Here is a 125,552-nt window from a genome sequence, read left to right as displayed (position 1 = left end):
TTTATTAAAATCCCGGAATTTTAATTCAACTGCTGGATCTTATGATTTACGCGTACAAAGCCGCGGGTAAACACCAATTTCAATATTTGCTTGTTCCTATTGGTTACGCTAGTTATGAAATAAATATTTAGGTTAACTGGAAGAGATCCTTTAAGGATAAGTTCGCCTTTATAGATCTCTTTCTTGTTAACTGTAATTTTCATATTTATTGATTTATTTGTCAATAAAAAATTACAGCACTACAGTAAAACCAATGTGCTGTAAAATTCAAATTATACAAAAAAAAACACAAAAAGACATTAAAAACACCAAAAAACCCCCGCCGGCACTTGGAGTCTGAGACCAAAAATTAATCATATGTTGTTGTTGTTGTGTTTTCATATGTTTTATGTACAACTACCTTTCGCCCGTGGCTTTGTCCGCGTGGAATTCGGTTATTGCGCGCTGTTCCCTCGGAAACTGTGCATTTTCCGGGATAAAAAGTAGCCTATGTCACTCTCTGGCCCAGCTTTGTGCCAAAAATCACGTCAATCCGTCGCTCCGTTTTGACGTGAAAGACGAACAAACATACACACACTTTCACATTTATAATAGTAAGGGGCTGTTTTACCACCCATTGATTAACTTTATTTGACGGATAAATATGATGCGGTCTCCGTCTATTCGACCAAAAAAAACAGAGACGGCATCACATTTATCCGTCAGATAAATTTAATCAATGGGTGGTGATACTGGGGCAAATATGGATAGAGTTATACAATACAATACAATATTTCTTATTCTTGTTCTTATTCTTATATAGCCCTAGATGATGATGATGACTTCTAGACTCGCTCCTAGATATGGAGAAACATTGCTGTTGTCCAATCGCTTTTGAAATCCTTCCGATTTTCTGTTGGACACACTGGTTCAAACTCTGACGGGCATGCCATGATTGCGCCTTCAATGCATGAATTACGCTTGATTGCTCGATTGCTTCCTTCTATGCGCATTAATCTCAATGCAACCAGCAATAACCTAGTATTGATCTGAAATTTTCTTCATTACTTCGAATATATAATTCATTCTAGTACTACTTCCTACTATAATATTACATATTATAAACGCGAAAGTTTGCGTGTGTATAAAACAGCTAGATAAATTTGGATGAAATTTGATGCGTAGATAGCTGTACATGTAAAATTACACGCGGGCTACTTTTTATCCCGATATTCTCACGAGATTGGGATGTGCAATTTCAAACTTACAGCTACATACGTACCAAATTTCATCAAAATCCTTCCAGATACATTTAACGTGAACGAGTAACAAACACACACACACACACACACACACACACACACACACACACACACACACACAAACTTTCACATTTATAACATAATTACTAGACTAGAGTTTAAATTAATTATATGCTCTTGAAAATAAATTGAGGCCCGCTTTCTAATATGCCTTTGTTTGTCTTTGCGTACAAGGGTCGAAAAGAAAAGAGCTTTTCTTGAAGCTGACGAACATCTTATCTTCATCTTCATCATACGCTGATTGTAATTAATTAAACATTATTAGTGAACTGATTCTGACTGTGACAGTGAGATAATACAATACACGAGACGAATAAACGGATAATTATAAGAAATATTTGGGTGATCTTAATTGCCAGTTATTGACTCGTAATGTGTTGACATACATGACTCTTGCAATTTGATAAATATATATAGACCTTGTGCCTGCTTGTGCCATCCACGAAGACGCGTGATTTTGACAAAATTAGACATTAATGACATTGTAATAAGAACCACGGCACGCGTCATCCGTGAATGACTCTACTTATACTACCTAAAAAGAAAAAAAGGCCTCGTGAGGTTAATTAGTAAAATGATAATACAAAAAATATAATTCTTTGACTATAAACTAAAGACGGCTTTATTATGTAATACAACAGACACAATACAAATACTTCCATTCAATTAAGTAAATGTATTTTTAATTTAATTTTTCCGATGAAACTCTAAATGCCCTTATAGTCTGCCCTTACTGTATCTGTGTCTGTGTGTGCAGTGTACTGTGTAGTGTGGAGCTAAACATGTTCCGAAAGCCCCGAAGCACTTGTTTCTACATGTAAACGATGATTTATTAAAATTTCCACGCTGGCTGGCTGACATCAATCCCATGTAACATATTTCTACTTTATTTCTATCGTATTTTGTCGGATACTATCCAATTTATTACTATTTATCTTTCTTACTCAATTAGCTTAAGTAAATTTCAATAAACTAGTTGAGAAAGCAAGATACTTAATACGAACTTTCCCTACACACTACGATGGCAAAACATCTGCGTACATCTGCATTGGTGGTTATACCCGCGTAACTAGTTATTAAGTCTGCAGTGGCGTGGCGTCGTAACAACTCGATTCCCACCCGGTTGCTAAATGTTTTACTTGACATACTATACTCTGAGGAGTTGTTTCCAAATACACACGTACCTGAAACACGTTTCTATCACTCCGGGTTGCCTAACGAAAATGTTCACGCCACGTCACTGTAAGTGGTAGTATAATTTGAATTCTAAGAATTACCACAATAATAATTGTAAGTACAATACAATAACTCTTCATTGCACACCAATACATAGCAAGCAGTACAGAAAACAGGTATATAGGTACCTACACAGAGACTTTGTGAAGTAAGCAATAGGCGGCCTTATCGCTACAAAAAAACAATAAACATACATTAAAACATACATAGACACATAATTACATATGTATGTATTGGTTGTACAGTCAGCGTCATAAATAAGTGATCACTTTTGTACCTTGTCACTTTAACGTCATGTCTGAAAAAGCATACGAAATTGTGTAACGACTGAAAGCGACAAGGTACAGAAATTATCACTTATTTATGACGTTGACTGTACGAAGAACATTCGTAAAAACTTTCGTGTCTCTATTTTCTATGTATAGACTGAGAGATTTAGATTTATGGTATTTTACGTAGGTACATACATGTATACAAGTACATCCCATAGGAATATCAGTATTAAAGGAAGACCATGTCGTGTTATTTCCGAGATTCACCTATCTGCAAGCAACAAATATAAAATCCGTCTAGCTGCTTCAGTGTAAAAGAGTGGCAAACATTCACGCAGCCAACCAAACTACAAACTTTCACATTTTATAATTTTAATTAAGTAATATTCTCCTAGAATTACCGTTTGTAGAATATTACTTGTCTAGGCACAAGAGAGATTTATATTCTGTTGTTCTCTACTAAATTAACTGTCAAGTTTGGGGTCAGCTCCTTAATTTAACGTAGTTTTCTTGATATGCTTTTACAAGCTAGATTTTAAGGGCTTTTAGTATTCTCACAATACACGAAACAAGACTGTTGCTATTGATTGTACGTCACCACAAAGCTTAGTTAACCGTGGAACATTAATTTCACTTAATTTCAAAAAATATATGGCTCTATCCATCGGAGGACGATTTCGCCAGTGTCTAGTGGGTTATGCTGCTGTACGGTACAAAAAATCTAGAAAACGAAATAGGTATGAGAAGAAATGGTGGATAGACGAGACGAGACGTGCGCGTATCAATATTTTAACTTGTTTAATTTTTTGTGGTAAGTAAGTTAAGGAAGCTCATTAATATTTGGCTTTATATCACTTAATTAATTGTTAAATGATGTTCTGACTCTAAACAATTTGTGGACGATGGTTGCTTCCTGCTGCCGTTGGCACTAATGAAAATGAGTTCTCATTAGTCTGCTAATTTGTCTAAATGATAACCGTTTTCACATTGCGACAACCCGGAGCGGATAAGCTCGTTTTCCCAGTTAATATGTCATGATTGCCAGCTCGGAAATATAATTTACCTAGATATACAACCTACGTAATATGTAGGTAACTATAATGATAAGCAAAATGAACTAATAGTTCTTTTAGCTCATGTGCGGTCCATTATCTTAATGGATGTACGTTGGATTGTAGGAGATAATTAAATGTCGTTTCGTACGTAAGTAATAAACTACCTAACAAGTTAACAACATTATAAGCAGAGTCATTATGTATCCTTTTTTCGTAGTGATAATATAAATGATCCTAGGCGTTTTCTGTACTAATACAACATGCAATTTGGCAGCCACGTAACCTACTGTCGGTGATTCTTATGTAGGTGCCTACTTATAATCATCCTACTAATATTATAATCCTTCTATATATAATATAATAAATGTGAATTGTGAGTGAGTGAGTATGTTGTTACTTCTTCTCAAAAATTTGGCGGAAAGTTTAGTTTTCACAACCTCTCCTTCAGAAAGTAACTTTTTCCTCCCTGGCGAGAAGGGGCAAAAGTGCACTTTTTCTATTCAAGGCTTTAAGTTGTTTATTGCAAAAATGCCATTTTTTGAAGTGTATTTTAAAAGCCACGCCATTTTATATGCTGGTTGTTCTTTAATAATATTTAGAATTATTTTTTTCAAGTTTATTAAGCTCGGTGTGAAAAGTTGTATGAGGCCACTTCGGGAGCAAAATTATTTTTTCATCTTGGGCGCTAACACTTGAATCCTCAATTACCGCTTAGGATTTTCTACTTTAGAATCCCTGCTACGCGCTCAGGATTCTATTGTAGAATCCTTCGCTAACATTCTAGGATTAATTTACGCCCTCGCCGTAAATACACCATTTGCTTCTCCTTGTGACAACAAATAACTATTATAACCTGGATTAAAAACATTTTTAGGCTACTTTTTATCCCGATATTCTCCGCACGATAGGGATTAAATCTCGAAATAACAACCGCGGCGGTTAGTCATGAAGAGTTTGGTATTTAGGTAGTTGGGACGTCTGGAATAACACATAGTTCGACTTTTTGAACCCGATATTTTCCACGGGATGAAACCTAGGCCAAAAAACTTAAAATAACAACGTGAGCTTAAAGCCATGAATATTTCGTATGTAGGTAGCTGAATGTCTAGAAAACACATAGATTTTGACTTTTTGATTCGATATTCCCACGGATATAGGGATAAAATGTCGAAAATAAACAACCGCTGGGTTTAGAGCATGAAATTGGTATGTAGGATAGCCGGGGACGTCTGGGAAATAAAACACATTACGCTACTTTTTATTCCCGATTATGGATAGTTTTGTAACTAAAGGGACGCCCATACATCCCTGTAATACTATTATTATTTTGTAATTTTTTCTTTATTGTATACTGGCAGTTTTTAAGTGTATTTGAATTATTTTATTTCGAAAAAAATGACTTTCTGCCACGCTTTCTGTTCTTGCGGCGCATTCTTTTCTTCTTAGCAATGGATAGTTCTTTCCGAAAGCGCTGGTGGTTAAAAAATTGACGTGTAAAAGTGCCCATTGCGGCCTATTTACTAAATAAATGATTTGAATTTGAATTAGGATAGGGAATTTTTTGAAATTTCAGCACTGGGTTTAGTCTTGAATTTCACAACACAACCTCAATGAAGACTACGATATAAATTTTGGAAATTTCCAGGGGAATTTTGTAAAATCCCGAAAATTTCAATTGCAACTACCAGACCGAACAGTTTACGCGTGAGAAACCGCGGGTAAAAGCAAGTATTTTAATTAATGTAAGTCTTAGAAAGGGAGTAATTTAGGACTATTTCTTAATTGTAGTTGCTAAATCGTTTTTTCTAAGAACATCTTCAGCAGATTGTGTTCAGTCACAGCGGAACAATTTTTTGACAATATTATTTCCGTAACGAGTGGCCGTGGTCTTGTACATATTTTTCCCACCAAGATACCTTTTAGTTTGTTCACTGAGATTTGTTCCTACTCGTATTACAAGACAGGTGACAGGTTTTTCTCCAATTTGGCGTCTAACGTGATAATATGAATAAATTCTAGTTATTATGAGGGCTACGGAACTTTCGCAAAAACTATACTAATTGCATTCCGATTCGTAAAATTTTTGTAGAGTCGTATTACGTATTTATGTATTACGTGTTAAGTGTTTATATTGACAAAGCTCCAAAACTGGTTAGTGAAATATAATTTACCCTTTTGTCATTTTGAATATTAGTAATTACTTATTTGAGTCAAAAGATGTACCTACTATTTATTTACTTAACTACATAATATGTAAAAATAAAAATAAATTACTTTCTATTAGTTAAAAGTTAAAAATCATGAATTAACATTTTTTCCACTTTCACCTGACTCCGCCTCCACGAACCTCCGCCTCCGTTAAGAAGACCTCCATTACAACCCTAGTTTTCACTAGAAAAGTATTTTAGTTCAGAACGTCCATCGATCTTTCCATGCATTATTATACACCTACCTAAACTTAACATAACGACCACTTGCGCTTTTGCCAAAAAAAAAATCATGAAAAAGACGAATCTTGGAAGCTATTGTTATATATTCAAATATATTTTCAGGGTCCAAAGATGTCTTAGTTACACCGTGATAAAAGCAAACTTTTACACATTGTACCAGAACTTACGGGCGAGTCATGACGTTGTCGCCGTTTAACCGCGAGTTAGGGGCACTCGGAGGTACGAATGGACAAAATAGAGAATTACGTGAGTAACTTTCATTTGGCCAGTCACCGCTACACGCCTGATAAGAGCACAGGACTGTTTTGTTACTTGTTTTGTTCCCCACACTTTCCCATGGATATTTCTGACGCCCGACGAATTAATATTATTAACGAGACCTTTGAAACGTTATAGCTTCTTTTCTGAGACTACATTAAAAGTTCCGCAAGTTATTTAAATGAAATTCCTGATAAAGGTACTAAAGATGAAAAGTTTTAGAACAAAACAATAGGACAAAGCAATAATAACCTCAAATTGCGAGTTCTTGTCGTTTAATATTCTAGTTGAGAGGCGGAGTAATATTCTTAATTTTCCATATTACAAAGTCCATCATACTCTTTCATTTACTTAAATGTTCAACGGTTTCGCTCGAGCGTAATAAGAAAGGGCTTTCAGCGCGTACTTACTTATTGGAGTTAAAATTATCAGGCCTGACGTGCCATTCCACGTGACAACAATACACAAAAGCACTCGCGATCACATTCATAAATATCTTTCTATCCTCACCTATTCCGTTTGACAAAAATAAGTTTATTTAATTTTATTTTTCATTAATACTGATCATTGCAGCTATCGACTTCAAGCTTCAAACTGGCCGAGGATGTAGCTCACTTTTTCAGTAGGTAGTACGTAACATCATATTTTATGCACTGTGAAAAACTGACGACGACGACATTGAATCCAAGTCTAATCGGATGAACAAGTTCCTTACAAGGATGTGCCTACTTGATCAGAACCACCGGCCCACGCTCTAAGTAACCGTGTGGAAAGTGGGCGTTAAAAGAAGATAACGAGATTGTTTCTATCAGGTGACCTTTACTAATTATTTTCCCTTTGTGGCGACGACAAAAGCCGTGATTGTACAGCCTCATCGGCGGCGTCGAGAGCCCTCGGCCCGAGCACTCTCTGCCTGTTACAAATTGTGCCAAATTGTCAACTCAGGCCCCGATCGCACTTGATTCAGATATTGCAGCATCCGCGACACTTTTTTACTTGGAAGGAAGTAAGTATATTTATTAAGGCAGGCGTTTGATTATGCTGTGATGAATGTAATTGGGTAGGCCGGTTACTTGCAAGGAAGGTTGTCCTGCTAGGGGCACCCGTCGAGTTTTAATTTGCCTGAGCTAACATTATAAAGTAGCCAATTAAAATTCCCCAGTACCTACCAACACCCTCTTTCATTAATTATTCCATGCAAAATTTAATTTATGTACTTACCTTATTTATTTATTTTTAAGAGAGCCGACGGCTATATTTTGATTCGAAAGTATGTACCGAGGTTAAAATCAGAGGTAGACCTTGGGGGGATGTACATTCGGTTCACACGGTCTTATATTTCTCACTATACGATTATTTACAGCACTGGCTGTATGCCTAGAAACTTAAACGAGTTTTAAATAACAAACAAATATGATACATAGCTAAAGACATCTTTATTTAGTTTCATTTTAAGAAACTCGTCATTTGAATCCGTAACTATCCCATGTAACGATCAAGATCAGCTATTTGAGGCACATTGTATTCTAGTGACACTACAAAATCGTATAGAAACACCATCACGTTGCTTATGAGGAACATCAGGTTGATTATTTGTACTCCGGGGTTGTCTGGCGACAGCGTGCGCGGGTCAGACAGCACACAAAGATGCCCCAAGAGGACCACAGCGCTCGGTACAGGAGGCTCGAAATTCCCCACTTGTTCCAACAAGTACCCTAAAGCCATAATAGCGTGTCCTGCATACGGCAAGTACAACGCTATCAACTCATTCAAATACACCATCAGCACTGGCTTCCATCCATATCATTTTAACATTTCAACGCTGCAATGTTACTATATTCGTTGATAATCAGCAACAGGCTTGCAATTACAAAGAAGTATATTTCAAAGAAGCCGCGTCGAAGTCTGGTCATAAAAATGAAGTTTTCTAGAAGAGCAGTAAGGTACGAGACTATTGAAAGCATGTGTACGGTACTAGTTAAAAAGTTTATGGCTTTGACGCAGGTACAGACTTTATGTTCTAATATAAATCGTAATGCAAGTACGCACCCGCCCAGGAGAGGCGTGTAAAATGCAACTGAGTGTAGAATAGCCTCGACACATGGCATTTCTATTTCAGCTTTCTTTTTGCTGTGGACTTTCTGTCATTATCTATTATCACTGATTTCATATGATATCTTCAGGAATGGTTGACATCACGACCGGTATGTAGTTTCTGATTTAACATGTTGTGGACCGGGCGATAGCTGTGATGAATTTGAGACATTTATTATAGTTTCGTGTCTTGTGCCATATCTTATTTCGATCTTATTGTTAATTTAAAAGAATTATCGTTCCAACTTAGATACGTCACATTGACCTTTGACATTGACTGACTAGACCAGGGTCGTCGCAAAGAGTATAAGTACCTATAGAGAAAGTCGTCGGTCGTTCCTTGGACCACAGACAAAAAATTTGATGGATGTTAAAATTGTGTTACAAAGTAGCAACTAGGTAGCAACAGATCAGCTTGGACTGCTCTAACTTATCGCGGAATGCTAAAGAGGTAGTATAAGTATAACGTATATATAATAATTGTTTCACTATTTCTTTGGTTGTCAATAGGTACTATTTTGAATTGGAAACTTTTCTATCTCTAAAAATAAAATATTAAAGCTGTTTGACTGACATTTAGTAAACATGTCACAATCGATATGGCTTTGCAAATAAAACATAAGGAATATTACTAAAGCAAGTTTTAATTACATCCAAATCTAAATAGAACATGGCGGAAGACGCAGTACTTCTGTAAATTATAGCCTTGACATGCCTTTCAAAGATTCACCCACCATGACCATGAAATATATTCAGAAGGAAAAAACGTAATAGTCATGATGGTTCCATAACCATTTCAGCTGGTAAGACCATAAAATGACAAAACTCGTTATACTGTTCGAAACAACATCTACGGTACAAGTGTTTCAACTGCAGGCTATAGTATGAAACGACCCGGATGTCCCCGATAACACAATAAATGTACCTACTTGTTTCTCACCTTCTTAGATTCCAATCGGTAAAGAGTTTCCGATACACAGTGGTGTATAAACGCCTACCATACACTCTCAAAAGACTGCCATTGAAGAAGATTAAAATATCAACAGTCTTCAACGTGGCAACAGAGGAGGATTGCGTTTCGCGTCAACTCAAAATAAATGATCAGCATCGATTGAGCCAATGCTACATATCAAAGAGTTTATCGAGGTGTATTTGCCGTTAGCTGGACGAGCTTTAATGGCTTTAGGCTACTTGTTGGAGCGGTATGGGAATGTGGAACCCCCCCTTCCAAGTGCCGTGGTGCTGGTTGGCCATCTTTGCGTACTCTCCGACCCTCGAACCCTCGCACCAGAGACATCCCGCACACTTTTTATCAACCTCCTGTTGTTTTTAAGCAATGTGTTGGTGTTCCTCTACGATTTCATAATAGCCCTGTGGTTCGATGTGCCCAAAGTAAGCGAGCAAACGGAAACTGGATAAGTTGGGATTTGAAATACTTTTTTCTTGAATGAGAACAAATAAAGAGATCCTTGATTATTATGATGTACAATTGTTTGTGAGTTTATTATTTAATTTTATATTAGTTAGAGTATAAGTATAATGGCAGTTTTTGCGTTACCAAAGATCCGGCAAACAGATTGAAAACTTATAATATTCTAAGTTAAAACGTAAGCTAATACCGGCAAGTAGGTAGTATAATTTCAAATAAGTAATTTCAAAAACATAGAACACAATATTGTTTTAGCATCAGGCAGAAAATCGTAGCTAAATATGTATTCCCTTGTGCCGAGAAGGGTGAATTCCTTCGAGAGAGCAGTGTCGCTTTGCGGTTTCGGCTATAAAACGGACGAGCAGATGTGGGCCGGACAGAAAAGTAAATTATACCTGAAGATGCTTAGTAGACCTGTAAATACCCTTCATATTTGTACGCAGGGTAATTTTAACTGGTGTTAGTCGCCTCATTTTAACCCTTTTCCAGGCTCCGCTAATTCAGATACGTTACTACAAAATGAATCATAGTTTTAGGTTGTTTACCTACGAGGGATTAATTTAAAAACAAATAATAATCTTAACGATTTCAATTAACTTTGTACCATATTGTACATTTAGCAAGGTTTCTGTTGTACCTATACACTATTCCTGGAAAAGAGTTATGTTAAATTATCTGTTTACAATACAATTGCATTTAGCAAAGGACACTCGTTACAGTTCATGCGATTTATCTATCAGACTCCAAACTAGGCTGAGCCTGTATCTTGGTAGCCTGCGAGTGTGTTTAACAAAATTAGCTACAGTGTGACAGAAATCATTGTTACAAACTAAATGGGTACCAAAAACAACGAATTTGCGATTGCAGTGTGATTATTATGTTTGAGCGCGTGCGTGTACGTGTGTTAAAAGAACAAGTTCATGAAACACACATTGTTAAAATAACGTGTTCAGAGTTTTGAATGCAATTAAGACTTCATACATTTTTAGAAATTTGACGATTGACTTGAAACTATGATTTCCACTATGTATTCGTTTGAAGAAGCGAGCGAAAGTGGAAAATCGAAAAAAAAAAATGGCAGCAGCGTACTCCGATGTATTTTGAAAGTCGTATTTTTAGATTCCTTACTTTCTTTTTAATGAATGTTCTTACTTATCGTTAAAATTCTTTCGTAATTAATGGTGTCGCGGATCGAGTTACCTACCTAAAGAAAACTGCGTGGACTTTTGAATAATAGGAATTTTGTACACCTGCTCTCGAAAATTTACCTTCTTAGGTAGGTACTTATGAAATGATGAATACTCATTCAGTTTATCCAACCATGAAAGCCGCACGATTCTTAATTTTTTCAGCGTAGTCATAGCCCCTTAACAAATTGTCTTAAAATAGAAAGTGTGATTATTTTACCTTTTTTCTCTTCCACTTTGATCCTACTCGAGTATTGAGTAAGGACAAAAAGTTGTTGAATGCTCGTCGAAATCTAACATTCTCGGATTGTTGTTGCTTCATACTTGGGTTGCTGAGTGGATTCAAGTAAATGGATTGTAAACGTAAACGTTTTACTATAAGCTTGGTCTGAAATTGCGGACGCGCACCATTTGTTTGCATGGTAAACTCAATCAATCGGATTAGCGAATCCGTGCTCATTGATACAAAATCGTTGGACCATACTTAAATTCGTCGGCGGCTACGCTTGCAATTTCAAACTGGCATTTTGTAACTAGAGTATTGCACTGTTTTTAGTGATTCACGGTTAATTTAGTTATATTTGATACGGGATGTAGACGGTTATTAACATTAACAAGCTCTCAATATTAGGTACGACGTAGTTGCATAGGTACATAATATTATGTAGTGCATAACGGTTTCCATCGGATATTGTCGGAAAATTTCATATTTATCATGCTCTCTGAAATAGCTAGAGCACCCATCGTACAGTACGATTACTTGGAGTTAACACTTGACAGATGGGCGTGCCTTCAGTCAATTTTCAACTTTGACGTCATACAAATAAAATAGTAATATACTAAAAATGGCTTTATTTTTGTATGACGTCAATCAAAGTTGAAAATTGACTGAAGGCACGCCCATGTGTCTAGTGTTAACTCGAATTAATCAAACTGTACAGCCGTTTTGACATTTCGTCGCTTATCTAACGACACCGCTCACGTCATGACCAACTTTTCAGGAGAGCGAATAAACGAGCAAGCGATGATTTTTCACCGGCGAGGCGAGACGAGACGAGGCGAGACGAGAATTGTAATTTGTATGCAATCTCGCGCGCCCGCCGCGAGCCGCCGCGAGCCGCCGCGGGCTCCGCCATACAAATTTCAATTCTCGTCTCACCTCGTCTGGTCTCGCCTCGCCGGTGGAAAATCAACTTAACACCGCATAACTCAAAAACAAGCAATACTTAATAAACTAATGCTATTTTTTGTTAATAATTATACAGAAATTATTATTTCTTGTAATGGCTTCATTAGCTTACCTTTTATCCTTTGATAATATCACTTTTCAAGCTAGTTAAGTCACGAAAAACAGTAAATAAACACGGAGCCGCAAAGTAGTTTTCAAACTTAGTAATGGCCGAATGATGACTTGAGCGGTGTTGGACGGAAGGTCTGACTTGCGCGCTGTCACCATTTTTTTGAATTTAGCTCGACTTTAGATCTTTTATTGGCCGAAACGTCTACAATGTCTACAATGTGAATGACGTTTAAATGTAAAAGCCGCCAATTTTCTTCTTGAGCGTTTTTTTTATGATAAGCGACGATTTGACACTATGTGATAAAGTTCCATATTAATGGATATGAAAATGCCACTCATTTAATACAATAATTGATTGACACTTCGGGTGCCGTCATAGTCAGATTGAGATCCGACTTTTCCTGATAAAAATACATAATATTATGCACTATGCACTATATCTCTACTTTAAATACACAGTGGTCCCAGGTAAATAGATGAGTCTAAAAGACGGTGAAGAAACTATATTTTTCTTAAAAAATCTAAATTGATTGATTGATTTGATAATGTCATATTTGTATACTGTGATCGCTCATAGTTATTGAAGTACATTTGCTAACAGGTGCCCGTTGCGGTGTCAACGGACGTGTGAATGATCACTTTGTCCACCAAAACACAAAGTACCGTAAATTATACGGTCAAATATGCCTAAAGAAATTTGTCAGCATTATTAACAATCCCACAGCGGTCTCACCACTTTAGAATTGAGATTGATCAATGAATCCCGCGAGTCATCAAGCCCTTTTGCTGTAAGCATGATAAATAAATGTTTTGCGAGGAATTAAGAGCATATATGTATAATGACATGGAAAAATATGAATTTTATGTCAAATTAATCTTATGACGGTCGGGTGTTTGCGGGTATGAATGTATGAATATTGCATAGGTATTCTGGGTATACGGCAGCTACTTCAAGGTGTGCATTTATGCGCCCGTTCACGTGTACCTAAACCTCGCGCAGGTAAATGCGAATTCAGTCAAGCGCATCCATTACCACATCCTCGTTATTATACCACTTTAATCGGATTTTTAGCCTTCATCCTTCCGTCATCTCAATATATTAGATTTTACACGTTAAGGGTTTACTGCTCTTGATTCTGTTAATTGTAGGTGCGAGTTTTCGTTAAGGAAATGTATTGTATAAATTACGTAACTCATAATCGAGTCGAATTTTACCTAGTCATTCATTGGATTCACTTAAAATTTGCAATACTTTGGTAGGTACTTTAGGTACATAACATACATAAGCAGGTTGGATGATAAAGTAGATAACTAAGTAAATGTCGATAAAAACGTTGTACTAACAACGTAACTTTTAACAAAATTAAACAATTTTGTGAATAATACTCGCATCTATTCTTGTTGCATACCTAAGCATAACCAAACGCAATGTTGATTACAATTTTGCAGTAACAAGCAACAGTGAAGATAATTAAGTTAATTCCATTTTGGTTTCAAAATATTCGTTAAATTTTAACCATTGGTTTGTCAGTTCATTTACGTTTAAAATTAATTTGTTGAAATAATTGTGAAATTAACTTCCTTTACTTTCATTTATTTATTAGTTAGTAATTAAAAAACCCACTAATATAATAAATGCGAAAGTTTGTAACTCTGTTTGTTAGTTTGTTACTTCATCACGTCTACACCGCTGAACCGATTTAGATAAAATTCGATATACAAACTACTAATTCTATTACTAACTCTAGAAATAAGCCTGTCTACTAACAAAATGAGTCACAGTTACTTGAAATAAAGTTTTATTATTATTATTATTATTATATACAGATAGTTTGAGTCCCGGGGAAGGACATAGGATAGTTTTTAATCCCGGAAAATTTCATAGTTCCAGCGGGTTAGTGAAAACCGAATTCTACGCGGACGGAGTCCCCAGTTTCAGAAAGTTCCCAGGTTTCTGAAATTATTATTCAAATCCGCAACTTTATTTGTGCAGAAGTTTATTTATTGCAACGATACGATGAGGGTTATGCTAGATGGCATTACAATCCAGAGGTTCGTTTGACGTTAGTCTTGCTTGCGAATGGCTCGTTTAGTTACTGAACCAATCACAAACGTTACACAATCTATATAACTTGCTAAACTATGTTATACCCAGATGTCATAATGTTTATGGCCAGAGAGTGTGGACGTCCACTCTGCCTCGCATACTTAATAAATTTCCATTTGAAACTGTGCAAGAAATTGTGAACAGCAAACACAACAAGATTAAGCATATTTTGGTGCGATGGTTAAACCTACCTCCTTAAATAAAAATTGTATACCTACCTACTCAGAGCAAAATATTAAAATTATAATTATTGTATCCATTCATTCCATATAATCAAGTAAAATTATAAACATTGACTGCAACAATCCTATTAATTAAGGATTAGTAGTTAATTAATGAAATGTACGTGTATTTTTTTATTGAAATAAACAGCTTTTAATTTAATTTTTTTTTTTTACAAATGTCAAAGTTGTCAAACGGAACGGACCTCACGATACTGCCCAAGCTAGTCTGTCACAGAAACCCTGATTGGCTCTGATGGGAAAAACGATAATTTCAGCACCTAGACATCTCAAGCTGAAAGATGTTCTAAAATAGCTTTCTAATGACGGCTGATGATAAAGTGGAGGCTGACATTGACTGGCGTGTGGCGTCACACGACATCACCGTGGTCGATAGTTGGCAGTCCGTCAAGTTTGCGCCCTGCCCTTGCAAAGCACTCATTAGGACTCTTATGATGATGCGACAGATTCCACTCTCACTTTCCAATGACATCAAAATTTTCTAAGCAATCTTCAGATTCCAAATTTTCATTTTTAGTAAAAACTCTATTTGCTGAATGTTCTTTTAGTTGATTTAGCTAAGCTATGTATAATTTTCAACTCAATTCCACCACTAGAAGTGGATCAATTGAGTCGCAAGATTTGCTTATAGATAGATACTTAGACACTGGGATAGGTGAAGCTAAACAAAAATGTATAAAAAAAAACTCAAATTAAATGGATGACTTGACTACGCAACCTACTTACTCAAAGCAAGCGTGGATACTCTGCCACCTATTAAGCTACGATTGCGCCCACAGACAGCCATGTCGAAACTATTTGTTTTTGTGTCTATTTGTGTCCACGGAACCCTAGAAATCACCATAACCATAAATCCATTTACCTTGTAAACACGCTCGCGCCCAAGTATTCAAGTTCATTTTATACCCTATATCTTCGGCTTAGGCATGTAAAATTTGTCACGATCTCTTCGCGATGTCGGGCAAACACTCAAAGGATACTCGTAAATTTCAATACTCTTAAAATGTATAGGGTCGAATCTCTTGAAAGGCCTTTCTATAGACGTCGCCGAGTGCGATAAGCACGTACGGTGCGATATTTCGTGTTAACACCCTTCGCTTAGCGATAGCGAGCACTTTGTCATATACTTAGTCGCATGCAGCAACAAGCGACGCATCAGCGATAACACCGGAGTTATCATCTGTTGTATTTATGAACTTGTTGATCGCCGTTGGTTACGGGCCAACAAGTTACTGAACGAAATTCTACTGTTCCCTTTGTAAAAAAAACATCAAAGATTTTCACGGAACAAGAAATTGGACTCAATGGAAGCAGAAAAAATGATCCTAATTAGTTAGACAAACGTCAAAATATGATAGCAAGCAGTGCACGCTTAGTTTAACTATTTATTGATCGTAGTTTATTGAAATATTGTCTAAAGTAAATACGGAAAGATGAAAGTGACAGATGTAAAGTCTAATTTAACAGAAAAGGAATAAGAATGATTTAATACTTGACTTGAGTAATAAAATTTGAAAGGAATGACTCAAACATAATGGTGGCGGGATATCTAAAGGCACAACTAAAGGGTATACTTGTGGGTGGGTCATTTCCGTCATTTTTAATGAATAACGTAACCTCTCCATAACACAAAAGCTGGCAGCTTCATTGATTTGATTACAATAGGTGTTCAAAATCGTCGTTATGTGCTCTCCTCTCACTCTCTCTCTCTCTTGTTGCTCGGAGACACTCGGGGTAGTTATTTATATGGAAACGCTCGAAGGTGAATTGATCCCATTTCCAGAATCAGGCAAAAAAGCAGGCAAACGCCATAGTATCAAGGTAGATACCTACCTGTGTATGCAATATAATAACGTCCTTTTAATCGTAAACTAAATATTTAGTTAAGTACCTAAATATAAAAACGGTTAGAACTAAATACATTAAATTATAAATTATATTTTTTAAAAGTAGACTTTCTAGAAGTACGTTTCTAGTGAGTTTTGGGCCGTAGTGAAATTGAAAACGAGTTATGAACGGATTTTATTCTATTTAGTGAATCTGTAATTTACTAATTAGTCGATAATTCAATGTAAATACCTACTAATATTATTTTTGTAAGTACTTATATATGTGATACTTACTTTGTAAACAAGAGAGCAAACATCGATTCGAGTATTGTATACATGCTATAATGGTTTTGTATTCTTCTTGTCATTAGAATCTAACGGGATAGACTCAGTTGAACTAAAAAAAGACTTTATAGGTACCAATCGTTTCAAACCCGCATCAAAGTTTCGGAAATATTACTTTCCGAATTTGTTTTTGTTTACTTCGGTTTGGAGATAGAGCATCCTAAAGTAATTGTACCGTATACATAGGACCAGTTGCTCGGGTTAGGTACCTATAACTACAGCATGGTGAAGGACACATCGCAGCCGCAGGATCTGGTTCTACTCAGCACTTCTCTTGCTTTTTAATGTGTTCTAGTTTTCGTATAGTTAAAAAGAACCCTATCTGCTTAGAAAATAATAATAATATAATAATGTTGTATTCTTCTGTGCTTCAAAAGCAAGGATATAGTCAAACAAAGACTTAATTGCGTTCTTTGTGAAAACGTAAGATTTTTTTTAAGTACAATGGGTAGATAAAAACATTCAACGAATTTTACTAAAAGATTGACTCACCTGTAAAAACGTAAAAAAACTGTCGGTTGGGAGATTTCAAAAGCCATAAACCACGCGGAAAAATAAAACCTTAAAGAAAAGTTACGACACGAGGACATGAGTATGAGTTTTCTTTACAATAATATAAAATCATAACAGTTATGTGACGAACATAAGCGTAACACATCCTTTAGACCCTAAGTCTGTCTAGATTGTAATTAAGTCCAGTTTAGGCGAGGAATTTATATTGCTAACGATAGTTTAAGGTCCGTTTCTACTTCCAATAAGGCCCAGATATTTTCACGGCATACCTGCTCAATACATATTTCTCATTTAAATTAAATGAACTCCTTTTACATAAATCGAATCCTTTAAAACTAAAAAAAAATTACCTATAGAAGGAGATGGAACCGTGCTCTTTCCTCTCTGCCAAAAAATATGACAGGAAATTGACGATATGAGTACCTACCTTGAGAAGTTATACTCACTGGTCACGTCTATATCCCCACTCCCGTCCCCTAAACATCGTTAGGAAACTTTAGCACAACTGCGAAGAAATTTAATGACGTGTGTGAAGTTCCCAATCCGCACTGGACCCGCGTGAGAACTACGGCCTTAGCGCTCTTATTCTTTCTTAGATGCCCTATCCCTGTAGGGAGAACTGTATATAAAGGCCGAGATTATTCCCCATTATATGCTGCTTTCACTATTTCTTATAAGTACAATAAAAATAGGTACTTACAAGTAGCTACTACCATTGTGTTAAGTCATTCGGGACTCATTGATTTTTTGTTTCGTGTCCCAAACGACATTAGCAAACTAAACTAGTTTTAAATGGTGTAAAATTTGTACTTTCTCCTTACTAATAATTTAGATGACATTAAATCAAATTATTTACTTAAGTACCTTTTACTTATCAGTGTAAAACCTCTTTTATAGCGGCAAATATTTATTTAGGAGAAGGTAGCATTCCAGCTCAAACCCCTGTCTAATATCTACCTATTTCCTGCAGTTTGGGAATTTAGGTACTGCATTTTATTTATAGGGTTCGGAGTTTTTGTAACACGGTACACGGTAAAACTAACGCGAACCGTTTAAATTCAACTGTCATACCTACTCATGCATTTATTTGTTGAATCACATAAAAACGTTCCTAATTTCTATTCAACGAAGGTAAGAATAGAATGGTTTATGGGTTGATAACAAAGATACACATACGGGAACATTGGCTTATTATACTCATGGTAGGACCATTCCTACCAGCCAAAATGGCCGCCACTCAGCTATGTCACGAAAGAATCTGGATAAGTTAAGTAATATTAACAAATCTTCAGATACTGGTATTTAATTACCACTAGCACCTTATATAATGTAAAGAGCTAAATGGAATACGATATACCAGTATACAGGCTTAACACTATATCTACAACAATTTATCCTTGCGAAACCATAAATCTAGGCACTAGGCGTATCACTATCGTGCTAACAAATCGCCTGCCATAGTAAGTTTTCAATCCCTATTATATCTGTCCTACTACAATATATATACATGTATATTCACTCTGATAATGTTATTTTCCAATCTATCACGGACTTTGTGGCGGTACAGGACACGGTGAGCGATAGTTCGATAAACAACGTGATAAATCTGCTTAGCACATGTTCTCGGGCGCTCGCTTGAAAATATGAATATTTTGAGGAAGGCTCGGTTTTTTTTTGTTTCCATTATAGTTAGACGTTTTATATTTACAAGGAGATCAATAAAGAAATTGTGAAACTGAAATATTAATGGTTTTCACAGCTTTAATGGTCAAAGGAAGCCTTGTAGTTTCAGTTATTAATAAGTATAGATAGTTTTACGAGACATAATACAGATCATAATTTGAACACTATTTTACACGTGCATCGTTATACACGTGCATACGTTCATACGCACACACACACACACACACATCACACACACACACACACACACACACACACACACACACACACACACACACACACACACACACACACACACACACACACACACACACACACAATCTTTTTAAAGTTGTTTGGATAATTTATGATGCCTAAGTAAAGGTTGTAGTCTAAGTAAATAGTAGGTTGGGTTATATTATTTGGTAAGGTTTTGAACCTGTAGGTACAACTTGATATTGAATATTTGTAAGTAGGTATCCACCTCTGCGGCTTGCCCGACAAGAACTTGGTCGGCTTTTAGGGTTCCGGAGCCAAAATGGCAAAAACGGAACCCTTATAATTTTGTCATGTCTGTCTGTCTGTCTGTCCGTCCTGGCTTTGCTCAGGGACTATCAATACTAGAAAGCTGTAATTTTTAACGAATATATATGTAAACTATGCCGACAAAATGGTACAATAAAAAAATAAATAAAAAAATTCAAAAAATTCAGAATGGTAGTAAGTATATCAAAGTTTCTAGGAAAACTATAACGGCTAAGTTTGCTTGAGAATAATTAGTAGTTTCAGAGTAAATAGCAGCCTAAGGTATAAGATATACCTAAACTTGGAAGATTCCGTATAAAATACGAAATATTTGGAAAAATATTACTTAAGTTTTTCGTAATGGCTACGGAACCCTATTTTGGGCGTGTCCGACACGCTCTTGGCCGGTTTTTTAAATTGGAAATTTTAGGGTCAACTTGCGCTTGTTTCTTAAACTACATATGTAAAAGTAGCGTTAATAATAACAACTATTTAGATTTTAAATGTATAAAATTAGCATAATTTTTAATTATGGTTTTGTTTTACTTAAAAACGTATACGAAGTTGACCGTTATTATTCTCATACTCATGGAAAAAATGTCGTGACGACGAAGAGATTTTTTACTCAAGCAGCCGCTAGATGTAAATTCATTGTATTGACAAGCATACACTGCCTATGGTGTCGTTAAAAACATGACGCATAAATTTCCATCAAAAGCTTCTAAATGAGTCAAAGTCGTCGGTAAACAAGCGAAATTTGGTTAGTGGTTTCTTGTTCATTTTGTTGTATACATTTTGGTCGTAAGGTGTTATTACAATACGTTAAATGCCGTGATTCCTTAAGTAAATATTGTGCATAAACAGAGTGAAACGTGGGTGTTAAACGAACCAACAAAAGCTAACTAACCAACGAGCAACTGATTGAGACGTTCGCTTGAAGGCGCGGGAACTAAGTAAGCGCACAGACGTTTCGATACGAGTTTAGAAAACAAATATTTTCGTACTTTATTATTAATTTTCAGGAACATGATCTTGTGCTATGTTTATTTTCAAGACTTGCCTATTTGTTTTATTCGATTATGTATTTGATATTAATTGTCTTTAATTCCAGATACGTAGGAAACATAGTTCCCTAAATTTTCGATATGATCAGAGTCAGACATGGAAAATTTGATAACTTTCGCTGAATTAATTGTGCTCGCGATTCATTGGTATAACAATCAAAATTGGTACGAGTAGGTATATCTACCATAAACTTTAAAATATTTGAAGAAAGTATAATACCTACAACATTTTTTACTTACTTACCGATTACGAGAATTAATTGCAGTAATTAAAAGTAAGTAAGTAAGTAAAAGTAATTCGATTTGCAAGACTTTAAGACAATTTTCTCTGGTTTGACCGAAATTTAGTGGTATATTTTGATATGATGTATAACGTATAGGTACATATATTCCCCCTGAGTCTTGACATACCAACGGTAAATGTAGGTAGGAGTATCTAAATAAACGTTTTCCGACTCGAAAATAGTTCAGAACTTCAGGCACAGCGTGAATGTTACAAAGCTGAGCGGTTTATTCTCTTAATAGTTCACAAAGAAGCAATTAAAAGTTGAACCCAAGCTCTAGTTAAACACGGCAAATTGTGTTGAAGACAATCACCTTCTTGTAAATAAAATAACTGTAGGAAACTAAATATTTAAGCTAACACGCTAATGTACAGTCGCGGAAACTGAACAGCGTATTAAGGTGGAACCTTTTCACGATTAATTTCATGTCGTTTTTTTGGCACATTTATGCAATGTCAACATGATAGGCATTTGCAGGAAGAAGAGTGCCCTGGTATTCGATTCCGTTACTTCGACTGTACATACATACCCACCTACAAATACGCAACTTACTACTTTTGTTGCATTGCTATATGGTCCTTGATACATACCTACGTATCCTGTCTGCATGTGACATGATGTGTTAGCATATAGCTTAGAATAGCTGTACACATTTGTAAGTGTGATGCTGAAGCATATTGGTGACTTATATTTTGTGTCATAGAGTCATAGGTGGAGTAGTAGGGGAGGGGTTCCCAATCTTTTCATTCCTGCGACTCTCTTTATTATTTGTGACGCACTTATAAAAGGAAATACATTTATTTGACACGCGTTTCGGGACCTATGTGTTTCTACCTTCTGTCCTTAAGCCCCGGGGCGTCGCGACGCACAGTTTGGGAATTCGACATTATAGCACAAACCGGGATGAGGGCCCTCTGAAGCCCTTTTTCTTTACGTGCCTACAAACGTCTTTTCACCCGACTGCGAAGAAGGAGGGTTATGTGTTTGACGCGTATGTATGTATGTATGTCTATTCCCATGTCCTCTCGTAACTACTCAACGGCTGAACCGATTTTGATAAATGATACTCCATTGCATTCGCCTTGAAGACGCGAGTGACACTGGGTACATGAATTTCTTGACAAATCAAAACGGCGGATAAGTTTTCAAAACATGTTTTTTATTCAAACCTATCGAGTGGGGCATCAAATGAAAGCTAATAATTAGCCCATTTTAAATATACATAGGTTTTTATAGTTTTAGTCTACCATTTTCACAGAACTATTAAAAAAGTGTGAAACAAAACAATAAATTTAAAAAATCAAAAATCTGCCTGCCTTAAAAATACTTAAAAGAAGAAAACAAGTCTAGTGGGTGCTCTTCTTGCCAATTCGCTCAACTCGTTGAAACTGCACCCCAAGCCCTTTTGATCTGGGAGACAGCATTTGCGCAGCAGCGGAGCGGGTATAGGCCGGAGATAGCGAAAGCTACGAAAACGAGCACCTACGAATCAAATACCGAAATTGTACATCGAATGCCATGCTGTTGGCAATGCCAGGTCCGATTTTATTTACATTGCTAATTATATAAGGTTAACGTCCGAGTAGGTACTCGACATTAGACATGGGTAATCTCGACTCCGAGAAGGGATTTGATTCACTAAATCCAGCTCCGGTATCGGTACCGACTCCGCTTATCGACTCCAACTCTTTTATTGACTCCGGTCCTTTCAAGCGATTATTAGTTTGTTTTTGGCCGATCCGGCTCGGTTCAGTACCCAGGTAATAAAGTACCCATTCGTCCTAATGACTCTTTTGATTCTGTTAGTCACTTCGGACGAGCTTTGGGAGCGGCTCTGAAATTGGGATCATGCTGTCCCTCTTCCTCTCTTAATAAATGCTGTTAGCGTAAGCGGGACGGCACATATCCAATCCGATTCGACGTGATTGAACGAAAGTAAAGTGAGTGCTGAATCGCCGGTCACAAGTCGCTAGATCCAATAGGTTGGTCGGAGTTAGTAACTCCTCGGAGTCGTTAAGATTTGAAACTGACTCTTTTGAATCTTCAGATCCGGATTTACCCATCTCTACTCGACATGCTAAAGTCCAATTGAAAACTTTCTGTTGTCACCTCTTTTGGTAATGACATAAAATTAAAGATGGCGACTACCTGTTTGGACCGCGACGAATACTCGAACGTTTACCCTAAAACTAAATCACCTCTACTTTTGAGTTTAAAACTTAGGCTGATATATTATTGTCTTCGGCCAATATATATATTTAGGTTTTGCTTTTTTTAATAAAAATGTCTTCTTGATTCTGTAAGTTAACGATAATTTACCTACTTTAATATGCTGTTGCTTTATGAAAACGAACCCTGGGGAGGTATTAGGCACCTAGGTTATAGCATAACTATTACTTGTTGACTTTACATTTGTTCCAACAGAGTGAAAATGGTCGAATCGAAATGGCATTACGAAATCCCGGTACTTTGCTCATTTGCATGTGGCGTTATTAAGGTAACTTATACGCTCTCAAAAACATAAATTAAGCCAACAGTTTATGGATACTAAACTTGTTGTTTTTTCAAAATGTTCTGTGAATTCTCTCAGACACATACGACGTTTTAATTGTAGGCAGTAAGAACCTGAGTAATTGTCGATGGGTTAAAAAGTAACTAGTTTAATAGATTATGTGACGATATTATGTTAAAGCTGAACAAAAAAAATGGAAATCGTATCAAATTGTACTGCGTACCTACTTACGTATATTTTTGTTGCTTGTGCCTTTAGTTTTAGGATTTTGTTAAATTTTTCTTAGGTATTGAAAGGTAACATTAGCATTTTATTGAAACTTCTGTACATAAAACAATTAAGATTTAAAAACCTCGAAATTAAATAAAAACCTCAAACTATACGCTTTAGAAACTGTTGCATAACGTAACTATGAACGAGTTGCTAAAATAAAACAAAGCCGCACTTTACTAACTTAAATATAGATATATACCTGAGATAAATAAGAATCATAGATAGTATTACAAATCAAGTAGGTATTACGAGTAAATGTTTGTAATTTAAGTACACAACACACCCAAACGACACGATAGTAGGTAAATGTTTGCATAATAGGTACGGTTACCCAAATAACTTCCTTGACAATGATAGAGAGAATAGATATCAACAAATTCATAGCAATTGGTTACTTCTGAAAAATATTGAGATGAATTGAGCTGTGATTCAAAGGGGGACCTTTAAAGCTTGTTAATTTTTTTAAGTAGGTACAAGTACATAAATCTGTACTTTCAAAACACGCGGCAATATTGACGTTTCCATTTTCAAAAAACGTATAACTAATTAAATAAAAAAAAACATACCTGAACAATGTCAGCAAACCAGCCAGCATCGCCAAAAACATTACGCGCGATTTTTTACTACGTCGACTTAACTTCAATTGTTTTTTTCGTCGAGAAAAGTTTTCTGAAGTTTTTCTCGTCAAGATCTATCTAAAGAGTTGTTTGTCCTTTTGGTAACAAGTTGAGTTAGCGCGTATAAGGTGCCGCGGCGTGCGGCGGTGAAGTTTGTCCGGTACTTGCAGCCTCCCGCCGAGATGGGTGGCCACCGCGCACGCGCCATCGCCCGCAAGAAGCCACGATTCAACCGCTAACCGAGGTATCCACCAACATCGGCAGAGGAATCACAGCCGAATAATAATTTTGTGTTTATTTTCTGTAGCCCACGATTTTTCTCGTTGCCATTTCAATTCAAAAGTTTCGGACCGGTTGTTGCGCCATACTAGCCTACTGGCTAGGTACTCCTTTGTTCGTCAAAAATTTAGTTTGGATTATCAAATGCAAATAGAATGTACTTATACATTTTTTTTGAGTGGCAGTTCCACAGTTTAGTTGGAGTCATAATTAAAAAAAAACCTTTCTTAGTGACGATAGATGGAAACTTATATACTTTTGTCGTTGCAGTATTTATGTATGTACTTACTAGGTACGAGTATATACTTATCAGATTTTAAGACTGTTTACTGGAACTGAGAGAGAATATTATTTTTTGACTGTACCTACTTGCTAACTCACCAATTGATTAATTGAAAATTTGATTCAATAAACATCTAGTTAAGTACCTACATTTTCTTCTAAAAATATGTATGTTATTTTTTTATCATATACGAGTATAACAAGCTGTGAGTACGAGTATCAATGAAGAATAACCAGAATGTAGGTATTAAATTTGGCGTAGCTGAAGAGGGTACTCCTATCTAAAAGGCCGGCAACGCGCCTCTGACTCTTCTGATGTTGCAGGTGTCTATGGGCGACGGTAATCGCTTACCATCAGGTGATCCGTTTGCTCGTTTTCCCCCTATTCCATCGCCAATTGACTAGAAATAGAAAATAGGAATATTTTATTCGCTCCTCGCACATTACATAAAACATAATAAAATACATAAAAAAAAACAATTGCATTAACATAAAATCAAGTACTAGGATTTCGAGTCTAAAGTAAATTTTCTAAGATGTCGTATTGTGATTTTATACCTTCATTAAAAGACTTCGGAATACATTTTGTCTTTTTTTTTTAGTTATAATTTAATTATTTAAATGGTCCGGATAAACAAGATTAATATATTTTTTTACATTATTATTTTAACTTTACTATAAAAGCATTATGTAAGAATGAATTGAAAATAATGTTGACATTGACGCGTCTCGCTCATCTTTTAGCTAAAATACTTATTTTATTTCTAGGGTTCCGTATCCAAAGTGCCATCTTTAGAATTACTAATCCTCCGCTGTCTTTATTTATCTTTTGAAACATATATGTATACTTTGAATAGGCAAGTGTATCGAATTTGATTCCTGTACGTGTGATGTTCGTCATGATATAATTATATATTATCGAGAGACATGTAAAGGGATGCGTTCTTGTACGGTATGCCATTCGTGAGCCAGTTATCGCAATGTAAGAAGTGCCAGTACAGATAAAACTGTTTTTATACTGGGACCCAGTATAAAATTATTTAGGCCTACGCGTCTGTTTCAGACGAATTTCGGCGTGTTGTCTGTGTACAACGTCTTTCGTGGCTGACTAAATCGATGCGAGAGCGAAATGTTCGTCCACAGGCCTAACCAGAGAAGTTTGCGGAGGTAGGTATAGAAACCGTTATACTTCCGTAATTTCAAACAGGGATACTTAATGCTCCAGTTGTATGGAGCGTACTGTGATTCCTAGTGCGTTAGAAAATGAGGCCTCTGATTACGTTTCGATTTGCCAAAAAACCTTCAGTTTCCTAGTATCCTAGTCTTCATACCGATACAAATACCGTTATAAATCCCAGTATCAGTCCGGGGATTTATTACAATATAAGTTGATGTTAACCCCGTTGTTTAAACTTCATTTATTAAGCGCTATTTAAAAGATATAATCCATGACTAGGTTCTGTAGTATAACGTCTCTTTGCTGACTTGTAGATCAAATGCAAATTCCATACCGGTACAGCGACAAAGTACCTACCTATAACGGGAGTAGGCAACGCACGTTCTTTCCTCGGTGAAAGTACTCCTTCACGTTAAAACTGGCCGTCCGGATAGTCCTGAATAACACAGGCTACTTTTAATCGCGATATTCCCACGGAATCGGGATTCTAAAAGCTGAGCCGCTAAGTTTAGAGACATGAGGTGCGAGTGTTCTTAACTTCTTATGCAACGCGAATGAACACCAACCACGTTGTAACTTTTGGGAATTCCCAAGGAAATTTTGCAAAATATCATCTTGTATATTTCAATTCAAATGCCGAATTTAATGTACCTATTACATTATAGCTCACCCACACATGCTGCTTTGATAGTGAGTTACACAACAAGTATCGAATCGATACAATTATTGTACGCCTACTTGTAACTTTTTGTAACAACGCTAAGTTAGAGCAAATCAAACTGACTGGCTTTTTGTCTAACGCCCTCTAAACCATAATCGTTTCACCACTTCTTTCTGTCATACGTTTTAGGATGACGATAGAAGGGATGGTGAACGCGGTCGCAAACACCCGCGCTTTATAGTCAATATGTCTTCTGGTACTTTTATCATTCTATTCCTGTCTTCGATCTGAGTATCGCTGAGCTAGAGGCATTTCCTGTCATAAATGCTTTGCGGGTGCAGCGATATGTAAAGCGGCGCCGGGGCACGGAACAATAGGAAACGCCGTGATCCCCAAAGACGGGGCTGATTGCGCGTGGACTTGCCGTAATGGGATCTCAATCCCCGCCTGATGACTCGCGAATACTGCTCTAATTGCTTGTACAGCGTGTTTTATATACCTACCGGTATTTAAACGGTACGTGTCTAATGACAAAGATGTTGCCATAACGTTTTTATTCACAAGCTTTTATTGAACTTGGCCTGTTTGTTGTTATTTTTGGGTCAAATTTTGTAAGTTCATTTTGACCCACTTCTATTGGTTGGATTGACTTGTAATTTGGTGTATGTACTACATAACATATGAAGTTTAGATGACAATGCAAGTACAGTCACCAAAAAAGGTAGTCATCACCATCATCCCAGCCTATATACGTCTCACTGCTAGGCACAGGCCAAAAGGTAGTATTAAGAACATTTTTTTACTTTAGCTTGTTATTTTGTACATTTGTATTAACGTTCTGTCTGAGATGATTATATTGTACGAGTATGTTTTGATTAATTAAAAAAAATCGATCTGTCTTGTACTGAATTGTAATTTGTATTTGAATTTTAGCTTCAAATTCATCGCACCTGCTAAAAAAAAATCTATCATAAAATAAAACAACTATTTAGATACAGTAAATATTATTAATAATATAAATGTGAATTTTTTTGCTTGCTGTTTGGTATTCAATTCAAATTTGTCAAATTTCGATTAATAGTTTGCAACCTGGATTAACACATTAAACACAATTTATCTAGGAAACTTACCTAATTCAATAAAATTTGATTACAAATTCTTCAAAGAAGAAATCATGCAACTAGATACTTAATAGTTATACGAATTATTCAATCATTTGGCGTGCCAAATTTTATACGGACATTCCTGTACTACCTATATCGGCTTATGAAAACACTCCGTATTTCCAATCGAGGTTGGAACCAATTATTAAATGGGAACCGCGAGTCAGTGAAGATGCGATTACAAGGGGTGTTATATATGGTCGTTGAGGAATTGATAATTACCTAAATAAGAGTTGTACTTACGGAATACAATTTAATGGAATGTATTGCAATTTGATATAATGTAATTTTATTAAAGTAATGTTATTATTAATCTTACTTAGCTTACTTTGGGACTAGGTCAATTGGTGTGAATTGTCCCTTGATATTTATTTATTTATATCTGTAATGTAAATGTGATGTAATGTAATAAAATAATGGGATTAATTCCTAAATAAGTAAATATTATTATTATGAATACGTAATTGAATGCAAACCGCCACAGTAAATGTGTGTAGTTATTATGGTCTATATATCATTAATTTTTATTCATCAGGTGTTTTAGAGCTCCATACCTCAAAATAATAACGAAAAATAGAATGAAGGTGACCCAAAGGCGGATGTGTAACTTTAACGTTAGTAAACGAATGTGAAATATAGGGTCACTTTTGGAGGGTAAATTAGAAAAAAAATTGCAAACAATACCTATCGTGTGACGTAAAAGCGAAAGAACTTGTTGAGACGATCTCAAATTATTTTGTATTTATTAAAGAAGTAAGCGAAAATGGACCATTTCCCCTTACCCTTAAAACTACTGGGCCCAAAAGTTTGAAAAAAGAATTGTATCATTTTTACAACCTCCTCACTTACAATGTTTATGTACCTATATTATAGTTATGTATAGTTGTGTAGATTGCCGCGGAGCTTTTTAGACTGGCAAAAGACCGAATCAGATGTGCGGAGCTAACTGCCAACCTTCACTAGTTGGAGAGGCACTTGAAGAGAGAGAGAGATTAATAGTTATGTATGTTCGTGTAAAATCCTGCAATTTACATTTGATTCTCTTTCAGTGCTTTAATTTGGATAACAAAGCAAGTAAAGTCAACATAAAGTACAGTCCGCAAAAAAAGCTTGTATTAAAAATGAAATTTCATGCAAAACCTATTCACGTCTAACATGCAATAAACTATTATAAAATGACTTTTTACTGCGTACATTTTGTTTAGGGGCAGGGCTCTGCTAACACTTGATATGCAAATTTGAATGGAATCCTCGGTACGCGAGTCCGATTCTCACTTGAATAATTTTTATATTTGCTGTCATAAACCAAGTGTAGTGTCCTTCACGATTACGCGTGCCGTGGTTCTTATTACAATGTAATTAATGTCTAATTTTGACAAAATCACGCGTCTTTGTGGATGGCACTAGATATATCCGTGTTTTATTTTATCGCCCTGTTTAGCCTTTGGATATTGATTGTATAAAAGCCACTCAACGTTTAAACAAAGAGCCAACATTATATTTCTGGTAGATTTTTAGCAGCATTTTGTTAACTTTGTTACCTGAATATCAAAGAGCGCTTAAACTGTCAAGCAAGTTGGTGTGAAATTCTTAACTAAGTTATTGGAAATTACGTAGCAATCAAGGAACTCGTAGAGGTGGCGTAGCTCCCGCTACGGCGCTACGAGACGGTGCTACGAAATGCGTAGGAAGAGCCAGTAATGTGAAGATAATTTTGTATGTAAATTGCATTTTGAAGCTCTTGGAAAACATTAGGAACTTTTCTCGAGTTCTTTGTTAGGTTAGCCGTAATGTGCCTGAAGCCTGATGGATCGTAATGACTTGACGAGAATAAAAATATTTTAATGCTAAGTAGTTCTTAAATATTTTTGCATGAAGAATAACCTGTGCCTGTGTTTAAAGTCAATGTTTCAATACAAATAATATATTGTACAGATGATTTTCGTCGTATTTTATCGGATAAGTTCGTACCTATTTTATCATGCTCTCCCAATGAGGGCTATCGTTTTTTGTCTCACTAGATGGCGCACTGTAGCGTGAGGTTTTTAAGTATGGCTTTCAAAGTCTGTTATTACGGGCGTGAAAACATAGTTTAGATTAAAATCATATTTAATACACCTTAAAACCGTACCATAAAAATATCGAGCATGCCACAGTGTTGCATAGTCCCCGTTTTGTTCGGAAACAAGGGAGGACAAAGGTTTCCGAAAGACAAATCTGTCCCAAAACACAGACATTCATTGCTCCGGAACGCATATTTGCTATAATTAATTTCAGATATTGCAAAATATTCACAAATTTATTCTAATTATACAGTCAACGAAAACATGCAACCATGCAACATGTTTATTTACAAAAACACAATCATACTCGCTAGAAAGCGAGACAAAACTATATGCATCCTAAAATTGGACCACATTTAGGACTAGTGTTAAAAAACAAAGTCTATTTCTCACTCGCTCTGCCACATGTGGGAATGAATTATGTATAGTGCGATAAGCATGAGTGATGAAAATGTGGCGCATCGGCCGCCGGCTTATGAAGCGATCTGTTGGGCCCAATGCGCGGTCTGAGACCTAATGCTGCTACTATTATATCTCGCAAGAATGTTTCTGAACTCCAGTACAATACAATACAATAACTCTTTATTGCACACCAACACATAGTAACCAGTACAGAAAACACAGGTATATAAATACATACAGATTTTCTAAGGTACTACGTACAGTCAAAGAAACTGAATCGTGTACCAATCAAAACCAATCTTTGTGCTAGTTACTTACGTCACAGCGCTCTTTTGACACATGCACATGTGCCTCATGGGACAGGAAGCCTGTCAAGAGCCCTTTGCGGTCTACTCACAGAATAAACATTTTGATTTTGATTTTTGACTCACAAGTCATGAATATTTATGTTTTTTTTTAAATAATTTATTTAAAAGTTAGCCATATACGGAATATAGTACGAGGTGTATTATCTTTACTGAGGTTCCGATAATTCGACGCACCTATCAGTGTTATGAACACGGGCAGACTTTGCAAATGAAAATTTATTTAGCCGTAGCAAATACATATAATCAATTAATTAAATTAATGATTAAAAACTGTTTTTTTTAAATTGTCATATCTGTCACTCAGGCAGTATGCGATAGGGCTACACCATCGTCAAAGCCTAACAGTTTAGCAGCTGGCATCTGTGCCTTCGAAATTGAAATCTTTGGAGCTGCATCACAACTCGACACAAATTCGTCCATCAATTTTTAAACAAACAGTAGTAGGAGTCCTCCTGGACAACGTATAAAGCACGTCTCTTTTAAATCACTACCATTAGGGCAATGTCGTGGGCCAGCAAACCGGGTGCTATTACCCAGGATTCGACCCACACACTATTTCACACGTCCCTCCATCTAGTACTAACATAAGGTAAAATCTTCACTTTCAGCTCTTTTGAGACCTATGTATATCTGAACACATATAATATAAGTAACTACATAACTGTACCTACAGGAATTAAAATCACCATGCAAATAAAAATACTTTAGAAACTAAACGAAGTCCGTGCTTATTTCGTGGATATAAGTACAGACAAGATAGCTACTTTTGTGTGACACATACTAATGGATTCAGCAGAACGGGTTCCAAGATGAGCGCGTTTTGCAGGTGGTAGGACCGTGTGCAAGGTCCGCCCGGATTTCTACCACCATCTTGCTCGCTAATCCTGCCGTGAAGCAGCAGTGCTTGCACTGTTGTGTTTCGGCGTGGAGAGTAAGACAGCCGGTGAAATTACTGGCACTTGAGGTATACCATCTTAGGCCTCTAGGTTGGCAACGCATTTGCAATACCCCTGGTGTTGCAGGTGTCTATGGGCGGTGGTGATCTCTTACCATCAGGAGACCCACTTGCTCGTTTGCCATTCAGTCGAATAAAAAAAAAACAAAACAAAAAACCTCATATACACGATTATTTTTAATAGGTAATCATTGTACCATTTTTTCTAATTCAGTAATTAATAGCTGTCACGTTGTAGTACTTGTAGTAGCAGATACAATGTAACCAATCTTCGTACATCGAGGATGAAATGCGAGCAAGGAAATAAAACAACGTAAATATAACTAAATCTACAACCAAAACCAGCTCTAATATAAATACTCCGCGTTGGAGAATTAACTGCACGAATACAAATATTCAACGCAAGCGCGGCTATTTGCATACTTTGACCACACTACTTCGCGGAGGAGCAAATCAAAACTAATCCATTTTATTTGAAACATGGGTCTCCGCAAAGTAACGCCTGAATCCATACAGTTTAAAGTTTAAGATCACAAAGGCCACAATGGCCTAAGTATGAGAAGCATATTATGGTCTTACCATAACCATGGCCACTCAAAACATAAAAGCTCTTTAAAACCGTCACCACTCACTCTAATTACCCCGAGTGTTGACATCAGCTAGCGCCATTAATAAACTGGGCACTCAACGTTATTGTCACCCCAATAAGGGTTAAGAGCTATCCACAAATAGCACCTTTTTCGACACTAATCGCACTTTACTCTTATAACTCACAACCCTACATTTTTCTTTTTTTTAACGATTTTTATACCCTGTAGCTTTTGCCCGCGATTTTTTGCCTGCGGGATCTACACAATTTTCAGGGTAAAAACTATCCTTACCTTCCTTAGGTGTCAAACTATCTTCGTACTACTTCAATCGATTCAGCGGTTTAAACGTGAAGAGGTGACACACAAACAGACAGAGTTACTCTCGTATTTATAATAATTTATTATCCACACAAACATACAAATCCTTACCAATATTAAAATCATTGATGTCAAATTGTACCGACTTCCAGTGATTTGATTAGTTATTTGGTATACATACTCGTAATTATGTAGATCGGATGTTAACAAAAATTTTTTGGTACTAAAGTTTTTTTGCTTGCCTTATGTTTGTGTCTTGTATAAATTTAAAAGGATAACTTTCATATCAGCCGTAGGACATCCATGTTGGATATATGCCTCCCCCATAACATAAAAGGTACGTATTTTTAATTTTAACCCTTCTCATTGACTGATGATCACAAATTTGGTACATAACTTTAGTTTTGTGATAATGTAATTATGTGAATTCAATATCATTGCAAATTCTAGATGATCGATTCGGCATGGCTCCGCTCTGCTCTGTCTTAGTCGGCTCTGTACAAATCAAGACTTGAAAAACAAAAATTCTATGTTCTTTTGATGTCGATATTAAAATTGATCGGTTTAGACAGTCTGTACCTTGTCACATAAATGCCTTTATCAAATAACGAGGTTGTTGATCTGGAAGAGGTAAGTTCAGCCGAGATGTGAGCGAAATACGTATTATCGTCCTACCTATATGAAAAACTTGTCGTATAAATGGAAGAATGTGTTAGTATTTTATGGATATTTCGTAGGTATGGATCTGCGTTATCGGATACGAAGCTTTGCTCTAAGTTCTATGTATGTTATGTCTACAAAAATGGTAAATATAAAATAATAAAAAGAACAGTTAAACTTGTTTGCTGATCTACCACTACAATCCATTTTTCTATATAAATAGTATGAAAAAGTGGAAACGAAAGTTAGGACAGTACTTTTTGTTGACTACACAGTAACTTAACCACATATTTAGAGATTTTTCTCAAATACTTACAGCTGCAGTTAAACAAAAGTTCCTAAAAATTGCATTGACAGTATGTCTACAGTCTGTCTGTAACATGAACAAGATTAGTTTTAAACTTTCAAGTATTTAAAACATGTAGAATTGAATACAAAATGACGTACAACGAGCAGCAACATAGGTTCGTCCAGAATTCACCGCTGTTGCAAGCCGGGAGGTGTTTATCGCCTGCCTGCAATCTGAGGGCGGACGCGGCCGTCCTCGCCAAATAACTTCCGCTGTTTGCAACCCACATCACCCATATGGCAACTAGGGTATGCAGTTGCTGACGGTTTTACAGGGATTGTGGGAGCTGAGCTAAATTTTAAGTTAGGCTGTGGGTATAGCCATGTATTATTTTTTTCGGCGAATTGGTAAAATATTGTTATTTCTACTGGCATACAACATAAATTAGATTTTAGGTGTTGTGTGTGTCGGTTTGTTACTCCTTCAGGCTAAAACGGCTACATGGATTTGACTGAAATTTGGCACGTAGATAGCAGTACGTCTGCAATAACACATAGGCTACTTTTTAACCCGATATTCCCACGGGATCGCGAATAAAAAATTGAAATTTTATCCACTAGAAACGTCAATGAAATCCACGATGTAATTTTAACCACTAGAAACTTCAATATGTGATTTTTGGGAATTTCTATAGGAGTTTAGTAAAAGCCCGGAATTTTAATTTAACTGCAGGTTCTAATGTTTTACATACATTTATAACCATCCGTGAAAAAATACGTGGCTGATGTTTAATATCCGTTGCATGTTGCATGCATGGAGTTAGTGGATTATATAGGCAGACAGAAGTAGAAAGCAACTTTATTTCAACTGGCATCTTCCCACAGTCAATTATAAATGCGAAAGTTTGTAAGTCTGTTTCTTTGTTTGTTACTTCATGACGTCTAAACCGATTTAGATGAAATTCAGTATACAGATAGTTTGAATCCCGGGAGAGGACATAGGATAGTTTTTATCCCGGAAAATTTCAAAGTTCCCGCGGGATAGCGATAACTGAATTTTACGCAGTAGGGGGTAAGTATGTACATATTTAGCAAAATTTAAAACTTTGTTTTATACTCGTAGTCAAAATACCACAAACGGGACTTATCACGCTAATACACACGAGTAATATTTATACGAGTATATCTAGGGCCTCTGTAATGTGGTCGAAACGTCGAGGTAAATATTACTCGTGTGTTAGCGTAATAAGTCCCGTTTGTGGTATTTTGACTATGAGTGAAAATCACGAAAGTTTAAAACGTTTGTTTTACACTATTTTTAAGTCGATATTTTGTTATATTAATTAGAAGCCCTCCGGCGTCTTACGTCAAAGTCGTAAAATGTCCAGGTGCCCAGGTTGTAGAATGTCAAGATCGTAAAAAAACCAGGTGGTAGAATGTCAAAATCGTAAAATAACCAGGTAGTAGAATGTCAAGGTCGTAAAATAACCATGTAGTAGAATGTCAAGATCAGTTATACGGACTGGTTCAGCGTGCGGAATGCAAGGCAGGTTTGCATTGCTAACTCCATAGGTTGTTCAATTTATTTATGGACAGATACGTCTGAAAGAGAGCGATCGTGGATTAAGTATGCAAGAGTTACTTTTCATAAGACAGATACGCAGATGACCAAGTGCTATGTACGTAACCAGATAATGGTAATTAGGACCCCTTTCGATGCGAAAATTTTAAAATTAAGAATAGATATAAATATCTTCCACATCAAATAGTACATATGTCATACAGGCCAAACTATCACCAACAACACACTCAATGCTAACTCAAACACTCTACAAAAAATCTCGGGGCTTCTAAACACCACGCTGGGTTCCCTACTTAGCACTTGTACCCTGACATCTCACATTCTCTTTAGAACGTCTAGTGTAGTGTAATTACAGCATCTACTCAACGTTATACATATAAAGAATGCCGCAACCACTTTTGTCGGGACACTTTACGTTGAAAGTGTTAAGATTTTTTTATTCACGTGATAGAAAACGGGCTTTGTGAAATTCTAGGTGATGATAGTGGACAACTAAGTCGCATAATTTATAAGAGCTTAAACGCTACTCGACTAAGGATTTTTTTCTATATGAAATTTCTGCTAAGTGTATTAAAACTTTAAATAGATTTTGCTAACTTTTTCGTTTTGAATGCAAGATTTTTTGCTGCAGGTACTTTTTTATTTACATAATTATGCACCAAATTTCAATACCTAATCTAAGCCATTCCGATCATTAAATAAGTTAAATTCAATTTGGCCTGGGCAAACAAATACAGCAAATCGAAAAGGTAAAAAAGAAAAAGGCTTGTAGGTATCGAATGATACTTCAAAATCGTTATTTATACAGGCTCTCTGAACATGAGGTTTTAAATCCAGAGTTCGATTCTCCTCGCAACACTGAGCTACTTTTGTTCTGCTACTTTTTGAAAATATGACCATTGTTAATTTTTCTCATGGAAATTAAATTTAATACCATCAGCCAAATATGTGGTCTACCACCCTAAAGTTCACAATCGTTTGCAAGTCACAAAACAATAATACCAATAGACGTGCCTGTCAACTTGAAAGTTCGACTTTCGCGACGTATTATTGTAGACGAACTTGATTAAAAATTGATAGACCACTGATTTGGCTGATGGTACTATAAGTTACAATACAAAGAGAGATCAAATAAATGTCAAAAAATTATTTCAAGGCCCCCTTTCTAAGAGACAGCGATAATACCGCTGGCTGATTTAACAATTAAACTTTGAGGATCAATAAATTATCTAAATTTAAGTTTTTGAAAAAATGTTGCAAAACTAAAGTAGCTTAGTTTTATGAGTAGAACCGAACCTTGAATTTAAAGCCCCATAGACAGAGACATCCTGTATACGGCTACGGGACATAATCTGAGAGTCGGTAGCAACGCTCATTATTGCCAACTGCGTATCCCGGACTCCAGCCCTATGTTGTGGAAGGTAAGGGGCAACCATTTCCCAGAAAGTCGTCGTGGAAGTTCACTACTGATTGAAAAGAAGATTGGTAAATACATCTTTCAGATAATTATATTTCTATCGGATTTGTCTGGTTCATCCACGTAATAATTGTCTACAGTTGAAGTGACATGAAAGCAGTTTCGCATTGAAAAGGGAACATGACGATGGATTACCGTGACGTTTGTACAGTAAAGATCAAATATATCTTTCTATTTTAATACTTCGTCATTGTGTGCATTCAGTCAATTTTGTACAGAAGTTCAAACGCGAAGCGTCAACGACTAGTTAAAGTTTATCTTTGACCTCTTCAATATACCTAACAAGTATGGAAAATCTTGTGTACAGTCGCCATCTGATATTTCGGAGCGGCCAAGGTGATCGACAATATGGAAACATGAACTCTAATAAGTACCTACTTTAATAAAAGAGTGCGACCGTACAGTAAGTACAGGTGCAGGTGTTGCATCTGAAAACATACCTACCAAATTCACGCTTCTTTCGTTACCTATTAGGATATTACTAAACTTGACTAATAACAATCGCACCTACACTTTCATGAGCCAATGGAAGATAAAATATGTGAAAGATGCTTCTAATTGTATATAGTGACCGCATTTTGTGGCGGCACGATGGTCGGGAGCCGGGCGCAGGCGCGAGGCCATTCCGCGCGCCGAAGCCGCCGCGGTCGTACACGGCCTCCGCGTCGGCCTCCCGACCAAACTTCTACGACACGTAACACTTAACAGTGCTTAAGTTTTTCAAGAAACACGCTCCGTGTTTTACTCGTTACTAGTGTCTCTAAAAGCGTTCTTTTAGCACTTTATATTGTAAATTAGCAACTACTTTCGCGTCGATAGCGTAAATGAAAGCGCGAAAACTAGAAACAAAAGGAGGTAAAGCTTGTAACATGTTTTCATAAGACTAAATGCTTCCATTGATCAAAAAGGGTCTAAAGCTTGAACTGAGTAATCAAAGTGTATGTTTAAGCTAATGCATTGGGGATGTGGGTTCAGTAGACTGTGAGTGATGTGACGTACGCGATGCGCGTCGCGCGCCGGCCCGCGCGATGAGAACGCGCGCTCTGCTGCTCGCGCCCGCACTCGCCTTGGTGCTGCCGCTCGTGCTCGCGATCGCAAGAGCACAGTAAGTCTATATCTCCTGACTTTGACATTGTCTACTCCTGTAAACGGCATAAAGAAGTATTTTAAATTATTTCGTAGTTGTGAACAGGTGTTCTCCCTTTTTCACCAAGTTATTGAATTTCGAATCCAGTCTTGTCTTTGTCGAAAATATCGAAGGTCTTTCCGCAAAATAAAAAAAATGTAGGTATACGTAAATTGTTTACGAATAGTTCAAACATATTTATTCCAGAAACTTCCACAAGCTTCCTAAGTCGGCTTAGTATTAGTACTTTCAATGTCTAACAATGGTCTAACATTGCTAAAATCTAATACAGGCTAAAGGTAAAATAAAACTTTGATACTTTTTAATAACTAACTAGGGGGTACTCATATAATGACTGGGCACACTAAACAAATTCAGATATTGTTTTAAAAGAGACGTAAATTATGTGGACTACCGACATAATTTGCTCCAATTCCCAAACGTGAACTAATTTCAATCAATGCTGTTATGGTTTCTGCACACAACTGCACAGAAACCTCGTTTACTATCAACGAATTTACCAGTTAGTTAGATAAAGCAGGTATGCCCAAGTTCCAAATATTCCGGCCGCAAAGACATTCCGACGGGAACGGCGCTCGCCGCGGAATCCCGAACATGCACGCCTTTACACTTTGCAACTTACATGCTACAACTGAGAAAGTTTGTTAATTAGGTTAGATTCAATAGTAAGATTGAGGATTCTTACAAAATTGCAACAATCATGTGACACTAGCCGTTGCCCGCAACTCCGTCCGCGTAGTATTCGATTATCGCTATCCCGCGGGAACTATGCTATCGTATGGGACTCAAACTACCGAATACCGAAAATACCGAAATACCGAATTTCATCTAAATCAGTTCAGCAGTTTAGACGTGATTGAGTAACAACATCCAAACACCTAAACATCCAAACAACTTCACAAACTTTCACATTTATAATGTTTGTAGGATTTTAGATGAAAAAGGATAGTGTCTTAAAAAATTAGTTAGTCCGTCGGTTAGTTTATCAGAAAATATTAAACGCGTATTTTCAACCGACTTCAAAAAAGATTGATTGATTGATTGATTAAAACTTTATTTTCACCATAACACAAAAAAACACAATATCGAACTATACATAGGTAGGTATTAATAAAGTTAAGATTAACCTAATAGGGTTAGCTAAAACTAAAAACAAAAATAAAACAAAAATCTTAAAAAATGTGCTTTAGTGGATACCATGTGATATGGGAAAAAAGGCGCCAACTCAGCATAAAACTGCGGGTGACCGCAGCGCTGGTATTCTGCCAGAACCTTAGAGAGAGATCTGTGGAAAATAGTGGAAATGGTATACATATATGCCAAAGTATAAAAGTTTCCAAAAAACAGATATAATTTATCCAAAAGGAGTGTGGTGTCGGGTTAGAATTACACCTCTCCATTTCTTCCGTGGATGTCGTAAGAGGCGACAAAGGATATAGGTATACCTTAGTATACCGTAGGCGACAGGCTAGTAACCTGTCACTATTTTACCTTTTTGTCAAAGTTTAAACCTAAAATTGCTAAAAGTGGCTCCGAAGCGGTAACGTTTCGTGTGCTCTGCCTACTCCATTTGGGAATGCAGGCGTGATGTTTGTGTTTGTGGGTATGTCAAAAAAGGAGGAGGTTCTCAATCATTTCTCAATTCGTCTGTATGTTTTTTTTTGTTTGTCAATTAAACAAAAAACGATGAAAACGTAGTCACGGGTCCTCACTGCCAAACCTTGACGCGCTTAATCTTTGTATTTTTTTATCTCAGTGACAAAAACTGACTATTTTTTCTACAAAATTTTGTCAGGAAATCATCAATCGCTGCCCAGGAGGTACTGGTCGAATGAAGTGCAGCTTTTTCTTGGGAATACACTATTTATCCCAGTCTTTTGTTTCATGAAGTTTAGGTAGATAAAGGTTTAAATTCAAAGAGTCGGTCATTGTCATTACATTACTGTCAACTTTAACGAAATGTTCTATAAACAACTGAATTCTGATGTTTTCCAGGTTTATTAAGTCCAGCTAATTTGAACATCACTCATAATCGCAAGATCCACAAAGAACTTGGATCGACGGTACTCATTCAAATTAGTTTTCCAAAAGTTTGAAAAGTTAGAATCCAAAAGACTTAAATTATAAATTTATTTCCCAGTTGTATAATATTAATTTTTCATTATTTGCTGCCCTTAGGGGACGTTATTTGCAAAACCTCGGGAAGAACTTTCAATCGAGTATACTCGTACTATAATAATAATAAATAAATAATAAATATCATGGGACACTTGACACCAATTGATCTAGTCCCAAACTAAGCAAAGCTTGTACTATGGATACTAGGCAACGGATAAACATAGTCATATAGATAAATAAATACTTAAATACATATTAAACATACAAGACTCGAGAACAAACATTCGTATTATTCATACAAATATCTGCCCCGGCCGGGAATCGAACCCGGGACCTCAAACTTTGTAGTCAGGTTCTCTAACCACTTGGCCATTCGGTCGTAGAATTATACTTTATATTTGTATGTTTTTTTTTTGTTACGAGAAGGAGGAAAACGAGCAAGGGGGTCATCTGATGGGAAATTAACGCTACTGGCTATGAGTACCAACTACTCACGGAGAGTCATTGGTCCGTTGCCGGCCTAAACGTACATATTTCGTGAAAATAAACAAAATATTTTGTAGTTTCCCTAATAATACTTTGATAACGTGTTTTTTACGTTTATTTACACCTCATCCTTTTTTTGCGAAAGACAATTTAAAGCACGAAAGCTAAATTAAACTAATTACCAAAATCGTTGATAAATTGGCTATTAAATGTCAAATCCTCCGGCTGTCTGGCAGCTAACTGATTTAGCAGACGTCACCTAGAGTTAATTTAATATCGGATTGGGGGAATCTCCATGCTAAATGGTAATTTCACGGCTGCTTACTAGAAGCTGTTGGCATAATTTCATTGCTGCGGTGGAATTTTTATTGTGGTAAACAAATTTTCAATAGTATGTAGGTATGTATATTAAAAGTAGGTACATACCAATATTAATAAAATCTGGAAACCAAAATTACCAAAAGCAACGCTTTTCGTGAAATAAGGTGATTTTGTATGATTTGCGTCTCTCTTCTACGTAAGATGCAACTTCTAGCGGTCGTTTTTTGTCCTCGGATAATAAACATGACTTTAAGACAAACCTAAATGAAAACATAAGAGAAGTTTAAAAAATTACACACAAGTCTGAAAATCCCAATACCAACGACCTAAGAAGCATTGTAAATGACTATATTGTTTTTTATCATTCTCATTCTCGGTGACTAACTTTTCTACAAATGAGGAACCCTTTCAACAAAACATAACATGCTCAGAACCGTCAAAAAGGAACTCCTAGGTAACATAAATTATACCAAAAATGTTGTTATATGTGGGAATGAGGGTGGATTAATGTTAGAATGAGTTGATGTAAACGAGCGACCGAATGACTGAAGACTAATGTGGAGTGAATGAGACGAGCGAATGAGTAAAAAAGATTTGAGTTACGATCGGGTGAGCCTACGTGCTAGTTCTGTTTTCTGTGTTTCTGCTTATTTATATCTTTAACGTATTCCATGTATTTTTTTTTTAATAGACTTTTTTACTTCTCGTTGTAAAAGTTTGTTTTCCTTCAAACGATCCCACATATATACGACGAATTTTCTAATGCATCATAGACCACTTTTAATATCTTCTTACACTATACTAATTAATAACTAGTCCAACTAAAATATCTATCTTATTATTTGGTCTAGGAGCGAGCGCGCGGCGGCCGCGGCCGACCGACTCGAGAACGTCACGCACACCGTGTCACGGATCCTTGACGGATACGACATCCGACTAAGACCCAACTTTGGAGGTAGGTATCAAATTGAATATTTTTTGAAAATACACGGTGATTCGGGAGACGTGAGCAGGACCAACCCCACACCATCCATCAGTAATTAATAATGGAATGCTCACAATCATATTTTTGTAAAACCCCACACTTTAATTGCAGTGAACATGCAATTTGTAAATAATAAAGTTAATCTCACTAATACTGATACGATATAGTAGCCTTAACTAGCTGAATCCGGCAGGGCTGATCCTGCTCGCGTCTCCTGAATCATCCTGTATATTTTTTTATTAAACTAGGTGGACATTTTGAATGACACCTGGAGGGAAAGATCTGTTAATATTAAGAAAGAAAGAAAGAAAGGTTAAATTTTGGCTCCATAAGTACCACTTAAAACTAAGACTAAAGCTGGCACTAAAACTATGTTACTTGGTGACACAACAGGATACCAAAAAGGGTCTCCAATCACCATGTGTTGCCGCACATTATGTGCAGTAAAGCTGGTTTTCTGTAGAGCCCAAACGTTAAATAAACATGTATGCATGAGCCAGTTCCTTTGCCCCAGTCAGATATTTTATATTTAAAACCATAGACAAGGAAGAAGTGACGAGTGTGAGTGAGTGGTTTTGTGTTATTAAAGATAGGAAAATTACGTTCTTTTAATCAAAACAAAACAAAACTGCATTAAAAATTGTAAAATGAAAAAAAAAGTCTTACGTATTGTTAAAATATATAAATCTGTATTTAGGACAAAAAGAAGACCTATCATTTTATTTACTACTTATGCTTCATAGAAAAAAAAACCTTTTTGATTAACCCTATCGATTTATTCCATAAAACTATAGGGTGTGTTTTTAATTAATTATTATTATTATTTAGGGTTCCGTACCCAAAGGGTGCCAACGGAACCCTATTACTGAGTCACCGCTGTCTGTCTGTCTGTCCGTCCGTCTGTCACAGGGCTCTATCTATCTTGACACTTGAAATTACACTGTGGCCGCTATAATAACAAATACTGAAAACAGAATAAAATAAATATTTAAGGGGGCTCCCATACAATACAACAAACATGATTGTTTTGCCATTTTTTGCTTGATATTAATAACGGCAACAGGTAGGCGCTAGAAATATTCACCGAATATTTAGTTGTATAATCACTTTAAAAATAAATAATAAAATTAAAATAAAATAAATATTTAAGGGGGGGCTCCCATACAACAAACTTCATTTTTTTGCCGTTTTTTTGCTAATGTCTTATGTTGTATAGATAATGGTACGGAACCCTTCGTGCGCGGGTCCGACTCGCACTTGGCCGGTTTTTTCTTTATTTTAGTCGATCTCCCGACGAATGCAGTTTTTTTAAAGATGGTAAAATGTTTCCTTTCAGTATTTTTTTTTATCTTCGCCATTTAAACTACTTTCTTTCTACGTTGCGTTCAAAACTTACAGCCTGTTACATTTAACTCTGCCAGGAGTAGTAAAATCACTCGCTAGCTCACTAAGTTGCTTTGTGCTTGAAGGGGCAACAAGGATTTAGTCTTACACATACAACATCTATGTGTTACCTCCTTATTTAAACCTTTGAAAGTTGTTGTAATGTTGTAAAGGCATAAGTCGCGTCACACACAACTAATGAAACCTTTTCTCAGTAGTCTAAGTATTTACACTAAACTATTCTATCTACGAATATATTATTACACATTTCGTCAAAACACAGAGGGGAAAAAGAGAAAACGGGTACATATAAGTACCTAGTATTACGTCTGAACTACCTACGTTATTGTTTATTTTGTACATTTTAAAAACACGTGAATATCTGTAGTTTCTCTACATGTAGGTATTAAACACTTGAAAAGTTTGAATTATGTTACTTTTTTTAAAATTTAAATTCATAATGATTCATAAACTTAGATAGAAAGATTAAATAGTTTTAAATCAACCCTAATTTCAATTATTATAAGTACAAACTCCACTGTTATACTGGATGAATTACCTGTCACCCTGTATTATGTGTACCTAATTAAAACACTCCTAGTTTATATTAAATATCAAAATGAGTTTGCTCTTCGAGCCTATCACGCCGAGGGTACACGTAATCACATCGCCCTACATCCGCAGCAAGCTGTTATAGCAAATACATCATGAATTTCAAATGCACATTACATGGAGAGGCAAGGAGGCTAAGACGGCGTGCTGTTATTGCGAGCTCTGACCCATAAGGATTCAATATTGGATTTATTCCAGTAAACAGTATGATTTGTCAGCGATCTGCTTGAATGCACTGCCGCATATGGCGAGTTGCGGCTGACTCTTTTATATTTTACCCTTTACAGGCGATCCGCTGTACGTCGGCATGGATTTAACAATCGCAAGCTTCGACGCTATATCTGAAGTAAACATGGTAAGTTTTTATTTTCGAAGATTTGCATGATAGGCGTCTTTTAACAGAATTATTTTGATACGCTGTGTCATAAATAATTACACAGATTACGAAAGAAAATTTATCTTTTCCACATTGATTTTGTCGGTATCCACAGCTATATCATAAATGTGAGCACATACATATAAATAATACTGAAAAAATAAAATGATTGTAAACTCCAAAGTTTTGTATGCCCACAGGAAAGACGCAAATAAAATTCTGTTTATGAGCTTGCTGTGTCATCACATCATGTCATTGTTTGTCGCAAGGTTAACTAAATGTTATGATATGTTTTGAAAACGATTACTACTTAGGTATGATTATGGCATCATTGTTTTGGCAGCTTCGGCTACGAATTTTCACATGAAGATACATACACACACCAAAATGATATACAGATAAGCCATCTTCTAGTCTGTAATGCATTTAGTGCTAGAACCTTGGCCTTATCTTCGCCATAAACTTGACTTGCTGCCTTTTTACGATTTAAGAACAGCATCATTCTTTTCATATTATTATGTATATACTCGTATGTAGTTGACAGGCACACTGGGATCCCGAACGTCGTAGCAACATCGTAGACTGTCTACGAAGCATAATCTCAGTTTGGCTTATAACATATTTATCATGTTTCCTCAACCGTCCTAATTCTAATCTGCTAAGCATTAACCTATAAAAGCCAAAGTTGATTGATATCGTCTAGCGTCTGGTTCTCGCAAACATCAACATCGCCGTGGCATAACGGATAATCTACCAGGCAAACATGTTGGTGTAGAAAGCGGTATTTTAGGCCCGCGTGGAGGACCTCAGCTCTCTAGGCTCTTCCATCATAATTCATTAAGCTTTTAGCAGCAAAAAGAGAGCAAGGCCGCGGTCACTTGACATAGTTCGAGGGTCGCTGGTGCCGGAGTGGAGTGCTGCGTCAGCCAATCGATGGCCGCCTGAGGTCACCGCCCACTCATTCTACACTAAATGCAAATTTAAACACTATACGTAACATCTCATCAAGTATGTAGGTATTACGTGTTGGCACCGATAAAATAGTGATCTTTCACGTTGTAAAATTTTATCGAGATGTCGCAGCGTTGAGCGAAGTTTTGTGTACCTAATATTATGTCAGTGAATCTGAATTGAGACATATTTCTAAGATGATGAAATGAAATGAAAAAAATATATTCGGGACACAAATATAAATAATAGATACAGCAAAAAAACATAATAATAAGAAAGTGAAATAAAACAAAATGAGAATACAAAATACAAAAAAATAATAAAAATACTTATTTGCTTGTGGCCGAAATGGTCCCGCCTCAGCATAAAATGCGGACTCCTTTGGTGGAACCAGCGCTGGTCTTCCGGCGAGGCTAGATGTATGTAGTGTGGTTTTTCTAAGTACCTACAGATCGATTCACAAAAGCTGGCACGAATGGATTGAACGAAAGTAATGTCACTTACATATTTTTGTATGAAAATGACAGATGCATGACATTTACAAATTCGTGCGAAATGTATATATTAGGTAACACACAGATACTTTCATTCACTCGTTCAATCCATTCGTGCCAGCTCTTGTTCCTACAATAAACAACATTTAATTTCAAATTTAGCCTTTTATATTCAGCTTCTAAATGAATTTAATTTATACCCTTGTAACGTTTCCTTCCATTCCAGGACTACACCATAACACTTTATCTGAATCAGTATTGGAAAGATGAAAGATTAGGTTTCGGGCTCCAGGATGAAGTACTCACGCTATCGGGGGACTTCGCTGACAAAATTTGGGTGCCTGACACGTTTTTTGCAAACGACAAGAATAGGTAAGATGGAATATAATTAAGTACATTATTTAGATACAATCAGGTCTATCTAGCGTATTTTATGTGATTCATTAATTGAACATAATTATTGATTGAAATAAGTGTAGTGAATAAATACTTCATCCAGCAATATTGAAGATCATCAAATGCGCGAAAGTGAGCCGACAAAATAGTTCTCAAAATCACTTCCAAAACTGTTTACTGTGCGGCCGTGTGTTAACCATCAATGCGAAATATACCTCGAAATATATTATTGGAAAAATCAATGACAAATTCTCCTAGGAATTTAAAATAAACACAGAGCAGTTTTCACAACGTGGCGCTTTAAATATTATTATGTGCCTAAACGCGCATGTTTCAACCCCCTTTGTTTTTTCTTGTATCATGCAGGAAAATTGCTGTAACTACGGGGTTTCATTTTTATACTATATATACTAAAGCTCACTACAGGCATAAGGTTTGCCCCGACTGGTGATCCAACACGGGATCTCAAGCTTTGTATTCAGCCCTATACTACGAAGTGCAAAATTCGACCTTCGTATCTTGCCGTCCCGCTGACGCTTATATTATTTAGTGCAAAGTGAGAGGGACGGTACGATACGAACTTCGATTTTCTAATTTCGTAGTAGCCCCCCAGGTTTATTAACCTTTCAACTTCTATTGACTTGAGCTAACCATTGCAGTTTCCTTCACGACGTGACGGAGCGCAACAAATTGGTGCGGCTCGGCGGCGACGGCAGCATCACCTATGGCATGCGGTTCACAGCCACACTCGCCTGCATGATGGACCTCCACTACTACCCACTGGACAGCCAGAACTGCACCGTCGAGATTGAAAGCTGTGTGACTCTTACACTTGTAATAGCTCATCGGCTCACCGCTTCTACGTGCATCCTAGCCGAAACGCCAGCGCCATTTGTTACAGTTCCTACATCATACAACGCAATCTGATCGTGAATCGCCTTAACGCATTCGCTACCGGTTGTTAAATCCGAGATTTCTTGAGGTGCCGCGAACGTACATATGCGTTTAAATGGTTGCAAAATTATGACAGCTGCACTACACTTCAAAGTATTCCATAATATTTCGGCTTGTAAATATTTTTCGTTTTCGTTCTGTTTGTCAATGTTTCAAAACATTGATTTATGTTCAAAAGCGTGACTATTTAAGTAAGTACATTTTGAGTCAAAAATTTCAATGAAAAACTTTTACTGGGGAGTTCAGTCAAACAAACCCACTAGATACCTCTTGAAATATTTAAGAAGAATTTGAAGACATCCCGTATGTGCGTTGCCGGCACTGGAAGTGTTAAGGCCAATTTTCTGTACCTATTGTTTTTCCCTCAGCAGTTCATGCACTACCACGCCATTAACCGTTGGTAACCTGTATTGTCTAAACCTCTATGGCACTATGGCGCTACATATTTTTCAATAGTTTTCCTCAGCAGTTGGTTCCCACATTCACACTTTCGACAACATTCGCTTTTTATTTTGCAAACTTACAAGCTTAAGTAATGCCATAACTGCCAACCCATCTTATATTTATTACGAGTACAATGCAGGTGCATGTAACAATACATTTAATACAACAATCCTTGCCTGTCATTCAATTTTTTCTAAAAAAATTACTTCCACAATGGATTAAGCAATTTTTTGCTGGGCCACAATGATTTCAAAGAAGAGCTTACTTTACTCGTGATTTTTAAGATACTCTTAAATATTATACACAAGATCATTTCAAGTAAGAGCATTCTATTCGATGGTCTACCGTTAATAATAGACCCACGGAAGGCTCCCTAAAATAGTAATAAATCAGTGGGTCATACCATCAAAATCGGTTTGAGTAGAGGTCCAGGCCACGCCTTCCGCACCAGCATGCTAACATTTGCCTCACGCTACAGATGGATACACGGTGTCAGACGTGGTCATGTACTGGAAAGAGACGCCGGTACGCGGCGTAGAGGACGCCGAACTGCCGCAGTTTACGATACTCGGACATGAGACTAATGATAGAATAGTAAGTTTAGCAAATCTATTTATGTTAGTGACTAGTTAATTGATCGATTCGGGTGTTTTTGCTGAGCTCCAAATCGTTGAGTGTTGCAGCAAGCAGAAAGTTATTTTTTATTGCATCAAGTGCCGATTTGAAGCCCGAGCATGAGGGCATATAAATTACTTAATGCGAGGTGCATAATCTGCTTTTCTTTCAACTATTACAGGAATGGTAGACGAAAAAAACTCATGCCAAACAATTAATAGGAAAGAAATGTCACTAGCACTCGATGATTCAATTTTTGTTATTTTATATTCGTACTTTCAAAAAATGACCACGGAAAATTCTTAAGGTTCCCGCCAATTTCTTTTTTTTTTAATTTCTTACTTACTTTTTTTGGTAGAGTTAGTAGCCAGTAGCAGATATTTTTACCCGCGATCTGTCAAATTTCGGATGGGCGTCATGGGCGCCAGTGGCCAACTAAACACACAGTTTTTTTTAAAATACGGCTACTTACTATTTTTGATACGATTGGTAGCAACAATTTTTTGTACGCAATCTGTCAAATTTCATAAGACCGTCAGGTTTACCAACCGAACACTACACTATGCAGGCTAATTTTACCTCTTTGGTGGTGCAATTAAAAAAAATCGAATACAATCAATGCAATAATAAGGATTTTCATAATTTTTTTCTGCTCTAGAGCTGGGTATTTAGCTGCGGTTGTGATGAAATTAAGGCATAGTTGGAAGAAAAGTATAATATGTTTATGTTGCTTCGCCGCTTTCAATCGTGCATTGGGCGTTTTTCCATTAGCCGGCCAAATTAGAGGCAAAAAGAAGGAAGCAATAATGTATGAAAATGTATGGCTCGCTATTTCACTTACCGGCCGGCGCCAGCGTCGGCTCATCGTTGAGTCCCGCCGGCGCCGTCGCCGTCGCCGGGGTAACAAGCTTTCCACTTGGCGCCGGCGCGGCAAAACTGCATGTTGTATATGAATTTGTGCTGAAGTCCGTGTCAGTACTGTATCATTCACCGGGCATAAACCGACATACACCGGCGCAGTGGAAAAACGAAGCCCCGGCGTCGGTATCGGTGCATGGCGATGCCGGTGCCGTGCCAGTGCCGGGCCGGCTAATGGAAAAACGCCCATTGCAGTTACAGATGTATTGAATGATGTTTTTCATCACACTTGCTCGTAAACAGGGTCGTAACATGCAGGCTACCTTGGTTGCAACCCCCCAAATAAAACCCTCGACCTTAATGTGCTGCTCATGAAACCCGTGGTCGGTAAATGAGTCATTGCCCGTACTAATTTTCATGTCATGAAGCCCAAGGTCGGTAAATGAGTTTGTTACTGCATGGTGTGCTGCTGCTCCGTGCGCGCGCTGCACACGCACGCCATGCACATGCTGCGGAATTTTGGCGGGGAGCTGCCGCTGCCAAGAGCGCAATCAGCGGTATCGGCAATTTTTGAAAAAATATTAGTTTTTCTTTTACAAATATACAATTTTACTCACAAATGTGATGAAAAACATTGTATATCGCACGGGCGGTACTAGAATTACGAACATCGACTCATTAAAGTCCTCAGTCTTCGACTTCGGGCTTCTAATAGACTCTCGTTCGTAATTCCTTATTTACCGCCCTTAAGACACAATGTACTATTGCCGTCGTATTTTGTCGGAAAAGTTCGTTTTTATCTCACTTTCTCAACTAGCTTACCGAAGTTTACTGAAGCTAATTTAGAAAGCAAGATAAATACGAACTTATCCGACAAAATACGATGACAAAACATTATTAAATAGATCTGTATTTCTGTACGACTCATATACAATACAATTAAATACAAGACAATCTGTTTAGGGAGTAAGTGCATGTTAATTTTAGTCATAGTACTAAGAATACTTGTATTATCTTCTGTACACTTATTTCTGTTTGTTCTCCAAATAAATAAATAAAATAAAATAAGACATACACAATACATATAAAAACATATAGGTAGAGTTAACCAATTTATAATTTAATTCCAAGGCGAAAATATCAAATTGAAATAACCCTCCGAATACAATATGAAAAGAAATGATATTCTTCCGACTTTTTTTTCGACTCTATATCCATTGAAATGATACCGTATAACTTTGGAAAAAAAATTGATTTCAATGATTTTCAAGTGAAACTATCAGGTGTTAAATTCAAGTATATATGAGGTTATTCGAGAAATAGGTACTTACCCATTATTTATTTATTTATGTACTTATATGTTAGATTTCTGTATGCGTTTAAATTTTTAGCCACTATTAAAAACCTTAGCTGATTTACGCAATAGTTAGCAAATACCTACAATTGTGGTATTGATTCAAGCTGAAGCTTGCTATCGCGATCAAAGTTGGTCATCCCGACTTTCGTATTTCATTTGTACAAATATTAAATCTACCACTCCAGCTATTAAAGGGTGCCAACAGAATCACAGCCCCAGCTTAAGTTATTAAGATAATGTAGAATGCTCAGTGATGCTGAATCGTTTCAGGAAAAGTTAGCGACCGGCGTGTACCAGCGACTATCGCTGAGTTTCAAACTGCGGAGGAACATCGGCTACTTCGTGTTTCAAACTTACTTGCCGTGCATTCTCATTGTGATGCTCTCGTGGGTATCGTTCTGGATAAATCACGAAGCTACGTCGGCTCGAGTTGCGTTAGGTAAATATGTTTCTAAACTATGTGTCTATCTATCTGTCTATTATGTGTCTCAAGTTCCAAACATTAGAGGATTGCGTGGATCCAGGTGCTCGAAGGCACACGAAATAATTTTACTAGGGGAACACCGAGTGGATGTTGTCTCTGTCCATTTCATAGAAACACATTCCGAGATTTGGCTCCTGATTCACCACTTTCTGTTCAACTCACAGACCTTAAATCAAGATAGACCGTAAGAGTTAACCTACCTTGCGTGTAAAGTTTGATCCACGGTCAAAGTTTTTCCCGACCTAAATGCGCGATGCACTTTGAAAACGCCGCCGCTCCAGTCGCGGCGGCACGCCTTTGAATCGGTTCGTCGCGCCTTTGAATCGGTACGGTATAGGTGGAGTCATTCACGATGACGCGTGCCATGGTTCTTATTACAATGTCGTTAATGTCTAATTTTGACAAAATCACGCGTCTTCGTGGATGGCACTAGGTATATCTAATGTAACAGATCAGCGCCGGCCCTGGGGTAGAGCAAGGGGAGCGATCTCTCTAGGCGTCATATAGCAAGGACCGCCATTATACAGTTTCCAGTGCAAAATAACATAGTGATGGCGCCTTTTGAGTGTAGACGATTTCGCTCTACCTTGATCAAGGGCTAGAGCCGGCGAACAGATACCTATGATGCCGTCTCTGTACTTTGTTCCGTTAATCAAAGATGGCGTCACTGTATCTGTCTCATTAACCCCCTGTTTCACCATCCATTGATTAAATTTATTTGACGGATAAAATGTAATGCCGTCTCTGTTTGTTTTGTTCGAATATACAGAGACGGCATCACATTTATCCGTGAAATAAAATTAATCAATGGGTGGTGAAACAGTCCTTAAATCTCATTATTTTAACTTCTAGGTATAACAACGGTGCTGACTATGACCACAATAAGCACGGGTGTGCGCTCCAGCCTCCCGCGTATCTCTTACGTGAAGGCCATTGACATATATCTGGTCATGTGCTTTGTATTTGTCTTCGCGGCGCTCCTCGAGTACGCCGCAGTCAACTACACGTATTGGGGCGCCAGAGCAAGGAAGCGGGCTAAGTTAAAGAACCGGGACCTCTCCACCAGCACGAGTGTGGAGAAAGATTTGAAATGTTCAGGTGGTAATTTACTTTGTCTACCCCCGTGAGTCCTCACGAATAAAGAACAAAATTAACAGTAAAAATGACGGCCGAATTTACTTTATTTATTTATTTATTTATTTATAAAGTGCTTTAGCACAAATTGATCATTGAATAAAGAATTTTAAGAATGTTGAAACAATAACAACATATAAAGTTAGGACTCAGGAGGTAGTAAAAGTCAACAAGTACAGTGATATGCACTTTTCCACTTTTTCCATTTTGATATATCTACACTTTTCAGTTCAAAGGGGTAGGTACTTCTCACTAATGTAATTTAATTTAAAATCTGTTATTTTATTGCCTAATATTGTATTTGTTTCTACTTACGTAAAAACTTAATTGCTCGACTTGGCGGGGGCTAGATTAGGTTTTAGTACGTATTATGTAAAAAAATTGTTAAAAAATATGGGAAAAACCGGATTAAAATTCATTTCGTGGTTTAGGGGAGATAAGGGGAAAGCGAATTTGTTTTTATTATGTAGAGATAACACATTCTATTCACAGGTTCCCGTTCTCCGGAAGAGATCATAGCACTGCGGGAGTGCTCGAGCGCGTCAGGCCGAGTGTCCCCCCTGTTTGGGCTCCGGTCCAAGCCGCTGCCAGCCGCCGCCGGCGCACCGCCCTCATTAAGGCTACAGCGAGAACACACGCAGTTGAGATATCGCACAAGGCCACATTCTAGAAATTCTAAAAGTTAATACCTCTTGCTTAAAATCTTGTACATTGAGCCTCTATTTGATATTATTCAGTAGTTCCCGAATTGAATTTGACGGTAATAAAAACATAGAACCTGGTATTGGAACCGAAATATACCCTAGTAACCTAGTGGTTTACTCGAGTTTTTTGAAATTTATGTGCGAAATTTTACTTGAAATATCCGATCAGCTTTCCGACAAAGAAAAACGTCGTGAGGGAACCTGGTTACACCTGGTAATTTAATGGTGTGTGTAGAATTTCCATTCTGCACTGAACCCGTGTGGGAAACAGCCACAGCTCTCGCAATCTGACAGGAGGCCTGTACCCCGTAATGAAATGAGAGTTATACCGGAGATGACGATGATGATGAGTATGAAAACTGCTTGTTTACGCATCAGCTCATCTGTTGATGAATAACCACCGCCGTTGCCAGCCCAAGTCTGTAAGACGGAATGCCTTTTATTGTGTCGTTACTTATCTCAGCTTTTTTTACCCTCCGTACCAAGAAAACAATAGCGCCAACACTTTTTAAAATAAGCTTTTGTTTTCCAGATGGATCGACCGGCAAGCCAAAAATGATGCATGCACTTCGTCGTGGTGCATCTGTCATCAAAGCGTCTATGCCCAAAATCAGGGACGTCAACGTCATTGACACCTACTCTCGAGTTATCTTTCCTGTCTGCTTCCTCGTCTTTAACGCCGTTTACTGGGTCTTCTACATCTTCGATTAAAACTATTTCCGTGTTTCACGGAAGCCTATATTGCTTGTTGAGAATTGGACCAGCTGCGATATGTTCAAGTGTATAAAAGTGTTAAGATTTATTTTGTTTCTTGTATTTATATTAGGTACTGCATCCATCTCAGGCAGGTGATGTCTATTTTTAGTTGTACCGATTGTTTTGCCTGACTTATTAGTTTAAATGATCAAAGAGCTTCATTAGCCTTATGAATGACTTTCAACTGCTACTGAAATATGAAAATTATAAGTTGCGTCTCCTAAGAAAATTAATTCATCTCGGTAAATCTCAATAAATAAATAACTACATACATAGCCTATATATAGGTAGAGAAAATCGACGTTTATACTGGTGATTTTAGGAATACATGCAAATTTTTATTTTTTATTTAGTTAAATATGCCGAACTATGCCACAATCAACATCTATTCAGTAGTTTAATGTATGTAGATGATAGTATAGCACGTTATAGTTGAACTACTGAAACTGCCAATATTATAAGTGAAGAGGTACTATAATGTAAGTAAGGGAACATTACGGTTTGGAATCGAATGATTGAATGATTTTGGGTGTAAATCTTCACCTAACTATTATTAATATGATTATTATACATTTTATTTTATTTGGCTTTAGTCAGCAGCCCGTCTCGTGTGGCGGCTAGCAATGTTATATACCTATTGTGGATTGTATTTAATTTATCATAATCGAGTATTGACGCAATAAAGTTAATTCTAAAAACTATTTTACCAATGTTAACTAATAGGCTCTTAAAAAGATATATTATTTCTACAAGATAAAATCACATAACTTTGTCTATGAGACGCTCTACCTGCCGAACTCTATCCATCTAATTATTAGAACATTCATATGTATTTAGGTATTTATTTAAGTTCGTTGTAAATACTGACTACAATATTAGACGCCATCGTCTTAGATGACGAATTAGTAGTTAAATCGATGTTTATAGAAAGATATTGCAAAACGAATAGTATATGTTAAGTAAACGTTGCAAAATAAAGTTTAATATCAATTGTTTTTTCTTTACCTACTATATGTAAGCCCTGACCTGTACAGGTACCTAATGTTAGCAATTTCATTTTCGTTGAAATCAAAGTAACTATTAAGAAAAATCAAATTAAAGATAAGTCGCATAAATGTGAAGAAGGATCAAATGTGAGGAAAGGTCAGCAGGCAAATACCACCATAATGGCGAAACGAGGTAGAAGCATGTGGAATTTCTTAATATTGCCGATAGTATATTATGTATATTTAGGTAATAGGTTTTAAAAGTATAAGTGGGCTGCAAGAAAGTGTTCTGGGTGTCGTCGACCCTAAATTACAGCATTCGCTATCTACTAATATAGAATGAAAAGTCCTGAGTGACTGACTGTTCTAGGTCGAACTCAATCCCTTGGCCTTGCCTTTATGACTCAGATAAGGAATAAGGATGGATTTGTCTAAATTTACACGGGAAAGGGAATAAATAGGATTTATATGTTGTTCCAATTAGAATTAGAATCTTCAAATTTGCATGCAAGTGAGTAATTATTACAGCTAAAAGTACGTCTGTATCATAAACTTTTTAACTTCAGCTTCAGGGATTAATTTTATTTAGCGAAAGGTACTTGCAACGCCATCTATCTTGGAACAAGAAACCACTGAGTCAGTCTTCCTTCATAGCTTAGACCGTTCTGCACTGAACCGAGTCAAGTTAATGCCCACTGCTAGCCCACTGAAATTGTATCCGGGCACCAAGGCTGCCATCTATCGTTTGTAGTTAAATGTTTCAGGCAGATTGCTTGAACCTCGGAGCTTGAATTAAAATACTCGTTAGTTTTCGTTAGTTCGACGTGATTTTGGTTCCAAAAAACCGATGTCTCTAGTGTGCTTATAATATTTTTTTGAGCGTATGGAAGTAATAGTTATTTGTGCAACAAGAGAGCAAAGTGGTTTTTTGTTGCGAGTGTTGATTTTTAATCCCGAGTTAGCGAAGGACTCTACAATTGAATCACGAGCATAGCGAGTGATTCTAGGTTAAGAATTTGAGAGCAGCAAGGGATTCAAACACATGAGATGCAAAAAAACTTTGGTCTCGTGTGACACATACAATACAATTTTTCACCTTAGCAGCGAGAACATAATTTTAATGTAACATAAGAATAAAACCACATATACCTACCTGTTTATAAAACAAACACATTTTTTTAAAATATAATCCGATTATTAAAAAAACAAATAATAATCACATTTAAAACCCTTACTCAAAAATGATACGTACAGTTGCGATTACATCTTTAAAAAGTCACCAGAAAGTTAAGAATGCCAAACATTGTTCAAAAGCGGTAAGTAGAGAGGTTTTGAATTCGGAACGAAAAAGTGTCCAGTAAGTACAATACAAATCTCATTCTAGTCATAATATGCATTGTAATTTGAACTTAGAACTACTTGTAAAATATGTCATACCTACTTATTTTTCAAACCCATCTTTGGGTAATTAAAAAGGTTAAACAATAAACGTATAATTTATTATAAATATTATTTAACTTTTAAATATGATTTTATTTAGATTTCTATTACATAAACATAAATAGGTTTGTTACAAATTCATTCAACTTGACAAATATACGGAATTGTTGTAAAAAAAAAACAAGAGAAGCGGCTTTCGTGCAACGAGGTTGCATACTTTATTAAAAGAGCGGGAAAATTTTCATTTTGGAAATATTTCGTTGTCATATACCTTGAATTTAATTTAAGATTGTAATCAACACATTTGATCCTAGTATCTATCGCTTTTTTCATGTTGAAGTGAAAGTGACAGATCGAAGTGAATTTCAAATATTTGCAATACAGTGAGTAGACTCAACTCATAGCAAAACCAGCCTGTTAGAGGAGCTGAGGTGAAATAGTAGATTGATAAACAAGGGTGGAAAGTGACCCATTTTACCCCAGATATTCGATTCAATAGTTCGAGGGGAAATGGGTAATTTCACCCGAGTTAGACACTCTACTTTTCATTTCGACTGTGAGGAAAGTAAAATACTACAAAAAAGAAGAGAATAATAATAAATTAAATTTACTGATATCCAACCTCCAACCTTTTCGCACTGGCCACTTGCCACGTCCGACTATAAAAAAAAATCGAGTTGGGCACGACACGACCAAGGAGCTTATATACAAAACTGTAGGTTAAACGCCGAACGAAGAAGTTTGACCTTTGTCACTGATTTATATATATTCCATCTCTTTCTTCCACATTTCAAGAATGACTTCCAAAAAATTTGAATTTATTCGTGACATAATAAAAGTCAAATTTCTTGTTTCAAACGGATGTTCGGCGTTAAACCTCCAGTGTTGTAGGTATATAAGCTCCTTGGTCACGATGTGAATCTATCTAGAAGGCCAGGCCGAAACGTAAAAAAAAAGTGTCATTGACGTAACTCAATTATCTTCGACTCCGTTATTTATAAGCCTTACAGTGATAGTTTAGCATAAAATGGCATATTTAATTAAATAACAATGAATGACCTTCAATTTCTGTGAACTTTATTATTCATTACCTATCAAATATCTGATAACCAAATACAACACTGGAGGATGAACGTCGAACATCCGTTTGAAACAAGAAATTTGATCTTTATTACGTCACGAACATATCCCATCTTTTTTTTCTAAAGTTAGGTTAAGAAAGAAAGAAAGAGATGGAAGTCATTCGTGAAATGTGAAAGAAAGAGATGGAATATATAAATAAGTAATAAAGGTCAAATTTCTTCGTTCGGCGTTCAACCTCCAGTTTTGTATATAAGCTCCTTGATCGTGAGCAACTCGATTTTTTTATAGTCGGCCGTGGCAAGTGGCCAGTCGAAAAGGTACCGTTGGAGGTTGGATATAAGTATTTATTATTCTATTTTTTTGTAGTTTATTACTTTCCTAACAGTCGAAATGAAAAGTAGAGTGTCTAACTCAGGTGAAATTACCCATTTCCCCTCAAACTATTGGCGCCCTCACTTCGTTCGAGCGCCAGAAATGTCTTGGGTGAAATGGGTCACTTTCCACCCTTGGTTATCAATCTACTATAACTAAATCCATATGCAGCTCTATCATTACATGAATTATTATCAGATTGATTTATACCCTATTCCCAATAATAATAGTAAAACAAGTACTGAGTTGGGTGTTAAATAAAGTTTATGTCATTTGTTTCTTGATGCACCGATGTTTATGATTGTTTAAATGTACGCATTAAGATAATTGGTTATTAATTTTTAAAAACACTATGTATGTCTTCTTACTATAAAGCTAGGTTTACAATATTACCAATTATAATTACAATATTGTCATTTATAGATAATGACATATTTTGCTCCTAATCAGCTATTTTATTCATTAAAAAAACTTTTAAAATCAAAATCTCAAAACTACTTCTCGCATTACTACTTCTCAGAAAAGTGCACTATTTATTGCACTCCATCTATTTTCATCTACAGTTATTCTGAGTGCCCGATATAATACGTAAATGCGAGATAGAGCACTGAAAGGGACTTTTATAGCGGCGAAAGGTGCTAAGGGGCGGAGGGTTCCATTCATCGATGGGACGCAGACTGCGCGGGGGGAGCTGTTGGGGGGACCGAGATTCTAGCTCACCTAATACCTACCCCAGTTGCGCGAGAACGGCACAACCGATGAGGTGTCCTCACGATCTCCGCTCAACATATATTTTGCTGAAATAGGAAAGAACTCTCCGAAAGAAATACTAGTCATTTCAATTCCGTGTTAAAACAATCCATTCTCCTGTGTTTACCGAGTTTTCTCCGTGACGTGGACATATGTGGTGTTCAGTGTTTGTGTACCCTGGATGCTGATAATGTTAAAACGTTGATCGAGTTCAGGTATTTACTTCAACCTAGTGAGGAGTATGTCCCCATCATTAATTTACCCTACATTCAGTGTAGCCCTCCAACATTATTGACGAAAGGATTTCAGTGGAGCATCACCAGATGATGGCTCATTTGAAATAAGTGTAGGAATAAAATTGACGCGTGTAGGTTTTTGTGATTTTGTCATTATTTACCGTCATAGATTTTACTTTGATGGTCAGATCTGTGGGCGGCAGGAGGTGTAAAGTTACGGACTTTCAGAGGGCGAGAAGGGGGGGGGGAGTGCGCGGGCGGGCGTGGGCGCACGCTGTCGCGCAGCCCACCCCCCCCGTATTGATCCCTCAATAAATTCTATACTTATTTCCCAAATTCAAACATAATAAGATCTGTTTTGATGTTTTGGGATATGGGACATTAAGAATCATGAACAATTGATGTCGAATTGTGCAATTAGACAAGTTAAGTGACATTGACGCGTGGCAAGACCTAAAGTGGTGAGATGGAGACTTAATTACCAAACCAGACAATTTTTAAGTAAGAACCCATGTAAGGTGATTTTAGTGCGGTAACTTGTTAATAAGTGAAATTGTTGTGAGAGGTAAATGGCGACGTATTTTAAGCTCCGATAGCAAAAGCGATGAGGCTGTTTTGATGTGAAACTGTGGGTATTTTTGAGAGTAGATAATAATAAACTGCACGATGATTAAGTATAAATTACTTTCGTGGAATAAAACATTGATAAAAATTTACTTTCCGCTTTGGCATCAAGGTATATTGCCAACTATGACAAGTGCTGTAATAAAGACCTATCAAGGAGAATACTTAAATATCGTTTAATTATTTCTACTTACGTCACTACTAACGTCACGAGCTACAGTGCCTTGGCGCTGTAACGACTCGATTCCCACCGGGATGGCTACATTTTTAACGTGATTTCAGTGAAGGTAGTGAAGGCTGACTACGAAAATGTTGCATCCGAGGATTTATCTTAACTCACGCTTAATGCACTCTCCGAGCTGTCTAAAAATGTTCACCCCCGACTATTGCCAGTTCATAAAATTAAATGTTGCTTCAATTTACAACAACTTCTTCATAGGCATTTCAGAAACGCCTATTCGACCGAGTCAGATGTTCGAGCTCATTCTATAATAATATAGTCATTTATTTTGAGCCGAACGAAGGCCACATAAGTCCCCCAAAAACTCTAGCGGTCCTTTTAAATCTCAATGTAACTTACATACGTTTTATATAAAACTATAAAAATGGGTATAAAAAAATATAAAGGCCCTTCTTGCATCTAATATTAATTAATTAATTATTTATTATTATTATATGTATTAATTGGAAAAATGACATAAGTGCTATATTAGATCTGCACTGCTAGATGCATGAAAGGTTTTCCTAAGTTTTTACCTATGCTTACGTATTTTTATAGCTCATGCCTCTCCTATATAATAATGTGAAATGTAAATCTGGCGCGTTGTAACTGCGTAGAATGCGCGAAGCGGTGCGTGGTGAATGAAAAAGAGATCAACAAGTAGCTCGTAAGGCCGGCTGCTGGCTTCGCGCATGCGCCAACAGGGTTTCTCAAAAAATATTAGTTTTCGCAACGGCGTAGTCAGCCACCATTTTTGTTGAAAATGCTATTGTATACGTTTGTTAACAGGTTTTTAGATTATGATAATTAGATTCGTTAAAATCTTAAAAATTCAAGTTTTTTTTTTACATTCATATATTTTTATAACATTCATATACTCGTAACTTTGTTTACTTATGCGTATAATGGCAATCAGCGAATAGGGGTCGAAAGGGTATAAATAAACGACGCTAACTAAACGATGATAACCAAGACTGACAGACAAGAATGACCGATAGTTTAAGTACCCAAGCGCGAACGTTTATTAAAATTTTGAGCTCTAAGTGACCCACCCGAGATAGTAATATAAACTTTTACAACAACAGATGGTCTGCTTTAGTGACGTATATATAGTTGACAATAGTTACTAAATAGAGGCCAGGAGAAAAAAAATCCTTAAGGGATGTCGCATCACCAAATTTTTTAGGGACTTTATTCACCTATCGAAAAAGCTCCGTAGCACAATTTCGGAAATCAATATTCCTAAGTACGATATTCCTACAGAAAAAACCCCGAACATCAAAATTCATAATGTACGAAATTCCTAAAAATGCTGCTCCTAATGCACTGTAAATCGAATTACTTTCTTTTCAAAAATCAACTACTAAATATCTAATGACAATACTTTGAAAATAGATATATTTAAAATCTGCGTACAAAAAGCCGAATACGATACAAAACACGATAAAAATTATAGGTCTTGACTGGAGTGTATACATAGATTGTTATGTTTAGGTAAATCTACACAGATACCGGAGCTCCGCCCAGCGTAGCTCCATCGACTTTGTACGCTATTTCTACGCTTTAGCTAAAGTCAACTGAACGAAATACAAACGTCGTTAGAATTATCGTGGACTAGTAATTTTGTACATTAGACAAAGTCAAAGTCAAAATATCTTTATTCAATTTAGGCTATAACAAGCACTTATGAATGTCAAAAAAATTCTACCACCGGTACGGGAAAACCTCTGTTGAGAAGAATCCGGCAAGAAACTCAACGAGGTATATATTTTTTTAAACAGATTTACAATATTATTAAATTATATGTATACATCACAAGTATTTAACACAACCTTATTTTTAACACAGTAGGTAGGTTCGCTATTTGAAGGGATCGCTAATGCGGATCGGAATTATTTCCAAATATCCCTGCCCATGATATAATCATTAACTTTATAATACGCCTTTGATATTAATGTCTTCTTGACAATAGATCTGAATTTTGTATCCGTTTCATTTATAATATTTTTTGGAATTTTATTATAAAAATGCAATTTCCCAGAAACGACTTTTTGGTTTTAGCCAGTCTGTAAGATGGAACTTTAAGCATCCCTGTGTTTCTAGTAGCCTTTGGCTTATCGACGTTAGTGGGAAAATCACATATGTTCTTCCTAACATACATGATTATTTCAAAAAAAGATCTTAAAGATTCACGCGTCTACAAATTATAAATTGCTCTAATTGCTCTCTTTTGTAAGATAAAAATTGAATCAATGTCTGCAGCAGATCCCCTTAAAATAAGGCCGTACGAAATAATGCTATTAAAGTAAGCAAAATACACCAACCGTGCCGTCGCCACATCGGTTAGCTGCCGTAATTTTCAAACTGCAAAAGCAGCAGAGCTCAATATACCCGCGATTGCTGTGACGTGAGGTCCCCACTGTAGTTTAGAATCGAGCGTTATTCCTAAAAATACTGTTGATTTTACAAATTCAATAGTTTGACCATTTAACTTTATATTAGAAACTGAGTTCGAGTTAGATGAATTTATCAACGAGAATTTAATACATTTAGTTTTCTTAGGATTTAGTAACAAATTATTGGCAGCAAACCTTTTAAATGTGAGTTAAATGAACGTAGGATAAATGTCTATTCGAACCACTCAAAAATATGTTACCTACTACGGCCTTATTGCGTCGCAATATGAGTCTGTGGTACTTATTTTTGGAACTTTGAATAAGTTCATCTTTTTACACTTTAGGAAGTCATTTAATAAATTGCCTTTTTTTGGTATACGGTCTTAATTCTAATTAAAATATCGAAGACGTCAATATTGGTTTCAATTATTCATTAATTAACTGTTGCCCGCGACTCCGTTCACGTAGAATCGTTTACTGCTATCCCGCGGGAACTATGCAATTTTCCGGGATAAAAACTATTCTATGTCCTTCCCCTGGACTTGTACCATCTGTATACCTAATTTCCCCTAAATCGGTTCAGCGGTTAAGATGTGAAGTGGTAGGTAACAAACAAACATACAGACTTACAATCTTTCGCAATTATAATGAATATTAGTGAGATTAACTTTGCTATTTTTCATAAATTAATTTAAATACAATAAAAAACTTTTCCTGTTTTGTTAAAAACAGAAATGTCTTCCTATAAAATACCTAAAGAGGAAGAGGTAAAGAACATTCTGCAAGAAACGGAACGTTTATAATATTGCTGACTCAAGAAATATTCCGTAAATTATTTATACTTATAAATCGTCAGTTTGGATCAAAATGAAATGACCCTTAATCATATACGAATAGTTAACTATTCACAACTAAAGCACTGCACCAAATTTGACGAAATTTGGAATTGAAAAGAGCTTGCGCTTTGTAGCAGAAGAAACTACGAGTAGAATATTATTAAACAGGGAATGAGAGCGGATGATTCCATGAAACACAGTTATTAAATTATGTATAAATATAAATCGAATTAATATTATGTAGAAAATTACGTATAGGTAAAATTGTGTTATGTTGTAAGTACATTACGTATTAATCTACTTATGACTTCAATTATGACTTCAATTTATTAGGTACTTCATTTATTCATCATCATCATCATTATTACGACTTCACAAAAAATGTTTAGAACCTCTTCTTCTGTGACCTTCTAGAGTCCAATGTTATCCTGAATGGACTATAGTTTGTCTTATGGTTTATAATAGTAGGATAGGATAATTAATCATATTATAAATATAAGAAAGTTTATGAGTAGGTATGTCTGTACGTACGTACGTGACTGTTTTTGTTACTCTTTTACGGTCAAACGACTAGACGAATTTTGATGAAACTTGGTAGGCAGATATTTGGGCAACTGACACACAAAAAAATAAAGTTTTTGCTATCATTCGTCTGGTCGTAGTTAGGTACATTATCACTGGTCCGAGTCATTGCCGACTGAATTCACCTAAACTTTTGATTATTTTTTTACATATTACAAATACAACTAAGTTAAAAAGAATTACTTACAGCAGTAAACTCTTTGTACAAAATAAGTAAAATAACACAATTGGCAAACATTACATAACAAAAACCGTACGCCAATTAGTACGCCATTTCGGCAAAAGCTTTTGTTGGTTGTTGTCGCGCGTACTATGTTTCCAGTGCTAAAAAAATAGCTATAGTTTTTATCAAGTAAAGCAATATGCAATAACATGTCTAACTGATATTCTGCTAAGATCTTAGACAAGACGTCGATCAGCGCAAACGTTTCACGTCTCACCACAAAATGGGTAAGAAACAAATTTAGAAACAAAAGTTTTCTATCACTCCTTTGAACAAAAAGATTTTGGGGTAGATAAATGTTGGTGGCTAAAACTTGGTTAGGCGCCGTAAATTACGTATGCTATCATATAGACTTGTTTATTTATCTTTATCTTTACTGAATCCACGCGCCTAAATCTATTATTTTACTCGTATTATGTAGGTGTACTTACCCGGATATGTATCTAAGACGACTCCGACTCTATTATAACAGAGCGTCTAATAATGTGATAAGATTCGCGTCATCGCCCAAGCCGGAGCCGATCCCAAGGTATACCGAGCGGAGCAGCCGTATTAAACGTCTGGTGGTGAGGGTGCACGGTGCACCCCTTACAAAGCTAATAAAGATGGTGATACGTCGATCAAAGGCACCAAATGTCGTCTCTTTCTGTCTCGACCAAAGGCTAAGGTTACCGCTCCACGGCATCTTGTCTATATTATTTATATTGTTCTCAGATAGCCGTCGCAATGATGGCCAAGGTGCGGGGCCGAGCCGCCGCGCGGGTCACTTAGGCGATGCGCCTGCCACCGCTTTGAACGCCACCATGCCCGCGCCGCTAGCCGCATACGTCACCTTATTCACCTTACTATGGCTGTGTGGTGAGTACGATTTAAGTTCTATCGCAACCTCTCTGCTGACGATACGGCCAGTGATTTTCTACTACATTGCCTGCCAATTAACTATTGTAAGTAGAGCGTCTAGGTCGTGCATCTGTTTTGATGGAAAATTTGTTCGATATATAATATTAGCGCGCGCGTAGTCGTGGCTGGACATAACTGTAAGTATTTAAACAGAAGAATTGTGGGGGCGTGGGGCCTGTGGTGAAACAAAACGCTTTGAAGCAGTAACATAACATCAGCAGTTCCAAAGTTCTAATGTAGATGTCCATGCGCAGCGATGATCACTTAAGCTCAGGTAAATGTAGGTAAATGTAGGTAAATCAGGTAAAAATAGTAAATAGACAATATAAATTATAACAACAAATGCTATACCCTACCAGGGTTCATGTTAAATTTAAGAGCTTAATCACAAGTCCGTTTCTCAGTTTTTATACAAAAAATAAAAACTGAAGAAAGAAGAAGATTACAAAAGAAAGTTTTACGCGATAAACGATATCTCTCGTTTAAATACCATTAAGTATGCACCTTGCACAATTTGTCATACAAGTGTAAATTGAATTTGCCTAAATTGTTTTTGACAGCAACGTTTGAGCATAGTTACCTAACGATACCAGACAATACTGAATTAATTGAACAATAAATGTAGCTACCTAAATAACATTGCGGTCTTAAAAACTAATTACCAAGAGTGTATTGCTGCGCAAACATAATAGGGTATCGTTGCGGATATGCATACCTACTCATAAGTAATAATGTTATATTTATTGAACTAGTTTCAGTGAAGCATAGAGCGACCAACAATATGATTCCTAGGCCACCATAATTATCTTATCTTAGCAAGTTATTTTTTTTGTCAATCTATAAAATGCTAATTGAATAACGTAAAATATTAAAATGTTAAGATTTTGTTGTTAGGTACGTTGTAACAACTTGTGTCATGATCAAGGTCAATTTTTTGTACAGAATTTGAAATCGAATTTATTGTTTACAAAAAATACACTTGTAGTTTTACTGGCACTGTGTTCGAAAAGGAAAAGTCAACAGATTGTATCAAATGCTTGACTATTTCTCTAAATTATTGCGATATGAAATAATCTGTGGTGACAATCATACCTACATAACAGAATCTTATGACAAAAACAATAGAGTGCAAAATCGCATGTAAGCAGTCACGCGAGTTAAACATAAAAATATCAATTGCGACCCTAGGTGACTCGTTGTAAGTAATTTATAAATAGATTCGTGGAACATATTCTTCGTATGAACGTGAGACCATTTTGGTGACAATTTGTAAGTACGAATATTATTGACATGTGACTTGATTGTTTACGCATCATGTGGAGAAGAATGAATTGTATATGATATGAAAATAAGTGTGAATTCGGTATGTTGTGTGTCGTGCAGTGGCGTGGCGCCGTAACAACTCGATTCCCACCGGATTGTTTAATATTTTTTTCGAGACGACAGTGATGGCAAGTTCTTATGGCATGGCAAAGGTCGCGGTCACTAACCGCGAGGTGTGGCATCCAAACTGATCCATACCGAACTAACGCTTACTTACTTCCCAGGCTGCCTTACAAAAATGCTCACTCCACGTTACTAGTGTCGTGTCAAATTTGACAGTTGATTAAAGATTTGCACTCACAGTGACGGTTTCTAACTTTTTCTAAGGGCTTTTAAGATTGCCCTAAGACGAATAGCAGATATTAACGCGAGTCAATAATTACCAGGCAAGCACGCTTCATCTAAGACCACGTCTTCGTATACCATTAGACGTGCTTGTAATGATCATTATGGAGTGATTATACCGATTCCTCGTTTTTGGCAGTATCCGCGGAAGAGTCACCACCTCTAGCGCTGCCGCGTCCCACCAACTCGACATCAGAACTAGCAGACCCTCGGTCGGCGGTCCGCCGGGTGCCGCCGTACCAGCCCCCGGGTGCTGCCGTGGGCGGCGTGCCCGGCTTTCGACCGCACAGCCCGTACACACGTATTGAACCATGGCATCGTAAGTATCTGTCCAGGCTAAAGTCAGGTTTTCATAGTACGGTCAAGGACTTTAATTCATGAACCACCATGGGCATTTCAAAGGAAAAGTTATTACGATTTTCCTTGTTCATTAATGCGATGTTACTATGATGTTTACTGTGAAATGGTTCCATGGTGGCTCAATAATTAAAGTCCTTGACCGTACAAGCAAAATTCGAGTAGGTATACATTGCTTGGCTAGCGAATTAGGTACGATGTGACGGATCATTCAAGGCCGGCAATGTATTGCCACTCAGATTATTATAGGTGTGAAAACCTAGCGTATCACTTCTTTACGAGATTAAAATATTGAGGAAAGTTGTAGCATATAATCATCAACGTAGCTCTGCAAGTTAAAGTGCAGAATCAGATAGTCTCATATAGCACGTAATACCATAGTGGCTGTGTTCACATATGCCAATCAAAGCCTCCACGAGATACCTACCAAAAACCTATAGTTCACAACTCCACAAGTCATCTATCAGCAAGATTAGCATAATACAGATTAATTGTCTATTATACTCGTTAACGCAGATCGACCTATATTTGACCGGAATGCGGACGTGGTGGCGGACGACGTCGAAGACCACATGGAGGATGGCGGCTGCCACATACCATGTCCAGAACACAGTTTCTCGTGTCAGGTAAAATCCCAACATATCTGCTTATTTATCTGTAGGACACTAAAAATTCCAAAATTGGCGTGACGTTATTTACTAATACGAGTAGACGGTTTAGCTGAAGATGTTTGTAATTTTTCTAGCACCCACAGTATTTTAGTACTGATGGTTGGCTTTATTGTGACTAGCCTGTGCTCGCGAATACATTGCGGTGTATGTATAGTCAACGGCCGTTATGAAGTAAATCCTGACACATTGCAAAGCCATGAAGTTTCTCAATATTAACAATATGAATCATAGGCAAAAATGCAATGCTTACTTGTTGCGTGCAACAAAGTAGTAAGTGTAGCATTTTTTTTCAATGATTGCCATTAACAATAATCAGGATTTTTATAGTTGTGCAATGTGTCAGGATTGACTTCTTAGTGGCCGGGCACTATATAATTGTATTAACCATTCAATAAATTACCAATATTTGATATCTAGATATCCTGCACCTGTATCGCAATGGAGAAGCGTTGCGACGGCGTGGCGGATTGCGCAGAGTCCGAGGACGAGGCCGGATGCGCACGCTCCTGCGACGAACAAGCAAATCGGACCGTCTGTCATAATACCAACGTGTGCATCGCTGTCGAGTGGCTGTGCGATGGCGACAACGACTGCGGCGATTTCTCTGATGAGACGCGCTGTGGTACGTACTAATCCAGCTAGGATTAAAAAACCATACGAACATTGTGAAGTTTGTAAATGTAACACTATTTATTTGAGATAACGTCTCAACTTACGTAACAATTCTTGAGCATGTATTCAACACATGTAAGCTTAAACAGTTATCTTTATAAAAAACAACCCGACTGCTTTTAAAAAACGTGTTGTTACCGTTGTTACTAACAAGAACTTAAGATAAAGGAGCAATCCTTTAAAACGGCAAAGAACTACTTATGTATTTTTCTAAGCTGTGAAATATGTTACTGCTGTTATAAATAAATTATTTTCTTTCTTTCTTTCAATCGAAATATTTGTGTACCGCCAAGGAACACGGCACTGATGCACAATTTTTTCTTATTATCTAGGGTATAAGATCTATAATAAACTTCCATCAGAATTGGAACTGTTGCCTATGCTACGTTTTAAACATAAATTGGTGACATTCCTTGTTAATAAATGTTATTATTCGGTTTCTGATTAATACTTGAATGACATTTTTGTATAATTTTTTACTAAAAAGACCATTATAAATACGAAATCATAATTTTATACATATTTTATAACCTGCTCAATTTCAATTTAAATTGGTAATTTAAGTAATTATATTTTTTAATTCGATTACATTTTTTAATTTCATTTCAATTGATTATATATTTTCAACTGTACCGTAAGGTACTTTGACCCATTGGTGGGTAACTGGCCTATATGAAAACCACATAAAGAAGGGTCCAATAAAAACATAAAAACGTGATCGAACAATTAATATCAACCACATGGTAAAGAGCCATATTCTCAAAGCAATAATAAAACCAGGACCGAGTTAACCCCAAGGGACAAAGTTACCCTTCAGGGCCAAAGTAACCCGAACCTACGGTATTTGACAGATCTATAGTATTTTGTTTTTGATTATGTGTGTTTAATTTTGTATTTCTACCTATCTATTTAATGTTTTGTACGCTCATAAAGGCAAGACATAGATGACCACAAAATGTTTTTTAGCAACTCTGTATCTTAAAGGTTACAGACCTATGTTCTACAATAAACATTTTTTCTGATTCTGAACATAAGTTCAGTTCATCAGCTAACCTTCCAAAGCTGTTTCTGTCAAAATAGCTATTGAGTGTTTAGATCGATCGATTTGCTAATAAAAATTATACTATAACTCTCACATAATTTATTAAACGACTTGACCAGCGCTCATGAGAGCAAAATTCAAGGCGAAGAGTTATTGAGGTTGTACCTTGATTTTACGAAAATGGTAAAAATTTAATTAGGCCAGAAAAACTAACGAGACCATTTTTGACAGATATTTTTTTATTGAATTAGTATCAGGCTCGGCAACACAGACCCTGGAGCTAAAGTACGATCAATAAAACTGAATCACGTACATACCAGAGTGGAACATTTGTGCTACTAATGTCATGTTGGCATCTCATACATCTGCCAAAGAAATCATAGCGTAATTGGATATGAAAAGGTTCCACCCTGGTACATGATTGAGTTTCCTCGACTATACCTACTCACAAATAAAACGGCTGACTGTATCGTAGGTGGTACACTCAACTGCACCAAGGACCAGTTCACGTGCGGCAACGGTCTGTGCATCCACAAGGACTGGCTCTGCGATGGCGACGACGACTGCCGTGACAATTCCGACGAAACAAACTGTACTAAGGGCAAGTGAGTATCAGTGGCGTGGCGCCGCAACAACTCGATTCCCATCGCGATATCTAGATTCTTAACGTGACGTCAGTTATGACAAGTACGGCAAACTAGCTGCTCACAGTTTGAGATGTTGTATACAAAGACATTAAACTCAAACTCAAACTCACAACATTTATTGACAAGAAAAACACACTACATCACAACAAAAACACAGTAAAAACATAAATAGGAGAAGAGAGGAAAATAAGAGATATTGTGCTGTAGTGTGATGCCAAAAGGACTCAGCTCAGCATATGCCGTAGCCCTGAAACCAGAGCTGCAGCGCTGGTTTTCAGCTGAACCCCGGCGAGTGTGCACCCACGTTAACGTGTATTAACTTATGTTTGACTTCCTCTTCGGGTTGCCTAACGAATAATATTTACTCTTTACTATTGGTTAGTCTAGGTACACTGTTTTGTTCATCATCATCATCAGACGACGTCCAGTGTAGACAAAGGCCTCCCAAAAGAATTCCACAACAATTGCGTGCTGTCCGTTTCTGTTTTGTTACACGAGCAAAGTTATTTTTACTTTTAGTACTGTACATTATAATAAAGTGAACTGCTGGGCACAGCCCTCCTCTCAGAATGAGAGGACTTGGGCCGTAGTTCCCACGCGGACCCAGTGCGAATTAGGAAATTAAGTACCTACCCAACTGAACTCAGTTCCTTCCTAGTGTAGAGTTCAATTAGGGAACTCCCTAAACTCCCTAACTCCCTAATTGAACTCTACACTCACGTTTGACCACCTATATCAGTTGGCTCACCGCCAACAGTAACAGCTAGTCACGGAATATAATATCGAGGGACAACTGTCAAAGACAATAAAATCAGTCACATACAATAATAATAATTAAATTAATTTATTCAAGTAACATGTGTCATTTTGTTATGGGAGCAAACTAATAAATAAACTACTGGGGATGTACTTTTTTATATGGTGACTGAGCACACGTACAATACAGTTTATATCAAACCTCACAACAAATGCACTAAACTAAATCATTACGATTCTCAAAGGAACGGTTTCACCTGGCACTAGTTGCAGAGTGTTTTGCAAGTGATTTACGCAGATTATGTAATGTACCTAAACCATTCAAGAAAAGATTAAATCGATGAGTTTCGTAAATTACTCTCGTTAATAATGTTAAAAGATCCTGTTCACAGGATTTATCATTAGGTAGGTACTGTACTAACTTCTTGCGTCCGTTGATTTGAGACTGGCAGCATAGTTCCATTTTTGAATAATAATATTGAACGGACGCAAGGGTGTTAAACGGAGGACTTGTATCCGAGCTGCCAACGTAGCGAGTTATTTGGAAATACACATGAAAATAATATAAAGACGTGTTTTTAATGAAAGTAAGATATAATTAGGATAGTGGACCGTCCATCCACTACAGTACCTACGTCTAGTTGTGATTTGATATTCATATTAAAACAACTTGAATTTATGCTATTATTAGCTTTCTATAATCATTTAATGATATCTTTAGGTAAAAAAATAACAATCGTCTATTTTAGTCTACCCACTCATGCTAAGTAGGACGGTACTGCTGTCCTAGTTTTGTTATTATACACCGAAAGTCTGAAAAGGCTGCGTAGGTCTTTTCTTATTAGATTTTATTTCAACTCTCATTATTTGCGTTGAATTTTTAAGTTAATTTCTTTTTGATAAAATTTAGGAGAGCCTTGTGTACTTACCTACTTATACTCGTACAGTCGTAGAAACTGAATCGCGTACTTGCTAGGTTTGTCATTTTTTGCTGGAAAAGTCATTTTGACGTTCCATAGAATCGATCAAAGAAATCATCGCTAAATTGATTGTGAAAAGGTTCTACGCCGGTATGCGATTCAGTTTTCTCAATTATCTAATCTAACGTTAGCTACATCAGAACAGTAAGCAACAGTACAAATCCTTCAGCAAGTCCATCCATCATTCATATCCGGAGCATTTCGAGCCATACTTATTATACCAATAGCCGTTATAATTTGGGATGTTTATATTTTATTTTGTTGTGTCCATAGCGCGGTATATAGAGGGCAAAAGGCGGAGAGGGTCTGTAGATCAATAACGCGGGGGCGGCGCGGGGCGCGCGGCCCCGTTGGCATGGCGACGCGCCTACGCTCGCAGCCTCCGTCCTGAGAAGACTCTCCCAATATATCCAACTTCCGTGGGCGTACTATTCATTATAGAACAAAATCATCGACGTGATTAACATTCAGCGGGCCACGTCCGATTCAAGTTATACTTAATAGCGACATTATTCGACAGTCAAACTTGACGTCACGCTGTAAATTGCGATAAATTCGTGAAGGGGTACACGTATGTAAATTTATCTCAAGTACCTACCTTATAATTACACAGAATAATTAGTTATTATTTAATTGACGTTATAGAAATATGATCTGAGCTTGATTCTAATGCGTAAAAGGGGCTGATAAACGTACGTAAGCTTCTACGCTGGTGGATTGGTCAATCTTTGCGAACTTAAGTGACATACGAGCGAAAAAGCTCGCAGAGCCACCGCGACTCTACCTGGTCCTTTAAATAACCAGTGTGCGGTGAGCAAGTCATTTAAAGCTTGTGCAGGATTAGCTTTATCAAGTCGCGGGGGTGTTTGAACTATCAGAGAATAAGAACTGGCATCTTTACACCTCTAACCTAATTTCTAATTAGCGTACCTACTTGTTTGATTTAAGTAAATCTACGAATGATAAAATGCAAAAGATACCATCAGCCAAATATGTGGTCTACTACTAAGATTGACTATCACATACTTGTACAATAGGGAGTTGTTACAAAGCCGAAATATTGCAGCTAGTGGTTAGATAAGTTCAAATTAATAGATCATCATTCATCATCATCATTGTTAAAGTTTTTCAAGAATTTTAATTGATATTGACAAATATTTCAGGAACATTTACCTACCCGATACCGCGACGTTTATAGTGTTATGCGTGAAATGTGACGTCATATTGAATGAAATTTTCCGGTGAACATCTTTCGTACAGGCGTTATTTTAGACTTTAAGCACTGGACGAAATAATCCGAATACCTTGTCACTCTCACATAATAAGCAGAAATTCAATGAAAGCGTCACTTTCTACGCAACTGGCACATTTTTGACGCAAATTGCTTGAATAGCAACTTTTTAGTTTGAAAATATTTAGCCCCTCTTTCATTTGTTTTGTACTATTTTAACATTGCACCACAGATGCAGAGAAAATCAGTTCATGTGTGCGATCGGCGAATGCATACAGCTACATTGGCGCTGTGACAAGGAAGCAGACTGTCCTGACAACTCGGATGAGGCGGATTGCCGTGAGTTATTTTTCATTTACAATTAGTCAGGACTTTTGACAGGTGATCACCGTTGTCCACAGACATAAGCAATACCAGAGAAATTTCTGCTGCGTTGCTAATCTTAAACAAATAAATACAAAAAAAATGCCTCTTCTAGCTACTCGTCCTTTAAACTTCCCCAGCTGCAATACCGTTCGAACGACTCGATTCCTACCGGGTTGCCTAAATTTTTTACGTGACGTCAGTGATGAGTATGGCCAAGCTTGGGTAGACTAACCGCGAGATGTTCCATCTGAAGAAATATTAATCCACGTCACTATCGGAGCGAGAGATCAACCTCAAGGTTGCCTAACAAAACGAACATGTAAACCCTCCGCCTCTGACTGAACCTTTCATTCTGGAATACAACAACACAAGCAAAGCCAGAGCGAAGCTAGTTAATTACATTGGGGTTGTGCGCAAATTTTATAGACTGAATGTTATTAGTGCGAAAACATACCGGCAGTTCAGCCAGGCCCCCGTCCCGATTCACACCATATTCTACTAATGACATCGCTTGGGGCTCGAGGGGCATTGAACTTGGTAATCTCTGCCAATTTGACAGTATTTATTCGTCCGGTACTTGTGTAATGTAACGATTCTAGCATCCAAAAATACTAAACATACTTTCAACGCTAACAAAGGAAGTATTAAATGTTATTATAACGGATAACTCACGTCTTAAACCGAGTTTAGCTCGACATGTTTCGGGCTATTTCGTAGCCCTTCCTCTCAGGAGCACGCGAACCAGCGGCTGCCGCAACACGCACACACAGACACACAGAGTTTATCCGTTATAATAACATTTAATATGAGTGAGTCTCACGGTAGTTTCATGTTTATTTATTTATTTATTAGACATGCCAACTGTACATGAACAAGACATTTAAATTAATCTAAATTATAAGTTATAGCCCCCGCTCATGCACCAATAACAGCATTGATCATGTTCGGGGAAATTCACTAACAAGTAAAACTATAAGACCTAATGTAGTTTTACTAATTAAATTAATAACAAAAAAAAAGGTAACTAATTTTGAGGGGCGTGCGATGGGTTCAGCATGTTCAAAGGAAGTATTCATATAAATTTTTTAACCTTTGATAAAGAAGCGTTAGTGTCTCCAAGTAGGTACCTACCCGTCTTTATTAATAGCAATAGGTACTTCTTGTATTTGGATTTTATAGTACTACGAGTTTCTAATTCTAAGTAAATGAATTCAAGTAGGTATAACACTGCATTTATAAGCAGGCTGGTGACTTTTCAGTGTAAGTTAATTTACCGTACTCAAGGCGTTACTGGGGGGTAATTTTCGTGATCGAATGTGGTGAAAGTTTGTATCGAATTGAAATAACGAATATAAGAAATGAATATAGAAATTCTCTCTCTGTGGACCTTGAACAATATTTCTTAGTTAATTTTCGATGGGTTGTTAAGATATAGATATCTTCGATTGCACGGACCAATCACTAAAATTGATAACGATACATGGTTCTAAGTAAGCATATGCACGCAGCTGTGGACCTTCTGCGATGCGGCGAAAACGAGTTCCAGTGTGACAACAAGAAGTGCGTGATCAAAGAGTTCCAATGCGACGGCGACAACGATTGTGGGGACTGGACGGATGAAGACTCTTGCCCTATGCTGCCGGGAAGTTGTAACGCTGGAGAGTTTAAGTAAGCATATTATATTCCAACAAAATTTGATTTTAAACTAAGGTGTGTACTCTTCTAAATAAAAGTGTATACTTAATCACCACATTTAATCAAGAGTCGAATTGTCAGTGTTGCAGACTGGGCCCATCCTAGAATGAACTGAACCTAGAACTTTTGATTAAAACTAGCACCTACTAGAGAGCTTTGATGGATTAGTAGAAAATCATTAGATAGCAAAATTTTAATAAAAATATCAACAAATATTCTTTATTGAATACAGTACAGTCAGTTATATGTAAAAAAACTTAAGAAGATGACCTGTTGTATGTAGTAGTAACGTGTCCGTAATCCGTATAGGTAAGTCAACGGGCCATATTCGAAAAATTACTTATGTCCCATATCAATTGTGCACTACTACAGTTATGGAACACGTCATCATATTAAGTTTTTTACCTGTAACAAAAAGAATACTAAAAACAATGTAGACAATAAACGTCGCAAGGTAAATGTTGGAGTTAATTCCGACATACCTACTTATATTTAAAAATGAATTCTTTACCTATGTAAGCAAAGCCATTACAACGACAATAATTTTATGTGTGTAGATGTAGCGACGGTAAATGCATACCAGAGCGCTGGCGCTGTGACAGCGAGCGAGATTGCGCAGACGGCGGCGACGAAATCAACTGCGAGTCGCATGCAATGAGGAACTGCACTTCCGATGAGTTCGCCTGTCTCGATAGTCGGTGTATACTGGTAAGAATAAGTATAGGAAAAAATCTATTTTCTCGATGCATTATTACCTATCAGTATCCAATTTTTAAATTATTTCATTTTCCAGAAAACTTGGCTCTGCGACGGTGTCCGCGACTGCACAAATGGTGAAGACGAAAATAATTGCCAAGTTTTCTGTGAACAAGACCAATATATGTGCAAGTCTCAAGAGCATCTCATCAGTAACGCTTTCAGGAACTGCGTGAATAGAAAACATGTTTGTGATGGCATGAAGGACTGCCCTAAAGGTGACGATGAAGAGAATTGTCCAGTAAAGAGGAAATGTAGTCCGGAGGATAAGTGTGAGAAGCAGTGTATTACTACGCATGAAGGCTTGCCCGCGTGCGCTTGCCCATTGGGGTTCTTGTTGGCTGATGATGGTTTTAGGTATGTGATTTGTTTTTATTACAGCCCTATTTCTTGGGTGCCATTTTAGCAAACTACAGATGATGAAGTCTTCTTGTGCTTACAACTCAATATCTACCAACTCCTCAGCTGCCGTGATATCGACGAATGCATGTACGAGCAAGATCCTGTCTGCTCTCAGACTTGTTCTAACACAGTCGGGAGTTTCCTATGCGGATGTATGACGGGATACGTACTAAGACCAGATCGCCGATCTTGCAAACCTACTGGGGAATCACCGACACTGCTTTTTTCTAATCGAATTGGAATACGACAGGTAAAATACATAAACAATACAAAAAAAGAAAAATTTTATCCTTAAACCGAGACGATAAAAGTAATAGGTCAGAATGTCTAATATTTTATTTAAAATTTTATATAGGTCTGGCTTACCGGAGACAATTACATGTCCGTCGTTAAAGGACTTCATAATGCAGTAGCGTTGGATTATCACTACGAAAAGAAGCTGGTGTTTTGGACTGAAAATAATCTGAGGGTCATACGCGTTGCTCAGTTATCCAACAACAATATCACCGGTATGTTGAAGGATTGTATTTTCCGTAGCTAGTAGCTGCTGCCAGAGTAGCGAAGCTAGCAGTGCCTGAGGTAACTGCTTTGGCAGCCCAATTCAGGAGTGGGATGGGGAGACGTACTGCTAGTCCCAATCATTTTACCTGTTTTCTTTTTTTACTTTATTTGGGTACTTGTGGCATCTTGTTGTTAAACAGATGACAAGAGAAAATAGTCGCACTAGCTTTTATGAATATATAATTTTATCCTTACAAAATGTTTTAAATCAATTCTCAAAAATCCTTGGTCCGATATCATACACATCATTCTATTCCTATAGAAACCATTTTACTTTCAGAATTGTGGGGAGCGATTTTTTGATAGTTTAAATTTTTTCTTCCAGACGTCATAAGGTGGGGTTTAGAAACACCAGGCGGTGTAGCTATAGACTGGATCCATGATTTAGTTTTCTGGACCGATTCCGGAACGCGACGCGTTGAAGTGGCTACTTTAGATGGTGTACAGAGAGCTGTCATTGCTGCCAACGATTTGGACAAACCGAGGGCTATAGCCGTGCACCCGGGGGATGCTTTGGTGTTTTGGACAGATTGGGGTAAGTTTCACTAAATAATACAATTTAACAAAAATGCTTATGGCAATCACCCTTCCAATTAATTTAGTAAAATATACTTCCCTAAACTTTGAAATTCATGGCTACTAACCAGCTGTAATATCAATAATTTATTTTTAGGACCCAACCCTAAAATTGAGCGGTCTGATATGGATGGTAACAAACGAAAGAGTGTCATAGTAAATCAAATATTCTGGCCAAATGGACTGACTATAGACTACATGGATTCTAAGATTTACTGGGCGGATGCCAAACATCACGTAATTGAGAAAGCATCTTTTGATGGAAGAAATCGAAAGCGGGTGAGTATCACTTCCCATCAGTCACATCTATTGCGAGGTTACAAGTTTATATTTTGTTTTCATATATATTTTCCTCTCTTTTTTTTCTTCTTAAATACAGGTTACCAACAAAGGCCTACCGCATCCGTTTGCGCTGACAATGTTTGAAGACGCAATTTACTGGACAGATTGGCACACCAAAAGCATATCAACCGTCAATAAGAATACCGGCATGGGAATACAAACCGTGCATTCGGGATTAAATGTACCAATGGATATTCACAGGTAAAAAAATACACTATGAAATTAAAAGTTAAGACACAAAACATCAATTTCTATTAAACTTGACATTGTAACATTTTTTTATAGTTATCACCCACTACGACAACTCAGAACGTATAAAAATCGTTGCGGGAGTAACAATGGTGGCTGCTCACATCTCTGTCTCCCAAACAGCAATGAATACTCTTGCCGGTGTCCTGTTGGCTTTAATATGAACTTTGACGGGTAAGAATTGTAGAGTCAACGCTATGCATTATTACATTAAAAAGATTCAGAATCAGATACAAAACAAAATAGCAAAATTCACGTAGTAATTTATAAACTACGTAGTTCGCAATTTAACTATCTTGTTTTTGTTTAGCCGCACGTGTGAAGAAACTCCCGAAAAACTACTACTGTACGCTCGGCGAAAAGACATTCGATTAAAACAACTGAACCCGCGCAAGCAAACGGACTCATTGGACATGGTAAAATCTCTAACTCCAACTGATATCAACATTTAATTTCCATCCCCATAATCTTTTTATAAATTCAAATTCCTTGTCAAGTTATCCTTATTCCTACATACTAATGTAATGCTTAAATTATTGGATTCGGATCAGGTTATTCCCGTGGACAACATCAAGTCGGCCGTCGCTCTCGATTGGGATCACAACAGCAATTCTATATTCTGGACTGACGTGGACAAGGATACCATCAATCGGGCTTATTTGAATGGCTCTCATCAAACTGTTATCGTAGGATCAAATTTAAGTAAGAATCATTATAAAAAAATGTACTTGTAAAGATAGTGAATTTTAATTTTCACGCCTTTTCGAGATGTAAATAGTAATTTGAAGTAGGTAGAAGTAAATTTCTTATACCTAATAACCGTCTGAAACTGTTTTAATAAATAATAGCTAAGGTTTCCTAGTCTATTTGATTAATCTGTCATCTCCCAGGATAACAGGATCAAAGGAATTTGGGCACAAATTTTTGCCTCTGGGAGAGGACAGGTAATAAATCTTCACTGTTAAACTACCTACTTACTCAATATTTCAAATTATCATTGTATGGGGATAACGCTATATGAAGAAAACGCTTCCAAATATTTCACTAAATTATTATAATTCCTTTTTATAGTATCACCAGCTGGATTAGCTTACGATTGGTTAACTGACAAGTTGTATTGGACCGATGCAGGCACTAATAGAATAGAAGTGGCTAATGCGAATGGAAGCATGAGAACTTTATTAGCTTGGGACAACATCGACAAGCCTAGGGATATCGTCGTGGATCCTAGAGGTAAGAAAGAATGAAGACCATTTATCAAGTACAAAATAGTAGAGACAGACGCAACAAAATTACGTAAATTTTCACTTATGTTACAAATACTAGCGTGATTATATTTTACCATTTAGACGTCGCGTCGGGCGTAACTAGCCTTTTCCATAAGGTATAATTTTCACTGTCAGAATAGTACAATGTCAGTACTGTTAGTGCAAAATTATACCTTATGGAAAATGCTAGTTACGCGGTATTGCAGTATCCCCGACGTACTGTATTTTTATCTGACATCTCATTTCTAGGAGGGCTTATGTACTGGTCAGATTGGGGTGCGATCCCGTGCATAGAACGCGCAGACATGGACGGCGGTAATCGAAAACGAATCATCGTCGGTGAAATGACCTGGCCTAACGGGTTAGCGCTGGATTTCGAAAGCAAACGCATTTACTGGACTGATGGAGGAAATCGCACCATTGAATATGCTAATCTTGATGGTACTGGAAGAACGACGCTGATAGGAGGTAAATATAAACAGTTTCTGATATACCACTATAGCATTGCTTAAGTGTTCAACGCAATATTGTTGGTTCATTGATTTAAATGTTACTTATCTTGTTTTTTTTCTAAAAGTATTGTGACATAAATTGATTGTATTCAAAATGTTTTAATTAAACTGTTCACAAGTTTGAGTCTTCAATTCTGGAATAGAATTTAACTAGGATTCATTTAAACTAGGTCAACAACTTCCCCATCCATTCGGCCTGGATTTATATGGTGACGAAGTATTCTGGACGGATTGGGACACTCAATCCATCCAAGCTGCAAACAAAGAAACTGGCAATAACAGAAGGACACTTGGAGCGGGCGTGGCTGGCCTAATGGACGTCAGGGTCTTCCACAAGGAGAGGATAACGGAACTCAGTCAGTGAGTAATCAGTCTACATAAAAATAATAGTTTCTTCATTTATAATGGAAAACCGAACTAGTTAGAAAAAATCTAGAATTATAGCACCCGTAAACTCTATTTTTAACTGACTACCAGTGGCGTATCGTCAGATATTTCCTTGGTAAAGCCGAAGCAAAGATCACTTACATTTTTCATAAATATTGAATGTCCTGTTGTCTTATTTTGTAATATTGGGCAAGCCGGTGGGAATAGGGTTCTATGGACGCTTCGCCACTGCTAACTACTAACTCTTTGTACAAGTCTTTGAATCATTATTAACACTTTGATTTTATTACAGGTGTGCTAAACAAAATGGTGGATGTTCTCATCTATGCTTGCTGAAACCTAAAGGGCATTCATGTGCTTGTCCTATTGGAATCAAATTGGGGGTAAGAATATTTATTTGTATTAAATTAATCACATTATTCATAATTCCATTTTCATTAAGTACCCATTTCTTAAATTGCTTTATTTTCAGGGTAATGGCAGGACCTGTGAAAACGGACCGAAAAATTTCCTGATTTTCGCTCATCGCGTTGATATTAGAATCGTTTCTTTAGATGTACCATATCTCATCGATGTGGTGTTGCCATTACCTCCACTCAAAAATGCTCTTGGTGTCGACGTGGATCGGAATACAGGTAATGTAAATGTACATTAAATTTTAATAAGTACACCCTTCAATTATTTTTTTATACCTATAATATGTACATATTTACTTATTAACCAAACACTATCATTCTTGTAATACTTAGGTCTCATATACTGGACTGACACCGGAGAGAGGAAGATACAACGCTCTGGCAGGAGTGGTGAAAACATCGAAACAATAATAGGCAAAGGACTTCACACTGCAGATGGTATCGTGATTGACTCTAGTGGGAGGAAGGTGAGCGAAACTGATTATTAATATGTCCAACACATACATAAGTATTATTATTTAGTTACCCAAAATTTGAGTAAATTTAACTTTCACAGATTTATTGGACTGATGGAGGTCGAAACAGCATAGAAGTAGCTGAATTAGACGGAAGCAATCGAAAGGTTCTTGTTTGGACTGGATTAGGTATGTGCTTCGTTAAATTTAATTGTGAATAATTATTGAAACCACGCATTTGCATTTATTTCATTTCTTGTATATTTACAGATTCACCCAGAGCTATAGCTTTACACTATGATCTCGGTTATATGTTTTGGTCTGACTGGGGAACTACGGCAAAAATCGAAAGAGCTGACATGGACGGTAAAAACAGGTACTTATCCACGAATGAACCTTCAAGAAGCCACATGGAATATATATTTCTCAAAAAATTACCTCATCTCTAACCACGTTTATTATTTTAGGCGAGTTATTGTCGATAACAACATTAAATGGCCGAACGGATTAGCTATTGATACAATTGAAAGTCGTCTCTACTGGAACGACGCTAAAATTCTGACCATCGAAACTTCAGACTTCGATGGAAACGACCGACGCACTATTCTGAGCGAAGTACCATATCCATACGGTATCGTGATTGTAGGCCAACATATCTATTGGACCGACTGGAAGACCAAATCACTACACAGAGCTGAAAAATCGAATGGGAATGATCAGATCGTTATTAGAGAGAACTTGGAAGGTCTTATGGATATCAGAGCAGTTCAGGTAGGTAATTTTGTTTATTTAGAAAGGTTACGTAAGATAGAAAAGCTGATACACTAGAGTCTAGTGTCGTCTAGTGACTAGGCGATATAAATGCGATCACATTCTAATTCTATGAATTTAAGAAAATCCATAATTTCACAGGGTGGCCAAGCAACAAAGAACGCATGTGGTTCCAATAACGGTGGCTGTTCTCACCTCTGCCTCCGCTCATCACCCACACAGTCACCCGGCTATAGCTGCGCTTGTCCAACCGGCATCTTATTCGAAAACCAAACTGAATCTAACCCAAAGAAATGCAGAAAACACCCAGATAATTTCCTGGTGTTCGCTACAAGAGGAAGCGTGGCTCTCATATCGTTAGACACACCAGAACAGTGGGATGTCACTTTGCCAGTAACCGATGTTCAGAACTCCATTGCGGTTGACTATCACTGGGACAGGAAGCTAATTTTTTTCACTGATGTCAACAGCGATGTCATTAGGTTTGTTTTGAAGATAAAAAATATCAGTAACACATTGTCAGTACAAGTTAAAAGACTATAATTTTTCTTTATTCTAGATCTGTCAATATGTTGAACATGAGTGAATCTAAAGTAATTGTGAAGAATAGATTGGACACTCCAAACGGTTTAGGCGTAGATTGGATAGCGGATAATATTTATTGGACCGATAATGAATACAAGGCATGTACATTCATCCCTTATGACTTAAATTAATGCCGTAAGTTTCACTGATTTGCAGCACGTCTTTAATGTTAAACGATTTACAGGTGATCGAAGTGGCGCGATTGGACGGTTCATGCCGAAAGACGTTGATCAGTGGACTTACTGAGCCAAGAGCACTAGCATTGTTTCCTGCTAAAGGGTAAGTACAGTTAAAATTAAACTGGTAAGACATTGTAGAAGCAGCATGAGCATCATTTCATTTGTGTTTCTAATTTCAGCTATTTGTACTGGAGCGATTGGGGTGAAAATCCTAGCATAGAACGAGCTTACTTAGATGGCACCCAAAGACAGATTATAGTCAAACAGGATTTAGGCTTTCCCAATGGCATTACTATAGATTTTAGAGACAGGCGATTGTATTGGACCGATGCTTTGAAGGACAGAATAGACACGTCGGACTTGCACGGAAATCATAGGGTTCAGCTTATACCGGAGGCTAAAAATCCTTTTGGTATGACACAGGTAAGATAAATTCAATTTCTTACTACTTTGTATAAAAAACTTCCAGGTAAAATACAACGTAATAGAGAAGCAAGAAAAGCTGGTTCAACCATATGACATATGAATTTATTGTGGATTTCAGTTTAACGACTATATTTACTGGACGGATTGGTACAAAAAGTCAGTGATGCGAGCGAACAAGAAGACAGGAAAAAACATAACAGCGTTGCGTACTGACCTCGAGATGGCAATGGAGATCAAAGCGGTATCAGCGGAGAAACAGCACGGATGGAATCCTTGCAAGGAAGACAATGGCGGATGCTCGCATTTATGCCTGTTCAGGGGACATGAATACATATGCGCTTGTCCTGATGTAGAAGATTCAAGGCCATGCTCTACAGGTAACAATTAAACCCAACCTAACCAACTGTATTCTTTTCGCTCAGTTTTCGGTCTACCTCACTTTTAAAGGGGTCTTTTTAGTTTAAAGTTTCTATATTACTCATTATTTTTGTCATCGTCTAACTCGGTCGTCCGTTAATGATTTCGGGCTAGCGAATGTAGCGTTTCAATATTTGGCATATATCGTCAAAACCAATTCGTTAATACAAAAACCTATGTAATCTGAGGGTACTACGGATCCTTATCATCCTAACTTTACTCATAAATCTTGTGTGTTTTCAGTACCAAAACTGCGTGTTGATTTAAAAATGCCGCCTCACTATCCATCTTACTACGACTACTTAGACGAGGAAACTATCAACCGCTACTCGCCGTCACCCACTCAGGTCCCCGATGAGAGTCTTAGCACCACGATCATATTGATTGGAGCTTTATGCTTCCTCATATTGGCCGTAGTGTTAGTATTCATCCTCTGGGGTAAGTAACTTAACACGAGACCAAAATTCGCTAACTACGTTTCTTATAAAACCATGTGAGTTAGATGCTGCAAGCAAAAATACGAAAACTTGCTTGTTAAAGAATAGAAATTGCTGACTATAAGATACCAATAAGACGTCATTTATTAAAAGTAAAATTAATATACACCCTTATTAATATACTTAAGAAACATAGCAGGGTATAGGTAAAGTAAACTAAGTATGGTTTTAGTGAAATGCAAACGACAACGCAGTGGAGAATTAAAGGAGAACTACAGAGAGTCTGGTGGGCATATATCCTTCCACAATCCCAACTACAGCTGCGCGACCGGCGGGGCCGCGCCCGACGGCATCGAACGGAGGCCTAACCGCTTCCAGGGTATCTTCAAATATGACAAAAATCAGGTAGGCACTTCATAATAATACTCATTAAGCGTTGGTACTTTCAAATGCAATACCTAAACATGAGAGACTACATGGGCCGCTTAGCATACCCCTTTTTTCAGGCGTTTAAATACTTTAACAAAAACAAACAAGGCAATTAAAACAGGAAAGGTACAAATGTACGTTTAAGCCAAAGTTCAGAACGACATTTCAACCCTACTTTAGCTATCGTAATGTATTTTGATTAGATGCCAAAGAGATTATCACCGCGCATGAAATTTACTACACGAAATTCTTAGTGAAAAATCAGTACCTATCTCATAAAGTGCTATGTGCTATAACCAGGCAAAAGACTGGATATGTTTCATAGATGACGGGGGTCTACCGTGATCAGTGTCGAAATATTGGGAGCTCATTCATTACGGTCAATCACTGTCTATGTCCCGGAAGAAATAGGTATATTCAATGTAATAAACTGTGAATCATTAAAAGCTATTGCAGGTAGAAGTTGGATTTAGATTTATCATAGGTTCATTGAAATTTACCTGTTTTTAGGAACGTGTCACAAACGTTTACATCCCTGAAGGCACGAGCCTGCTTCCACCGCCGCCGCCGCCGCCACATCGGCAGCCGCCGCGTCCCGCCACCCACGACGACTTTGAACCCGTCACCCTGCACACGTTCGCCTGAACACACGAATAACCAGACTATATGTTACACACACTGACTGACACGAGGAGAGCGGAGGCGAACGTTTTCAGATCAAATGCAAACAGAAATTGCAAAACGCTCACATTTTAGGCAGGTTAAATAAAATTAAATAGGGTACGACAGAAAGGTTCACAAATAACAAAGTATTACTTTGTCGGATTGTGGTCGTACATTCATAGATGCCGTTCTAGGCAGTGGTACGCTTTAGACTGTTTAATTAATTATAACGTTTTAAACTTTCGTGATTCTCACTCATAGTCAAAATACCACAAACGGGACTTATCACGCTATTATTACACAAGTAATATTTACCTCGACGTTTCGGCAACGTTACAGTTGCCGTGGTCTACTCGTGACCACGGCAACTGTAACGTTGCCGAAACGTCGAGGTAAATATTACTTGTGTAATAATAGCGTGATAAGTCCCGTTTGTGGTATTTTGACTATGTTTAATTAATTCACTGATGTTAAAATTAAGTCGAAACAATAAGGACAAAATATAAATATTAAATTTAGAAGCGGTTTGCAATCAATTTGCCTCCACTCTTGTCCCGTGTATTGAACGATTAAATATTAAGCAAAGTGAACACCATACTTTTAATGTTATGGTTGGTTATTGGGTAAAGGCATGAGACTTGAGGAATATAATAGATGTAACTTACCCAGGTTACGCTCGCTCCCAGTAACTTGGTAACGCACATTTCAATGAATTAGACATAAAATCCATGAACGTTGATTGTAACAAAAATACTAGAATTATTGTAGTAGGTACTTATTAGAAATTACTACACTTGGTGTAATAATATGAACATATGATATGACACATGATATTGTTTATGAAAATTAATGCAAAGAGTGATTTCCAGTAAGCTCTAACGGTTCATCGTATTTTAAAAGTTAATGAATTTCTATCGCACTCATAGATGTGAATAATTATTAAATCGTACGTTAGTGTCGATTTCCTGTCAAAAATAAGTTACAGTTTGTTTTATCCGTTACAGTTTGACGACTCTGAATTGAGAGTACAGCAGTTAATTCGAATAAAAAAATAACAGTATGCTTTTAGCAATGAATAGACGAATGTCTTCTAAACTGATTTAATTATTCGACGTACTGTGTACCAAACTTGGGTTAAATAGGTACGACTAATCGTTCAGTATTAAAGAGATGTGATGGGTGTTAGTATCAATCAGTCGCTATATGCTCATAGACCTTAGCTTTAAATCTTACTGTCAGAGTACACAAAGTGTACAACAATCATGCATATTATGGCACGCATAAAACCAGCTAGGCTGCTCTTTCGGATTTGACCTGCCTTTGGCTATAAAGAGATACTTGTCAATTGCAGCTATTGAAAAACATTAAATAAGTCCACCGTAATATTAATGTTATAGATGATAACTTATTTAAAAATTCGTGTCTTGTGTGAAAGCACAACATGGTTCGATTTGAAATGTTGTAAGTACCTACACGTGTAGTAATAGTGTAGCACAAAAACGAAAGGAATGTACTTAAACATTCATCAAATCTGCCGCAGCATTCTTAAAGTTAAGGTAATATTCAAAGTTATTCCGTCAGTAAATAAATAAATACGTGTTATTACACTAAGGGAAATCTCACCTTGTAGGATATAACAAATATGGTTATTGTTATACTTTAAAAGTAGGTATAAATTGTTTAGATCAAAGATTAGTAGCCAAAGGTTAACATGTAAATATACTAATGATAATCTTATCAACAGACCTACTTAAGTAGGCACATAAGTGATGTAACAAACGTTACTTTAAAAAAAATCATTTTTAATAAAGCATATTTAACTAAAAACTATTTGTGTATAACTCCTTATTTTGATAACAGATTATGACGATAATATCATCCAAAAGAGATTATGGAAAATCAAAAGTTATTTATGTTAAATTAAATAAACGATAGCTAAACTAGTTGTAAGTATTGTAATTAACATTGCTCGATCAGCAGTAGGCACGAAAAGTGTTTGCAAAAGTGTCGCAGAAAACTTAAAAATTCTGATAAGAATTGTTGATAAACACAACTGTAGTTTGGCAGATATGCTAATCTCGAAATGTCACAGCAGATGGGTAAAATAATATTTTATACGGGAAACGATTAGACATGTATGTGATGTGATGTATGTATTATTTTTGTACGAGATCCTTGTTCCCTCCTCGTGGCTCACGGTGATGGACAAAGGATACTGCTATTATAAAGACATGACAAATTTAATTAAGTTAGTTAAGAGGCGAAGCGGAGGTTCAGGATGCCGACAGTACCTATTTCCTACCTTCACACGATCGTCGCGCGTCGCTCGACCTCGCTTCCAAAACAATGGGATAGCTGATTGTACAAAATGAACAAACGATATGATGGTATACACTTATACTAGGTACTTTAAAACAGAGAGTACTCCTAAATTGTTATAGTTATTTATAGATTCCCTTATTTTCATATTATTTTCTCAAAGGAAATATGTACTAGGGGTAGGTAATTCACCACGGTTAATATGGTGACAATAAATTATCATTGTATATAGTTAGTTTTAATTATGACGGTTTCTGTCAACACGTCAATGATATTGCATTGTAAATAACAAGTTTATTTGTAACTTTGTTGTCGACCCGGCCTGAGTTACCTGCGACGACCGCCCGGGCAGTCCCAACTACTTTTTACATAATTATTATTATAGCGCTACTATTCGAAATCTCATATCAGACTATTCGTTTGTTAGGTCCTTTGTCATAGTTTAAACAATATTGAATACTCATAATTAATGTTTAATTTGTATTTAAATATATATTACTTATCGTTAAATAAATATCAATGATGTTTCCAATATAAATAACACAGCATAATTGTCAATTTGAGGCTTGGTTTTTGTATAGGAAAATGCTTTTCATTTAAGATGAATAAGATTATTTACATTTTTAATATACATTGTCTTTATATTTATTTTGCATTAACATTGTTTCACACAGGTCAAGACCTACAACATTGTTTCACAGGGTGATTTAATCTAAGGTAGAATTAGGACGGGACATAAAGAAAAACAACCGATTTAAAGAGGCAAAATGATATACTATGACTACATAACTGGGGTTCGATGAGAAAAATATGGTTTCACAAACTCTTAAAAGTGATGTTTATAAAATCAATAAATCATCAGCTTAGACATTTGCATTTTTTGAAACTCGCCAGAGTGTTTACATATTCATTTAATTAAAATATCTACCTACCTTATTATAAAGCCCCCTTATTCAAAAGTTACCAACCTCTTATAGCTAAATAACGTTTGTCCATTTCTTAAAAATATCAAGTCAAAGCAGCAGATGAACAAAAAAAAAATAATTCTATAAGAATAGTAAACTTTTATGAATAAAGGGGTTAGGGTTACCCGTTAATTGAGCATTAGGAGATATTTTTTTACTTCAAAGGCGATTATTTTTGATTATGAATAAATTATTAAGAACGCTGCCATGTTGCTTTGTTCGTCAATGGGTGCAGTTTAGTCCAGTAGACGTTTTTTAACGTGTGAATAAAATTCAAGCTCCATACGAATAAAAAATATATTTATGTTCAGTTTGGAAGTTATGGAGGGCCTATAAGTACTAGTTTTCTTAATTTCAAATATTTTGGTAACTCAAATTGTTTTATATGTAGCTGTTAAGGAAAAGAAAGGTAAATATGTGAGTGCTGTGATACCAGATGCTTTGAAAGCTATAGAGTGGAAATCTAGAGATGACAGTTACTTTATGAATAAATATTTAATAGTTGAATGGTTTCTTTCACCGAAGGCTAAATCTGACATTGTAGACTCCCAATTGTGCACAAATACACGAACGCACAAAGGAATATTTGTATCCCAAGGTAATTATTTCAAAGCTTGGTACCTACGCAATGTACATGATTGTTAGTTTTGTGCTATATGTGCCAAAATTCAGTTTTTTTTGTCTATTTGGCCAAATTTGTGTTTTAGTTATATTTAATATATATAAGTTTAGGTAACAAATTGAACAGCTTGAACGCCATGTCTCCTGGTGTTACAACTGTTGTCTGATTTATAATTATACTGAAAATTAAAAATAGAATTTATTCGAACGATCGGCGTTTTATTTCAACCTCAACACATACAGGTAAGTACATAGAAATATAAATATACAAGTATTAATTTATGATGATAAAAATCATCGCTTCATCAGAAGAAGTACTTATAATAGAGTTATGGTTATACCTAAATATAATTACATAATAAAATATATGTTTTAGAATCATTAGGTTTTCTGTAAGTATCGCTTACTATTTCTGGTGTACAATAGTCATAATTTGTATTATATTATTATTGTATGCCCAATAATTCTTAGGTTTAGACCTTCTTTGGATTCGCTGAACATATAAATAATAAAATATATTCATTTATATATAGGTACGTTTCTGATTGACATATAATATAATAATAATACTATTTCAGCAAATAATCTCGTTGCATTTACATTGTTTGCTTCTATACATTTGTTTGAGTCGTCAAGTGGGTAATTATTATAAAAGATCAATATTCATCAACAACTTAATTAATTTAATGTTCTGACGAACTTGTTTTGTATCACTTATTCGAATAATAAATCACAATATTATTAAAATAATTTAACCATTCATACATATTGTAAGTAAAAATCTATAATTTTCAAATAACGAGCGGTGGTATTAAATCCTCATATTCCGTTACAAATGCAAAATAAAAATAATTGTAGGAAAAGCGACCAGTTACTTTTGCTAGTCACTGTATTTATGCCCATGTAAAATCTACTAGCGTACCTACACCTAAAGTTTCGAATATTTTTTAACAGTAAGTATTTACTTCTTTTCGTCAGTAAAACAGTCATAATATAACTTATGGTTATGGTAATACGGTTTGGAACAGTAATATAACCTGTTATCGTTATGTTAATGACATTTTTGTGCACTTATGTAACAACTGCTTGGTGCGCCTTCGACCACTGCCAAAGCTAACTAAGAAGTCGTTATACATTGTCAAAACCAACATTTCAACACCTACATATGCCTACAGATCTAATGTGTTTAACAAAGACTAGAAAATTTTTAGAAATAATCGGAGTAAAAGAGATAAATGTCTATTTAAATATATTTGATATAAAACTCAGGTACATGTTAACAGTTAAGCCATAAAACTAATAAGCTATTCACATTAGTGCAATCTTTGGCACGTAAATCTAAGAAATATAATACATCTGCTTAAAACCACGAGAGAGCTGAACACAAAGGTGAGATCAACAAGTCATAGTAAAGATAATAACCCCGACGTACCCGTAGTCATGATAGCCATTAATTTGGTGGTCTTAAAGTTTGTACACCATGACAACTTCGTATGTGACACTCGGTAGAACCCTGTTACAGTCAGTATTTGCGGCAGTTATCAAAAATAATCTTGATAAAGGCAGAAGAGCCTCCCCGCGAGAGGGTTCTACCGACTTGTCAAGGTGTAATAAAAATACCTATAGATAGCTATGTATAAAAATACAATAAGGAAGCTTTAAATCAAATGCACTGCAGTGCATGCACATCATCAAATTACTAGTACTCAGCGTTAAAAATATTAATGTCGGCGGCCGATCGTAAAATCCGCCAGATCACGAAATTCCTAGGCATACCGTGAAATGGCGCCATTTCATGAATTGGCTAAGGGACATCCGCCATATCGTTCAGAACTCACCGATTTGCCTAGTGACGTTTAGGCAGATCATGAAATTCCTAGGCATATAATGAAACGCCGCCATTTCATGATTTGGCCAGTTTAGGCAGATCATGAAATTCCTAGGCATATCATGAAACGATGCCATATCGGTTCTGACACTTCGCCTGCCGCTGCCGCGGCACGCTCGCTTCGCTCGCTCGGCTCGTGCGTCGTGGTCACAATTCATACTAACCACTCCTCGCTTCGCTCGTCGTACCTATATTTTTCTTTTTTTCGGCATATCACGATGTGCCCGGAATAGCGCTAGGAATATCGACGAATGCGTTGCTCTAATCGATCTGCCGTATTGTTTCTCAGGCACATCGTGACATGTCTGGTCAACTTTTAGAGGAATTTCGTGATCTGGTGGATTTAAGGATCGGCCGCCGACATTAACATGGAATGCATGATCAGTCAACTGTTTTTGGTAAGAAGTGTAAATGAGAATGTTTTTCAGAGAGTAGGAAAATATCAGGCAGTTTTTTGTTTACTGTTAAATCCCTGTACGTTACGAAATTTGATAATCATATTGTCCTGTGCGTCGCTTAGGTACCGACCGAGTTAATGGTAGCGTTTGAGTTCAGGAAATACCTCGAGAAGAACCAGCTCGAAGAGTTCCTGAAAGTAAGAGGACAGTAATAAATTATACATATTTAACATTGTAAATACACTAACTATATAAATTAATGATTATATCATGGACAGGACATTTGGAAATAATTCCGATACTCGATCCCTTACTTCAAATAGCGAATCTACTGTGTTAAAAATGAATTTGTTTGTGTTAAATTATTGTAAATCTGTTTAAAAAAAATATATACCTCGTTGAGTTTCTTGCCGGATTCTTCTCGACAGAGTTTTTCCGAACAGGTGGTAGATTTTTTTGGCATTCATGTGCTTGTATAGGTATAGGCTAAATTGAATAAAGATATCTGGACTTTGACTTTGAACTTAGAAAAGTAAAAAAAATGGTCAAGTGCGAGTCGGACTTCATTTTGCACAAAAACGAATAAACCACACAATCAGTTGGACGTAACTTATTTAAGAATTGTCACGATCAATGCATCGCTTTGGCACTAACAATGCCAGAGACAGATATACAGAAACCTTTTATACTCCTTGCTTAGATGAATGATTGGTCTCGCGCGCTCGCTCGACTAGATACCGCGCTACCTAAAAACAAAAGGTTCGTGAATGCGGCAACTCAATATTGTAGTGTGCGTAAGAACGGTGTAATCCAATTTGCAAGGATGCTAGTGTGCGTGACGAATTGTGTTGCCAGCTGCTCCACTGTTACCCAACTTTAAGGGAAAATATATTATTCTGTGGTCTATTAAGTTACTGGTTACAAAATGTATCTTGGGAAATACTTAGGAATGAAGAAGTAATTAAGAGTGAATGTATTAATATGTTTGTGTATAGGTTAGGCGTAGGTTTTTTCTTTAAAAAAATGGTAGGTATGATGTAGGTATATCAATGATCAGGCCTCACTTTTAATTAAAAAATATATATATTTAAGGACACACACAATTTACAAAGTATTACTAAAAATTCATGGACCAGTCACCAACTAAGAAGTTTTGCGTAGTTAAGATAACACGTTGCACCTATAGTTAAACCTAATATAATGTAGGTACAGGTTAAATAAGACTAAAATAAAAAAAATGTTTACAAAATATACGTACATACATGCATACATACATACTTACATACGCTTGAAAAACATAATCCTCCTTCGGGCAGTCAGGTAAAAAGTTAACTTTTCAGGAAAATGGGTAGAAATACAAAAAAAAATTTTTTTTCCCGTAATACCTAAGTAAATTAGGTGATTGGGCTTTTTGAATGGGAAGACGAAAAACATTTTTAATTTTAAGACACATTCACCCCTTAATTAAATAGTGTCGGGTAACAATTTAAACTCCAATTCAATAGAATCTGACAATCCTGTAGACACTTCCAGCCTACTAATATAAAAACCGGGCTGCCTTAGGCTTTGTGATGTGACTATTATTCTTTTTTGATTCCTTTTAGATGATAATTGCAACAACAGGGACATATATAATCAAGTGTGCCCACGATAGGGTGTCTTAAATATGTAGAAAATTGACAGATTCTATTGAATTGTACTTTATACACCTTCAGTGTATATCATCATCATAATCATCATCCCAGCCTATATACGTCCCACTGCTGGGCACAGGCCTCCTCTCAGAACAAGAGGGCTTGGGCCATAGTTCCCACGCGGGCCCAGTGCGGATTGGGAACTTCGCACGCACCATTGAATCGCTTCGCAGGTTTGTGCAGGTTTCCTCACGATGTTTTTCTTCACCGCAAAGCTCGTGGTAAATTTCAAATGTAATTCCGCACATGAATTTCGAAAACTCAGAGGTGCGAGCCGGGAGTCGGGAGTGTATATATCACAAAGATAAACATTAAATAATATAGAACTAGGTTATGTATATATGATAATTACGTTAGATACTTAAATAAAATAAGTTAATAAAATTTATCATCATTTAATGATGATAACAATAAAATTCAATTTATTAAATCTCAACCACGGGGAATTTGATTCTTGTGTACGCGGCAACACAGAATGGCGTTTAGGGTTCATGTTATTTTATTTTGTAATTCCGAAATTATACGATATTTACTATGGTATGTGATCCCAGTGTCCTTCTTATTTCTTGTAGTAGGTATTATTTTTAAACAGTTTCACTGCGAAAACTGGCATTTTACTTCAGTCATGACCAAAATTTAACAAAAATTCGGTACATGTACCTTACGCACAGTTTGCAAGGCGACTGACTCGTGTCGGGCTCGGGTACGCCGAATTCGGCGTACTATTTGTTGCCGCATTTGACAAGTACGCCGGCGGTATCTAGACGAGCGAGCGCGCGAGACCAATCATTCATCTAAGACTCCTTGGTTAAAAATATAAATTGCAGCCATTCACTATTATGAAGTTCCACTACTTTTTATTCCATTCGGTAACTTTAGAATCAAGATTTTTTTTATATTATAGGGGGAAAACGAGCAAGCGTTTCACCCGATGGACAGCAATCACCGCCGCCCATGGACACCCATAACATAAGTTGCGTTACGGATGCGAAGTTCTAATGGTTATTCAAGAAAATTCCAAGAAAAATAATACCTAAATACAATAAACTCGGGAAATTCATACTCGTGTTCAGTCGGTTTCAAAAGCGGTAACTTTTTCCTTCTCAGCAAGTTCTCAGCTGTCATTTTGACACGAAAAACAAAGTGATAAATAATAAGATCTAAATAAAGCTTAAGAAAAAAAATACCGGCGAAAAAAGATGACGCGAGACTTCTCAATTGGCATTGATCAATTTATTGGAGACGACAGTTTTAGTGAAGCGCGGTGATTTAAGCAGCGAGCCAACAAGGTAAATAATTTTAGAACAGCGGCCAATATCTGCCCGCGTATTGCAAAGATGTGAGAATTGCTTCAATAGCGTAGGCGGCAGTCAAATGTTTCCGCGTTACTTTGTGTGCGGATCGTGAACTGCGGCATCTCGTTTTAATAAACGTTAGTAACATGTGATAGTTTACACGAAGCTATCGTGAAAAACATTTTTATTCATAGAATGAGTGATAAAAATAGTGATAGTCTTCAGTTCTGAGGAAAATATTTTGATAACAAGAATAGATTGGTTTTATAAGTGAAAATGCCTATCCTATTTAGTGCTGTGGCAAGAGATAAAGTTGTTTTGGCTAGATTCGCGAGCTGCGAGGGTAATTTCACAGAAATTGCCTCCGAGGTTCTGTCAAAAGTGGCGTCTCAGAACGAGAAAATCACGTATTTTCACGGACCATACTTGTTTCACTACATAGCTGAAACTGATCATCTGTATTTCTGCATTACTGACAAAGTAAGTTTTATGTCTCTGGACTTAAAATTATCTGAACTACAAACAGCAACTTTGTTCACCTGCGACCTAGTGAGGGGTCGCGTTCATTCGTGCGAGTGCATTCGGTCGGAGTAACTCCGCAAAGTAATGCCTGATTCCACAAGTTAAAATTAACTATTAATATATTAGTTTTTAGGGTTCCGTACCCAAAGGTTGCCAACGGGACCCTATTACTGAGACTCCGCTGTCTGTCTGTCAGTCTGTTTATTAATGTGTCGAAAATCTTTCTCGTTACGTCAAAGTTTCCCAACTTTTTTGAGTATTCACATTCCAATAACATCTTTTTACCTAGACAAGGCAAAACTACTAAAGTTTTGCTTTAAAAAAAAACTAATTTATTCTTCTCATCTTTTTCAGACATGCCAACGTTCCCGGGCATTCCTGTTTCTCAACCAGATCAGGAGACGGTTGGGTTCAGATGGCAAAGAGGGTTTTTCCCAGGTGTTAGCGGATGAAATGTATCGGTACAGTGAAGACTACAGTACGATTGTCATTCAGAAGGGGGAGCTCGATGAACTGAATAGCATTGGAGTTCGGAGTAGTGGTAAGTCTCTAATACCAGGCAACGGAGATATGGAAGAAAGAAAGAAAGAAAGAAAGAAAATACATGTATTCACAGCAATATTATTACAAATACATAGACAACACGAAAGATAAAGAGAGAGTGTGGCATTGCGGTTGTGCATTGGATGCTGGCTCAGCATAATGCTGAAGTGTTTATAACAACTCCCCAGTGCTGATTTTCAGCCAGCGCCGTCGGTGACACTCGGACCGCTATATATTCATTTAGATAACGTAGAATAGACCAAAAACATCTTGAATTAAAAATTCAAACAATTTATCATCTATCTATCTCAGGGGTCTTCAAACTTTTTGACTCAAGGGCCACACTGCACTTAATGTAAATTCGTGCGGGCCAAGACTTTGGCTGGTCATGGGGGTAATACATTAGTTAAGTAGACTTAGGGGCATTGTTAAGTAGTTTGGTGACCCCTGATCTATCTAATCTAAAGGTATTTAAACGAGAAATTCTTGCATTTACAATCAGAATCTCGGAAACGACTCCAACGATATCGATGAAATTTGGTATATATAGGGGTTCTGGGAGGTGCAAACAATTTTTAAGAAAAAAGTAAAACCGACGCCAAAAAATAACAAAAAATGGAACCAACTACAAAACCCTTGAAAATATTTTTCTAGGTACCTACTTCTACTTCGGTTCCATTTTTTTGTTATTTTTTTTTGGAGTCGGTTTTACTTTTATGTAAAAAGAAAAAATTATTTCTCACTTTTTAGTGATTCGTAGCCAAAGTACATCTCACAACGATTCCATTAAGCCCAAACACGGCTTAGTTACGTTGTTTTATAACAGAGTTCTGTTGTCTGCCTTCCGGCTTCAGCATCAGATCAGTTCGAAAGAATCATTAACTTAAAGCTTCTTCTTGGTCGCTTATCTAGGTATATTAATCATGAGCGTTTATAGACGAGCGAGCATTACTTAGCTTTGATGAGTTCCATTGGTCATCTACGGGCTTCTTCATCAGGTCCAGTTTACCAAATGATACTTTCTGAATGTAAATGCTTATCTTAATGCTAAAAAATGCCAAAATCGCCATAGGTGTGCCTATAAAATTTGAGGTTTGCCCTCGACTTCCCTAGGATCCCATCATCAGATCTTGACTTGGTGACAATGGGACCACCTCAGAAAAGTACTCTTTCTAATAAAAAAATTATTTTGAAAATCGGTCCACTATTGACTGAGTAATCGGTAAAGATACATAAAAAAATACAAACATTGGAACATAGAACCTCCTCCTTGAAGCCGGTTAAAAACGATCTAGATTGGTTTTTATCTCTGGGAAAACGCTTGTTACCGAATTGTAGCGGAGCTCGGTCGCCCATGTACTTAGGTTAAGATGGGATAAGACAAAACCAGTTTTATCTTTACATTAATACAGCTTTCTTCTCGTTTATCATTATCGTCTCAGCATGCAATACTTTTTGAATTTCCACTTAGGTACCTTGTGTTAAGTACTGTCATAGAATTTTTTGAAAGTTTTTTTTATCATGTTACCTTGATGAAAATTTCACTGGTGTTGATTTTCGTTTAAGTATTTTTAATTAATGGCCGATTGGTGCCAACGACGTCCGTACTTGAAGAAGACTGGAGAATGGAGTGACAGGGTTATTTTTGCGTAACTATTGGGCTGATATATTCTAAAGTTACCAAGCTACGGTACGGTACACTTGGCCACGTAATGATTTTAAAGAGTTTCTATGTCAGCTTTCAAGCGTTTTTTGATTTTATCTTTTCTGTCTACCTACTTATGCATTTCACAACCTAGGCGTTTTGCTAATTACAAAATAGCATTTTGCTATAGCATAGCACAAAATAGTTGTTTTGTTTAGTACAGTCGAATGCAAAAATATATATACAGCTATAGCGGCAAAATATGTATTACATCGACCTTATGTTTAGTGGCATAAACGTGTATAGATATTTTTGACGTCTTGGTAACGTATATATTTATGCTTTTAACCGTTACGACTCAGACGTTTTGCTTGACATGGCAAAAGTCAACTTTGCCCTCCTAAACCAAACTCACATAAAAGTATTACTGATTACTAGCTTATGCCCACGACTTTGTCTGCGCGGATCTAGGTTATCGCGCGGTGGCGCCCTCTATCATAATAAAAGGTATCCTATGTTGATCCTTGGGGTTCAAACTACCTATATACTAAATTTCATCAAAATCGGTTCAGTTGTTTCAACGTGAAAGCGTAACAGACATACAGACAGACAGACAGACAGTTACTTTCGTATTTATAATATAAGTAGGGAGTAGGGATTATAATTTATAGCCATTGTTTGTATTTTCAGAAGAAATACTCGGGGAGAAATTACTACACGTAAACAACATCGAAGACTTAAACTACAGTGTAAGTATGGCAAACAAACATAAAACATTTTTACTAAATAATTTGCGGTAAATTGCACCAGATACCTAAGTTTACTCTTTTTTTCAGACAATAACCTACTTAAGTAAAACTCCACAAGAAGTAACTATTTATAACAATAATGAAGCAGAAGTGGGTCAAACTATTAATATTTTAGAAACAATCAATGAGAAGACTGAAATTACAGAATCCACTTATAAGCAAGAATTATGTATTTCTGATAATGAAATATTACAGCCCGATGAGAAGAAATCGAAGTTGCACGTTAAAATTGTGGTAGCTATGGTTTTACTAGGTCTAGCAATCTATATCTTCGATTTTATGCCGTTTGGGCAAGTGATCGTGTTAGTGCTTTTTGTAATATTTGTGCTGTTCAAGTAAAGCAACGTGAATTAGTTTGATTAAATAAATGTTCGAAATAATGAGTTTAATTTCAATAGGAAGAAATGGCATGTCGATAAGGCATTCCAAATGTTTAGATATAATGATGGGGTCTAACATCTGGTAGCATGCTGAACGGTTGTGTTGCTCTGAAGATGAGCTCTGGTTGAGTTCAAAACGTTTCAGTGTAGTGTGGTGGTGGTGATAATGGGTTTGTGTGATTTGAGTGTGAGTTCTTACAGTGTGGAGGTGGAGGTGGAGGAAATGCATGAACACACATTTCTTGCATAAATGTAGCTGTCATAAGGCCGCGGGTGAGCAAAGTAATTGCTTCATTATTGTAGTATATTTTGTTGCCGTGGTCTAGTCTTGAATAAAGTACGTATTTAAAATAAAAAAAAAGAATATTATGGGACAAAGGACACCAATGAAGGCTAATCGTTTTTTGTCTTTCTAGATGGCACCAGTGTTGCGTGAGGTTTTTAAGTGTGGCTTTCAAATTTTGTTATCACGGGCGTGAAAACAAAGTTTAGATTAAAATCATATTTAATACACCTTAAAACCGTACTATAAAAATATCGAGCAACCACAGTGTTGCGTAGTCCCGTTTTGTTCGAAAAAAAAGGGAAACAAAATTTTCCGAAATACAAAACTGTCTCAAAACACAGACATTCTTTGCCCCGTAACGCGTAACTTCCATAGTTAATTTCAGATATTGCAAAATATTCACAAAATTATTCTAATTATAAATAAACCCGCGTAGCTCACCCAAAAACTATGAGATTTGACGTTTCGGAGACCTTACGCTACACTAGCTAGCCTCTAGCGGCGAATGCATACGCGATAGCCCTCATTGACCTAGTCCCAAACTAAGTAAAGCTTGCACTATAATGGGTATATTGTATTTCAATCCAATTTATGACAAGTGTAAACAAAGACGCCATTTATCCGACCACAGACATTCAATGATGTGAAAACCTAGAACCTATTGCAAAATAATTAATCTGATCAGTAAGTCGATTCTTTATTAATTGAATAGATCAACGTATTTTTGTCTATTTTTATTCTTTACAATACTTGATTTAATTCCAAAGACTATTTATTCAATTATAGAAGTCGTAACTTTTTTTTTATTTTAAGGAAAATAAATAAAAATTGCTTATTAATCCGCGCATTAATCGATTTTTAAAATGACAAATTTCCCACCATCTCTACGCTAGTCTATGCTACTACAGATTATACACATGTTTCAATCAAGAAATAACGTCAGATTTTGACGAAGATTTTTGAAATGAAAAATAAATATTGAAATCAAGTGAGTTTTGGTGAAAAAAGTGATTAGACATCTAGTTAAAAGACACGAATTATAGATAAATGTGTTATTGATTCGATCCAGCGGGTGTTTATACAAGAATTTTGATGAAATCGGTTTATTTACACTTTTAATAAATTGGATAGGCATAACGTACCTATACTAGGCAATGGATATACATATTTGTATAGATGAATGTCTATGAGCATTTCCATCTACACTGGTTTCGCTACAAACAAGGACTTTTGACATTTCCTCTTGTTTTCTCAATTCCGTGATTGTTTCACTGAGCTTCCCTAAAACAGTTGTTCGTGTGTAATTTAGTACTCACATAAAAGAGTTGTTTGTTGTGCGTAGTGTTTTGCAGCGTAAGGAAGAGTTTGTGTGCGCCGCGCGTGGCAGCCGGCACGCCTACTAGAGACGACAGCGCGTCTACTATCGTCTCACTTAGTTGCTCCATCGCTATTGTGCGCGTGTGTTCTGCAAAGAAGAAAACTATTAAATAAGATTTTTTTTTATAGAGAGTAGGGAGGCACATCACTATACAGGATACCTCTGGCCACGGGGCTTTAAATGCAAGGTTCGATTCTACTCGTATAACTGAGCTACTTTTGTAACATTTTCAAATAACTTGAATTTAGATAATTTATTGATCTAAGATAATAATCTAATCTATGGTTAGAGGCATCCTGTATAAATAAATATCACGGGACAATAATTGACACCAATTTACCTAGTTTGAAAGCAAGCTAAGCTTGTGTGAAAGCAAGCTAAGCAAGTATGCTAACTTCAAGTGTTTGAGTATCAAATTAATCCGCAAACTTTTTTATCAATGTAAACTTATTTTTCTAGCCAAAACACCTAAAGCTATTACAGACAGACAAAAACGCTATGCACTAACTTTTTATGTGTATAAAGTGATGTGCCTTGATGTGAGTACAGTTAAATTTAAAAAATCAATGACTAGAGAATAATGGAATTTGTATGCAACATTGCTGAAGGCTTTGGTGATACGGGGTTAACAATTATGACGGAAATTTTAAGAAAAGTTACCTTTATCCTGCATATTCCTGTTTCCCGGAGCCTCGCTGAGCACGCCGCTCGGCCACCATGACTTGAGCACTACACCTATATAATAGTGCAGCATTTGCTCTGAGAATAGCCAAGATACCGTCTCTTTTATTTGTCTGAAACATATTTTTTTAATTAACTGACATGGTAGTTGACACCTTTGACGGTTGAATCTTATATTTGCGTTACCGTGTTATTTTTGATTTCCGTTAAGCCGAGATTAGACTTGCAAGAAAAACCGTGCAAGTTGCATTACATTGCGAGGCCGTAAAGCCAACAAGTTTGTAGTGGTCCATCGAGCGCGCTATGTAATGCAACGAGCACAATTTTTCTTGCAAGTCTAAACTCGGCTTTAGCTTGTCAAGTTTGTTTATTTTAATTTGAACAAAAATTTAATCATCAGGTAGTTCGTTCATATATCAATGAACTGAGCCGTCTGCCGAAGTTAACGGAAATAAAAAAAAAACACAGTGTAGACAAAAAACTTACTGGCCAGCATCAATTTTTATGTTAGTGTCCAAAAATAAACAATAAAGTTACTATACTGCGCTCTGTTTTCTTAGGAATGGTTAAGTTGCTAAAGAGATTAGCTTATGGTACTAATTGGTACACAGTTAATGACATTTTACGCATGTTTCCAGACGTGCCTTGCAGTCCAAATAACAAAGTACATATATTGTAATACCTATTAATCGTTCTCCCGTATGTGATCTGTACAAATGTGACCAATGTTTTCCTGAGCCATCGAAACACGCCTCGCATGTCGAAAACTTCGCTAAGTAACGCGTACAGGGGCTCCGCTATACTATCTCGTTCTTCGCCCAATGGTCCTGCGCCTGAAAAAAAAAAGAATTTTGAAAACCGGTCCACAGATTGCGGAATTATCGCGTAACAAACACACAAAAAAAACATACATACAGTCAAATTGAGAACCTCCTCCTTTTTTTGAAGTCGGTTAAAAATAATGCAGTCTGTATAGCTCCGTGCTTCTTTTGGTAACAGCGATTGCTGGACTATTGGAAGGCTATAGATGTTCGCTATCAAGTTTATAAAAAAAATTGTTTATTTATAGTGTTAGGTATTTTCATTCACACGGTCAAGGACTTTAACCCATGAGCCACCATGGAACCATTTGTAGTACTTTTCGGATAGGATGGGTACTGTGACACATGTCAATTAAAGGGTTGTGACAATGTAAATTCGAATCGATTTATTGCGATTCTCGATTAGGGTACCGCCGTACAGGAATTAATATCTGACACAACAAAGCGTGCAACCTGTCAGATATTTTTGCACGCTCCGCTGTGGCAGATATTAATGCCTGTACGTGTGAATGATACGAACACTATAAATAAACAATATTCTTGAGCAATTTTTTATTTTAATACTAAATTAGCATATTATGATTGGTTATTTGGAGTCTTTTTGTATTTTTTATTTCAACTCCAAATTTGTTACTTTTACGGGTATCCCGTGAAACCATATCGAAAATACAAACTGAGACATGGATGCACAGAAAAACCAGAAAAAGAGACCAGCGCTGGGAATCGAACCCAGGTCCTCAGCAATCCGTGCTGCGCGCTATAACCCCTACACCACCGCTGGACAGGAATTTAGACACGAATTTTTCCTATGCATACATATCTCAGGTTGCTTATTTCTACTACGCTACTTATGCAGCAGCACTAGCGACATCTATGTTTTCGCTCTCATCGAGAGACGTCACATTCTTTCGGAACCAACCGCTCACCCAGACAAGAGATGTCGCTACTAAGCAATCAAAATCATAGATGTCGCTAGTGCTGCTGCATAAGTAGCGTAGTAGAAATAAGCAACCTGAGATATGTATGCATAGGAAAAATTCGTGTCTAAATTCCTGTCCAGCGGTGGTGTAGGGGTTATAGCACGCAGCACGGATTGCTGAGGACCTGGGTTCGATTCCCAGCGCTGGTCTCTTTTTCTGGTTTTTCTGTGCATCCATGTCTCAGTTTGTATTTTCGATATGGCTAAATTAGCATGTTTTTTGTTAATAATCGAAAATGATCAGTGCCGTTCTCTAACGTTCGTGCCGTTGCGGCACTACTAGTAGTTTTTTAAGTTTAGTTTTAAGTTAAAGGGTCATACTGAAAACCAGCGCTGCGGCTTGCTGTGGCAATACGCTGAGTATGACCCTTTTTACTTCTTTCGGCACAATTACTGGCACTTGAGGTATCCCATCTTAGGCCTCTAGGTTGGCAACGCATCTCCAATACTCCTGGTGTTGCAGATGTTTATGGGCGGTGGTGATCTCTTACCATCAGGAGACCCACTTGCTCGTTTGCCATCCAGTTAAATAATAATAAAAAAAAACAATGTTTATTTGATTTTCTCTCTTGGTGCCTGATATATAAGATTCGTTGAGTTTCTTGCCGGATTCTTCTCAGCAGAGGTTTTTCCGAACCGGTCAGTCCTGGATTTGTCAATAGGCCGTATAGGCCGCGGCCTAGGGGCGGCAGATTTCAACGAGAAAACAATTTTAGAAAGTTACATAGGGCGGCGGATATAAAGTGACCTACACTCCTAAAAAACATAAATCCGCCACTGGAACCGGTGGTAGATTTTTTTGACATTCATAAGTGCTTGTTATAGCCTAAATTGAATAAAGATATTTTGACTTTGACTTTGATTGTATAAGATTGTCTGTTTTTCAGCTGTAATTTTATTTTTGTTGTGCCGAATTTAGGTAAATAAATAAATTCTTTCTTTCTTTCTTTCTTTCTTGTGGTTAAGTATAGCAATTTTTATTGTTTCTTTTAGGATCGTTCACACGTTGATAGACAGTAAGTACGACTTTATATTTTGTTCGTGCAGCAGCACTGATCTAAAAGAAATTACGCTTAAAATTTTAATGCCGCATTAACCGTTATATGTATAGCTTTTTTCAAGTAGGTACGACGGCAATTGGTGTTCAGTCTAGATTAATCTATCAGGAATTGGTATGATTTTTTTGGGGCTGAGTCGCTGACCTGAGTAGGTCAAAGATTTTGTTTCCTTTTTTAATTTTTAAAATTTGTATGAAGTGAAGGGAAGGGAGGGCCCAGACAGTGCCGGACTTTCACCGGCTAAAAAACCCGACCGCACTTCCTCAACTTCCTAGAGACCATTAGTCGCTTAAAAGTAATGTTATCTACTAGTACCTATGATAAAACATAAAATTGTATCTTACTTCGCATGGAATTGGTCATATTTTTGGTTGCAGAGTCGGTACCGTTTCCGTCTAAGTACAGAGAAATTTCGTCTTCGTCTGCTGACAGATGAGTAAAGGCTTCGCGTTCTTGGGACGACCTGTTCGTTGCTTCACTACTCGTACTGTAAATTAAGTGAAAACACAGATTTTAGGCTTTCATACAATACGTGAGCTCTTAAAAAAACCTTCGGGTTTCGGGGGAAATCGGAAGGATTCGTGTAGAAGAAAATGACAATTGTCTTTTTGACTTAGTCACAGAATAAGTAATTGTACAAGTACAGAAGTTTCACTGCCGTACAAAAGTGACGTTTAGGCATAAGAATCGTGCCTACTGTATGCTTCTCTGTCTATCGCATAACTCGTGTTCACTCGCACGCGTTGAGTCGCACTGAATCGCCTCAACGTTGGGGAGGCCCGATATGTACTTGTAGCTCGGCGGCGGAATGGCCTAGTGACACCCCCCTGACTAAGTAGCAGTCCATCACGCGAAAAGTGTACTCGTTGTGTTTTCATTGATTTACATAGAGCAGTTAAAACCACCACTTACTTATTTATTTAGTTTGATATTATATAAATATATAATATATTTTGTTAAGAAGATGAAAGTTTCAGAAAAAGTGTTGATCGTAAATATTTTTATAAGGTTCAAGACCGGGTTATAGAAGCAACGGGGATTTCGAAAAGTACATGAAAAAGAATATATTAAACGAGAGCGGACCAAAAAAGTTAATTTGACATAGGTACCCAAGATAAGAGAAGTAGATACAGTATAACAACAGCTCTATGTACTTCCAAATAAAAGTAGTGTGTTAAGGCAGGGTGTTCTCTATTTAAATTAACGATGAAAGAATTCGAAAATGCTATTTTTTTTATTTGTATCGTGACAAAAAGTCATATTGTATTAAAATTAGAAAAAGATAAAGAAGCGTAATATTACTACAGTAATGTTCATTTTGTACTGATGGTTATTCTTTACATAACCTTTTGCGGTAACTTTGAAAATTTTTGCAAGTTTACAATAGAACAGAATCGCATATATCACGATCGCGTGTCATCGTCTATACCCGAAAGCACGCTTCTAAAATTCGAAGGTTTCTTTAAGAGCTCACGGAGTGTACCTCAGTCGGTGAAAATGGTGCCCTCATAGAATGACTTTGGTTGTCCGTCCGTTTGTCTGTTAAGGCCATTTTTCACAAAGCCCTGAAATCAATATTAAAATTTGCTACCCTTTGGAGCAGTGAAAAAAATCAAAATCCTAAATCAATAAGTAGGTATACCTACAAATGTGTAAGGAACTCTCGGTGCGCGAGTCCAACTCGCGCTTTGCCGGTTTTCTTTGCTATTTTTCGATTTTTGCTTGAAAGCCGTACGGTTTTTTATGAATTCATCAAATACCTATACTGCAGAATGAATGTTTTTGCGTGAAGAAGCTCAAGAACGATTAAAACGAGGGACTGCGACTAACTTTGTGACTAAGCGCACCCTGTTCTAAATAGCACAGACTAAAAGAGACACAATCAGTGCTTAGCGAGAAAATAGCTCAAAAGATATTCTCTCTGCAAGATGTAGTAAAAATTACCTTTTAAATAATGTAGAAAATGAGAACTTGTTTTTCTTTGGATTGTCACCTTGCTTCATATATTCAGAGGTAGGATTAAGGAATGTGTATAAAGCTTCGCTTTGGTTCAGTCTCTCGTCTTCTAAAACAAACTTAAAGGAATATTTTATTAGAACTTGTCAGAAAAGCATTCGAAACAAGCCTTAGGCACGACTACTTACTTCCAAATATTTTTGTATTAGCGTTTTCGCCTTGTCTAAGGTGTTTCTGTCATTCTTTCCGAACAGAAATTTAAAAGAATTCGAAGGGAGTTCTAAATTTTTCAACTCTGAACACATAGGCCTCAGTTTTCGATGCAATTCCTGCAAAATAATTTAAAATTAGATTTGATACTCGCAAGCACGCACGTAGTGGTAAAAATGACAATGTCAAACAAGCATCTTTTAAACCACCATTTAATTTGACACCATAAGAGCCTCCGCTAACTTGCGCAGGCGCACACCTTGGCGCGGGCTGTTGCTTGTTTCATGTTCGCAGCAGCGCTGCGGGAGGCGTGTCTCTGCTCTATTAAAGCCTATTGAAACATACGCCGCGCTCGTGCCGTGCACCCCGCACGAGTTAGCGGAGGCCCATAAATGAAAACATTGTGACTTTTCTTTAACTTTGTCTTACCTGAAATTCGTTAAGAGTTCTTAATATCACCCAGCCCGTCGAGATTTGCTCGGGTTGCTCGTCACACGAGATAGACTCCTGCTCTGCCATATGCACCACTATGACGAACTGCGGCGGTTTTGATTCATCTATAATCTAGAAATCAATTCACATTTTCATATTTCTTAACTTCAGTATGTTTCAGTGGCGAAGCGCCCATGGAACCCCTATTCCTACCGGCTTGCCCAATATTTACATACACGATTTAAGAAACAATAAATCTGACGTCACGCTACTGATGTTTACTGAAGAGTTCCAGAAGAAAATAAGGAAATCTACACCTGCAACTATTTGAAGGGACCGAACTTCTTCACCATAGTTGGAGTATTTAGGATCATTTTCCAGGAGGGCCTGGCCCCTGAGAAGTGGGCGATGCACGATGCAGTGACACAAAACTTGTAGGGTGGACACGATCCGTCGGTATCTTCCCTCCCCTATATGTAAGAATACGTCTATACAGGGTGTAACATTCAGATCAGTCAGTATGGGAAAGTCTGAAACGATAACACATACGATAACCTGTTGTTAGGAACCATGTCATTAATTTTAATGACAATAAAAACTGCATTTATAGATTAAAAAAAAAAGCTTTTGCTTAGTTCGAGAATCAAACCGGGTTGTTTTGAAAAATAAAACTTAAATTATTTCTATTTGGATATCGATAGTGTAGATCATAATTCATAAGCAATAAATGTTACTATGAAACATGATATCTAGAATGAATAAAATGCATTTTATTTCATATTCTTTAAAAATGTTAGTTTTATTTTTCAAATCGTTCGGGTTCGATTCCCAAGCTAAGTACAAGAGTAACGTTTGAATGGAGTTTTTCTTGTTACTAAAATCGATGACATGGTTCCTAACAACAGATCTTCGTATGCGTTATTTATAGTTTCAGACTTTCCCATACTGTTACACCCTGTATATATATATGTGTTGTCTAGTCTACACAAAACGATCAACCTTATAATGTGTTCCATCGATGCACCAGAAATTGACTTTTAGTAAACTAACCAGCTACATGCCCAGGTGGTCTGAGCGAATTTTGCTCTTCTGCTCCACTTTATTTACTTTTTAAAGACTACAAATCTAGTTTAAACGACATTTGAAGCTGACTCACCTCAGCACTTTGCACAGTAGCCCGCCACGTGCCCAGATGCTCTGCCCAGGTATCGGTCCGCGCTAAATGTGCTTCCAATCTCATCTGCTCTCCTGCTAATCGCTCAACTTCACTTGCCAACATCGCTAGAGCTCGCGACTCCGGCTTTAACGACGCGCGGAGAGCTGCTAATGCCTGTCGAATATGCAAAATTTTGTTAAATTAAATAGGCAACTAGAATAATTGCCACTCAGGAAAGATATTAGCTTAGTAAGTCTGCTCTTCTAATGACACAAATCGGTCAATATAAACAAAACATTAAAATATCTGCATAATGTATATGCGTGTGTATCGCGAATTTGGACGCTCCAACAGAAAAATAAAACAATAATAAGTTTCCGTCAGTTTTAAAAGGAACGAAACAGAACGTCATAGCGAATTAAAATTAAATCCGACAACCGGAAGTGGGTGTAAGTTGCTTGCAACACTTGGTACATATAACCATATAAATATAATAGCGAGTAAAAGAGACTTATGTGGCTTACTTGTGAAACAAAAAAAAAGCAGTCAAAGTCCCGTATGTCGCTATTTCAAGACCCCTGTATTAAATCGATAAAGGTAATTTATTTATTCAAATTAAGACAAAAAATTATGAAGTTGCTGTATTAATTTGGATACCTGTGTTTTATTGTTATGCCTCTCCTGCAACTGGTCAAGTTTCCGCCTTGCGTAAGTGGAGTGTTCAGTGAGATGCAACGCGACGGCAACACTCTCACCCGACGACGCAGACTCATTGGACAGTTGGCGATCCTCTATTGGTGATCTCTCTGCGTTCATTTCTGAAAAAAGTTATACGTAAAATAAGATTTTTATACAGAGCAGATTATTAGCAAAGTAATTTAAAAACAACTGATACTGGAATACAGTAAAGTTTGGTCCGAATCGCCCGATAATGAAAAAGGACCTACGTAAGTTAAAGCATTTTTACAGACTTCAGAAAATGAGGAGGTCCTCCATTCAGTTGTATTATTTTCCCGTTTGCTACGTCTGTCAGTACCTACTCCGTCATTTATGAATTGATTAGTATTTTTTTGTTTGGAAAAATGTACTTTCCCTATGGTTTGTTTAAATAATAATACAAGAAATTTAATTCGTTTGTTGGAACTATACGTACCTTTATTAGCTTCTTCATTGGCGAGTTCGATCATAAGAGCTTTGTATTGTTCGCTCAATAGAAATGACGAGTAGTACTTTTCTTGTATTGTGTCAACTACAGTGTCTTGGACTTCATAAAATACTTCCGGCCCTTTATCGCCTAGTAGAAAAGATTCCATTCGTTTTCTCGTATCCTAAAACATTCGAAGGATGTTCGGTTGGTATAAATGTAGGTACAGTTAAAGAACTGTTTAGTGTCTGCAACCTAAATGATAGTACCATTATTAATAAATCTTCTACTTTACGATTCTTGACTAACGAAAAGAAGGCACAAAATCTTTAAAATTCACTAAAAAAAAAATAGAGAAGGAGTAGATACCGATTCTCGAATGAAGAAGTAAAGGCGATTTTTTTTTATTAACCACTTAATGGAGAACAAAGTCCGAATTGTTCCAGTAACTTGAGTGAATTTATTATTCTATGGATCTATCGATTTATATTATCCACCTAACTGTTGGTATAACGCAAGCACTTAGGCAACAAAATATCCCATTGTATAAGAGTACCTTATCAACTTTAATCTCGGCGCTAGGTGATCTTATGTACGTGTAGAATATTTCGGCTCCCAGCTGATGCCAACTGCTTCTAGGGCTGTGCCTCAACTCTTCCACAGCCATCCAGAACCCAACGAGTCCTTGTGAACACATGGTCTCCAGGAACATGGAGAGGTAACGCCGGCCCGTGACACTTTCTAATATTTTGTGGAGAAGTAGAGACTGGAAAATATGAAATGAAGATAAAATGTAAAGCTAAAGTTCGGAGTAAAGCCATACTGCCACGACGGGACGCTGTGATAGAGCGGCAGACACTGGCCGACGCGATGTTGGAGTCGCTACACGAGTCATAAATATAATGAAACCTACATTATATTTACGACTTCCAACGAACCAACCAAGACGTCAAAAATATCTATATACACCTTTACCTTTACACAAATTTACCTTTATACTTAACTATACTAAATTAAGTAGAATTAAACTTTAGGCGGTACCATATCATCTGTAGAAATATTCCAAGCTGCCTAAATTACTTCAACCTTTCTTACAACCAAATAAATAAAGGGTTCGAGATCCCAACAACATTTTTATACGTAAGGTCGATGTATAAATATATTTGACGCTATAGCTTTATAGATATTTATGCCGATATATTGTCTATACCCTTGCTTTTACTTTCTAATCGTGAAAAAGCTACAACTGACTATAACAATTCAAAATATATTGCTAGATAACTTGAGGAATTCCCGTCTTAAACATGGCTTCATATCAATTATAATTAGATCAAATTATTAGTGTTGTTTAAGTTAGCATAATTAGGGGCTGTTTCACCATCCATTGATTAGCGTTAACCGACGGTTAAATGTGATGCTGTCTCCGTCTATTCGAACAAAACAAATAGAGACGGCATCACACCTAACCGCCAGTTAACACTAATCAATGGATGGTGAAACAGCCCCTTAGTAAAGCTAATAGGGATCAGTTAGTATTTAAGGTCAACTAGTATTTACCCGCGGCTTCGCACACGTCAAAATCATTAAATCAGCTGAATATTTTGGGATTTATAAAAATTCCCGTGGGAATTCCCTAAAATTAAATGGTGGTTTTCATTGACTTTCCATTAAAAACAATCATGTCAAATTTCATGACTAAGTCCAGCGGTTGTTGTTTCGAGATTTTATCCCTATCCCGTTGGAATATCGGAATAAAAAGTAGCCTATGTTCTATTCCAAATGTCCAGCTATCTACATACCAAATTTCATCCAAATCTGACCAGCCGTTTCTTCGTGAAGGAGTAACAAATTCACTCACAAACTTTCGCATTTATAATATTAGTAGGATTGGATAAAGGCTGGCTGACCTTACTATCCGATTCATTAACAGCTGGAAACGCGCCATCCCACCCAAGTTTTTGTAAAGACTCTTCACACTCCGCTTTAGCTATACTGAGCTGGTTGATATATCTCTTGAGCTTCTTGGCATCGGCGATCTGTTGACGACTTATGTTTTGTTGACCAGCTTTCTCTGCATCCACATCAACACCCTTAGCCCGTTTCATATTTTGAAGAGTTGTTGCTTGCATGATCTGTGTTACTATGTCATATCTAAAAAACAGAAGGGTTGAATGAATCATTTCGGCTAGGTATAGAACACACTTACCTTTATTACATTTTTAATTGTTCAACAACAAATTTTAAACACTAATTAGAAATTATGAGCTGCACTACTGAGTATATGTAAGTTACAGTTTTTATTTTTTTTTAGCTCATCAATCTAAACTTTAAAAATGTGTACAATAGGTATACAATTTCAAAACGGTTGTATAAATGCAAAGTAATTGATAAAAAAAATCTTTCTTTGCCTTTCTACCGTAGCGACTCCTAGCGCCATCTATTGAGCAAATATATAAACTCCAGCATCCTGCATCGCGGCATTAGTTTCTCAATTCGGGCGCATAAATATATCTGCCTGGAGAGAGATGTTTCTATTGTAGCCTCCACCCACAATACTTAGTTACGTAAGTATTTAATTAAAAGGTTTCTTATTAATAAAATGTCCTTCCTATACGTCGAATTTTATGCAAGACTATAGCAAAATTATTCCATTTATACTTATTTCAAAACATTACACATAACAGGTGAAAGTAGTACAATGCATGACCACTAACCGTAACCGTTTCAGTGTGTCGACATTATTGCAGTTATTTATCAATCTAATGTAGTCCTCAAAAGTCTTCGCGTATTCATGGGTCCTGACGTGCATGGCATCTACTTCCTTCTGAGCCTCCAAGTATTGTATGATTTTCTGGTTTATGTAGTCTGGTTCCGTGATCAGGTCTATTGCTGGTTGGAATACTGTAAAAGGAAAAAATCCTCCATTAATATCATAAAAAAATACATTTTACCCCAAAAGGTGGCGCCACCAAACACTACGCATTTAATGTGCTAAAGCAATTACTTAGCTCACCTGGGACCTTATGATATATAGCCACGTCTTTACAACAAAAACAAAAATGTGTGTTAATGCAGCTCCTCGACATCTACACTGTAAGAGCACACACAAATCATACAAACCCGTCTTTCACCACCACCACACTACAGAGTACACGTGACGTGTTTCAAACATTTTGGCAGCTAGGTCTTGTTTTGAACAGTTGTGTTGCTCTGAAGATGAACTCTAGTTGAGTTTGAAACGGAGTCTTACATCTAGTAGCATGGTGAATGGTTGTGTTGCTCTATGGAGTTTTCTGTAGCATGGTGAATGGTTGTGTTGCTCTATGGATGAACTCTGGTTGAGATTGAAACGGAGTCTTACATCTAGTAGCATGGTGAATGATTATGTTGCTCTATGCATGAACTCTGGTCGAGTTGGAAACGCGTCAGTGTATGATGGTGGGGGTGGAGGTGAGTTTGTGTGGATTGCGTATGTTCTTTACAATGTGGAAGTGGAGGAGCTGCATGAACACACATTTGTTGCATAGACGTAGCTATCATAAGGTCGCGGCCTCGCCGGTGAGCAAAGTAATTGTTTTATTTCATTGAAATGGACCTCTGCAAAGTAATGCCTGATTCAATAAATTCTGTATGTAAAATATCTACACTACATAAAATAAAATTTCCCCAAATGGCTCTGATAGGGCAATTTTGGAATCCAAAAGTTACTAGGAAATAGAAGCCCTCTGCGAAATCCCCATGACAAATATTATGCATAACACAATTTATATGTAGAAAATGTAGTATAATTTAAAGAAACTTTTAAGAATTGTGAAAACAACAATGAATCATACCTTTGCATGCCAAAACCTCTCTCATGAGATGTGAAGCTGGAGAAAATGAATAGCATCTTGGCAAAAGGAACATGACAATCAGCTCACTAGTCTGACGTAGGTAGTGCAGCTCTGTTTCACAGGACATTAAGTGTGGTGCTAGAGCAAACATCGGAGGTTGATTTAGCTCTAACCTGTTTTAAAAGAAAAGGAGAATTATGTATAATTAACATGAAAATGATGTGACATAAAATGCTGTCCAACCAGGTTTTAAGATTCAATTGTTACTAACATAATTTGATATGGACAAGCTTCCTGAAATAAATTATTTCAATTACTTAATTTTTTTCTAATTTGGAATTGCATGCATTTTACATAATAACATTGAGGACTTATTGGGAATGAACATAACACATACTAGAAAAATATTGTAAGGCATCTATAAGTTTACAAAATATTGATAAATTTTCATCTCTATTTTAGGTAGGTACTAAAAATGAATTTTGACCCAATTACCATATAAGTAGATAGATACTCACGCGCAACTCTGAGCCAGTCTTATTCTTTCAAAATGTTGTGTGATTTTTAAAACCATATCACTGGCCAACAACTTTTCTGCATCAACCCGCAATAATCTCTCATGCAAATTCTGAATGGCACCCCATAAATGCTCCTTAAACTTGTCCACAACTGGCTCAGGTCTATGAGAGAATTCCTTGAGCCAACGGGTAACAAAGTCTCGGAGAACATAGTCTATCAGTTGTTGTAACTGGCTGTCAACAGTTCGGCCAAAGATAACTGGTAAATGGTTTTTCTTAATTGCATGCGGCCAGCTGCTTTGGTCATCCTCAAAAGAAAAAAGAAAATGTTATGGTCAATGAGAAAAAAATGCTGTTCTACTTTTGGTATTGAAATTATACCTTTAATGTTTCCTCCAACTGTCTCAGCTCCTTATCCACTTTGTCCAGCAGGAAGAGTGACGTTTGCTGGGGTGAGGACAGAGCAACATGTCCCCATAATGTTAACACAAACACTAACAACAGGAGTAAAACAGTGAAGAAGAATAAGTAAACAGGCCCCCATATAAATGGGAAATACCATGACAATGCTAACCACAAAGGCACGGCGCTTAAAGCAACCCACGCCCACATCTTGATTTTATTAATATTTTAAAAAGTAAGCAATTATCATTGAGGTTCTTCTGAATTAATCAATAATTTAATGAAAGTAATGTTTTTCGCGTGATATCGTAATTAGAAACATTAGTAACATGTTATTTAACAATACCGATTTTATGAAATATTTCCAATCAACAGTTATTCCTATATATTATATTTTATTATTTCCAATTTACTATGTGCCGTGAGTAAACTCGACTCGTACCTCGTACGAACGAACGCACATACTACAATATATATACTGTAGTCTTTGCTACTAAGATCAGAGATTACATTACACGATACCTATAATACGAACGAATAGATAGTAGAAGTACATAGTAAGAGTACTGTCATTGTCATTGTACACATTCCAGTAAGAAAATCCCTAAAAATAAAGTGTGTCTTCTGAATTCGTTTTTACATTTAATTAAATACATTCTTAAGTCTGTTCACGTAGGTTCATATTTGAAACAAATGTACAGCTGCAAAGAAGCGTTATTGAGTCCGCTTATAAGTGAGAGACAGACAAAGGGCCTACTCCGAAATACGAAAATCGAAGTTCGTATCGTTCCGTCCCGCTGACGCTTATATTATTTAATACGAGAGTGAGAGGAAAGGCACCATACACAAACGAAACGAAGGGAAACTACCTATCGATGTCAGTCCGCTGTCAGTGTCACTGTCAAATGTGTCACAAAACAGTGCCATATTTTATTATTATTAATAATAATAACCAACTGTCAAGTCACGAGCAGCTGTGCTCGTGCTGTGATTCTACTGATTCTGAATTTCTGAATTTCTACCGGCCGACAGACAGTCAGTGTTTTAAAATAAATGAAGTGAATTTTGGTACAGTGCTTCAATGGCTACTATAAAAACTACTTATTTGATAGTCGGTGGTGGTATCGCTGGTGTTACATGTGTAGAAACTTTGGCGATACTCAATCCTGAGGAAACTCTGATACTGGTCACTGCATCGTCATTGGTAAAGAATGTAAGCAATGTAAGCTTTTTCGCCAAAACTGTGGTGAAATTTGATGTACATGAAACTGAAGCCAATTCGCTGAAGAAGATACATCCCAACCTTGACATAGTGTACGATTCTCTGGAAAGTGTGGACACGACAAATAAATTTGCAAAAACAAGTAAAGGACTGGTTATCAACTATGGCACTATTTGTATATGTACGGGTGGCATACCGAAACTCATCTCAGACTCCAATAAATCTAAGAGAATCCTTGGAATTAGGGATACAGAGTCAGTTCAAGAATTCCAAGAAAAATTAAAGACTGGTAAGAAAATGCTAATAGTTGGCAATGGAGGTATTGCATCAGAAATTGTTCACGCAACCCGAGGTATACAAAAAGTATGGGTGATAAGGGATGATTACATATCATCCACTTTCATTGATCCTGGTGCAGCTGAATTTTTTCAAAACACTTTCAGGAATAAATCATCTGCAGATGATGCACCCAAACATGTCATCACCAGAAGGCATGTTTTCACAGAAGAAGATACAGTAGTGGCCTTAAATAGGGACCTTAAATCTGCTGCACTGGGGCCAGATTGGTATAGGAAACTAGAAGGTGTTAGAAGTGAAACTGGTGAACAGGAACTGGAGATCATATACAAAGTGGAAGTTAAGTTTGTAAATGAATTACAGGATGGTGATTATCCCTTGGAAGTTGAACTTACTAATGGAAGAAGAGTACTATGTGACTTTGTTGTATCAGCTACAGGGGTTGAGCCAGCAGTAAATTTTATATGGGATCAAATGCCTGATAAAGGAACAGATGGTGGATTAGCAGTGAATGAATACCAAGAAACATCAGTGAAAGATGTATTTGCAGCTGGTGATGTGGCTAGTGCTGCTTGGCCCTATGCTCCGCACTGGTTTCAACTAAGGCTTTGGACACAAGCAAGGCAAATGGCGGCAATGGCTGCCAAGTCAATGCATGCTAGAATAACAAACCAAGAAGTATTACAGGACTTTTGTTTTGAACTATTTACACACTGCACCACCCTCTTTGGATACAGAATTGTATTACTAGGAAAATATAATGGACAGGGATTAGGCACTGACTATGAAATACTACTGAGAACTACACCTCAACTTGAATATATAAAATTTGTGCTTCAAAATGGTAGGCTACAAGGAGCAATTTTGATTGGAGAGACAGACTTGGAGGAAATGTGTGAAAATCTTATCCTTGATCAAATAGATTTGTCACCATTTGGTGATGACATCCTAAATCCAGATATAGATATTGATGATTATTTTGATTAGGTAATATTATTTTAAGACCAACATTGTTAATACATATTTTAATAACTTTTTATTTAATAAACATTTCTTTTTTTAATGTTTTGTCTAAACTATTGGGCAAGCAGTCAGTGACTTTTTTTATTTTACCTTTGATTGGCCACATTTTTCTAATTAAAGGCCCTAATAAGCATACTTTCATGTTTTATTCAAAAAGTACTTTTGTTTTCCCTTGTAAAATAAGTTAGTACACAATATAGCATTACATGATCACTACTGCTTTTATTTAAAACGCGCTGTGTGTAGTAATTAATTTAGTTCTTAGTAATCTTTGTTATACAACATGCATTGTATGTCCCTTTAAAGCAACTAAACATCGTCAATTTTTATATTTCTTGCATCCTTTTGGGATCAAAAGAAATCCAAATAGAAAATAATAAAACAAAAAGTAATGTAAATATCATTCGCCAACATTATAGCGCAATTTATTCGAACGAAACGGTTCGCGTTATGACACGTTGGCCAAAGAAGTCATACATTTTTGGTTACTCTGTGGTAAACCTGTGGTTTACTCTGTGGTGTGCTGTGGTGTCAGTAAAAAAAAAATATTTCTCGAACGTACGTCTTGCTCGGACTATTTATTTTATTTTGTCTTTTATCTTTGATAAAAATAAATCGAATACAGATTTAATTAGTCGAGACATTTACGTGGAAAGTTGTTCCTAGTGTCGTGGATATAGTCCTCGAAGAACGTAGAGCTGTCTGGGTGATCTAGTTTTGTTTTTGTATTTTCCTTTGTAATTGTAATCTCGGTCGATTCTGATTCATTGTCGCATCACAATGCCTATCCTATTTAGCGTCGTAGCACGAGGTACTGTTGTTTTGGCCAAATATGCCTCATGTGCGGGTAATTTTACGGAAGTCACGGAGCAGATATTATCAAAAATACCACCCCACGATGACAAACTGACATACTCTCACGGGAATTACTTGTTTCATTATATTGCCGAAAATAAATTGGTGTACTTCTGCATTACTGATGATGTAAGTATTTATTAATTTTTTCAACAGCTTACAACTTTTGCACATGTAGTCGGCAATAACTAAACAATGGTCACGAAATGGGAGCAGACGGAAAAAATGTTTTTCTTTTTTATTTACTAACATAAAGCGTTCGTGTGTATGACAGTTTACTGGAAGAAGCTGTGACTAAAGGCAGTTTGCCTCCTCACCATGGAGTAGGTGTTTCTGTGGTACAAGATGAGAGGAACTCACAAGTACAACTATACTGTATAACTTGTGTAGATCATTTTGAACTTTCTGTATACATTTAGCATGCTACTGATTTTTAGAATAGGTATTTACATATTTTTTTGGTGATTTACAGAAATTTCAACGATCCAGAGCATTCCTCTTCCTCAATGAGATTAAACGAAGGTTCACAACAGCTTTTGGTGAAACGGCCCAAACAGCCATCCCCTATGCCATGAATGGTGAATTTGCCCGAGTGCTGGCCACGGAAATGAAACATTACACAGAATCTGGGGATCTGAACACTATATCCACAATATATGGAGAATTGGACGAGTTGAAAAACATCATGGTTAAAAATATAGGTAAGTTAATTATCAATATCTTACTTACTTGCCATTGTATTGCAATTACTATAAAAGCTGTGCCTTTTTATATAACTACTTAAGTCATAAGCTAAAAAGGAGATTGACCACTTTTTATAGGAACTCGACTAAGTGCTGCCCAGAATAAACACAGTGCATTATTCTCCTTAGGCTAACACTAGACATACATACATATATACTAGACTGTATAATAAAGCAATCTAACTAAGGAGTCATGAAAAGAAAAAGTTTTGATTGGAACTAAACCATTTATTTCTTACATTAACCCCCGTTTCACCATCCATTGATTAAATTTATCTGACAGATAAATGTGATGCCGTTTCTGTTTGTTTTGTTTGAATAGACAAAGAGCATCACATTTATTCGTCAATTAAAATTAATCAGAGGGTGGATTAGTAACATCATTTAGTTAATTCAGTAGTAATAAAAAAAATTATATATATATGTTTTGTCTAATAGAAAGTAACACAAGGAACTCTCTTAGAGGTATTTCCATTTCTGTGCAGTATTTGATTGTACACACTTCGTCAATCTCCTTTGTTTTCTATTGTTGAAGATTGTTATTTTGAGCTTTCTAAACATCATATTATGCTTAATACCAAATATTAAATACTTTACTAGAAGCTAGGTGAAATCATGTAGTTCATTGGTAATTTTTGTTTGGAAACTGGGTCACTGTGTATAGATTTCTGACATTGTTTTACAAATAATATTATTGATTTCACATTTTATTAATACATTGACCATTTTCTGGTTCTGATAACTTATTTATTTGTATGCAAACAAAGCTTATCACTACTTTTATCTTTATTGTTTTTGTTCGTGTTAATGAGTGATATGTATGGAAATGTCCTTAGTAGAGCAAATGAGGTGGAATTGTTTACAGTTGAATGCACATTGAATTTAAATTAACAATAAGCTTATCAATGGAATTCTAATGTAAATTAATGAGATGAAAAGCCTTCCTAATGAATAGATAATTTGGGATGGGATCAGGGTTCGAAGTTTTCATAGCATGTTAAGACGAAAAAGAGCTGTGTAGTCGAAATTAATGTTAAAATACAATCTTACTTCATAATTTTCATCATTTTTCAAGCTCCCGAGTATAAAGGCTGCCAAGTTAAGTAATGAAATGAAAGTTTACAATTAGGTTTTTTTCACTCTCGAATAATTATCCACTAATTATTACATTATACTTTTCTCAATCCAAAAATATTTGAAAGATATAATAAATAAAAATATGTATTATAAATAAATAAAAAAAGTAGGTAAATGTTTGAGTGGTAATTTTCTTTTATTAAGGCACTAAAATAATTTATCAGGACATACCTATATGCACTTCAACATCCATAATAGTCATGCAAGCTAAACATCTATCATAAAAGCCTTGAATTTCATAATGCACCAAAGTAACTAAGGCTTCTCTGCAAGGTCAGCACAAAATTGTTATGTAAATAGTACAGTACATACATACATAATAGATAGCATTTGATTTTTACATTATATGAAAATTGTATGTAGTACTATTGATTTGATGAGAAGGTTTAGTAGAGGAATCACAAATGGTATGAGAGGATGTTATAATTTGCTAATGTATTACTGTTTTATCAAGTTACTTGTTTGGAGGTCATTATGAGTGAAATCTTAGACTCAATACAATGTTACATGTTTACTAACAGTGCATCTAAGGCTTGTCCCTGATTCAAAGAGATATGATGAATGGAAGTGTAACAAAACGATAATACAGACAAGGTTATTTTATTATATGATGTCCCATGTGATATGATAGCAACCTTCAAACACCTGCATCAAAGGTAAAGATAAGTTGACTATGCAGGGCGACAGACTGCTAAACGGTGAACAAAAATAATTGTTTATGCAGATTTTCGTGACATATAGCTATTGCATTTTCTTTGTGTGTTATTTAGATTTTTGACATTGTTTGTAGTGTCCAAAATGGTCACCCTATCCTACATGAGTGGCATTCAAAAAATTGGTAATGTTCTGTTGTTACGCAAAAATTAGCAATACAATCGTACCATTTGTAAATGCCATAGTTAAGGTGTCCAACTAGTTCATTCATATTAATACTCTTTGAATTAGTTAATAACGAGTCCGCATCTGTAATTTTCAGGATGAACTTTTTCACAAATCTTTTTTGAGGCTTCCAACCAGTTCTCACAGAGGTTTAATTAAATACCTGGGTGACCGAGTTTCGTTCAGGCTAAAACTCGCGTTTTTCCATTACATCAAACATATTAGTAACATTGTAATGGTTGGTCAAATGTAGGGTGATTAATAGTAAATAATCATGATTTTTGGTTAATTTGAAATCAAACTGAAATAATTGAAGGCGCCAAATTGGCTTTTTGGACATTACCTATACGTACATACAAGTCTTTATAATTAATTTATACTTAGTATAGGCTATCTTAGTAACATTTCTTGCCATGACTAGGAGTAAAATTTTAGTTAGCACATTATTTGTGTGTAATGTTTTATTTTATATTTTTTCAGATAATATGGCGACACGTGGCGAAAAATTAGAGCTGTTAATCAATAAAGCTGATAACTTGGCCACCAACGTTAGTAACTATAATAAACGTCTATTTTTATAATAATATCAGGGTATTTTAAAAATATTATTATTATGACTTGGTGAATACAATACAATACAAATATTCTTTACTAGCTGTTTTTTTTTTTTATACGACTGGATGGCAAACGAGCAAGTGGGTCTCCTGATGGTAAGAGATCACCACCGCCCATAAACATCTGCAACACCAGGGGTATTGCAGACGCGTTGCCAACCTACAAAATACCTACAACACCTACAAAATAGTGTAAATTTTTAATCCTTATTTTTAGCCACTTTCCTGAAAATAAATAAAAACCCCTTTTTTTTATTCGGATCATAAAATATCTGGACACTTTTTGTAATGACTCGTTGCAACGTTATTCGCGTTAAAAAGGGTAATTGTTAAAGCGCACTACCATTATCCTGTATTTTCGTTGTTTATTTATTTTTGCATTCGGCGTTTGCAATGTTATTCGTGTTAATTTAGCTAACACTATTCTATGCTATGATACAATAATCGTGTCTTGAAGTTTAAAATTATTATTTTTCCTAGTATTTCAAATCTTTGCTTGAATTATTAAAAAAATGAAAAAGGCAACATTCTTGGAATATTATTCGTGTAAATTTGTATGGAATAATTACCAACGAATAAACAATAAAAATACTATTTCTCAAAAACGGTTAATCAGATCGGTATAAAAAAAATTGTTGCCATACCTTAGGCCATGTAAAAGCAAAAAAAAGCAATAAATAATTTTTCGTGTAAAGGCCTTTGCACGTTTATACGTTTGGACCATCGATATGACTACTTTCCCTACTTTAGCGTGTTTGTATTACACTATATAAACGGTTGCCTAGAAGGGATTACTGATAAAACCGTCTTTTGTATAACGTGCTTTTCGTGTTTATTTTTGTTCACTCAATGTTCAATAAAGAATATTTGTATTGTATTTGGTTTCTGAAGTCAATTATTAATCCATATTATAATCGTTTCTGGAGCGAAACTATGATTAAAACTGTTGCTAACAATATTCAATGTTTTTTTTTCAGTCCGTCTCTTTCAACGGCACTGCACGAACGTTACAACGCAGCCTGTTCTGGAAAAACATCAGAATGTACGTTATCATGGTGGCTGTAGCTGCACTGGCGGTTTACCTCATCGGCGCGATGGCCTGCGGCGGTTTAGCGTGGAAATCATGTGTCGGTTAAACCTCACAGTGCTAAGTTATTGCTATCAAATGATCAATAAAATTATTATTTTGTAAATTCTGGTCTATCAGATTATTGGGAAAAATGCAAAAGAGCTATGACATGGCTAAATATTTGGTTTTACGATTAGGTACATGACATGTCTATATTGTGAGGTATATTATAAGATTTATAAGACACATGAAATATTATTTTCGGATTTTATGCTGTGCTGTACTTATTTGGTGTTTTTCACCAGATAATTCGAAAGATATGCTTTAGTCTGGAAAGTTGCAATTAAGTGGTCTAAGTATAGTTTTTTGAAGAGGTGCAGGTATTATAGTTTTTCGATAGCTTGGTTCTGGCAGGCATATAGATAGGCCTGGTAATGGCAGACAAGCTACTAAGACTTCATACTTAAAAAAAATACATGTTAAAAAATGAGAGCTTTTGTTCCTCGCTTGTTAGAACGACGATTATAAAGAAAATCTGGACCTCTTCAAAAATTTACTTAGCCCATTGTTACAAGATCCTAAAACGAACTTCTCTCTTTCCTAGTTTAGAAAACAATTTTATGGAATTAAAAATCGTATTCTAATCTCCACGTAACATCGTAATTGGGGCACATTTAACAACGCGTGTTCTTTATATCTTGTTCCTTTTTTGGCTAAGAGCTTTGAATTTCTCTTATTTACATGTTTAATGCAAATATACCCACAATGTTGTTATTAGTTATGTGTCCTATTTATATTTTTTACTTTAGTCTTATTTTCTTTCATCATGATCTAGTTCGTGAACTTGCATATAAAGACTTGGAGATTCGATGGCGTTTGCGAAGTAATAGTAAAATTTATAACTCAACAATATGTCGTATTTTTTGTTTATGAAACAACAGAATTACTGAATTACTTGTGTCGTGTATTGACGTTGTAACCTAATACTTGTTGCTGTATTTTTAGTAGTTATGTTTTAAGTACAGTATTAAAACTAGTTGGACACTTTTGCACCTTGCCTCATTACAGCCATGTACGCTACGGCCATTAATTATTGTCATTTTCATTTTAACGAAGTACATAAGTGATCTGCTATTATTTACGCTCACTGTACCTACCTAATGTTATGTTAATGACAGTTGTAGACCGTTGCGCGAACGTTAAATACAAGCTGACACATTCGCGTAATCGCTGCACGACGCTAGGAAAACTGTGTCCAACCAGCTTTATTTCTATATTTTTTGGTTAAAGAAGTTTGATAGACTAGAATAAACATACTATATTTTTGTTACAATTTTTTTTATGTTATGACACATGAACTTAGCCACATAATTATGATATTCTAACATACTGTTATCTCGAAGATCTATTGTAATTAAAAAACATGTTACTAAATTGTGCAATTTGCAGATTCGTCAAAGTATTTGTAAAAATAATTGGCCTTTGATCGGATAAAGAATTACAGCAACTGAAGCGGCGTTAAGTTTACTTAAAATTTCTTTGATTGGTTTACTGACCAGGATGACAATAAATGACTTTATAAAAGGGCTTATTTCCATTTACTTTCACTTTTTTTTTTCATAAAACTAAGATATAGCCGAATTCCGCTTATGCTTTCCTAAAAGAAATCGGAAATCATGCGTTACGTAAAGCGATACAAGTATTTTTTTACTAAAATGTAATAAAACAAATAAATGTTGTCAAGACTTAAATGGAAATAACCCATTTGTAATTCCACCTTCAGTTTATAATTATTTCTGAGCTAAGTTTCCAAACAGAAGTCAATAATTAGAGCGATCTAAAACTTCACTTTTCGTTGCATTTCGGGTTGCGGTATTGGTGTCACCGTAGCTCACGCTAGAAAATATGTATGTCCCTTTCAATCCCGCAAGTATTTTGGTGGAAAAGCTGTGATGTTTTTGCACGAGAAGGTATTTAAAAAATTTTGGTGTTTATTTTTATTTTATGCTGTCATTAAATTCATTAACTCATAAAAAGAGCAATAAATTTGAATCCCGTTTTGTAAGTTTGTGAATGAGTTGTAGCTTTTAACCTTCGTTTAACATTATAATATATTCCAAATTGTATATTATTGCGTTTCGAATAGACTACAAAGTATTGTGATATCGATATGTTATAAGTATAAATTAAATGACTTGTTTACCATGTAAAAATATGTTATAAACTTGTATAGGTTATCACAATAATAGCGTTTTATTTTCTCTTTGTATGGTGAAGCGTACCTACTTAGGTACTTCGGATCCTGCATGAATTCATACATAAAAAGTAAAAAAAAAGGAATATCAAGTAAAAAAAGTTCAAACTCAAACAAAACTTTGAGAAAGCCTGCATTTCAATCCCTTTATCCAAATTTATACAAAAATATTAAGAAAAGCTAATTAAATTGCAAAATTTCTTTTTACACTTTAATTTTGTAGTAACTCTTGTAGTGATATAATAATATGAAACATTATCTTGTTTTACTTTATCATGCATCTTCTAAACAATTCCGTGACGGCTGTTTCCCGGTGTCCAAAGCTCCCGAATATCCTGCCGAGTGCAACGGGACCGGAGCACGTTGGATTGATCCCGGTTCATCCCCCGCCCTACCCGCGAAGCGCCCGAACCTGACTCGCGGGCCTCGCGGCAATCGCGCGCCAACTTTAGCCGCGGAGGGCGCTCCGAACGCGCCCCGACGCTCCGTATCGCACGTGTTACTACTGGATAGTACTATCGATGTGTGAGTGCCCGTTGAATATTTCGTGTCAATACGCTTTCGTGCCTAGCACACGAATTGGATTGGTCGGCGTGTGTAAATGAGCATGTTTGTTCTTGGGCATTATTGTTGTCCCCTGGTACAGGCAGCGATTAATATCGCCGTGGATGTGCTTTTAATATTAATGCCGTGTTGGATCCGTAGCATTATCTAGTGGATATATTTCCAATTACGCTGAGAAATATTTATTGAGAGATTTCTGTCATTGTTTGTTATTTCTTTTCGTTTCGTTTTTGCTCTCAAAGAACACTAAATTGTGTGTCACTCTCATTAACTTAGTGCGTGCTTTTAATGAATAAAATCTGGCTCGAAGGACCATTTTTCATTGTCTTAGTCATTGTAGGTAGGTATTGTGTGACTAAATAGTCTGGAGTAAATTAGCATTCAAGGCAAAGCATTCACATCGGATAATAATGACTGATTAATTATTTAGTACACAACACACTCCGTAAAAATTTGACTATGGAAGTTGACATTGGAGCCGCCAAATGTGATGTGTCGGTGTGACTAATATTACTTGGATTCGGTAATCGTTACGAGTCGCTGCGTCCGTAGTCCGTGTGTCTGGCGCGTGTGTGCGTGATCCTCTAGCCATTAACGCCACAGGAAGTAGCGTCGATTTTAGGGAAGGTTAAGGGAATGGTCGCAGGTCATTGTTCTTTTACGTCGAACCACTTTTTTTGTGCCGCGAGAAGATGAATGGCCATCACATTGTTTCTGGCCAGACCGCTTTTTGTTAACAAATCGGAAGCGTTTTTCACGCTCATTAAATTCGTTTCGGTTAGAAAATACTAATTGAATTCCTGCTAGCTGTGTAACGGACTTTCACTGCAGATTAGTTTAGTTACCTACTACCGCTGTCCGCGGTATCGTCTACGAACTATCCCGCGGGAACTAAGAATACAATTTTCGGGGATAATATCTGTCCGGGATATATAGAGACAGGTGAAGTCGCGGTCAATATATATAGGTAGGTAGGTATTATGGTTTTAGCGCATCGCGGGGTAGGTACCTAAGTAGATCCTAACTAGTAGTTATTTTTTTTTTTACGCTTTGATGCTTAAAGTACTGAACCAATCATGGTGAAATTTGGCATGAAGATAGTTTAACGTCCTGGGAAGGACATAACTCCGAGATTGTAGCATAGTTTTTATCTCGGAAATTTGCAGTTCCCGCGGGATACTACCGATGAATGAATTATTCGCAGATGAAATCGTGGGTAACAGATAGAAATATACATGAGTGACTTACTTACACCATGAATGAATATGTAGGTTTATCTTTGTCTCTATCTGTGATTCAGCGCATCAACATGATTCATCTTATCTCGGCCTATATACATCCCACTGCAGTGCATAGGCTTCCTCTCAGAATGAGAGTGCTTGGGTTGGAGTTCCCACGCGGGCCCAGTACAGATTGGGAACTTCACATAGTGGTAGATTTATTCGTGTGTGCAGGTTTCCTCACAATGTTTTCCCTCACCGTAAAGCTCATGGTAAATTTGAAATGTATTTTTGCATATTTTCGAAAAGCCGAGTTCAGTTGCAAGCCGAGGCCCGAACCCGCACGACCTGAGAGGCCAAAAGTCAAGCTACTATATAGCTAGTGTACCACGATTTGCAACGTGTTTATACTATACTTCATCACATTTTCCCCATAGTAGGAAACGGTGACTTACTTCAGATAATTTAGCGGCATCTGCTTATCAGCAGCCAACGCTAATACGTCGCCACTTGTTAAAACGATCGACAAATTCAGCTCCCGCTTCATTGTATGTAGAAAGCAACAATAATGCCTATCAACAAACACCCGGCGCATTAACTCGATTAACATTCAATTTAGATTTCAATCCGACACAATGGGTTAATATCCTCATCTCGGCGAGGTCGCCCCAAAATGGATCAGTGCGACAATAGACTATGTAACTTCTTACTAATGAGAGAATAGTGCCGCTAAAATGGATGACAGCTCACCGGATTTATCCCTCAAGCTGCGGCGAGGGTCCAGCGACTCTAGGGAGTCGTTCTACATGGATTTTGCCCAAGGAATCGACTCGGATATCGAGGAGGTGACTACTATCGAGCGTGTGATCCCAGAACATCCGGGAGGGCGATCCGAGGGCGATGCTGACACCCTTGCTACTCCGTCCGGGCTCGAAGAAACTAAGGAGTTCCCGCCATGGTGAGACTGATTTTTACTTAACGGATCTTTATATAGAATTCAGCATAACCTTGTACTTTGGAAACAAGCACAAACACTTCGATCCGTTGTTCCGTTTCTGCGAGAAGGATGGATCAACAAAACACATTTTGAATTTGAGCGTTGTTTGAGGGCTATACCTAGTAAACTTGGTTTTAGCTTTGTATTTTCAAGTTTTTCAAACCATTTCTAGCACAAATATACCTATCGAATTCTTTTTTTTAATTCTTTTAAATACACCTGTAGCAGAAGAATAGGTATATATTTTCATGACAGAAAAGTTTATAATTATCTTGGTATTTGAGCTCTTAAATATACGAGTACATCTTTAGACGATAGAGTGCATGGGGTGTAAATCTTCGCGCTTCCTCCTGACGTTAGGTATTTAGACTTTAGATACACCTAAGCTACCTATCCGTGGAGGTAGGTACATGTATGGTATTCAGTACGGTTCGATAACATTCAACTTCACAGAAAAAGTTATAGTGATATCGCATTGCTCGGCAAGTTAATTCAATATAAAACTAACTAACTACCTACCACTCGAGAAATTTTGTTAATGTTGCCAAAGTATTACCTAATAATTAACGGCACATTGGAACTAGTTTACAATCTCGTTCATTTTGCCATGCGCGTGTTCCGCATCCCTATAAATCATGTTCGCGTAAATTAATATTCCAGCACGGTGAAAACGTAAAACATTTTTAATTGGGTTTGGGATATTTAATTAATGAATGGCGCGCTTAATTTCGCTGGAGGTAGGTTATATCAAGATTATTTTGTAATGAAGTTAATTAACGCCTTAAC

The 125,552-nt window shown here is 36.6% G+C and overlaps 7 protein-coding genes across 12 annotated transcripts in view; 5 read left to right on the top strand and 2 right to left on the bottom strand.

Moving 5' to 3' along the window:
• LOC141445423 (aminopeptidase N-like) overlaps window positions 1-8,297 on the bottom strand; it is a 21,999-nt gene extending 13,702 nt beyond the window's left edge. The window contains exons 1-2 of the mRNA XM_074111266.1: window positions 8,066-8,297; window positions 7,302-7,485 (exon numbers count right to left, since the gene is read on the bottom strand). Coding sequence (XP_073967367.1) covers window positions 7,302-7,485; window positions 8,066-8,297 — 416 coding nt within the window. The remainder of the gene's footprint in view (window positions 1-7,301; window positions 7,486-8,065) is intronic.
• A 17,932-nt stretch (window positions 8,298-26,229) lies between these two features.
• LOC141442172 (gamma-aminobutyric acid receptor subunit beta-like) lies at window positions 26,230-54,385 on the top strand. 3 transcript variants are annotated; one of them, XM_074107094.1, is made up of 10 exons: window positions 26,230-26,283; window positions 41,744-41,847; window positions 44,160-44,227; window positions 45,920-46,065; window positions 46,749-46,906; window positions 47,966-48,081; window positions 50,588-50,756; window positions 51,654-51,902; window positions 52,428-52,616; window positions 53,172-54,385. In XM_074107094.1, the coding sequence occupies exons 1-10, from the start codon at window positions 26,246-26,248 to the stop codon at window positions 53,348-53,350; spliced, it is 1,416 nt and encodes a 471-aa protein (XP_073963195.1). In that variant the 5' UTR covers window positions 26,230-26,245; the 3' UTR covers window positions 53,351-54,385. The 3 variants fall into 3 exon arrangements, with proteins under 3 accessions (XP_073963195.1, XP_073963187.1, XP_073963180.1); XM_074107086.1 differs by lacking the exon at window positions 26,230-26,283 and adding an exon at window positions 37,440-37,925 and having other exon boundaries at window positions 51,654-51,899; XM_074107079.1 differs by lacking the exon at window positions 26,230-26,283 and adding an exon at window positions 37,440-37,925.
• A 3,637-nt stretch (window positions 54,386-58,022) lies between these two features.
• Lrp4 (LDL receptor related protein 4) lies at window positions 58,023-88,072 on the top strand. Of its 4 annotated transcripts, none has more exons than XM_074107046.1 (35): window positions 58,023-58,241; window positions 63,862-64,001; window positions 65,851-66,030; window positions 66,585-66,694; window positions 67,157-67,361; window positions 68,929-69,058; window positions 72,300-72,406; window positions 73,942-74,101; window positions 74,686-74,836; window positions 74,922-75,241; window positions 75,350-75,536; window positions 75,642-75,795; window positions 76,173-76,382; window positions 76,521-76,702; window positions 76,803-76,966; window positions 77,051-77,188; window positions 77,325-77,430; window positions 77,566-77,716; window positions 78,086-78,247; window positions 78,532-78,750; window positions 78,965-79,154; window positions 79,474-79,564; window positions 79,654-79,816; window positions 79,931-80,064; window positions 80,154-80,241; window positions 80,323-80,428; window positions 80,520-80,823; window positions 80,965-81,305; window positions 81,383-81,506; window positions 81,593-81,687; window positions 81,767-82,010; window positions 82,132-82,390; window positions 82,674-82,868; window positions 83,100-83,272; window positions 83,807-88,072. In XM_074107046.1, exons 2-35 carry the CDS (start codon window positions 63,947-63,949, stop codon window positions 83,939-83,941), a joined length of 5,733 nt encoding a protein of 1,910 aa, XP_073963147.1. In that variant the 5' UTR covers window positions 58,023-58,241; window positions 63,862-63,946; the 3' UTR covers window positions 83,942-88,072. The 4 variants fall into 4 exon arrangements, with proteins under 4 accessions (XP_073963147.1, XP_073963137.1, XP_073963152.1 ...); XM_074107036.1 differs by having other exon boundaries at window positions 63,858-64,001; XM_074107051.1 differs by lacking the exon at window positions 58,023-58,241 and adding an exon at window positions 58,600-58,723 and having other exon boundaries at window positions 63,858-64,001.
• Window positions 87,281-112,421, bottom strand: snz (sorting nexin snazarus). The gene is made up of 17 exons (XM_074107061.1): window positions 111,872-112,421; window positions 111,491-111,798; window positions 110,973-111,145; window positions 109,854-110,040; window positions 109,047-109,290; window positions 107,696-107,905; window positions 107,149-107,323; window positions 106,653-106,813; window positions 105,996-106,169; window positions 104,837-104,971; window positions 104,386-104,526; window positions 104,186-104,316; window positions 102,586-102,728; window positions 100,066-100,216; window positions 99,363-99,496; window positions 98,641-98,789; window positions 87,281-90,341 (listed from the first exon to the last, which is right to left on the bottom strand). Exons 1-17 carry the CDS (start codon window positions 112,100-112,102, stop codon window positions 90,285-90,287), a joined length of 2,904 nt encoding a protein of 967 aa, XP_073963162.1. The 5' UTR covers window positions 112,103-112,421; the 3' UTR covers window positions 87,281-90,284.
• On the top strand, window positions 93,156-97,038 carry LOC141442164 (vesicle-associated membrane protein 7-like). Its single transcript, XM_074107068.1, has 4 exons — window positions 93,156-93,619; window positions 94,016-94,202; window positions 96,540-96,598; window positions 96,686-97,038. Exons 1-4 carry the CDS (start codon window positions 93,416-93,418, stop codon window positions 96,995-96,997), a joined length of 762 nt encoding a protein of 253 aa, XP_073963169.1. The 5' UTR covers window positions 93,156-93,415; the 3' UTR covers window positions 96,998-97,038.
• A 412-nt stretch (window positions 112,422-112,833) lies between the features above and the next one.
• Pyroxd1 (pyridine nucleotide-disulfide oxidoreductase domain 1) lies at window positions 112,834-114,569 on the top strand. Its single transcript, XM_074107016.1, has one exon. It carries the CDS (start codon window positions 112,974-112,976, stop codon window positions 114,396-114,398), a length of 1,425 nt encoding a protein of 474 aa, XP_073963117.1. The 5' UTR covers window positions 112,834-112,973; the 3' UTR covers window positions 114,399-114,569.
• A 375-nt stretch (window positions 114,570-114,944) lies between these two features.
• LOC141442113 (vesicle-associated membrane protein 7-like) lies at window positions 114,945-121,974 on the top strand (the record flags this gene model as incomplete). The annotated part of the gene is given in 4 exon segments (XM_074107024.1): window positions 114,945-115,418; window positions 115,762-115,990; window positions 118,529-118,596; window positions 119,640-121,974. Coding segments are annotated over 4 exon segments (660 nt in total). The 5' UTR covers window positions 114,945-115,214.
• Between the last annotated feature and the right edge of the window lie 3,578 nt (window positions 121,975-125,552).

This window comes from Choristoneura fumiferana, chromosome 2 (assembly GCF_025370935.1).
Source record: "Choristoneura fumiferana chromosome 2, NRCan_CFum_1, whole genome shotgun sequence".
In the NCBI taxonomy this organism is placed as follows: domain Eukaryota; kingdom Metazoa; phylum Arthropoda; class Insecta; order Lepidoptera; family Tortricidae; genus Choristoneura; species Choristoneura fumiferana.
The sequence above is the reverse complement of the archived record's forward strand: the minus strand, read 5'-3'. Positions and strand labels throughout refer to the sequence as shown.

Bases quoted from the DNA above. Each gene is read 5' to 3' on its own strand.
- LOC141442172 (XM_074107079.1), top strand. From the start codon at position 37,849: ATGAGAACGCGCGCTCTGCTGCTCGCGCCCGCACTCGCCTTGGTGCTG. The intron at 37,926-41,743 runs GTAAGTCTATAT...TATTTGGTCTAG, and splicing joins CTCGCGATCGCAAGAGCACA to GAGCGAGCGCGCGGCGGCCG. The intron at 51,903-52,427 runs GTAATTTACTTT...TTCTATTCACAG, and splicing joins AGATTTGAAATGTTCAGGTG to GTTCCCGTTCTCCGGAAGAG.
- Lrp4 (XM_074107046.1), top strand. From the start codon at position 63,947: ATGCCCGCGCCGCTAGCCGCATACGTCACCTTATTCACCTTACTATGG. The intron at 76,383-76,520 runs GTAAGTTTCACT...ATTTATTTTTAG, and splicing joins GGTGTTTTGGACAGATTGGG to GACCCAACCCTAAAATTGAG. The intron at 78,248-78,531 runs GTAAGAAAGAAT...TCTCATTTCTAG, and splicing joins TATCGTCGTGGATCCTAGAG to GAGGGCTTATGTACTGGTCA.
- LOC141442164 (XM_074107068.1), top strand. From the start codon at position 93,416: ATGCCTATCCTATTTAGTGCTGTGGCAAGAGATAAAGTTGTTTTGGCT. The intron at 94,203-96,539 runs GTAAGTCTCTAA...TTGTATTTTCAG, and splicing joins CATTGGAGTTCGGAGTAGTG to AAGAAATACTCGGGGAGAAA. The intron at 96,599-96,685 runs GTAAGTATGGCA...TCTTTTTTTCAG, and splicing joins TCGAAGACTTAAACTACAGT to ACAATAACCTACTTAAGTAA.
- snz (XM_074107061.1), bottom strand. From the start codon at position 112,102: ATGTGGGCGTGGGTTGCTTTAAGCGCCGTGCCTTTGTGGTTAGCATTG. The intron at 106,814-107,148 runs GTACGTATAGTT...AACTTTTTTCAG, and splicing joins CAATGAAGAAGCTAATAAAG to AAATGAACGCAGAGAGATCA. The intron at 104,972-105,995 runs GTGAGTCAGCTT...ATTGATTTCTAG, and splicing joins CTACTGTGCAAAGTGCTGAG to ATTATAGATGAATCAAAACC.
- Pyroxd1 (XM_074107016.1), top strand. From the start codon at position 112,974: ATGGCTACTATAAAAACTACTTATTTGATAGTCGGTGGTGGTATCGCT.